A 144,179-nucleotide genomic window follows, 5' to 3' on the forward strand; every position below is an offset into this window, starting at 1 on the left:
AAAAATTAAATTAACTGCAAGGCTAAAGAATCATGGGGAGAAAGCCATGAGTTCTGTGCTTTGTTTTCTCCTCCTCTGGAATTCCGCTGCTCTCCTTGGTATTGAAACTGCACTCCTTGGTAGGTGAACTTGGTCCTGGCTGGGTTTCTTGTTGATCTTCTGGGGGAGGGGCCTGTTGTAGTGATTCTCAAGTGTCTTTGCCCCAGGCGGAGTTGCACCGCCCTTACCAGGGGCCAGACTGAGTAATCCGCTCGGGTTTGCTTTCGGGAGCTTTTGTTCCCTGAGCGCTTTCCGTAGAGTTCCGGAGGACGGGAATGAAGATGGCGGCCTCCCAGTCTCCGGCCCGGAGGAGCCGAGAGCCCAGGGCCCCACTCCTCAGTGCGCCCTCAGAGAACAGCGCCCAATTACTCCTGTCACCCTGCCTCCGGCCGCGCTCCGAGCTGACCGAGCCTGCGACCAGTTCAAGGTAACCCTGAGCTTAGAGCTCACTCCTCGGCTCTGTCTCTGTAGCCGGCTTCCCCGTTCTAATACCTGTAAGCTCTGCGACACTCAGACACCCCTGATCCTTCTGTGACCCTGAGGGACCTGAAGCCACGCTGACCCCGCATGGGCTTCACCCCGGTTAAGCCTCTGGAGCGATGTCCCTCAGTGGAACAGACTTTTAAAAGTCCTGATTTTGTGCTCCGTTGCTCCGCCGCTTGCCGAGAGCTGGCCCCTCTCCCCGCGGTCTATCTTCCCGTCGCTTTGGATTCACTTCTTCGCCAGTCCTACCTTTCAGAAAGTGGTTGATTTTCTGTTTCTAGAATTGCTGTTCTTCTTCTCTTCGATCTCCTGTTGGATTTGTAGGTGTTTGCAATCTTTAGATAAGCTATCTAGCTGATCTCCCGCTACCTGAAGTAGTCTCAGCTGCTACTTCTCCGCCATCTTGACTCCTCTCCCTAAAATCCCAAATCTTTGTAAGAGTTTATGATATCCTACATGCTCTGGCCTTGGGCCAGTAGTAGCTCTTCCCATTTTTCACTGTTTCCGATTCATATTTACATTGCAGTCCCCCTTCCTGAAATGGTCCAACATCATCATGGCTCCCTACTTATTTACCTCATTAGATTTCTGCTCAGAAGCCACCCATCAGAGATACCACCATGCCAGACCTCCACCCTAACCCTTCTCATTGCTCTCCAGTCCCTTTCCTTACTTTATTTTCCTTTATGCACTTATTCTGCTAACATATTATATATTTGGTAGGTTTTTTAAAATTAATTTTCTGTCTCTATCAATGGAATATGCAAGAACAGAGGTACTACCAGAACTTAGAACAATTCCTGGACCAGGGTAGACATTCGGTTGGTAATTGCTGAATCAATGGATGAGTTGGGCGAGCAAATGAGCAGCCTTCGACATCATGAGATTCTTGAAATCAGTACTTGCTATACCATAATTCAGATAGTCTGGTTATACCCTTCTTATTTCCCTTTTTTGTCTTATTTAATTTTTTTAAAAAATTTTCTTTGGATATCTGAATTTAGCAACTAAAACAAAGTAAATAAACAAAAAACAAACTCTCAAAATATTTTATGAGACTTATGCCAAGTTCTGGCTATACGCATTGCAAGGAATGGCATCCAATTTAATACTATGATCTACATCAAAGCTACTGAGCCATGTCTCAAACTCACCTTCATTACTGAGCACTATTTGGGGTAAAAAATGGAGATATATTATTTTTAAAAGCAAGATATTTTTCCAAGGTTAATCATTTGTTTTTCATGAGTTTAGATATCCTGATACACAGTGGAAACTCTTCAAGGGCTTTTAAAAATTAATTGAGTGCCTAGGTGGCTCAGTTTGTTAAGCATCTGCTTTAGTCTCAGGTCTTGATCTCAGGGTCCTGGGATCAAGCCTGAAGTCAGCTGGGAGTCTGCTTCTCCCTCTCCTTCTTCCTCTGTGCTCTCCCTCTCTTTCAATAAATAAATAAACTCTTTTAAAAAATAAATAAATTGTAGAAAACAGGGGAAAAAAACCAAAATGCTGAAGAAAAATTTTACAAGACCTTTTCTCATAAAAATATTGATTTATCTTACGTTTCTGTCAGATGCATAACTGACAGTTTAGCGGATAATATTTTTCATTTTTGTAGATACTCATTACTTTATGTTGTTCTTAGTTCTGATGACTCTTCTGATGAAGAACATGGTGCCTAGCTATTTATTTAATGTAGAGAGAATAATTTGTTTTCTCAAGTATTGGGGTCAAAATTGTTCAAGTAAAATAAGCTAAATTAAAAACCAAAAAAACAATAGAGTAAGCCTGTGGTTTGCTGGAAATGCTACTCCAGACATCAGGATTTATATTTTAGAATATCAGAGGAAAAATCAGATCAGGCATCTGAAAAAAGACCACTGCCAACAGAGTTAGACATTTAACATATGAATTGTGGACTTCTCAAGGCATTAAATCCCAGATGCCATGAAAAACTCCAGTCAGTTGCTTATTCTGTTCTCCCTGGAGAAGCTGTACCTGAACTTTGAGCAAAGTCAGGCCTCACAGGAAATGAAAGGCCCTTCTTCACTTGCTGTGGCTTTGAAAGAAAAATCTCTTGTAAGTCATTTCCAAGAAAATAATGAAATCTAAATTAGAGTAATTTAAAATGATTAGTGAAATTATTTTTATAGATAAAAAATGCTACTTAGAAGCATGTGAACCTCACTGTTTAAACACTTTTTTGTGGGAAGATGTTTAAAAGAAGTTTTTATCATTCAATAAAATTTTTGGTAATCAAAGTAATTTTCAAAAAATCACTTTAGAAAATTTTACAGTAAAATCTCAGTTTATTCTAAAATATGTGAACATGTTTCACATCAGATTTTCCCATATTACTGTTGGGTCCCCCAAAAATTGGATACCCCAATAGTGGGTCCGTGATTAAAGGAGTGAGACTGATACAAAGCGAAGGTCAAGCAAAGCTTTATTTTGCGCCAAGCATCGGGAATCAGACCTACCGTCAAACAGACTGGTCGGGGCCCCTCTCTGCTTTCCAGACTAACTTTTATAGAGCAAAGGCCATGTGGTTGGGCCTGGCCACACACAGGCCAATGAGATTGTAACACACACAGGAAACTCCACAGTGATGCTAGACGACCAATTGAATTATGATTTACCCTAGTAGACATTTGAACCAGCCTATCACCTAGTTCAGAATTGGCGCCCAAAATGGGCCCAAAGGGCGGGGCCCATACTCCTTGGTAGCTAGGAGACAGTATGCGCCCCCCACTGACTGAACACCTCCACCTGGCCCGACCCACCCTTGTATTTGGACTTTGTTACCTGGGACTGGTTTCCTGGACTTGCTTTTAAATAAGTTCCCCTGGGGTGGGGAGGCAAGGTCAATTTAAGCTTTACAGCAAAATGGCAGTTCAGCCGGGGTGGGGCTGCTCTGGCTCAATAGGCCCTTATATTACCAACACTCATTTGTAAATCTTTTTTCTCTGTACTTTTGGCTGTGAAAATAAAACAGTGTAACAAGTTTGATGGTAAAAGTGTGTTTTATCTTCAGATTTACTTAGAATTGAAAATATTGTAATTAGCAACTGACACAAATTTGTGATTCAGCTGTTATCTGATTGAAGTAAGAAGAAAATATTTATTTTAATATTAAAACAATGTTTTCTTATAGTTATCATTGCTCTGGGCTTAGATTTTTCTGAAATTTTAAATAGCATTAAAGGAGAGCAAGACTTTTTTTTTTTTTTAATCAGACTAAAGTATTATACAAAAAGTTAGAATGAAAATGACATATGTAAGTACTACTTGTGAACTCAAATTCCTCTTCACTTGGTAATGAGTGTAAATGTGTCACAGCAGAACCCCAAATCTAGAGGTACTCTGAGCCACTATGTAACCTGAGATGCAGAAAATCTAGTCTTTTTCTGGAATCTTCTCCCTTCCTTAGCACTCATTCCGTCTGCAGTTCCTGGGGAGACTAGTTCACACAGAAATATAAATGGGAGAGTCCCTCTGAAGCTTTTTTCTACTTCCTCTGCTGTGGTGTCCAGAGCTTTGCCATCCCCCTGGGGCTAACCCCATCTCCCACTGGCTGCCTGCTCTTTTGCTAAGCCCCCTAGGGGTTTTCCCTCAGTTTTGCAAAGTAACTCCTGCTTTTCTTCTACCAGCCCTTAGGCACAATTCTTTCCTTTACAATAGAGTCACCTCCTTCCCAGAGCTTGCATATCTGGAGATACTGAAGTGAGACAGGGCTACTGAGGGAGCAGGCTGGATGGGGTATTGGCCAGGCTGGGCAGATGTAGTCTAACTCTGTATCTGGAATAAATGCCCTTCTCTCCCTGCCCCCACAATATCCTTGCTTTGCACCTTGGACTGGCCGCTTCATAGTGTAATTTTCTTTCCCTCTTGTTCCTTCCTTCTTTCCTCCCTTCCTCCCTCTTTCCTCTGTCCTAACTTTCTACTCCCCTCCCTTCTTCCCTCTCTTCTTTTCTTCCTTCTTTCCTCCCTCCCTTCCTTCTTTCTTTCCTCCTTCCCTTCCTTCTTCCCTCCCTTCCCCCTTCCTTCCTCCCTCCCTCCATCCCTCCTTTCCTCTTCCCTCTTCTATTCCTCCCTCCCTTCCTTTTTTCCTTCCTTCCTTTTAATATATTCTAAGCACCTATGTGCCAGGCATTATGTGAAATATTTCATAAACTTATTACCACAAGTGCTCAACAATCTAAACACATTTGCCTCTCTCTTTTAATAGTACCCATATTCTTTTTCATAAGATTTCTGTGTCATTCAGAACACTAAACTCACTGTAAATTTGAGGAGAGGAAACTTCGTACCTATTCATCAAATATCAGGAATTCCCATGCTTTCTCCTTGTACCATCTCAACAGAATGTGAAAGCAAGAAATGAAATCTTCCAAATCAAAGGAAGTGTCTCAGCAAATGTTTCAGTGTGTCTGAGACACACTGGAGCTTTTCGCTCAGGGACATGACAGCCTGCTCAGTGCCTACAAATGATCTCTAGGGGGTGGTGTGGCTTAATGCTGCAGCTCTAGAGGTTGTGAAACATGCAAAAATCTCAGTTACGTTTGTGGGTTGGTTTCTCTCTGGCTAATGAACTGTTTCTAGAGAAAAAGTCACTCAAGGGAAAGCAAATTGTGTTATTTTATCATTCCCTCGTTTGTCTCCTGTTTCTAGCATGTGATACGTGGAAAGAGGGCTCTCAGGACGCTGAGTTCTACTTAGTTTGGGAGTAAGAGAGTCGCATTTAGGGCTGATGGCAGAGGATACTGGATTCAGAAGAAATGCCTTGATTGGGAGATTGATTTTCTTGTCAAGTGTCACTGCGGAGGCAAAAGGGGAAGGAGGGTTGGGGGGGGTGGAGGGGGTTCCTGATATTGGTTGAGACCATGGTTGGTTTCCTTCTAGATTTTAGAATGAGCTGAGAGCATTACATGACTTAGAAAGACTCTTGGGTGTGTATTTGCTGTGCAGCATTAGTGAGCTGACCCTGGGGAAAAGGGAACCTGCTAGAGGGCTAATAGGGATAGGGAGATGGGGATGGGGAACAGAACCAGACTAGCTTCGCTCTCAAAACCCACGCTGAGAGATCTAAGCCCTCATGATACTCTCCTTCTCTGTGCAAATTCAAACACTATGGGGCATTGTTGGATAAGTATTAAAAAATGGATAGTAGAGATCGTATAATTTTGGTTCATGTTGTGTTATTTTTAAAAATCTTAAAATAATTTTTAGAAGTGAATAGCCTTAAAATCTGGGCAATGTAGAGAGAACATGACTCTATAATCCAGGAATTTTCATGCCATCATTTTATTTAACAAAAGGTTATATTGGCACTTCCTGAATAACATTCTTTTTTAATATAAGAATAGAAAATGTGAAAGAGTTTTGTAGACAAACTGACATATTTCAGATATATGTTATTATTATTTTTTAAAAGATTTTATTTATTTATTTGACAGAGATCACAAGGAGGAAGAGAGAGAGACTGGGGGAAGCAGGATCCCCTCTGAGCAGAGAGCCCAATGTGGGGCTCCATCCCAGGGCCCTGAGATCATGACCTGAGCTGAAGGCAGAGGCTTTAACCCACTAAACCACCCAGGAGCCCCTCAGATATATATTATATATGTATTTATATAATTATGTAATATAGAATTATATTATTGTAATAATATATAATACATATAAAAAACACAAGATACATAAATATATCTTCCACGGTGTGTTCTATACAAGTTTGAAAGCAGGTGAAATTAGTTAATTCTCTGGTATTTAGGAAAAAAAATGTTTGAAATTTGATTGCTTTTGGTTGGAAGTAGTGAAAGGGCTAGTAGTCCTATAGATAATAGGAGAAACAAAGCCTTGAGTAAATCATATTTACTCAAAAATGTTTGAAAATTTGATTAGGAAAAAAAATGTTTGAAATTTGATTGCCTTTGGTTGGAAGTAGTGAAAGGGCTAGGAGTCCTATAGATAATAGGAGAAACAAAGCCTTTGAGTAAATCATATTTTCAAGAAACATCAGTTACTAAAAACTTGAGGAAGCTTTGCAAAACTATCTATGATGTAAAGCTCAAATCAGTGGAACAATTTTGTCTTTCTTTTTTAAGAGGGCATTACTAACTTTGTTACCATGAGCTTTGTGTCCTCTAGTTATCCTGCATCTCACTCTGCCTCACAGTAAGACATGAGAAATGCTCAGATTTTAATATGAGGATATACTAAGTGATGCTACCAAAGGCAGATTTCCTGGAAAGCTCAGGAAGCTTAAGCTCTGGGGTCCCTCCCTTCCCCAAACCTGTGTGGGAGCTGGGAATTTCTGAGAGCTTCAGGTATTCTAGATGAGAAGCAGAATCCAAACTGTAACCTGGAAGCGTTTTTGTGGAAGAAATCCTAGTAATCGCCTCAATAGATCTCAGAAGAAAGGGACCTAAATGTATAAGCCTTCTGTAATTTATTGGGATTTTCAGTCTCATTCTAAGTGTTCACTTGTGTGAATTTTCTATTTTTAATTTGTTCATTTTTCATGAAGATGGCCTCTCAAATCGTGTAAGCTTAAGTTTGACCAAACCTGGATTCACCCCCAAATGTAATAAGTAGATGCAAATTGTATAAAAGTTCAAATGTAATGTAAATGGGTTTTGTTTTGTTTTGTTTGTTTGTTTGTTTTTGTGTTTTTCCTCATATAATACTACAGAATAGGTGAACAGGTTTATGGGGAGCCCTTCTCCATATAGTCATTCAGGGACCCAGGGGAATGGACATTCTACCATCCCCAATATGGCTTCTAAGGTAACTGTGGAGTCATCAACATCCTAGGCAGTAAGAGGAAACAAAACAAAACAAAAAGCTGGTACAGGGGAGGATTCTGGGGATAGCCTGGGAATGATGCTTTTCACTTTTGCTCACATTCCATTGAGTCAGTCATATTTCATAACTAAATTTAAGTGAGGCAGGAAAATACATCCAGCAGGGTGCTCAGGAAAGAGAGGAGAAGATGGATTTTGGGTACATCTCTGCAACAAGCAAATTCCTTTAATATTTTTCACAGTCTAGATACACAGTTTGTGTAGATAAATTTTTTGTATATAACCATTTTGCTGAAACATGAGAAAAACTTCTAAAAAACATCTGGAATGAGATTTAAAATCTCAGTCTGGAGCCAATTTACCTAGGAATCATTTAATGAACAAGTGTACACTTAATGCTTGCTTACATTCTAATGTGGACTGGTAACTGAGTCTTCTGAATGGGAGTTGGCTAATCTAGACTTTAGAATCTAAAGAGATGGTTCATAAAGTGGCACCAGGAAACAAGAAGATTAGGTGCCTCCCACCTTCTTTCAATGATTGGGGTCAGGCGAAGACCTGAAACAATAGCATCACTGTAGCTACTTTATCACCAACTGTTAAACTAGGGAAAACACCCTATGAAATAGAAATTAATTGTGCAATACTTTTCAATATGTTTGCTTTAAATGAATGTGCAAATATCGTAAGGATTGTTGGTACCTGTGATGACATCACTTCATGCGCAAAGAGGACATAGAATGCATAGAAAATCCACTGGTTAGCAAAGAAAGTGACTTTCAAAGTGAATGCAGAGGTCCCTAAAATGAGAAGTGTAATGCTTACTATATAGAATTTTTTTGAGTCAAATTAATGAAATAATGTATATAGATGATCTTTGCTAGTTGTAAAGTACTATAGAAATACAAAGAATTCTTGGGGCACCTGGGTGGCTCAGTGGGTTAAGCCTCTGCCTTCGGCTCAGGTCATGATCTCAGGGTCCTGGGATGGAGCCCTGCATCCATCCTGCTCTCTGCTCAGCAGGGACCCTGCTTTCCCCTCCCCCTCTGCCTGCCTCTCTGCCTACTTGTGATCTCTCTCTCTCTCTCTCTAAGAAATAAATTAAAAAACTTAAAAAAAAGAGAGATGCAAAGAATTCTTATTGTTTTTACGTACTATTCTAAAATTTTCATTATTTCTTCTTAACCTAAACAATTGTAGTAGATGGCTAAAAATGTATTTGTTTGAAGACAGTTTTATGACTTGAGTTCATCCCCCCCCCCTGGATTGGCTTCTAAAGCTTATAATTTTCAGTGGAGAATATGATTTGATATATTTGCTTTGCACATGACTTTCTGGAAAGGTAACTAATGCTTAAGAGAAGAGTAAATTGAGCCTGAAAGCTGTATTTACTTTTGAGAAGTAAAATACTTCTTGTTCCTCAGGTCGTTTTTTCTTTCCCCTTTAAAAATTCTCATCAAAATCAGAGATTTGGCTGTATAAGTCAGTCTTTTTTCCATTTTCACTGGTGCAGATTTTCTGCTAGATAAAAGTAAGTAATGCTTATGTGTTTTATTACTATAACCTGGAAGATAAAAGATGGGCAAGAACATGACGTTTTAAATAATAAAGAGTAAATTATCAGACACTCAAAGCAGCAGATACAAGAAACAGCTTAATAATTGCAAAATGTTTACTAGAAATTTTATAGAGAGAGAAGCTAATAATATGCTCTAATAGGAGCCTTGATTATACATTTCAGTCATTGGTTAATGGTTTGGTTAGCCATTGGTTTGGCCAATGTAACTAAGAGCTGATGACGATGCCTCATCCTTTTCCTTTCTGGCAGATTCTGTCTAAAGCTTCCAATTCTCATCTAACAATGCAAACATTAACTAAAAGGCAGTGATTACTTGATTTTTTTTAAATGTTCAGATGCGTCAAGAAGTTCTGTGCACTATGCCAATGCTGCCCTGAAAGTTTCAGATTTATTTTTAAGGAGCCTCTGTGTATATAAAAGAATATTTACAGGAGCTCAGAAACTGCTGCACCATTTATAGGAAAGCAAACAGGAATTTTTAAAAGTGCCTTAGGTTAAAAAAAAATGATAATAATAATAAGTAACACAAAAGTCCTTAGAACAAAATCTCTTTACTGAAAGTAGAGAAGGTGGTGGGAAAGTAAATAACCAGAGTCACCAAATAACACAAGGTCACTAGACAATAAGATAAGTAATAAAGAACAAATCTAAAAGTACAGATAGTCTCTAGAAGACTAGTAGGAAGTTGTTGTCGGGTGTTATAGCTAGGGGTGACTTCTTGGAGGAAGTGAAGTCTGTGTGAGCTTTGATACACTGATAAGTTTGCTTCAATACAGACATAAGGAGCAGCAAAAGGATTTCAAATGTAAGGCTCAAAAAACCAAAAAAAAAAATTCAAAATAGGAATTATTAATTATTTTTAAGGATAAGTTAAAAATTATTCTCCAGCAGAGCAATGAGAAGATATAATATAAAATGTAAATTGAGCCATGCTCATATGCCAGACAGAGCAAGGGAGGCTTTATTCCTTAAAGCAGTGGAGCTGGTCTTCTGCTTCCAGAACAATGGAAGAGATATATTTTTCTTGATTTTTCCTGTTAAGTAAAATTTGTATGTTTACACATACAGGAAATGTAAGACGACTCTGAAAGGTGCAGAGAGGAAAGCAAACCAGCAGCAAACCTAAGGATCCAAGGAACAACATGGTGATCGGTTATTTGGGTTTTACTTTTGCCTCATGTATCCTGGACTTGGAGATGAAGCCAGCAATCTAGAAACACCAAGAGACACAGAAGAAAAATAACCAAACAGAACACCTCTGACAATAGCCTGCTTTCTCTCTAGACAAAGAACCACGAAAGAAGAAGCCAAGCAAGACAACCATGAGACAATAACAGGTCTACCTCAGCCAGTCACACAGAAAAAAAATGTGGCTCTACCCACATCACTGCCAGCAGAGGTCGGGTGGGGAGCTCAGCTGTGTATGCAGTGGGGCGTCCGGCTGGCTCAGTCAGTAGAGAATATAACTCTTGATTTTGGGCGTGTGAGTGTGAATCTCATGTTGGGTGTAGAGTTAACTTAAAGATTTTATTTCTTTGAGCAAGAGACAGAGCATGAGCAGGGTGTGGAGGAGGCAGAGAGAGAGGGAGAAGCGGACTCCCCACTGAGCAGGGAGCCTGATGTGGGGCTCAATCCCAGGATCCTGAAATCACAACCTGAGGCAAAGGCAGATGCTTAACTGACTGAGGCACCCAGGAGTCCCTAAAAATAAAATCTTAAAAAAAATGTATGTGGCTATTAAGTGCAATTTGAGACATTCTTGTGGGGATGAAACCATTCAGCAACTTGATTATGAATACCAGTATGATCTTTATGATATTGTAGTGTTATACTTCTGCATCACCATAATTTTCTCATTGCTGGATGTTGGATGAAGAACATAGGGGATCTCTCTCTATTATTTCTTATAGGTGATGAAGTGGTTGAGTGGTTAAGGTGATGGACTGCTAATCCATTGCTCTCTGCACATGTGGGTTCAAATCCTATTGTCAGTTTTCCCACTGAGGCTGGGGAGTGAGGTTTCAATGCTTTGTGAGGGAAGAGATTCATCAGTACTTGTTGGAAGTGGTTATGGGGCGGGGAAAGAATGGGAGTGTATTATTTCTTAAAATTGCATGTAAGTCCAAAATGACCTTTTAAAATTTTAATTGAAAAAATGAGGAGCTAATTAGGTGGTTTTTGTTTTTCAAAAAGTTGCAACGTAAGAATAGATTGGAAGAAAGAACCTGAAGGAGGGGGGCCAAATAGGAGACCAACACTAAATTATCAGCCGTTAGTTGGAAAACCAACTTATCATAAGTTTTCAAATATTTATTCCATTAATATCATACTATTTCATGAGAATAGTTAACTGGTGTTAGTTATATAGGTTTACAGAGCTACTGCTTTCCCAGCTACTGCTGTCCTTTACCAAGAAGAGCTCCATCTTCCCTAGGATGAAGTTTCCTGCTCAGTAGAACTCAAAAGCCAAGCAGAATGGAAACACTGATGAAGACGCAAATCATATTTAACTCAATTATTGCAGCAGTAACAGAAACAGAATGGGTCATTAGGATGATTTTACCATAAACATATTTTTTAACCAACCGTAAGTAGGTATGAAGCATCCATATGTCAAGGGACACAGACTTACTTGAAATATAACCTAATCCTAAAGCCAATTCTGGGATGGTTAGCGTTTGGCTAGCTATCTTAAATTAAAGGAGGAGATGAGGAAAGGTGTGAGAAAAGCTTGTGATGGTTGAGATACAGAGTGTATTTCAAATATAATTTAAACATGGAAACAGAATAAATTGGTTTTCTGTTTGCCTCTATTTACAACATACATTATAATTTTGTCAGTGTATGTTACTGACAGGACAGAATACAAATGTGATGGCTTTATATCATCAGGCTAAATATATGATTATTTGCACACAGAAGATACACATGAAGGCCATCACGTATAACATTTTCTATTTTGCTTGATGGCACTGAGTGGAGCATCCATCGTCAAATATAGGAAACTTCATCTCTGATATTCAGAAGAGGTTTTCAAGGAGACCATAAATCGAGAATATAGAAAAAATAAAATAAAATAAATATAAATAAGTTGCCCATAGTCTAATACCTTCAGTAAACTAGTCTTGAATGTTGGCACCTTCCTTCTCTAGTCACTTCCAAATGCCAGTATGTTTGCTTTGTTACTAATATGTATCGGTGACCATACTTTTTATACAATATTATATCTTCCCCCCACCCCATGTAACTTACTGTGTCAGGCCCAGGTCCGACTCCTTGGCTGGTCTTCACATTAGTTCTGTGCAATAAGGGGGACAGTTCCCCAGTTCTGCTGACTGCGATGTATGTATGGGGAAGAATGTCCAGCAGACAAGGAGAAAATCTGTTGTTACCAGATTTGCTGCTTTGCTCCCTGCCTTTGAATTTGGTTTTAGTGTCATCTGTAGAAGCACAATTGAGTTTATGAGGTGATAGCCTCCCCCCCCCGCAAATGAAGTGTCAGCATGATACTTAAAACAGAAGAAGTGGAGAGTCTGACTTCTGGATGTTTTGGTTGAAAAGCTGGAGCAAAGTCAGCCAGCAGCCAGCTACCCTGGACAGCTTGTTTGATGGAAAAACTAAGCCAAAATTTATTTAAGTCACTAGGAACTGGGTATCTATTACTTGTTATTTGAAGTAAGTGTGGCCCTTGGTGTGACACACACTATTGGAAAATCCTCACGTATATAATTAAAAATGCTATGGAATATTGCAGAAAGGATTCACCACAGCTCTTTATTTGTGCTTTGGGGGGCAGGTTATCTGCTATGATTGGACTTTAATTTTTACACATAACATAAGAGGAAACACCCCCACACGTTCAGTTTTTGGGCCTTATATCCCTGGGTAACTTCACTGAAGTGAATTTACTACTTCAAAAGATACGAGAAATTATAAGGCATTAGATACATTTGAAGTCGTTAAGTTAGATTGTTTTATTTATGTACTATTGCAGAAAAAATTAATAGTTTCAAGGACATTCCATGATTTCTTTCAGTCCACAGAGAAAATTGGGACTTACAGCAGGGTTTCGGTTTCTGATTATTTTCATCTTTCAAGGGTCCTACACCCCCTCCTCTGTAAGGTCTGGACAATAGTACATGGAGAAACTCTGCTAGGGATGACATTAAATAGGAAAGCTTTTCTTTTAAGACTGTCTACTGCTTTTTTCTGTTAACAGTTTCTCCTTCTTGTCAATTTCTTTGCCTCCATCTGTCAAATATTTTCTGCTAAGGATTCCAGGGGGTCCGACCAGCACCTCTTGTGCTCAAGGTAATGTGACAAATTTTATCTATCTGAGAGCATTAATCTTGTGGAGGAATTCTCAGACTTTGACACAGAACTCCAGGACTACAGGTCTGTGAGACCATTTTAAGAGATCTGTAGGGTTCAAGGGGTGCCTGGGTGGCTCAGCGGGTTAAGCCTCTGCCTTTGGTTCGGGTTGTGATCTCAGGGTCCTGGGATCGAGCCCCACGTCCGTCTCTGCTTAGCGGGAAGCCTGCTTCCCCTCTCTCTCTGCCTGCCTCTCTGCCTACTTGTGATCTCTGTCTGTCAAGTAAATAAATAAAATCTTTAAAAAAGAAAGAGAGATCTGTTGGGTTTATATTATATCTTATTTTATTTTATATTATTTTGCCTTTTTCGTTGTTTCATCTGCAGCAATGATGTAAAAAACCATGATAGGTAAAACTGTTAACATCTTCATCTAAATCAAAGCAGTCATACCAAACCACTAGTTCTCTGTACATGTGATTGCCACAAAAACTGGCTATTTTTTAAAGTCAATTTCATTTAAAAGTGTCCTTAATGAAGCAATGAACATTTTTTGAATTTTATTACATTTCAATCTTTGAGGGCAACTCTTTGAACATCCTGTGTGACAAAATGAGAAGTTTGCATGTAGAGCTGCTGTGTTCCAAAGGAGAATGGTTGTCTTTAGAAACAAGCTCTTGTGTGATTAAGCTGTGAGATCAACTGGTGACTTTTTTTATTAGAACCATATTTTTACTTGAAAGGATATCTGACAAACTATGGTTATTCACACTTGGGCATTTGACAGATATTTTTGTGAAAATGAACAGATTGAGCCAAATGGTTATAGTTGTCAATGATAAAATTCAAGTTCTGAAGCAAAGACTAGACTTTTCAAAAACTTGTGTCAGCACTTGAGAGCCTGCTAGCTTCCTAGTACTTAAAAGAGTTTCCTGATGAAACTGATGGTGATATTAGTGAATAGGAAAGCTCTACTATTTTCTATTCAATTTGGAAGCTCTTGACAACTTAGCAAACCAATATTTGAGAATGATCAGTGTATGGTGTTATAAAATAAAACATGGGAGAAGACCTACTCAAAAGGCAAGATAGAACGATGGATTGCAATATATCCGAATGCAAAAAGTTATTTGTATGGCTTCAAATTCATATGGCAGCTACTCTCAAAAAAAAATATATATATATAAGTTGTCAAGTTTTGGTGTCATGTCAAAAAATATATTCACAATTATCTGGAAGGATTACTAAAATACTCTTCCCTTTTCCAACTGTATCTGGGAGAGCTCAATTTTCCTCAAATAGTTCAATCAAAACAACACATTAAAATAGAGTGAATGTAAAGTAAATCAGAGACTGCAGCTGCAATTAGTTCAGCCAGACATGAGAGACGATCTTTTTTTTTTTTTTTTGGAAAAATTCAGTTACTTATCATAAAACATGCAACTCGTGTTAATATCTAACATAAAGACATATATTCAAATTGCCTCAGTTTTAATTTCTAACACTATCTCTATGTTTATATCCTATAAGTCTTCGGGGTCCTCAAAAATCTCTTACAGTATAAAGGAGTCCTGAGATCAAAAATCATTAAAAAAAAATTTGGTCTAGCATATTTGTTCTCCCAGGTGACATTTGCATTTTACCACTGTCCTCACTTTTTTAACCCAGAGTAGAGAATTTTAGTGGTCTTTCAAATATCATCACTGAGAATATGAGGGAAATTGTTTTCATTAAATAAAATTTTAATGCTTCTCAAAAATGTCTTTTTCTGCAAAAGCTTGAAATGATTCTTTTTGACAGAAAGCACCTCCTCCCTGAACTAAGCCTCAGGTGGGTGCAGGACTAGCAGGATTTACCTGTCCCTCTCTACAGCCTCCAAAAAGAGATGACAGGAAGCTAGAACTGGACTTACATTCACAAAAATAAATGCTACATATGGAAAGAGACTTAGCAGATACGCGACCCCCTCATTGGCTATGTAAGTATGGAGACAAAGACCCAGAATTGCTGCATGACTCCTTTAAAGTTGGTGACAAGTTTGCACATCTCGAGCTGGAACAGCTTCCCGGACCCTTATCGGTTCCTATTGTTCTTTATAGCTGGAACAGAACTTCCGTTTTAAAATTGCGTTTTTGCTGTTAAACATTATGATGGGTTTGACCTTAATCTCATCTTAACTTAATGACTTCATCTTTCACATGATTTCTTGTGGGTAGAATTACACACAATTAAGGGTAGTACAGCAGAAGTTGCAGAGCTATTGTTAACTTGAAATGATGAGTAAGAGCAGAATGACCTTTGCTGATCAAATATAGAAGCAGAAGAGGTCCCCCAGATTGCGGAGAGTGAGAAATCGCTCAGTGTTCTCAGGCACATCTACGTGCGTGCAGGCCTGCCGCTGCCTGTGAACCTCATCAGCTCTGGAAGTCACTGTGAGTTCATGTCAACGGCTAACTGATGCAGCCTTTGCTCTGACTCTTCGTTTTGTCATTCCTTTCCATGTTTTTCTTCCAGGACCTGGGTGAGACTAGAATGTCTTGTCTCTGCAGAAACTCCGTCACAGGAAGCCTGTTACTAGTTCAAAGGTATGCAGTCGTTGTCGCCGAGAATGTTGAGTGTGCTGAAAAGTACTCATTTCATTAAAATAAGGCCAATTACTATAGTTTAAGATTCCTTCTTGTATGCATCATTCTTATTTTTGCTTTGTGGTCATATATGGGGCTCTTTCCCTAGACCAAATTCTCATGGAGGAATGTAACTGATCATAAAGTAAGTAAACCAGGAGAGTGTGAACAAAACAGAATACCTATGATGCCACAAACGGGAAAAAACAAAAACGAAAACAACCTCGCCCATAGGTCTCCCAGAACTTATGTGGCCGTGCAGCAAGTCTTCACACCGAGGGTGACCATCAGGGGAATGAGCATGTAGCACGACACAGTGGGAATCTTTGACAATCATCTTCTGATTTGATTAGTGTTGAGCATTCAGTAATTAAATTCAGAAGACAGATTTACTTTGAAAATTTAAAGTTCTGTAGTGTGTGTGTGTGCATGTGTGTGTGATGGTGAGGGTAAGAGGTACATGTGGTACGTATACTAAAAAATCGCCAGCACTTCAGCGTATGTCCTCAAAACTCGGTTATTTTGAAAAGCTGGAAAAAACATTCTGGAACCCTCAGATAGCCAAACGATCTTCTTACATTGCATCTGATAAATCACTTGGAGCTATTGTGGGCATAACTATAGGAAAATAACTGGCGCTCCTCCTGCCTTCTCTTGCCAACACACAAATACCCATAAAAACTCAATGTGATCATAGGATGAAAACCAACACATTTTCTCTAAGATTATCTGTATTACTTATATGGCTAAAACTTATTTATTTATGTTTTAGTAAATATTCTTAGTTATTTTTAGTGATCAGCAGGCTCATTCTGTTCCTTACAAGAATTCTCTCTTCAGAGCTCTGCCATCTCCAGTGGATTCCTCATACATTGGAATAGAGCAGTAACATTTTTTCCTCCAAAGTTAGTATATTTGGACTCCACTGCAGAGGGATCAATTATTCAAGTGACAAATAAGACTTTTCATAAGGCGATCTCCCTCCACAGAGTTATTGCTAAAGACAGACTTATAGAGAGGTTTTGAGTACAAGTTATTAACATGTTTATTTCTGTCTTTGAAAATCAGAATTTTAGGGGCACCTGGGTGGCTCAGTGGGTTAAGCCTCTGCCTTCAGTTCGGGTCATGATCTCAGGGTCCTGGGATCGAGCCCCACATCGGGCTCTCTGCTCAGCAGTGAGCCTGCTTCCTCCTCTCTCTGCCTGCCTCTCTGCTTACTTGTGATCTCTCTCTCTCTGTCAAATAAATAAATAAAATCTTTAAAAAAAAAATCAGAATTTTAAAGCTATGAGGATCCTGGTGAGCACATTTGGCTTATTATTAAGGACCAAAGTGATAAATAGAAAAGCCTACTCGGGATACAGATTCTTTTTAAGTTTAGTTACCTCAACACCTCAACAGCATTGCTGATAATTACATCTGACTGTATTTAATATTAATGAGGGTATGTAATTTCTGCAAGAATCAGAATATGTTGTAGCCACTCCACTGGGCTGCTATGTTCAAGACTATGCTCTTTCAGTTAAAAATAGTCTTGTTTAAGGGTTTTCAGAATTCTTAAGCATTTCAATAATCTTGAAGAAAATCAATATTAAAATGAACTATAAAATGTTTATCATTTTTTTATTCATTTGAGTATTTACTGCTCACTTACTTTGGGATAATTACTCTTTTAGGCAATGGAGATCAAATATAGATTTGAAAAAAGAGATGGTCTCTGCCCTCAAGAAGTTCACAGTCTAATAAAATCCGGAGACCACAAGGGCTAAGGAATTAGCTTGCCAGACTGCTTCTAGGTTTATGTTACTGGGAATTGCGTTTTGAATGTGCCAAGGCTTAATTAGAAGAAATAGCTTAAAAGAAGAGTAATGAGTACTGAATAGAATACATTTATTTATCATTTTTACCAAGACCTAACCATAGAAATATTTTCTGCCGTCTTTGGGCTAAAGTTGGTCAGAAGAAACCAAAAGCCAGACAACAGAAATCTCTTTTTTCCTTATGGCTGTCAGAAAGGAATATATACACTGCTTAGGACACAATTATGAGAGGATGTAATTCCAGTACTAAAATTCTTCCCTCCAGAAAAGCAAAACAACACACCTCTTAAAGGTCTTTGACATGAGAAGATCCTTAAGTCCCAAAAGCTTGGGGTTCTTTGATATTTTGTTTACTTTTTGAAAGCTATTGTATCAGTCCCAAACAGCCTCAAAAGTAGGGAGAGCAAGGACTTAAGTAGGACAATTACTAAGGCAGAGAGATGTGTGAATACCATTCACAACATAGTCTTGCTGTGAGGCCCCCTGGTGCACTGTAGCCTCTAGAACCACAGCACATGTCTTTTTTCCCTCCCCCATACCCTGCCCTTGTCACCTCTTACTTGTGGCTTTTCAATCATTCTTAATACAATTGTTTAGGGTAAAGTGAGCTACTCTGAAGCTGTCTATATTAGTGATTACAGCTCCTCCTGATCAGAAAGGGGGCAAGGGCATGGATGTGTATTGGCTATGTGTTTGGGTAGATATTGATGATCTTAAAGTAAACAATGACTTCTGAGGGGAAACTGAGCATGTACATATGCTGAAATCTTGGCGAGAAGCAAATAAACACCAAGACCCCATTAAGCTTCTAGTGCCTTTTAAAATGAAGAGGTTAGGGTGGCTCTGAGGGTTGAGCCAATGCCTTTGGCTCAGGTCATGATCTCAGGGTCCTGGGATTGAGGCCCACATTGGGCTCTCTGCTCAGCAGGGAGTCTGCTTCCCCTTCTCTTTCTGCCATCCTCTCTGCCTACTTGTGATCTCTCTCTCTCTCTGTCAAATACATAAGTAAAATATTTTTTTAAAAAATGAAGAGGCTGATAGTGGTGGTGATGGTGGTAGCCAAGACAACAGGAAAGAGGAAGGATCAGGCAATGTTTAAAAAGAAAAAAGAAGTGCCATAGAGAATACATGTTTTTTCAAGGAGAACCAATTTTCAGTTTAAATTGCAATAAAAAAAAATTCTCATCCCTCCTAAAGACTGTGGAATAATCCTAAACACCCCCATCTCATACTGTACCTAATGCAGAAACCCTATTCTTAGATAGTTGGGGCATTTATAACCTGGCATCTCCAAGTATTGGGCTTCAGGAAATACAGAATCTTTTGAAATGATAATCAAAATATTGTATGTGTGTAAATGTGCATTTTCTATTGAAAAAGCTTATAGAATTAATTAACTTCTCATGGGATCCTCTGACTCCAAAATGTTTAAAACCACTGTTGCTGATAAAACACTGTTATCAGAGAACACAGATATAAAACAAAAGATTTAGTATAGATCAGGAGTGTTACAATATCCCCAACCAGATCAGAAATTGCCTAGAAGCTGCCCTTTGAACAATCATACACTACTCCCTAGAGCTCACATGGAAGAGCTTCAAAACAGGAAGTAGTTACATATGAGTCATAGGCATGAGACTTGGGCTATTTGGGACCTAGGAAGTTAAATAAAAGATGATCAGATCAAGTCTTTTACCCACACTGTGTTCTTGGGTTTTAAGTTACCATTTACTGGGCACCTCGTATATGGCAGTTACTGAACTAGACATTAAATGTATGTAAATTTAACACACGCCATTTTCAGATATAAGAACATATTCGTTAAGTTCCTTCTTGCTATCTGAGTGTTTCCTATGGATCTCTGATATGTGTCCCTAGAGCTCTGGCCATAAGATACAGTAATGCTATTTTGTCTGCTCAAGCTACTATAATAAAATCCTGTAGATTGGGGTGCCCTACAAGTCAAGAACAACAAGTAAACAGTCAATGGCACCCACTTCCCCTAAACCAAAGCATACAACGGGATCATTTATGCAAAGCAAACTATGAAATAGTGAAACCAGCTGTTCTAGTCTTAGCCAATCACTCACCTCAAGCCTGTGAGATTCCAGAGAGATAGAGGCCAGTGATGTCAGTGGGGTTTACTATGGAGAGAGTTGCTGACCTCTGGTGGATTTGCCCTGCCTCACCACCATAACTCCTTATAGAAGAGGGTGGTAGGATGCTTCACTCTCACTTGTGCCATGTGACAGAAGTTTCAAGACTCCTCTTTAGAGGTTTTGGGATGCATTCCTTAAGGCCAGGGAGATGTAGCGTGGGGATGCTTTTACCAGGACAAATTTAACATAAGAGGCTGTCTGGAGCTGGAAGACCAAGATGTTGTATGAAGAGCAGACTATAATTCCATCCGTGGCAGAGTGAAAATGATCTTTTGGACCAACTATGGACTTCATGGAAGAGACATAGCCTGGAATTGTTTGGCAGTGACCCTGCCCAAGGGGACGGTCTAAAGGTATGATGGATGCTGCAAAGGGAAGGAACAGCAGAAGTTCCAGTGCCCTGATAGAGGAAACAAATGACCTACTGCTCTAAAACTACAGTCTAAAGTCCCCAGGGTGAAATCAATAAAGCCTGCTTTGGACTTCTGTTTTGTCTATCGAGTATCAACACCATATCACAATTATACCAATTAGGTAAGATAATTTTCGGGTTGTCTTTTCTGTATCTCTTCTATACTCCACCTTAGAATACACCAAAGCCGCATTATGTAAGTGGAGAAGTAGAACAAGAAAAAAAAAAAAAAAAAAAAAAAAAGAAGAAGAAGAAGAAGAGGCACCCATGCTCTCTCTTCTGTAGATTTCCTGAAGCATGTTTGAGTTGGTGGAATGGAGAAAAGTATTCGGGCAGAAATTGAAATTTTGCTATTATGGTGAATGTTTCTGGATTGGAATTTTTTAAAAAGTTTTATTTATTTATTTTGAAAGAGAGAGAGAGAGCATGAGAGCAGGAGGAGGGGCAGAGGGAAAGGAGAGAGAGAATCTCAAGCAGACTCAATGCCCAACGCCGAGCCCAACACAGGGCTCAATCTCACGACCCTGAGATCATGACCCAAGCCAAAACCAAGAGGTAGCCCCTTAACTAAACCACCCAGGTGCCCTGGATTGGACTTTTATATTATATAAAAGTTATCTAATATAAATATTAATTATTAAAATTTTAATTAAATATTAATAAAGTTATATAATATAAAATTATATTTTATATTAAAGTAATGTGACTATACATCCTAATTTGCATAGGACAGCCTAATTTTTACCTTATGCCTTTGTGATAATAGCCATCCTTTTCTCTCTCAACAGTGACATAGTTTGAATGATAACCTATAGTTTCCCAATCCAAGAGTGACCCAAAAATATATGATACCTAGGTTGGAAATTTCGTCTACAGATGGGAAGAACAAGTGAATCTGTCAAGCACAAAGAGGAGAAGGAGTTGTTTTTTTGTTCTATGAAAACTAACAGGAAACTGGAAACAAAGAAGAAATATGTTCCTGTACATTGTATGAAAATACTTATAGTAACTGATGTAATTATATTTCTGGGTTGTAAATGCAACATACTCCAGAGACTGTCTTTACGGTTTTGATCTTATCTCCAGGTAAATGTTTTCTTTTCTTATTGTTACAAAGAGATATCAAGATCTGTATGGAACCTACGTGGCTATTACAACCAAGATTCTGGTGACCAAAATGGATGAAGTCATGTAAGCAGATTGTGTTACACAATTTTTATCTAAAAGAGTTATTTCTATCGGGGTGTATTTCTCATTACATAAGAGACAAGAAAACTAGAGAAAACTCTACAAAATAAATTCTTGCCCAAACAAATTATGCTTAGAAAATATTTCTGTTGTTTCGACTAAAAACACCTTGTTTTGGATATATGGCTGTTTTGCAAAAAGAAAAAAAATACATTCAATTGGCTGGTTTTAAAATTAAAATATTCATATGAAAACTTAATGGGAAATATGTAAATACTTGAATTGTCTATTATTTATAAAAGCAAAATTTATCATAGAAACCATTCGCATCCATCAAAATAGCCTAAGGAAACAGGTGTAGAATAGATTATATTCCATTTAAAACATTGCTTTGCTTTATTGTTTTTAAATAGACATATGTGAAACTGCACCCACTGGGAAAAAAAAGAAATCAGAATGAATCACACACCCAAAGGTCATTGATCTAAAAATATAGGTCCTGTGAAATGGATAAACATATTTTACTTAGTGAAAGTCATCAAGTGAGAGGATTTTAGAATCCTTCCAAACCTTCTGGGCTTGCAGGGTTCTTAATTAATTTATCAATAACAGAAAAGGCAGCCACTGTCCTCCTGAGGGGTGCAGAGCAGATAAAAATGATCCTGCTGAGGAAGGATAGAGATCAAGGGGCTTAACCTCTCCCCAGGAAAAGGAGAGAAGCATCTGTGCAAACAGGCAAAAAAAAAAAAAAAAAAAAAAAAGCAAGCCTTAACACTTGGCTTCCTACAGTGGAAGTAGATGGAGCAGAACCTCACAAAATTCCGTTTGTGATGACGGTTGCGCTTCACTCCTGGCACAGAACAGAGCACCAAGCGATGAAAACAGAACCAGCATTTGTTGTCATCCAGATAGTAAACATAGTTCCTAAAAAGAATGAGAAATCGTCAGGCATTTTTCATGTAGCTGTTTCTACAATTATGGAGAGGAAGAATGCTGTTAAGGGAAACAGGAGTCTACCTGTAGGGAGGAAGTTAACGGGAATGTAGAAGTTTCTGGTTTTTTTTTTTTTTTTTTTTTAACTTTAAAAAATAGTTTTAATTGAGCCACCAACCAGCGGACAATTTTCTTTGATAGAAGGCCTATTAGATGTCATATATTTCAGAGTTTTAGATAGCTTGACATAAAAACTGTTGTCCTACGTGTTGAAAGCTATGGGATAGACCTCTCTTTTGTAGTGGTGTTTTTGTGTGAGAACGCTATTGATGATACTGCTTTTTGTGAATAAATACATTTATGGACAGCAGTGTAACCAACGGCAGGGGCAGTGAGGTCCGTTCACTCTGGGGTAGAGTCTATTTAGGGACATGTAATTAAAAACAATGAAATCAATAAAAGTCAAAGTGACATTTATCCCTATGAGCTGGCAATTATGAACCTTATCAGTAACGTTCATCTTCTTCCGTGCCAGAAAGAACCCCTCCCTCCATTGACTTCCCCACACCACAGTATGTGTAGGTAGGTGTATATACACAAAAATCTGCTCACACATTCACATACAACCTCCACATACATGGAGATCTTCCTCTATTGAGAAGTTTATTCCCTTGTAAATTGGTAAGATAGACTTCCAGATTTCAAGTATAACCTGGACTAGGACTCAGTGCTAGTTTGCCACAAAATTATGATTATTATGTCATTGGATAAAATTTTGAAAAGATAAATTTTTTCCAATAATACTTCCTTTTTTCATAGTCTCTCCATTGAGTTGATCTTTTAACTCCCTGAGTGAGGCAAATCTCCAGTTAATACGTGAGAAAATCAAAAGTTACGGCTGCTAATTTTCCCACTATCATACAGTTTGTAAACTAGTTAGGAAAGTAGAAATGTAAATCAAGTCCTCTGAATCTAATACTTTATTATAATTACAATAAAATTTTATTTGAGTAAATTTTCACACACTCAGTAAATTACCTTCAATTAAAATATGATCTTTTAATATAGATTGGTGTTTAAAATTTATTAAATTAAATTGATTATATACATAATAAATAATATATTATATAAATTAAATTTATTAAAATTTGTCTAATTCTTTTACTTATGTAAAACCAAGGAAAAACTATTTTAAAATCAATTTTATTTAAATTCTAAGCAAAGTTTTTGCACAACATGTGAGGTCTATCAAATTTCAGATGCCCCCAAATAATCTGTGATTTGTCTTATTTATGCAAATGTGAATATAAGATACTCATAATCAAGTGTATAAATACCTGCAAGAGCAGTTTTGTGTGGGTATATTTCAGCTTCCTATGACATGCTTAATTAAACAAGAGCACAAGGGCCTGAGTTGTTAATTTTTATAAAACTGGTAATAAGAGCTCAAGAAACATGTTTTCACAGACACTGCCAGAAGTTAATTTCTAAAATGTCTAATTGACAAATGCAAAAATCTAAAATTCTTAATAATATCAAATTTGTCTTTAATATTGAATTATTTTAGGCTAAAAAATGGGCCCAATTTAATTAGTTTTAGAATAGGCAGAGGGATAATATTGAATGTATTAAAAGAAACATTATCTTACATAATCATTACAATGAATAGACTCTGTCAGGGTATACAGTCCATAGGGAAATGGACAAGAAAGCCTAAGTCTGTGTATCACTTTGTTCAGGGCTCTGTACAGAGAGCTGTGGAAACACACCCAGAGGTTATATACATCCAATCAGGTGTCCTGGAAAGCGATCTAAACTGGAAATAAAGGTGAGAATTTAGCTAAAGGAAAGAAGGAGGAGTAGAGAAACTGGTGATGAGCCAGAGGGAAACATCATCACAGATGCCATGAAGGTCTATTTGAGCATGAGTTTGAGGAAAATAAGTTGGTTATGGCAGAAGCATAGATTGATGGACCAATGTGGAAGTTAGTCCAGGTGACATAAAAATTAGAGAGACTTAGTATGGCAAGAGAATGATTTTTAATTTATTTTGAATCCATGGGGAAATAAAGCAAAGACTGATAGTTCTCAACCAAAATCTCTTTTTTTCCCCTGGGTTATAGCTTTACTATATTTCAGCCTCCCTCAGAACAGGGTGTAGCCAATGTGATTGAGCTCCAGTGAGTGAAAAGTAAGCAGTGATAGGTACTTCTCCTACAGATGTCCCATTCTCTTTTCTCTTTCAGGCCCCTCAGGATGGTGAGATTCTGGATAACCTTGGATGCCACGTGTTGAAGGTACCAAATGTTTTATCAGTCTAGAGGTTAACACTTGATCTAAACTATTACATTACCAATGTTTGGGTTATTACAACTGGCCTAGTTGTTAAAGTAGTTTAGATGACCCTAGCTAAATGGGAATGTAGTGAAATATTTTAATCTGGGTTGTATCGTAATCATGTTTATATTTTATAACTATCTTCGGCAGCAATGATAAGGATTGGAGGGAATCACTTAGAAGGCTACTGTAATAATCAGATTTGATAAGGACCTGGACTAAGGAAGGTAGAGGATTATAACTGGTTAGTTATAAACAAGTTAGTGTCTTTCTTTCCTTCTCTCTGATTTTATTAGAGAGAAAGTGAGTGAGAGAGAGGGAAAGAGAACATGAGCAGGGGGAGGGGTAAAGAGAGAAGCAGACTCCCTACTGAGCAGGGAGCCTGATGTGGGGCTTGATTCCAGGACACTGGGATCATGACCTGAGCTGAAGCAGACACTTAACCTACTGAGCCACCCAGGCACCCTGGGAAGTGTCTTCTTTTTCCCTCCCTCTCTCCTTCCTTTCTTTCCCCTCTCTCTCCCTACTTTTCTTTCTTTTTTCTCTTCCTTTTAAATCTGGGAAATAGGGTGAGGTATATATGTCAAATAAATAGGCAATGGTAGTTAAGATAAATAGGAAATTGACCCAGGACCTTTAGAAGGTAGATCTGTAAGAGCTGGATGACACAAAGAGCTCTAGAATGACCACAAGTGTATGGCTTGGGTAAGTGGTTAGATGTTGTGTGGGGGCATTTAGAGAAGGAACATGAGTAAGTGGAACAGTAAATAAGTTCAAAATGAAGCATGTTGACTTTGATTGGGCTCTGAACCACTGAAGAACTGAGGAAGACACATCTACAAGATAAGCTGATTTAGAATTCAGGCAAAAGGTCTGGGCTTTTGACAACTTTGCACTGTCATTTTTGTCTAAAGCCATAAAAACTGGGTGAAGAGATGTCACAGGCCCTCAAGCTAGTGATGGGAAATATGATTTGCAGGTGGACAGAAGAGAAAGAGAGAGCATCAGAGAGTGAGAAGGAGCAGGTAGAGAAATAGAGGGAAGAATCACCAAAGATGAAGAAAGAATTTTAAAGCTCAAAATTTTTTTCACACACATGAAAATAAGATAAGGACTGAAGGGGCACCTGGGTGGCTCAGTGGGTTAAACCTCTGCTTTCAGCTCAGGTCAAGATCCCAGGGTCCTGGGATCGAGCCCCGCATCAGGCTCTCTGCTCCGCAGGGAGCCTGACTCCACCTCTCTCTCTGCCTGCCTCTCTGCCTACTTGTGATCTCTGTCTGTCAAATAAATAAATCTTTAAAAAAAAAAGATAAGGACTGAAAATAATTCATTAGGTAATACATCAAGGGTGTCATTGACAACTTTACACAGAGCAGTTGGAAAGATGTGGTGACCAAAGCCCCATGGCAGTGAACTGAGCACTGGACAGATGGAAAAGGGGCCATGAGCACAGACAAATGTTCCAACAGCTGCTAAGATCATGACTACATGGGAATGTTGAGTCAAGAGAGAGATTAAATTTTTTGTTGTGAATTGAGAACCCTTTGTCATCATTACACTATGAAAGATAAGACCAATTCTAAAGCTATGGAGGGAGAGATGATATATGGTGAACCGAAGTCCTAAAGACATGGGAGCAAAGGGGTGGATATATTTAATTTGGACAGGAAGTGATGCCTCTTCCTCTACTGAGAGGGAAGAAAGTCGAAAGAACTGAAATTTATGTGGACTATGTAGCAAGACATTCAAGGAAGACCTCCTAGAAGAAGGGTTCTCTTTTTGTGATAGAGAAATGAATGAAGTGAAAATGAAATGATGGTAGGAAATAAAACTGTAAGTGACAGAGAAGACGACAAGGTATAAATTTGGACGCTGAAGTCAAAGTTTGGAGAAAGCTGCTGAAGGCAATGGAAAATCACACTGACCAAGACATGACGGGTTGCTGGGTTGCACCAAGACCCCAGATGGGGTTGGAGCCCATGACGGCAGGGACAGCCATCTCTACTCTCCTGTGATTTTTCTCCAGCCTTGCAGCATAGTTGGAATATACCAGTAGAACACTCAGATGATAAGCTCAATTCAGATTTGAGGCTTGCAGAGTTTTTGAAGCCTGCAATAAACAAGGCAGCAAAAAGAAGAAGGAATGGTGAGGGGGATCCTGGCGAAAATGTCTTGGATGGACATGGTTCTTAATTTTAGCCAAAAAAAAATTGCTTTAGATTGTGTTACGCATAGTGTGGAAATAATGTGTTGGCACACAGTGTGAAAATTCAGTACCAGAGAGATAAAAATAAAAGCATGCTTTAATGACTGACTTTTAGTCCACAAAACTTTATTTAAAATATAAAGGGATTGCCAAAAAGAGGTGGAGGGGGCTGGATTGCCAGCGTAATTTAGTACAGTCTCTTAGCTGGGCATACAGTACGGCCCTAAACTAACATTTATCTGCCTAACAGTTCTTCCAAAAGATGACGGCTAATTCCATCCTGATGTGCTGGTCTGCCTTCCTACGAAAACAGCCTAAGTTCTTGAACTTGAAATGGTGATAACATATTTTCACTTTTCACATGTCATGCATTTTATTTAGCTCCATTTTGCTCTCAGGAGAGGACAAAATACCAGAGGGAATACATATCTGCTTGAAAATTTTTCTCTTGGCTTTCTTAGTTAACCTACTGCTCGGATACAAAATCGCTCCATGTGATTTAAAACCATCAGAATGCAAGACTTCATAATCAAAAAGAGATTCGTGCTAAATTTAGACTGGGAATGTACTTAATAGTCAAGAGAGGTTCTGTTTTGTTCTCTTAATAATAATAGAGAGTGACATGTCTTTGCCACTAGCTACCTCTTCTGTGTTGCTTCTGATGCCAATAGCCACAGGGTTGTGGGTTGATTCTAATAGATGGTGACACATATTGTTAATTATGTTGACATGAATTCTCTTGACCCTACTCTGTAAGGGATGGGATAGGAATGTTTCTTGTAGTTCTAGCCATGTGCAGAAGTTAAATGTTACTTATGTTCTTACCAAGTTAAGTGAGGGTCTATTTACATTTGTGTTGTGGCAGCTTAATGTTTTGTGTGTTTCTAAATGTATTAGTGGATGTACATATGTATATATAAATAGGTGTGTAGGCTTTGGGGCTAAAGACCTAACGTTAACAAATTACTTAAATTGATAAAAATAATTGAGCAGTTAGTAAGCTTTTCTGTGTCAGTTGCAGTATAAAGCAAGCTATGTATGATACATGATAGTTCTTAAAATAATTCCAACATTTCAACTTTAATGATGTGGAAGCTAAGACTAAGAAGTATGGCACCTCTCACATTCATAGACTGTTAGGTATATTAAGGCCCAGGTGACCCTATAGTCCAGGTTTTAAACATACAACCAAACATTCTTCTTTACTTGTTCTCAAAAGAGCTTATAAGATCGATTGCAGTAGGGTGCCTGGGTGGCTCAGTGGGTTCAAGCCTCTGCCTTCAGCTCAGGGTCCTGGGATCGAGCTCAGCGTCGGGCTCTCTGCTCCACAGGGAACCTGCTTCCTCCCCTCTCTCTCTCTGACTGCCTCTCTATTTGTGATTTCTCTCTCTCTGTCAAATAAATAAAATCTTTAAAAAAAAAAAAGATTGATTGCAGTTAATTAAGCAAAGAAAATGCATTCTATTTCCCAAGCCGGATATATTTGAATGTCATAATCTATGGTATCAAATAGCGAAGCTTTATTAACATGTGTCTACACCAAATTATACCATCAATCTTTCTTTGGGAAAAATAGCTATAAATGTAAACAATAATTTAAAGCTGTGTTATTTCTCATTTTGTAAAAGCTTAATTGATATTTACTTATGTATGTCATCTATGTTTGCCTTTTTTTTCTGAAACACATGGTCAGAGATTAGGAAACTGCACATGAGAGTCAAAAGTCAACAACAGTTGACTATTACTTTGTCAATGTCACGCTATGGGAAGTCTGTAAGGTAGAGTCCTAATATCTTCAAGAGAAAATAACTTTCTGAAAGGGAGACTCAAGAAATAACAATTAATATATGTAGTTTATCAGTCTAAAAATATTTCACAATAAACTATGATGTATATCTATACTGCTGGTTAAGATTTGGAAATATAGAAAAAATAAGATGATATATGGTCCATGTATACTTTTGATGGGAATGCATGGGAGTATCACTGTCAGAAACAATGTTCTGCAAACAGGTAGAGAAGCATTTTCTTATATGTTAATTTTGTTGTTGAATTTAATATTCTCAAAACTCCATGAACAAGATATTATTGCTTCCATCTTAGGTGAAGAAATTGGTATCTGAATAGATTTTACACAAGATCACATAGCGATAGCAGAATTTGATGCTAAAGTTTATGCTCATGGCTCTATATCCATGTCACCTTCTTTGGGTTATGTAAAAGGAGCATTGGTTAATAAGCATTTTTAATTGTTGTCTTTAGTGCTGTCCATTAAAAGTATTCTAGTTTGCAGTTATATTCTTGTCATAAGAGTGAATATATAACATTGTGTGTTAACTATACTTCAATAAAAAAAAAGTTTGCATAGATTCTGATGAGCTTGATGATATTGCCCTTTAGGTCACCCCAGGTCCCTATTCACAAAACAACTTTTAGATGGTAATTTCATGTTCACTCTATACTTTCTTTACTAGATGAGGAATGCATGAACCATCTGCCTGAGTAAGAGTTGGGATTGGCTTTATGTAACAGTGTTTTACAATTTGGATAATGTGCCCCTTCATTTTTGCCTGATCACCTCTATGTCTGATGGCAGTATATTCCTTGATTGTAAAGCTAAGAGCCATCTTCTGAACCATCATGGACACTAAGAGACCAAATTCCTCTGTGAAAGCTGACCTACATTGGTCCTTCCACATTTAACTTCTTTGTCAACTCAATAGTTTATATAAATAATTATTGAATATGGTCATTCATTTTTGTTAGTCAAAAATGAAAGGTATGTAAGGAAGAAAGAGTATGAAGAGTTATGCGTAGTCAGAAAAGCAAAACTCAAACTGTGCAAGTCCTGGGTCTCTTCAGAGTCAATTATTTTAATCATCAGCTCTTCCAAACTGGAATTTCTCACAACACCCTGAGAAGTTCTTTCAGTGATAACATACCTAAATGTGTTATTATAGGAACTAAGCCTCCTTTAAAAAGGGTAATTTCAGTTCTTATTGAAAATTGACAAATTCCATTGAAATATTAAACACTCATATAAAACAGAGAAGCATAGGGAAAGGAAGGGGAAAAATAAAACAAGATGAAACCAGAGAGGGAGACAAACCATAAGAGACTCTTAGTTATAGGAAACAAATTGAGGGTTCCTGGAAAGGAAGAGGTGAGGGGTAACTGGGTGACAAGCACTAAGGAGGGCACGTGATGTAATGAGCACTGGGTGTTATGTACACCTGGTAAATCACTGAACTCTACCTCTGAAACTAATGATACACTATATGTTAATTAATTGAATTTAAATTAAAATAAAACACACTTGTTTATCAAAATGCCAGTTCCTCTGGTAGACAAAAATATTCCCCAGTGAAAATAAAGCTCAGAATGACATTGAAGAGAATTTTTCTTAAATGAAGCCAATGATGTGTAGCATTGGTTTACTTTTCATTCTCCAATTATAAATAAATTGTGATAATTTACATGTATTTTTTCCTGATACTGAAAAGAAAAATAATTGAGTTGAATATGCTTGTCCATTTTAATTTCAAATGATATAATAGAGGACAAATTAGATTAAGATTAAAATTAGATTATCCTTAAAATGAACTGTCAGTTTATTTTTACGGTGATCCTCCTTATTCCCTCTATTCCCTTAAAACCAAACTAAACTACTGGGCAGGAGTAGCAGTGACATATAGTGGTGAAGAGCCCACAATTCTTGTTGTTGTCTTGGTTAGGTTGCTTTCAACATCTTTATGCCTTAGTTTCCTTATATGTCAGTAGGAATAATACTAGAGATATGATTTTTATATAAGTAAATCTTGTGGACTCTATATCTGTGTCTGCACAAAATTCGTGTGTTGAAATTGTATCCCCCAATGTTATTGTATAGGTGAGAGGGCCTTTGGGAGGTGACTGGGATTAGCTAAGGTCACGAGACTGCCCAGAATTGGACCATGCTGGCTCTATAACTTCAAGAAAAAAAATATCAGTTGTTTATAAGCCACAAATTATATGGTAGTTTGTTAAAGCAACCTCAATTGATGAAGACAAATACTTATAATATATTTAGAACAATGCCTGACGTACAAAAAGTATGCCACTAAATATGAGATATATGGTTTGGTGACTTTACTTCACTGGAAACAGTACAGCATTTCTCTCTGGTCTTAGTTGGTCTATTAACATCACTTTCCTGGAGGAGCGCCTGGGTGGTTCAGTCGTTTAAATATCCAACTCTTGAGTTTGGCTCAGATCATGATCTCAAGGTCATGAGATCATGGTTGGGCTCTGTGTTGGAACATGGAGGCTGCTTAGTATTCTCTCTCCCTTTCCCTCTGCCACTACCCCCCTATTCCCATGCTCTCTCTTTCTAAAAACAAAAAACAAGAACACAACACTTTCCTGTAATTAATCAACAAAATAAATATGAAATTTGACTGTGACTGAATTCTGATTGTGTTACCAACTATGCCTGCAACACTCTCCTCCACCCTCAGTCCTCCCTGTCAGCCTCCATTTCCAAATGAATATTACATTACTCTTCAAATATATCTCTCCTGGTAGTTTTCATTATGGCTTATTTAAAAGCTGTGTTAGTTTCCTGTGGCTGCTTCCTGTGACAAGTTACTACAAACTTGGTGACTTAAAACAACAGAAATATTACCTTCTCACGTTCTGGTCAGAAGAGTGAAATCAGGGTAAGAACAGTCATGCTCCTTCCAGAGGTCAAGGGCAGAACCTGCCCCATTATTCTTCCAGCTTCTGGTGGGTCCCGGCATTGTTTGGCTTGTGACAGCATCACCTTAATCTTCCAAGGTGCCATCTTTGTTTTTTTGTTTTTGGGGTTTTTTTTTTTTTTTTTTTTTTGCTTCAGAAAGCTTTATTGTTTCCATATCATCCACTGCTTGGGAGAGGACTCCAGGGTGGTTAAAAAGCTGCCCAGTGGCTGCAGGAAAAGGTTCACACATGAGCTCTGACACCAGAGGGATGCCAGAGGGGCCCTTCCAAGGCTGCTGGGCTTCAGAAACTCCTAGTCTTGCTTGAGGATGAGTCTTTTGAAGAGAGATACCCACCTAGCCCAGCCTGGGGGCCAGATAGCCTGCAGAGGTTAGTCAGGCGGTCACCCATATTCTTGATGAGTTTCACGTCCTCATCCTGGAAGTGACTTTCTAGGAAGGCACAGAGATAAGAGTCTTCCCCAGGGTGGGAGGTGCCCAGGGCTTGCAGACCCAAAAGGTTCTTCCCCAGAATCAGGGCAGCTTTCATAGCATTCACGGTTTTACCCCACTCGTTTTGGGAAGGCTTCTGCAGGTCCCTGAAGAGGACAAGGCCCCTGTGATGGTTTTGCCTCTTTCTGGACCTTTCACTATCCTCATGCTTCTCCTTAGTCAGCTCCAGGCTCCAGGCCAGTTCTCCAGAGCCACCTCATCAAGGTTAATATAGAAGCCCAGAGACATGGGTGTAGGAGGCCCACAGACCGTATATTGACCAGATGGTTGATAGCAGCCTTCACCTTGTGGAATAATTGTGAGGAATCTGAGAGCTCATGGGCGATCCATAATAAGGAACTAGGCTCAAATAAGGTGTTGGCTGGTGTCAGAAGGCTGCCATCTTTAAATCTCTCCCTATTGGTCTTCATATAACTTTCTCTTCTTTTGTCTGTATAACCTTCCTCTGCTTCTTTCTGATAACACCTGTGATTAGATTGAGGGCCTATTTACTCAATCCATGATAATCTTCTCAAATCAAGATCATGAATCACATCTGCAGAGGCCCTTTCTCCTCATAAGGCAAAATGTACACATTCCAGAGATTAATATTTGACCTTTTTGGGTGGCCATTATTCAGACTGCTACATAAGCAATCTGCCCTTTCAGTCTACAAATTTGTTGATAATGACTCTAGCTTCACTTTTAATAATTGGTCTCACACATGTCCTTATCCATTACACTGTAGATTAACTGAAAATAAAAAGATACGGGGTTTTTTGTATCATTTTTTTTCCTCTGCGGTAACAAGTTCATAAACTTGCACATGATTATCAACTTCTGTTAAATTAAATTTAATACGTTTTAAAATCATAAACATTACTTAAGGTGACCACTATTACTGAAAATATTAAGTTTTCTCATTTTTCAGTGTATAGTAAATCTATTCTTTTATTCTATTCTGGTGCTGGATCTTAAGGTTACCAAAATAATAACATGTTCTTATATGCAAAATTTCACAGCTTAGCTAGAGAAATGAACAATAAATAACTACAAACAAATGTAATAATGCTAAATGCACAAAAGGAAAACAGAGAGGTATTCCACTGGGATTCAGATATTACTCCTGAACATGGTGGAGCTAAAATTGCTTCTATTATAGAGTTTATAACCAATTTGTATATTTCTGATCACTAAATGCCAGAATCTTGATTGATAGAATTTCAATATTATTAATCTGAAGTGCATGTGATATATAATTAAAACCTAAAATTATAGTGACCTTGATCTAATCTCTTTGATATATTATGCAGAATAAAGCCATTCATACTTTCTTTTAAAGAACATAATTGCATTTGGCTACATTTTATAGTTTTTTGCTGAGATGATAGGCAAGCATCTTATATCTTGGTTTATTGACTTCTTTAATCCCCCCTTTTAAAAAATAATTATGCCCTCAAAGGAGCATAGAAATATCTTACAATTCCTGCTCTACTTTCTGAACCTGTGCTCAAGTGCAGAGGCAAGTGGTATGAATTAGCTTTGCTCTCTTTCATTCTGCTCCTCCAGTAATAATATTCCTGATATGGTCCACCAGTAGTAGTGTTCCTCTCATGATAGGCCTTTTAGAATTTTTTCTCCTGGGAACCAAAGGGCATTGCATTAAAAGCTCAGAGGAGTCACAGGGTTATGGGAATTATAGTCTGATTCCTACTATATTTTCATATATGACAATTTTGTCTCCTAATAATTTATTCTAAATGTAATTTTTTTTTTAATTGTAAGGTTATACCCATCTTGGGGAACCTGGGTGGCTCAGTCTGTTAAGCATCCAACTCTTGGTTTCAGCTCAGGTCCTGATCTCAGGGTGCTAAGATCAAGTCCTGCGTTGGACTCTATCCTTGGCATGAAATCTATTTGTCCCTCTCCCTCTGCTCCTCCCCCCATGTACTCTGTCTTTCTCTCTCTCATAAATAAAGATCATTAAAAAAAAAAAGATTTTCTCAATCTTACTAGAATCATTATATCTTGCTTTTTTTTCAGATTTTATGACACTTCTTTTCCCTTCTTTTCAAGAGATACCCTATTTTCCTTGTTTCTCAAGGACATAAAGTTCTCACTTGGGTGGGTCTAGATAACAATGAATAAAATAAACCTATTTTGTTTCAAATATTTTTGTTAAAGACCCATTTGTCCATGACACTCACTGAAGATAGTAAGGAAGACTTCATTCAAGACGATTATTGTAATAGCCTTTTGCACGAGGGAAGAGAAATCAGGCTCAACTCTGAGTAAGGAAAAGCAGGATGGTATAGCCAAGGAGCAAAGTGGGAGTCGACAGACGAACAGTTACTAAGAGGAAACATCAAGGCTTAGGGGATTCCGGCTACAGGGACTTGACAGGATTCTTGCTGAGGGCAGGCCAGGGTGAGAAGATATCCAGGGTGGGGGGTGAAGAATTCAATCAGATATGGAGGGTGATCAGATACCAAAGATGGAGGATTCTGGCTAAACTGACTTAGCAGGATTCTTGCTAAAACTGGACTCCACAAGAATGGAGATTGAAGATAGGGCCTCTTATGGAGCTGGGGGCTCAGGGGAGTCAGAATGAAGTTTAATCAGAGAGAGAATCTTTTTCATTTCCAATCGCTTCTGAGGTCACTTAAACTATCTTGCAAAATCTCTTTCTACTCTTTGCTCTTTGCTCTTTACCAATAGCATTTATTGACACTTACTGTTGGCCGTACATTGCTCTAGATATTTTAGATCCACCGCAGGAGCTAGTTGTTATCTTATGTTAAAGATGAGAATACTGAGGATCAGAGAAATTAATCTGTGCAAGGCCATATAGCTAGGAAGTAGTGAAATGAAATCGGGAGCTAATTTTCCCATTCATTATTTCATCTGGCATATATATGTTGAATACTTATGTTACAGGATTTCTTTTCTTCAGTGCCCATGGTTCTAGGTTGCAGCAGTCCTCTTGGTCTTGCTGCTTGGAAGAATGAAGAGGTAGATCAGACAGAGTGGGCAGCAAAGCAAAGTTTGTTGAGTGATAGAAGGAAGCTCCTGAAGAGGGAGGGGACCCAGGAGGGTTGCCATTTGGCATTTAGATCTAGGGAGGTTTTATGAGCTTGTTGGCTGGCTGTTTTAATCTGATTAACCCTCCTTGCACCTGTCACTCAATCATGATTTTTGTCTTCTGCCTATCCAGTGGGAAAGGGTGGAGACCTTCCAGGGTGGTATAAAATCCTTTTAAGGTGGTTTCCTCTTAAGGTGGAGGCTCCTGGCCCCTGCCTTCCTTTCTTCCATCCTTCACTTATTCTATATAAGGCACTGTTTTGGACAGTGAAGACAGAAGAACAGAAAAAGATAATGTCCCTTCTTCCACAAAGGCAACAACAGAATATGGGATATTCTAATATAAGATATTCCAATATGGGATACCTAACATTTAGGTGACCACATAAATAAATGTACAATTTCATCTTTGATATTTGTTATGAAGAAAGAGACATGACAATTTGTGTTATGGGAGGATTGCTTGTATTCTTAAAGAGGGGTCATATAAGGTTGCTTTGGAAAACACTCAATTAGGGCTGAACTTTGAGAATGGCAAGGCACAGGCATTACTACAAATTGAGTTGTGTCCGCACCCCCCCATTCATATGTTTACACTCTAAATCCCCAATGTGAAGGTATTTGGAGATAGGGCTTTTGGGAGGTAATCAAGTTTAGATGAGGTCATGTGGGTGGAGTTCCCATGATAGGATTAGTACTTTAGGAGAAGAAACACGGGAGAGTTCTCTCTCTCTCTCTCCTTGCATGCACACACAAAAAAGTTGTGTGAATGCATCATGAAATGGCAGCAGTCTACAGTCATGAGAGAGACCTCACCAGAAACTCTCCAGGCTGGCCCTAGATCTTGATCTTGTTAGCCTCCAGAACTATGAGAACATAAATTTCTGTTGTTTATACCACAATCTATGTTAGTTACAACAATCCTGTTGTTTACGCTGCAGCCTGAGCTGACTAGACAGGCATACACAAACATTCTGTACAAGAAGATGACTTGGCCTGTTGGAAAATACAGAAGGCCAGTGTGGTTATTGTGCAGAGGACAAGAGGGAGAGTCACTTGGAACGAAGCTGAAGATTCAGTTCATGGTTGATCCAGTTTATGCACAGTCTTGGGACCAGCATTAGGAATATGACTCTTTATCCTGAGAGCATTTGGTAATCATTGAAGAGCTCATGACTTGACACATTTGCATTCTGGAAAGATCAGTCTGGCCATTATGCAGACTGTGGATGTGAGATGGGGATGGTGAAGAATTAGACAAGAGCCAGGGATGGTTCCCATGTTTTTTCCTTGCACAATTGAATTCAGGGAGGAGGGAATGCTGAACAAGATACAGACGTACAAGGATGGAAGATGTGAGACAGTATATAAACCTCCAGACTTGCCTTATCTAAATCCTTGTGTATAATCCCCTATAGGCCAAACACAGAAGCAGATTTGGGGTAACATTAAAGGCTCATTTTTCACATGATTTTGAGATAACCTTGAAACATTTAAGTGATGACTTCGACAGGCAGTTAGTATACTGGAGCTTAGAGGAGAAGTCAGGGAAAAAGATCTGTATTTGTGGGCATTTGCCATTAAGGAAATTGAAGAAATACGGAGAATATAGAGTAAGAACATAGGACAGTCCAGAACCAAATAAACCTTATACTTCAAACCAAATAAACCTTATACTTAATGACCACATAGAAGAAAATAACTTCTAAAGGTCAGGAATGAATGAAGGAAGATCCCTACTTTTCTCCCATCTCTCCCCTGTCTAGCAGAGAACTATTGCTTCTCTGCCTTTCTGATATCATTGGCTACTTTGAGCTACTGGTGGAAGATTGGAGAGTAGGAGATGGGTAGATATCTGGGGATATCATCCTGTATTAGTTTTCTATGATTGCTATAATACATTAGCATGTATTTAATTGCTTAAAACAACATGTCTTTATTATCTTTTTTTTTTAAGATTTTATTTATTTATTTGAAAGAGATCACAAGTAGGCAGAGAGGCAGGAAGAGAGAGAGGAAGGGAAGCAGGCTCCCTCCCGAGCAGAAAGGGAGCCCGATATGGGGCTCTATCCCAGTACCCTGGGATAATGACCTGAGCCAAAGGCAGAGGCTTTAACCCACTGAGCCACCCAGGTGCCCCAACATGTCTTTATTATAGGAGTCTGAAGAAGGTCTCACTGGGCTAATATCAGGTGTTAGCTAGGTTATAGTCCTTCTAGAGAGTCAAGGGAAGAATTTGTTTCCTTGCCTTTTCCAACTGGAAGAGGTCATGTACATTCCTTGGATTGTAACCCTTTTCTCATCTTCAAAGCCAGAAATGTAGTATCTCCAAATGTAGTATCACGGCGTCTCTGACCTTAACCCTTGCTTCTGTTCTCATATCTCTGACTTTCCTGTCTGTCTTTTCCTTATAAGGCCCCTTATGATTTTATCTGGCCAGTCCAGAAAATTCAGGTTAATCACCCCATCTCAAGATTCTTAATTTAATCACACCTCCATGGTCCTTTCTGGTATGTCAAGTAACAGATGCAGAGGTCCTGAGGATTGAGTTGTGGTCCTTTAGAGGGGGACATTACTCTGCCTACTATGTACTTCCTCTCACTCATCTGGCTATGGCTCCAGTTCCAGTCACAAGTCTCCTCCTAGTTGGTGTGAGTTCCTGACTTGTAGACTCCATCATAATTTCAGATCCTACCAGATACCTCTGGCTTTGGGACTCTGATAACCCACTTCTCATCACTCCCCTTTCAGGGATGGTGGATGCTCCCTGATGCTGCTAGTCTTGGGGTTCCTTCACTTTTTCTTGTTTGGATTCTCAGGTCTTCTATTACACAGGTAACCATAGACTACATGTGAAAGGCCTCAAGTGGTTTCTGTTTTTCCAGCTTGCGGATCTTGACAGGTGAGAACTGATGGCAGCTTGGATTCAGGAATGATAGAGCTAGGAACATTTGCTCATATTTAAGTGAAATGATTAGATTGAGGAAAGATCCCTGTGTCAAAAATCCTGCCATATTCCGTCATGTTAATATTATTTTTTTAAAGTGTTACTTATTTCTCAATGAGTATCTCTTATTTCTCATGAGATATGTGACTTATATTTGTGGAAATTAGAGAAAAGACTGCCGTAAAACTTCCTTTCCTTTTTTGACTAGGTACTTGATATATTATTAACAACTTTCATGGATGGATGAATTTTTTGTTATTTGGTTGTGATTGAAGCAAGACTTAGTTGAAAGGAAATTAAGGCCATCATAAATATCCAAGGAAAGTAACTATTAATGAAAGGGATTTACATGATAAATTTTAAACAATACTAAAACTACAGTTTTTCAGAGATAAAATTCAAGATTAATGAATCAAATATTTCCTTTGGGATGTAGATAAGGAAAAAAGCTCAAATAACACATTTTTAAGATGCATAAAAAATTTATTACAGCTGTTTAACTTCATCCTGGAAATCTTTGCTTGTCTTCAGCATCAAGATCTTGATTAGAGTATATTATCTGAACTGATTTAGAAATCTACACACTGGAACAGCTTGGTGAAACAGATTTTAACTATTTGGGTTCAGTCCCAGCTCTGCTGCTTATTAGCTTTGTGATCTCAATCTGCCTAGCCATTCTGAGCCTTGGTTCTCATGAGTAGCATAGAATCAATTTAACCTATTTTAGAAGATTGTTTGAGGATTAAATGTAAAGTATATGTCTCTTGGTAGATGGGCAGATTTTTTTTTTTTTTTTTTGCCTGATGTCACAGTAGAAAAATCCCAGTTGTAAAACTAAAGATTTATTGGGGCACCTGGGTGGCTCAGATGGTTAAACATCCAGTTCTTGATCTGGACATGGTCATCTCAGGTCATGATCTGAGATGACCTGGGATCAAGCCCCACATGGGACTCTGTGCTCAGCAGAAAGTCTGCTTGATATTTTCTCCCTCTCTCTCACTCTCTGCCCCTCCCCTACTCTGCACTCTGTCTCTAAATAAATAAATAAATCTTTTTAAAAAAAAAACTAAAGATTTTTTTTTAACACTCTCTCCTTGCATTCTCTAGTTTTCTTCTCACGGTGACAGGTGTCTATTAATCATTACAGAGGAAAAAGAGAGTAGGAAGTTAGATAAATAGGTCTGGATTTCAAGGAAGAAGTCCAGATTAGAAATATACATTTGTTAGTAATCACCATATGGATGACATTTAAAGTTATGAGACTAGGTGAATATGGGGGATGAGAAAATACAGAAGTTAAAAAAAAATCAGTTGCATTTCTATTCACTAAATAATTGAAAAGAGGAATTATGAAGATAATCCCTTTACAATGGCATAAAAAAGAATAAAATACCTAGGGATAAATCTAAACAGGGAAGTAAAAATCTGTACACTGTACCCATGGGGCTAAAAATACATTATATATTTATAAAAAATTTAAAAATTTAGAAAAAAAGATCTGTATACTGAAACCTATAAAACATTGATAAAGTTATTGAAGGAGATATAAATAAATGAAAAGATATCTCATACTCATGGGTTGGAAGAAATAATATTGTTAAAATGTCCATACTACCCAAAGTGATCTACAGATTCAGTGCAATTGCTATCAAAATTCCAATAGAAAAAAATTCTAATGGCATTTTTCACAGAAATAAACTAAACATTGCTTAAATTCTTTTTTTTTTAAGATTTCATTTATTTATTTGACAGAGAGAGATTACAAGTAGGCAGAGAGGCAAGCAGAGAGAGGGGGGGGGGAAGCAGGCTCCCTGCTGAGCAGAGAGCCCAATGTGGGACTCAATCCCAGGACCCTGAGATCATGACCTGAGCTGAAGGCAGAGGCTTAACCCACTGAGCCACCCAGACACCCCCATTGCTTAAATTCTTAAAATAGACTGAACGCTGCTTAAAATTCTTAAATAAGGAGCCAAAAAAGACCCAGATAGTCAAAACAGAATTGAGAAAAATGAACAAAGGTGGAGACATCACATTACCTGATTTCAAACTATAATACAAAGCTATAGTAATGAAAAACCATATGGTGTTTGGCATATACACAGAAATATAGATTAATGGAATAGAATAGAGAGTCCAAAATTAACTCATGTATATACAATTAAATTTTGACCAATGATCCCAGAATATATAATGAAAAAAATAGTCTCTTTAATACATGATATGGGAAAATTGGGCAACCACATGCAAAAGAATGAAACTCGATCCCTATCTTACACCAGACACAGAAAACCAACTCAATATAAAGACTTGAACAGGGACGCTTGGGTGGCTCAGTGGGTTTAAGCCTCTGCTTTCAGAACAAGTCATGGGCTCAGGGTCCTGGGATCCAGCCTCACGTCTGGCCTCTGCTCAGCAGGGAGCTTGCTTCCCCCCTCTCTCTCTGCCTGCCTCTCTGCCTACTTGTGCTCTGTCTCTGTCTCTGTCTCTGTCAAATAAATAAATACATCTTAAAAAAAAAAAAAAAAAGACTTGAACATAAGACCTGAGCCATAAAAATCCTGGAAGAAAACATAGGGAGTAATCTCTTTGATATTGCTCTTGGCAATAATTTTTTGAAATAGTTGACAAAAGCAAACACAACAAAAGCAAAAATAAACAAGTGAGACTACATCAAATTTATTTATTTTTTTTTCTGACTTAAAAAAAAATTTTTTTAAATTTATTTTCAGCGTAGCAGTATTCATTGTTTTTGCACCACACCCAGTGCTCCATGCAATCTGTGCCCTCTCCAATACCCACCACCTGGTTCCCCCAACCTCCCAACCCCCGCCCCTTCAAAACCCTCAGATTGTTTTTCAGAGTCCATAGTCTCTCATGGTTCACCTCCTCTTCCAATTTCCCTCAACTCCCTTCAAATTTATTTATTTAAGATATACTAATTTGCCAGAGAGAGACAAGCCAATTGGCAGCAGGCAGAGGGAGAATCCGATTCCCCACTGAGCAAGGAGTCTGATGTGGAACTCCATCCCAGGACACTGAGATCATGACCTAAGCTTAAGGCAGATGCTTAATCTACCAAGCCACCCAGGCATCCCTGAGACTACAACAAATTTAAAAGCGTCTATACAGCAAAGGAAAGCATCAATAAAATACAGAAGCAAACTGTGCAATGGGAGAAAATATTTATTTGCAAGCCACATATCTGGTAAGAGGTTAATATCCAAGATATCCAAGGAACGCATACAATACTAACAAAACCCCAAAATAATCTAATTAAAAATGGGCAGAGGACCTGAAGAGACATTTTTTTCAAAGAAGACAACGAAATAGCCAATAGGAACTTAAAGAAGCATTCAGCATTGCTGGTCATCTAGGAAATGCAAATCAAAACCATGCTGAGATACCACTGCACACCTGTTAGGGTGTTTTTTAATGCAAAGATAAGAGATAACAAATGCCATTGAGGGTATAGAGAGAAGAGAACCCATGTGCACTGTTGGTGGGAATGCAAACTGGTGCAACTACTGTGGAAAACAATATGGAAGTTCCTCAAAAAACTAACAACAGAACTACCATATGATCCAGCAATTCCACTTCTGGTTATACATCCAAAGAAGATGAAATTACTATCCCAAAGAGATATCCATGTTACTGTGTTCATTGCAGCATTATTCATAATAGCCAAGGTATGGAATAAGGAAATCCTGTCATTTGCAACAGTACAGCTGGAACTGGAGGACATTACGCAAAGTTAATAAGTCAGACAGAGGAAGAAAAATACTACATGGTATGGCTTATCTGCAGTCTTTTGGAAAAAAAAAGATGAAATTTAACAAAGTAGAATGATGGCTGCCAGTGGAGCAGGGGAATACAGGGAAAGTGGTAAACAGACAAATTTTCAGTTATAAGATGAATAACGTCTGAGGGTCTAATTTGTAACATGGTGACTATAGTTGACAATACTTAATTGTATGATTGAAAAACTTAAATGTTCTTACCAAAAAAAAAAATATGTGAGATGATGGACATGTTAATTAACTTGGTTGTGGATATCTTTTACAATGTATACATATATCAAATGTTCATGTTGTAAACGTTAAACTGGCCAAATGTTTTTAACTGCAGTTATTGCCAAATACTAATAAGAAAAACAATTTTATGATATAATATATTTAATATTGTATTTACATTATATTATAATTAAATATGTATTGAATTATCATATTATTAATTGCATAATTAAATTTAATTATGATTAAAATTAACTTAATTATAGAATTAAGATAAATATTACAACCTCATAATGTCCAAATAAAACAAAGGCAAAATAAATTACAAGAAAAAAAGAACTAAGTTTAAGAGAACTCTCACATTGTAAGGTTGGAAGAATGAAGAGGAACTAGCAAAGGAACATGAGAAGGAGAAGCCAGATATGTAGGGGCAAAACCAAGAAAGTATGATGTCCTGGAAGCCAAGTGAAAAAGCATCTCCAGGAGGAGAAATATTCACTGTGTCACATGCTGGATGGATCAGGTATGATAAGGACTGAGAGCTGGCCAGTGGATTTAGTAAAGTGGAGATTACTGGTGATTTGATGTTTTTTTGTGGATTAGTAGGAGGCAAAGACCTAAATAGCATGGGTTCAAGACACAATAGGGGGAGAAGAATCGGAGCCAGTAACTATTGTAAACCTTATGGAGGAATTTTGCTGTAAGAAAAAGTGAGAAAGGGGTCAGTAGTTGGATGGGGAAATGGGTTCAAATAAAATTTTATCTGTTTTAAGATGGGAGAAATAGCCACATCTTTGTATATTTGTGAGAATAATTTAGTAGCATAGGAAATAGTAATACACAAATAGTTGAGAGAAAAAGAATAAGAGATAGAGAAAAGGATATAATGGACAAATTACAAAAAAAAAAAAAAAGGGTCAGCTTTACCTAGATAATTCCTCCACAGGAACAGAAGAGAAGTTAGAAAATAGGACACAAATCAGAGTAGAAGGATACGTCTAATGATAAGAACTCTTCTGATTGCTACAAGTTCCTTAGTGAAAAAAAGAAACAGTCATCAGTTGAGAGTGGAGATTAGAGAGGAGATTTCAGCTGCTTGAGAAGAGAATGGAGAAGCATAAAAGCTTATCTAGAAGAGATAAGAAGGAGTGAATGAATGGTGGAGTGTGGTACCACTTCCAGGTGCTGCTAAGGGTGCAGTTTTGGTTTGTGATCATGAATTCAGCATGATTATGTGCTTTTTTCCTGCTGTATTCACTACATGGGTGCAGCACAGAGTAGAGAGAAAGCTGATTTAATCAGGTGTGTTTTTACTATGCCACTGTAACTCAGAGTGGGACAGAGAGGCCAAGGATGGAAGCAAGAGCGTGATTACAAGGACTGATGATGAAGTATGAGCTGAGTAAAGAGGGAAAAGAGGACAAAAGATGAATGAAGGACAGTGAAAGATAACATGAGCAATGGACTAAAAATTGCAGCCAGGTAGGGATTTTCTGAAGGTGAATACTATGAAAACTAGAAAGAATAATGTAGAAAATAGGAGGTTATATCAGTCAGGGCTCTAGCAGAAAACCAATGGCATATTCAAAATGGGCAATTAGAGAAAAGTTTGTTGACTATAAATGGGGATCGAAGTTTAAGGATCCCATGTGGAATAGTTATACACTACCCTGTGATTACCAGTGGGTTAACAACCCTAAACCTTAAGCCTGAAGAAGAGGAAGCTGGAACCTAGGTAGATAGAAGTTATGTGGAGATGGTCATCTCATAGGACTGCAAGCCAAGCCACCATTATGGGGTAGGAGGGGATTCTGGGAATAATGTGAACTGACTTCACTCTCCTGTTGCCCTCTCGTGTCCTACAGTCACTCCCACTGGCAGCCACAAGTCAAGGGAGATTTTTGATGCAGTCTACATGGAACAAAGAGCAGAGTGGAGAAGAATGGGGAGTAGATCTGGGGGAGCAAACACAAGTTACCCAGTATATAGGCTTAAGGAAACTGACAGTAATCCAATAACTGAATTGAGGAAGATAGATTTAGAGGAAGGTGGGAGAGGTGGATATCCTGGGAGTGTGGGAGATAGGTGATATTAACGAAGATAATGGAGGGACTTGAGTTTGATTATATGGAATCCAGCACTGGTGATTTCATAGTCAAGCAGAGAGAATGGTCTGGAAGTAACAATAAGGGACAAGGAGCCCCCTGGTCAGAGAGAAAAACAAGACTAGGAAGAATAGGTGTAGAATGAGTATGCCTTTATTAATTAATTCAACGAAGATTTATTGAGTAACTGATATGTACACAGCACTGCTCTGGACACTTGGAATATATCAAAGAGGAAAAAAAAATAAAACTCCTGCCCTTATGAGGAAAAGCACTTAATAAATAGTAAGCATACATAACAATAAAATTTATGGTATCCCAGAGCATGGTAAGCATCACTGAAAAAAGTAGCACAAAATAGGGAGAGTTAGAGGCTTGAGGTGAAGGTAAGATTGTCACTTTTTTCTTTTTTAAGATTGAAATTTTAAGCAATAATTAAGAGTGTTAGCTGCTAGAAGGATACTTTTGGATAAAATGGTTTTAGGTGGAAAGAAAGCTGGACTCTGAGCTTGGGAGAAGGGAGGCTAATGCCTGGTAGGATAGAGAGGGTTCATGAGCAGAAAGAGAACGGGAGGCTATTAGCCCATGACTTTGACTCAAACCCCTCTACCTCTCTGGTCTTCATATTCTCCCTCACCTTGGCTAGTTTTATTCTGCCTGTTTCTTTAAGGTTCACATGTTCCAAGGTGCTCTCCTCAGGCAGATGCCTTTTGCTCCTACAGGTATTACCACAGAGCTTCACCTACCGACCATATTCTTATGACCCAAGAATTTACATTTGACCACTTTCTTAAAAAATACCCATGTCAATTAGTATTTTGGGGGCACTTTAAAATGAAATCTATCCAAAGGTAAATTCATGGTTTTTTCCCCCCAAACCAGTTTCTCTTTCTTTATTATCTAATTTTGATGGCTTTACCATTTATCCAGTCACCCAAGCTAGAAACTATGATGTTATCTTGAATCCCCCCCTTTTTAACTGTCACCTCATTTCAGCCTGCCCCTGCCTTCATAGAACTGATTAATTAGCTTTGGAACATCACTGTTCTCATTCAGTCTCCTCCACTGCTTCTCACCATTCTTAATTCTTTAATCAGCTCTCGTGTGCACATTGTACAGGGCAAAAACAAATTTAAAAACATAGAGGATGCTATTCAAATATGTCATCATAATTACTTTCTTTTTTCATCATGAGCTGACCACCCAAGAGCAGAACTATGGTTTATTACACACTAAATAATTTGAAGCAATGTAATTAAATATTTTAAATATAGAAATGATAATTATTTTATTTTAGTACAGAAATAATAATGACAATATTACTTTTTTTTTAAAAAATGATTTTATTTTTTTATTGAAAGAGAGAGAGCACAGGTGGTAGGGAGAAGCGGGTTCCCCACTCAGCGGGGAGCCCAGTGTGGCGCTGGATCCCAGGGCCCAAGGATTGTGACCTGAGCCAAAGGCAGATCCTTAACCAACTGAGCCACCCAGAAGCCCCTGATATATTCCTTTTACTGGTAAATTGTTTGCTTGGTAGATATGGAGACAGAGGAGTGTGTGATCTCTTTATCTAGCATTTAATTCCTTGTTTATGTGAACACACTTCTTTCAGAATTTATTTCCATGGAATCAGCAGTTCTGGATTTAGAGTTAAGGGAAGTAAACTGACCTAGGTATTATGACTGGAGACTAGGTGGTTTATAATTTAACTGTGTATTTAGAAATGCCATCCATTCTGGAACTAATGTTTTAATCTAATGCTTTATGAAGATGAAATAAAAGCAGCACTCAGATTGATATGCACTGAAGGAGAACTGTGCAAATATTTCCCTAGTGTTGGCACTGTGAGCACTTAACTTCTTTCAAAACATTCATGTTTGGCGTCACTGGGCATGACTGGAAAGGCTAAATGGTTTCAGAACATGGGTTGAAACTTTGCTTCTCATTTACCTTGAAATGAAATCAAACATTGCAGGAAATGTTCTCACAACTAGACCTTTAAACATTTTGCATTAAAAAATGTATTACCTGAGGCTAGACAATGGTTCTGAAATATTTATCCCAGGAAAATAACTTGCTTATTCTCCAAGCAAATCTAAAACCCAGTTTAAAATTCAACAAATTTAAATTTAATTATAAGAAGCAATTTTCTATTGGATTAATTATTCACCTTTACTGCTAATTAATAAAAGTATGTCCGTAAAGTGTAGATTCACATCTTAATGGATGTTGAGAGACTTGACCAGGTATAATCCTGTATAAGTACAAAATAAAAAAATAAAATAAATGCAATTGTTGTTAATGCATGAAAGCATCAGTGCCTCTCAGTCCTCTTTGTATGGTCATTTTTATTTCAAATATTCCAAAGAAATAATACTCATAATTTTTTTTCTATCTTTATTGAAGTCACAATATCATCAACTTGGTAACTCAGGAATTATTATCAATGTTCCAACTGTTTTTTTTCCCCAACATTTGGTCCTACATGCTTTTGAATATTATATGAATGACTTCAAATTGTTTAGAAAATAAAAATTATTTTTTAATTTAAAAAATTAAATGAACTATTGGGAATGAACTATTGGGACTTCATCAAGATCAAAAGCTTTTGCACAGCAAAGGAAACAGTTAACAAAACCAAAGACTACTGACAGAATGGGAGAAGATATTTACAAACAGCATATCAGATAAAGGGCTAGGATGCAAAATCTATAAAGAACTTATCAAACTCAACACCCAAAGAACAAATAATCCAATCAAGAAATGGACAGAGGACATGAACAGACATTTCTGCAAAGAAGACATCCAGATGGCCAACAGACACATGAAAAAGTGCTCCACATAACTTGGCATCAGGGAAATACAAATCAAAACCACAGTGAGATATCACCTCACACCAGTCAGAATGGCTAAAATTAACAAGTCAGGAAATGACAGATGCTGGCGAGGATGCAGAGAAAGGGGAACCCTCCTACACTGTTGGTGGGAATGCAAGCTTGTGAAACCACTCTGGAAAACAGCATGGAGGTTCCTCAAAAAGTTGAAAATAGAGTTACCCTATGACCCAGCAATTGCACTACTGTGTATTTACCCTAAAGATACAAATGTAGTGATCCGAAGGGGCATGTGAATGTGAATGTTTATAGCGGCAATGTCCACAATAGCCAAACTATGGAAGGAAGTTAGATGTTCATCAACAGATGAATGGATAAAGAAGAAGTGGTATATATATACACAATGGAATACTATGCAGCCATCAAAAGAAATGAAATCTTGCCATTTGTGATGATGTGGATGGAACTTGAGGGTATTATGCTTAGCGAAATAAGTAAATCAGAGAAAGACAATTATCATATGATCTCCCTGATATGAGGAATTTGAGAGGCAATTTGGGGGGCTTGGGGGGTAGGAAAGGAACAAATGAAATAAGATGGGATCAGGAGGGAGACAAACCATAAGACTCTTAATCTCACAAAACAAACTGAGGGTTGCTGGGGGGGAGGGGGTTTGGGAGTGGGTAATGGGGTTATGGATATTGGGGAAGGTATGTGCTATGGTGAGTGCTGTGAAGTGTAAACCTGGCGATTCATAGATCTGTATCCCTGGGTCTAATAATACATTTTATGGTAATAAAAAAATTTAAATTAAAAAAAAATTTAAAATTCAGGGAAAGTAGACATACACATCCAATATAAATGATTTTTGAGACGTTTTGACACAAAGGGTAATGGACAAATGAGTGGTGGTTGGTGAGGAAAGTGGTACAAAAGAAGGTTTTACTGTGTTTTGTCCTTGTTTTTAGTTTTTGTTTTTTTTAAGATGAGTCAAATGATTGCATGCTTGTATGATGCTAGAAATAATGCAGTAAAGGGAGAAAATTTGCTGACATAAGAGATGGAGGGATGAATTACTGGTGAATAAGATCTCATGCACATATAGAGGGATTAGCTTTAGATAAAAAGCAAGATAGCTCAATAAAAGCAGAGTGCATGGGTAAAAGTGTCCGTAATTTGAAGATTTAGAAAGAAAATCTAGAATTTTTTTTTTTTTTTCTGATGGCTTCCATTTTCTCAGCTCTACAGGAAGAAATTTCTCACCTGGAAGCAATGAGGAAGAAGGCTGTGTTGGGAGTTGGAAGAGAACAGGTAGGGAGAGCATGGCAGAGGTGAGCACCAGGCAACCGATGGCTCCTTTCAGGTCCACAGAGGTGTGGTTTTGTGCCTTTCAACTACCGCATTCAGCCTCTCTGGTGTAGGTGTGGAAGTGTATTTGTGGGTTAGGTGGAGAATTGGTTTCATCAGGTGGTGATCTGCCAAGTAAGAGAAAAGCATGAAAGCTGAGGATGATTTCATGAGAACCTTATAAAGACAGTACAATTTTAGCTAGATAAGGAGCAAAAAATACATGAAAAAGATGGAAGTGAGTTCAAAGGAATAGGATCATAGAAGTAGACAATTCAGGAGGTTTGAAAGAATGCTAAAGCCAGAGAACCAAAGAGAATGTGCAGGAGGGAAAGAAGGCGGTGCTAAAAGAGTAAAGGGAATTGAAATTCTATAATTGAAATTATAGAAGGGTTGTGTTTATTCGTAATCATATAGGCATAGTGATTGAGACAGGTGGAAGATAACGTCTTTAAAGGACAGGAGTTTTAAGACCTGAGTGTCCAGAAAATTGGAAGAAGTATCTATGTGTATACCAACAGCTAGGATCAGACAGGATTGGGAAACCAGGAACAAATACTTGAGTCATATGGACTTGTAATAGGGTTTCCAAAGATAACAGCCTCAGTGAGCAATGAGATTCAAAACTGGTGGGATGTCCAGAGAAGGGAAGATAATTATCCAAGAGTCACAATAAGGAGCAAGTAGAGGAGGCTGGGGAACAAAACAAAACCCCTTATACCTCAAGAGGGCCTCAGGGGAGAATACTTAAGAGCAAAAATATAATTGCTGTCCTCATTGAAAATGTTAACTCATGAAATGGGACAGAGTTTATACATATCTTTCTCCCATCATCTAGCACAATGGTTTGCACTTCGTAGGAAATCTTTGTTGAGTGGATTTCATTTCATTGCACTATTACTTAATTTATTAAGCTGGTTAAGCAACAGCTGGTTATATTGGATTCATATACAAAATATGAAAGTATAAGATGGTTAGACATCTCATTACTTTAAACTGGAAATATTTCATAAACACAGAATGCAAAAAGCAATAGAAACTATGCATATAAGGATTTCTGGTTCATGAAGGTGCTAGAATGATTAAAATGACAAAGTGAGACTAAATATCTCGCCAAGGATATCTTAAAAGTTTTGGACTTGGTAAATGGTGAGAGTGGAGATAAAGATCAATTGAAAATAAATTATTCTATGAAATGTAAACTAATTTAAAACTGAACTACAATTTTACAAACTGCCAGGATATCATTACAGAGCACCAGATCAAGCTGTGATTTTGATGAATTTGCAAAGGCAAATGGAGCCAAGAACTACCTTCTTCATTTTTGCCTACCATGCTCCTCCTTAAATATTCTTACTAAATAAATTAAATAAATCAAGGTTATTCTGAGATATCAGTGAAGAATATTTACATATGTGTAATTACATTTTTCTTTAGTCCCCTGAAAAACTTGAATTGAGTTCATGTTCATATCAATTCTTTAGATGATATCCTTAGCGGTAGGCTTTACTGAATGGTGGAGTGGAAAGGGTACAAATACAGAGGTATTACTAAAAAAGGAACTCATATATAGACTTGGAAAACAATTTTAAAAAGAAAAAAGAATGTAATATTTTGTTTCTATTTTTTCCTCTTGGTTTTCCCTAATTTTTCCTTTTAATAAGATTGATCAATCATTCCACAAATAAAATGTAACTTTTTGGGACACCTGGATGGCTCAGGCAGATAAGCCTCTGCCTTCAGCTCAGGTCATGATGGTCCTGGTATTGAGTCCCACATCAGGCTCCCTGCTCAGCGGGAAGTCTGCTTCTCCCTCTGCCTGCCGCTCCCCCTGCTTGTGCTCTCTTTCTCTGGCAAATAAGCAAATAATTTAAAAAAAAAATGTAACTTTTTGTTTCTGTGGGTTTAATCGAAACAATTTCATGATTCTAACTAAAGTGTTGGTTTTCTTTGGTGTGGTAGGCTGAATAAGAGTCTCCTAAATATTTCCACATTCTAATCCCCAGAGCCTGTGCATGCTACCTTATATGGTAAAAAGTCTTTGTAGATGTGATCTTGGATAATCTAAATTAAGATGATCCTGTATTATCTTGGTACGTTGGATATAATCACAGTGGCCTTTGTGAGAAGGAAGCAGAAGAGCCAGCTAGGAGAGAAGGTGATGTGAAGAGAGAAGCAGAGATTGGAGGGAGGCAACCAGGAGCCAAAGAATGTGACAGGCAACCTCTAGAAGTTGGAAGAGGCAAAGAACAGATTCTTCCCAGGATCCTCCAGAAAGTACCAGCACTGTGCTCACTTTGACTTTCAGTCCCTGAAGACTCATTTTTGACTTTTGATCTTCAGAACTGTAAGAGAATAAATGTGTGCTGTTATGGGCAACCAAATTTGTGTCAATTTTTAGTAAGAAACTATTACAATATGTATTATTTTTTAAATTTAAAAAAGTTATTGTATTAAAAATTTTTAAGAAGGTTGGAAAGTTCTTATTCTTTTCAAGTAGTTTACATGTGAGTGAGAAATCTGTGGAAAATCTTTCGACGCATGTATGTCTGTTGCCAGTTTGACCTACAATTTAAGATTTACTGAATAAAAGGGTGAAAGTATCTACCTTATTGCACCCACACAAATTGATAAATATTTATTTTAAATAGCTTGTTAAAATAACTTCTATAGAAGCAGATTATATTCCTTAGAAGAGAATTTTTGGGATATTGTGATTTATAATAAGATATATAATTTTGGTCTTCATCCCACTTTTTTGGCACAGAGCTCCTAAGTAATTTCCTAAATGATGTGAATGATAAAGGTAACTTGTTGTGGTAACGAGGTGACCTTTGAGAGCACCTTAGGATAGGGCTATTTGCCGGTGGAGCCAACTATATGATTAGAGCTGCAACTTTTAGTCAAACACCCTAACCTCTGGGGAAGAGGGAGAGTCTGGCGGTTGAATCAGTCATCAATGTCCGATGAGTTAATCAATCAAGCCTTATAATGAAGCCTCCATAAAAACCCTATAGGACAGGGCTCAGAGAGCTTCCATTGGTGAACATGCCCTGAGGAGACGCATCTGGATGGGGCATGGGAGCTCCATGTGCTTTCCTCATACCTTGCCCCATGCATCTTTTTCCTGACTTATATTCTTTTATAATAAACCAATAGTTTAGTAAATAAAATATTTGAGTTCTGTGAACTGCTGTAGCAAAGTAATCAAACCCGAGGAAGGGAACCTCTCTCTAAGTTATAGCTAATTGGTCAGAAGTATAGGTAAAAACCTGGACTTGCAATTGCCATCCAAGTGTGGGTCTTTGGAACCTCTAATTTATAATTGGTCATCAAAAGCACAGGTAAGAGCCTGAGCTTGTGATTGGAGTCTAAAGTAGTTGGGGCCATTTTGTGGGACTGAGCCCTCAATCTGTGGGATCTGATGCTATCTCCAAGTAGATAGTATCAGAATTGAATTGAATTCTCAAACACCTTTCTAGTGCCCAAGAATGGCTTGGCTTTACGTGGAACCCTCCTCCCAACCCCCCATACACATACACATTAGAATTGAGACCAGGAACCTAAAATATTCCTCTTATTAAATTGATTTCTTTTATAATTTGTTTTCTAAAATAGATTTTGGAGGTAAACATCACACCAAGAAGATACTAGAACTAATTAACTGTCAACTCTTACCTGTATAAGCTTAAACAAGTGATATAATCACAAAAGAGAAGATTTGACTCCTTCAAAATTGAAAAATTATGTTCCAAAAATCCCATAATCTAACATACCCTAAAATTTAAAAAAATGAAAACAAACAAAAAAACGTAGAAGAAAATTTTAAAGCAGGAAGAGATAATCACATTTATGTACTCATTAAGGATACATAAAACTAGTACAGAAACATTTACTGGTGCCGTGGTTCTAGTTATAAAAGCCATACAAATAAAAACATAAACGCAAAAGAATTTTTAATCCCTAAATAAACCAAATGCAGAATAAATAATAATCATGCTGGTTATTTTTAAATTATTTTTATTAACATGTAATGTATTATTTGCCCCAGGGGTACAGGTCTGTGAACCATCAGGCTTACACATTTTACAGCACTCAATCATGCTGGTTAATGACAGTTTTATTTTCTTAAATTAATGGTAATTAGTTGATATAACTGCTTTGGGTCAATCAACATTGTAATACATACCAAACACAATAAAGAAGAAAATAATTGACATAGTAATACTACTTCCGGAAATCTATTGTAAGGAAATAATTACAAATAAAGTTACATGCATGATAATGTTCATTTTGCACTCTTGATTATAAAGTGTGTGTGTGTAAAAAACAATAAGAAAAAGAAAAAAATGAAAGATATTTAAAAAATTGACTTACTCCTTTTAATTAATGAGATAAATTAAATACATATTCCATGGAATCAATATGGTTAATAATACTTATTTAACTTAAACTGTTTTCTGAAAATAGAAATTAATATTTTAAAAATGGAAACCCACAATGTCAAGGTTCCTAATTCATATAATTATGTAAATAATGACAAAGCATAGAACAGAAACATAACTTTTTATTATGGTAAGTAACACATTTGTGAGGGAGATACAGGAAAAAAATTGATAAAATTTAGGACTTATGTTTATAGTATAATGAATGTATGCATTTTATAGTTTATGACATAGACCCAACTGGTCGAAGAAATAAATTAATTTTTTAAATGGCATAAGAAGAGAAGGCTATCAAGAAATTTTTCAAGTGTATGTATTATAAGGATTAAAGATGTAACATCAGATTTGAATAACCAAGTTGGAATAAGATATAAAATCTGCACAGTGTTGGTGGGAATGTGATAAAATTAGGACTTTCTTCTGTTGATGGGAGTACAAGTTTGGAGAGCAATCTGACAAAATCCACATACTCTTAACAATTTCAGTTTTAGCAATTTATTCTAGTGCTGTGTACCAACCAATGTGTAGAATTTATGTATAAGGATATTGTTTTCCGCTGCATTCTGAGCAGTTTAACTTAAAATCAGGTTCATGCATCACCTTAATAATTATTCTAAAAACTTACAGAATCATAAAAATGTAACTATATGTATTTTTTATATAACAGAATATATACACCTAGAGTAATCTGATATTATGTGGTAAGTTAATACTGGAAGTTTAAAAGAGTTAAGGGGCACTTGGTTTACTTTGAGAAGTATATATTTTAATTTTATATATTCTTGATTTATTATGCTTTCATTTTTTGCCTTAAGTTTTGCTTACTTATATTTTTAAAGGCTAAAAAAAATGTGCTAAAATCATTTACTAACTGTAAATGAAAAGACATTGGGTGTTTAGTCCATTTGCAGTAACCTCAAAAATCTCTATCCTAGGGGCACCTGGGTGGCTCAGTCCTAAGTGTCTGCCTTTAGCTCAGGTCATGATACTGGGTTCCTGGGATCCAGCCCTGCATCTGGCTCCCTGGTTGGCAGGGGGTCTGCTACTCCCTTTCCTCCTGCTTGTGCTATCTCTCTCTCTCTGTGTCAAATAAATTTTAAAAAATCTTATAAAACAAAACAAAATAAAAAAACAAAAACTCCATCCTATTCCTACATGAGAGATCTTGTTCTATTTAAATGAAGCTTTTTCTTTCTCTTTTTTCTTGTTTTTAACTGAGTTACTTACATATGGCTATTTATGTTATATACCAACACAACTCAATGAAAGGTGAAAATTTGAGTCAACTTTTAAATATCTATAAAAACAAACAAAATAAATCTAACTTAATGGTTTTTGCTGAGCTAAAATAATAATGATAGTAATAAGTGACAAAATGTTCTTAAGGGTTGTAGCTCTATTTTTAAGGATGGCCAGGACAATATTTTGCAAAATACTTGCTCAATATATGAAGATCAATAGTTGAGAAGGGCATAATTCTTTCTCATAGATAATCTCAGAGAATGATTTTTCACACATTATAGAAAGATTTCCCTTAACTCAGTGGTCATTTCCTAGAATCATAGAATATTAATAATATAGGTAAATTAGTTACCCCTTAAACTTACCCATGAAGAAATGGTTTCAGAGAACTCAAGCAACTTGCCCACATTTCCACAAGGAAGTTACAAAGGTGAATCCAACATGGACATTTGACTCTTAATCCCTTTTTCATGCTGCCAATCAGAAAAAAAAAACACAAAGAAGAAACTACAACTGGTGCCCCAAACTACAGTAGCTTTTTTCAGGTTAATGGAAGTATATAGTCCATTTGATTACCTTTCATGCACTACTTCCTGAATACAAAGAGAATCCTATTAGTGGATTAGTGCCATGGCCTACTGTCCACACACAAGATTAATGAACAGAGATTCGATGCTTTCAGATTACTTGATTCTAACAAAAGTTTAGACTATTAAACAAGCTCAATTTTTATTCACCTGTTAGTTTCCATAATCTTCAAAGCAAAAATGTATGCTGTAATAAAAGTAACATATTTTACGTAATTATTTCATTAATTTTTTTACTCCATGGAATCTTATTTTTTTTCCCCTACCTTCCAAAACATCTCATAATTTCTAGGTTGTGATGTTAGATAGGTCTAGAGAAGAGTATCTGTAAGAAATAATTTTATTAAGCCTTAAATTTCTATATGAACTTGGACTAAAACCAATAATTTTTCCTTGCAAAACTCTTATGTTCATAATGACCTGAGGATGTCATTTTACTAAGATTATTTTCATGAATTAATTTGATATCTGTTTATGTTACCGTATAAAAGCAGACAATAAAGCTAGGTAGGTACTGTCAAAAGATGGGTGAAAATTATAAAAATCACAAGGTTTCCTAATTTTTTTTTTGATTTCCACTAAATTCATGAAACTTTTTCCATTATGTTTTTCTTTAAAAAATAAATGTTCATAGTAATACTAAGAAAAGCTAACATAATAATTAGATTACAGCAGTGTTAAGGTCTATAGTTCCTGAGAAAAGCTGGAGGAAATGCTCGTTGCTACATGTTTCTTTCCTGTGTGCAGTATGAAAGAATTTCGAGACAAGCTTCTTTTCAGGCCATATCCTGCATGGAATAAAAACACCTCTGCACGGGGTGCCTGGGTGGCTCAGTGAGTTGAGCGGTTGACTCTTGATTTTGGCTCAGATCATGATCTGAGATAGAGCCCTGAGTCAGGTTCCGTGCTGTGCTGGACGTGGTCACTCACACATGTGCTTCTGTGTGTGTGCTCTCTCTTTCTCTCCCTTACAGTACCAACAAACACCTCTACAGTTCTGCATCCTGGACTACGAAGGAGACAGGATGAAATCATGTATGCCTGAAATTTAATATATTTCAAGGTGAATATGAAAAAAGCTATCTATCTAACAATCACTTAATATACTCATTACAAAGCATATCTAGTTAGCAATGTTGTCTGAAAGCAAAGAAACAAGGAGTAGCGAGTGTGTGTGTGTTCTATGCATTAATAATTGGGAGGATATGTGTGGATTGAAGTGCCCACGTCAGCACTGGCCAGACAGAACTTACTTCCTGGTTCCTATACCATTTTTTTGGTCTTCAGTGTTGGAAACTACACAAAGGTTTATCACAAAATTGCTATGTTTCCCCTGTTCTGGGATGATTCAGGCCAGAAAAACAGCAACAAAATGTGACTTCGGCACACTCCAATTAGTTGTCCCATATAATTTTTACTCTGGCAAAATATGTGATATGCGATGGTAAAATTTTCTAAAGAGCTCTTTTTCTTCTCTTCTACCAAGTCCTAAATAAATATATGGAAATCTATCATCTAATTAAAATCTTCTTAAACTTTAGATTTTTGGAAAGGAAGTATTTAATTTACAAATAAATGAAATGGTTTTTTATATGATAGTCACATTTTAACTTTGGGCTAACATATTTTAGTTAACTCAGCAAAATTAAATATATATCCAGATTATCAAAAATCTCACTGCAATATAGTGAATTTTTATTTTCCTTTCCTTCAAGAGTGTTTTTCTCTGTTTTTAAGTGAATGTAATCAAAGCCATTCTTGGCCAATGTAAATTAGGGCATTCTAGTTGAAGTGATAAGTCAACTTATTTTTAAAACATTATTTCCCACAATTTGAGGTCACTCACAAGTTATCTTTTTTTATAGAATATATTCTAGAAAGATATTCATGGAATGTTTAGCTGAAAAAAAGTCTAGAGGATATGAAAAAACAGCTGTGCTTTCTTTGAATGCTTATGACATTTTCTTCAAATATAGTTAAAGGTTCAATGATACTCTTACAGAAGGTGGTTAGAAATTGATACCAATGTTATGAAAAGAGTTTACAGGAAATGCAAAAAATAGAGAAACATATGAAATGATACCATAAAAATGCAATCTGCCAAGTCTAGAGAGAGAGATATTCTGCATAACAAATGATACATTTTCTTCGATAATATTTGCATGTTTAAAAAGTTGGGGGCACTGTTAAGATTAAAGGAGTCTTATGAGAGAGGGAAAAAAAGATTCTTAAGAGATAACCAAATATAATTGAGAGAACTTACTTGGATTCTAATTTGTACAGATATCTTCAAAATACATTTTATGGGTCAGGCAAGAAAAATTGAACATTGAGTAAGTACAAGATAATATCAAGAATTTATTATTAATTTTATTGAATGATACCAGTATTATAATAATGTGTTTTTTAAAAAAGCTCTTGTTAAAGATATGAAATACATATACACACACACAACTGGGATGGTAGCTTATCTGAAATTTACTTTATTTTTAAATTAAATTAAATTTATTTATTTGACAGAGAGACAGAGTGAGAACACAAGTAGGCAGAGAGGCAGGCAGAGGGAGAGGGAGAAGTGGGTTCTCCCCTGAGCAGGGATCCCAATGCAGGGCTTGATTCCAGGACCCTGGCATCATGACCTGAGCTGAAAGAAGCTGCTTAACCAACCCAGGCACCCCTGGAATTTACTTTAAAATGTTGTTTTAAAATATCCCATTAAAAAAATTACCAGGGAAGTTGGGTAGATGAACAGCAATGGCATCATATTGATTAATTTTGAAGCAGAGTGTTTTATACACAGATATTTATACTTATTCCTGAATCTTAATATAAAAATGTTAAGAAATAAAATAAAGGGTACTGTATCAATAAGGAATAAAATTTAATGGCTTACCACAATAGTCATTTACTCAGGAATTTATTTATCTATCGATTTATTAGAGGTGGGGCAGGCTTGGAGTCAACTGGGAGGGAGAGCTACGTGTTAGGTGCCTATTGGATCCTGGCCACATGGCTGGTCATGTGAAGCACTGAATGGGTACAGGAGGCCCTGGGCCAGCTCTACCCCAGGATTCTTTGTGTTACAAACTGGGCAAGTACAGCTGATGAGTTTTCTGGGTTAGGCTGAGCTCACTTACTAGTCTGCAGTTTGCTCTTAGGTTAGTTGGTCTATGGTAGCTTCAGCCTGGAAGCCATGTCTCCGGTCCACATGGTCACTTATCTCATAGTAGGCGATGTCAAGGTTGTTCACATGACAGTTGGGAGAATTGAAAGAGATCGTGGAAGCATATCATTCTGTTATTCAAGGCAAATCACAAGGCCTGTCCCATTTAAGGTATTAACTCTACTTCCTGATGGAAGGAACTTCAAAGTTACTTTGGGGTAGGGAATTAATAGACATGTTTGCAATTTGCCAGTTATCTATGAAAAAGGCAATAATAAAATCTTAATAGTGAAATTTTATAAGCCATTAAGATATATTAAAATCAGATACAAGACAAGAATTCCACTACTACAACTTCCGCACAATTATTTTAAGGGTCCAAGCCAATTCAGTAACAAATTTTATTTCTTACTATATATAAGATTCTTTTTAAATATATAATCATATATTCCACATCAAAACTCCACGAGGTAGATATTATTATTTTCCTCATCTTGTAGATGAGAAAGCTGGAGCATGAGGGGGTTATTTAAATTTTCCATATTCACATGGCTCAAAAGTAGCAAATTTGAAAGAAACCCAGGCAGTAGATTCAGACTGGGCATTTTTAATGCTATAATACAACTGAAGTATTTTAAAAGAAAGAAAACATTTATTTTATTAGTAGAAAATATGACTGTGTACATAGAAATTCCAAGAAAATATTAAACTATTTAAGCTAATGACAGACTTTAGCAGATTCAACAGTTTCAGGAAAATATAGAAAACTCTGTATCTTCCCATCCTCTGTAAGATAATGTTAGAGGAAAAATTATTCCACTGATTATGCCACATAATTAATCTATGAGGTATCTACAAATAATTCTGTTATATATAGGGGAATTAAAAAAAATAGTTGTGGGGCATAAAAGGGTACCTTGAATAAATGGGAAGGCATACTTGGGCAGTTAATCTGAAAATCACAAAGATGTCTGGTCTACCCCAAATTAACTGAAACACTCAGTGAAGTTTCAATAAAACCCCTAAATAGGTGGTTTTTCATTAAAAAATACCACTTAACCTATAATGTATATAATAGAGAAAAATACCAAAAAATACATGATGCAATTCTTTAAAAGACAAATGGAGGTAGATGCCTACTCCAAAAGAGAAAAAGACCTGTGATAAGCTATAGTGATTGAAATAATGTGCTATTGCTATAAGAATAAATTAATATAAAGATGAAGCAGACTATAAAGCTTCTAAAAACAGACCACATAGGCATTTACAAAAATTTCATATGTGAAAAAATGACATTACCAAAAAGGTGATGAATGGTCTTTGCATGCGGTGACCACTGGTTATTCATGCAGAAAGTAATATTAGACCATGAATTCATACCATAAACAAACAAAAAGAAGTCAATTGTTGGGGTCCCTGGGTGGCTCAGTGGGTTAAAGCCTCTGCCTTAGGCTCAGGTCATGATCCCAGGGTCCTGGGATCAAGCCCCACATCGGGTTCTCTGCTCAGCAGGGAGCCTGCTTCCTCCTCTCTCCCTCTGCCTGCCTGTCTGCCTACTTGAGATCTCTGTCTGTCAAATAAATAAAATCTTAAAAAAAAAAAAGAAAAAAAAAGCACATATGCTATATAATACCATTAAAAAAAAAAAAGAAGTCAATTGTAACTAAATGTGAAAAAGCTCTCTATACACCCAAAATAAATTGTATCTTTATGCCCCTGTGATTGTGAGTGAATTACTTGACCACAAACCAAAAAAAGAATAAAGTGCAAATAATTAGAGTGGTATATTTGGTGACATTGAAACTTAAAACTTACATACAGCATAAAACACCATGAAAATAAATAAAATGGAGAATCTTGATCTAAGAGGAAATATTTGCCAAACATGATCCACAAAACATTAGTCTGCAGAATTCATAAAGAACAGCTGTAAAGCTATAAGTAAAAGACAAATATCTGCAGAAATAAATTGAAAGAAGGTAAGGAACATCTCAAAGAAGATATAATAAAAATGATTAATAAAAATAATTTGAAAAGAATTTTTAGAGAAATTTCAATATGTTTTGAAATACATAGAAAACCACAAAGATAAAAGTAAGTGTTTTGGGGGCACTTTTCATTTTATTTTTATTCATGTGTACATTTCCAGCAAAGTTAGAATTATGATACTTCTGTTTTGTATGCATTTCTTTATTTAGTGTAATAACTACTTTTTCACTAAATCCTTGATTCATATGATTTTAATGACTAAATATTCTTATAATTTATTTAACCATATCCTATTACTGAGTATTAAATGTGCTTCCAGTAGTGCATATATATGTATTTTTTTCTCAGAATAATTCCCTGGAAGTGTGGCTTTAGACTCCTATTTTCAAATTGTACATTGGAAAGTTTTAAAAAGTTAAGATGTACAAGAAATTATCCTTTTTTTTTCTTTTTCTCAAATGAGTTATTTTCTTTTTTTGAGTGTATTTAATGGCAGAGTTAAGTGAACCTACCATTCTGTTTTTTGGACATTGTTATCATTGTTCCCTGTGAAGCCAATTCATTCTTCTTGGTCCATCCTTCATTCAAGGTCTCAATCCCACTTCCATTCTCTATAGATACCTACTTTTCTGGTCTTATAGATATGACTTCGAGTACATATATGTTGTTTAAATATAGTCTTTGTTTTATGTCTATCTGGCAATTTAGCTTATTAATTTGATTTATTAAGTATTATTTTGTATAAATATTGTTGCCCAAGAATTATCTATCTCATTTTCATCTGCTGCTCATTCAACTCTATGTTTATAATACCTGCATTTTTGCATATGTACATCAGATTTAAAGACTCCAACTGTTGTCTATATATCATAATGTATATCTATCACATTTATCTTAATTCATTTAGTAATGAGCACTTTGTTTACCTCTAAAACCCCACCACCATAAACAGTGCTTGTGAATTCTCAGCAATGTTTTATTTTTCAACTACCATCTCAGTGACCACAACAGTCATGTCTCTTTGAGAATTTCTATGGTTCTATACATCTGTAAAATCAGTAGGCTAGATCATTGCGTACATACACTCTTCATTTGACTAAGCAGTGCCAGGTTGCTTTTCAGAAAGTTTTCACCAGTTTATAGTCCACACAATGCCTGAGAGTTCCTGTTTCCCAACAGGATATGTTTTGATAGCATGTTGTTTTATGATTTTTGTTTAGAAGAATAGAAAATGACATTTATACTGAATTTGTCCCCTATGTAAAATGGAGAAAAAGATTTGTTGTTACTCAAGGAATTCTAGTTCTGTAAGATTAATTTGAATGCTTAGGCTGATTTAAGGTCTTGCTTCACCAGGGGCAAGGGAGAAACAGCTGTAATTACACACATACACATATATATAGACATGGCCTGAAAGTAATTTGATGTTATATGTCAACTATACCTCAAAAAACTCCCTCAAACAGGTTCCATGCATTCATATATTTTCAAATGATATATTTTCAAATTTTAAGTATATTGTATCCGTTTCTTCTTAAATTAAAATTAATACACAAATCTAAGTTCTCTAAATGATAAATTATGTAAGATTAATCTCCTAAAATTCATAATTATAAGCTATCAACAAAATATATTTAAAAAACAACATCTGTAAGCACTGGAGAAGAACTAAAAGCAGATAGAAACTGGATCAAAAGATTCAAGCCTTGATAAAAGAGAGACTAGATGAGTTTTTCATTTATATATATATATATATATATATATATTTTTTTTTTAAGTGATACTTTAGCTCATATGGTGTTGGGTGCCTACAGCTCAGTTAGAAAGCCATACTCTTACTGGTTTTAGCATTGAGTGTTGAGCATTTCAAAATAGCTGAAAATTGAGAGGGGAAATCTAGAAAGGAGATAGCAATGTATAAATTACACTCAAAGATTTTCTTAAATACAGCAAAGTTAACTACCTTCTATAACAAAAATCAACACTCATCAGAGGAAAATAGAACCCAGATTCTTTATTGCATGTCATCTAAAATATCTAGTGTAAAATAAAATATTACCAGATACACAAAGAAACAGGAAAATGAGAACCATAATCAAGAGAAGCAGTAAATAAAATCCAACATTGGGACAGTTCAATTGTTGGATTAGCAGAAAAAGACCACTATAGCTATTGTAAATATGATCAAGCACAAAAAAGAAGAATATGATTATAATTACAATGAATGAACAGGTATAAAAAGTCATCTGCAAAATGGAAACTATAAAGAATGATCTAATGAGAATTCTAGAACTGAATATTGAAGTGTTCAAATAAAACATTCACCTGATAAGATTCACAGCAGATTGAAGAGAGCATTAAAAAAGAACCAGTGAACTTGAAGATAAGTGAATAGAGATTAATCCCTTCTTAAAAAAAAAAAAGGGAGGGGTAAAGACAAAAACTATGAACAGATCATGACCTATGGATATTTTTAAAGAAATGAAAACACAAAAAATGCTACAGGAAGTTTTTCAGGCTGAAAAGAAAATATGATACTCTTAGGATACTTAAATTGACATGAAGAAATTAAAAGTACTGTAATGGTAAAAAGATATATGTATATAGAAAATATCTTTTTTCTCTTTTTATATCTTATTTTATTCAAATCCAATTAATTAACATATAGCACATCATTAGCTTCAGATGTAGATTCAGTTGTTCATCAGTTGCATATAATACCCAGTGCTCATTACTTCATTAGCCCTCCTTAAGGTCCATCACCCAGTTACCCCATCCTCTCACCCACTCTCCTCCAGCAACCCTTAGTTTGTTTCTTATGGTTAAGAGTCTCTTATGGTGGGGGCGCCTGAGTGGCTCAGTGGGTTAAAGCCTCTGCCTTCGGCTCAGGTCATGATCCCAGATTCCTGGGATTGAGCCCCTCATCGGGCTCTCTGCTTAGCAGGGAAACCTGCTTCCTCCTCTCTCTCCCTGCCTGCCTCTCTGACTACTTGTGATCTCTATCAAATTAAAAAAAAAAAAAAAAAAAGGGTCTCTTATGGTGTATCTCCCTCTGCGATTTCCTCTTATTTTATTTTCCTTTTATACTTTTTTACTTTTTAAAAAATTCAACTTAGCATAAAAATAAAAATGAATTACATCGTACAACGGAATTTATAATGCACAAATAAGTCATATATGACAAAAATAGCACACATACATAGGAAACATGTAAATGGATCTACACTGGCCTCAATATCTTTATATTTTTGTGAAGTAGTATAGTGTTAACTATATTAGTTACTCTGAAGTTTTGCTAAAAGGCCTTTTGAAGAATTAAATTAGAATACAAAAATATTTGGTTAACTCAAAACTATCAGGAAAGGAAGAACACTGGAAAACAAAACAAAACAAAAAACCCAACCAAATAGGACACATAGAACACAGATAGCAAAATGGTAAACCAAATTCTACCTAGTGAATAATTACATTAAATGTAAATAGGATAGATATTATAATTAAAAACCAAGATTATCAGACTGGTTACAAAGCAGTAGCCATCTTTATGTTATCACAAATTATAAACATTGTATAAAAGAGTTTAAGAGAAAGGAATGGAAAAATATATACCATGGAACAGTAAGCATAAGACGGCTAGAATCTCTAGTAATATCAGAAAAATCAGGAAAAATTCTATTCTGATAGATAAATAAGAAAATTTCACAGTGATAAAAGGGTAATTTGGCAGGAAGACATAACCATTTATAGATGTGTGTGTCCCTAATAAAAGATCTCTGAAATGCAAAAGCAAAAGAGACCAAATAAAGTGAGAAATAGAGAAGTCTAGAAACATATTTGAATATTTTTTGCCCCTTTGTCACTAATTAAAAGAAAATTATACCAAAAAATACATCACTAGGAAATCACTAAGAATATAAGAGATCTGAACAAAGCTACTAACCATTTGACTTTATTGAGAAAAATGAATTTTAACCTATTGAATAAAATAAGATTCTAAGCACTTATGTGTATATACATTTTTAAACAAAAGTAGTATCATTTGATGCATATTTCTTGGCAATTATCTTTTCTTTATTTTTTAACTTTGAAACATATACTGAGAACTGCTCCTGATCAACAAATATGGATATAACTCTTTATCTGTAATAACTGTGTAATATTACATAGAGTGATTATACCTTTATTTAAGGTGTCCTTTTTTAATGGCAATTCAGACTTTCCAGATTTTTGCTATTATAAACAATACTGTAGTAAACTCCTATCAACCCTTCCTTCTTTAGGAGGGATTTTCCTAACTATATTTAGTTGATATGCATATTTTAAAATTATACCAAGTACTGCTTTTTAATAAGTAAACTTTAGCAAAACACACTACAAAGAATGAGTTTTCTGTCTATTAATTTAATAAAACAATGACAAAGCAAGACCTAACTGTGCTGGATACATTATGTATATCCCTGTCATTAGAACTCTATATTATAAGTAGCTAAAAATCATCTAATTTTAAAAAGGAAAACAAGAATAAAAATAAGATTGAAAAGAGAGAAATGTTTTGGAAAAATATATTTCCTTATCCACAAATAAAAAAATATTTTTATTAACTATTTGTTTAACCTGCTAATCCATAGCATACAATCAATATCAAAACCCAAGTTTCTTTAAGTAAATGAGTATATCTCTTTATTTTGTCTTCTACATTGCAAACATGATCACGTGATTGGAATTTCAGCTGAAATCATATTGAGAAACTATTATTTTTATGTTGCTATATGAGTTTTCACACTTCTCTCCTTGTCCATTAAGAATTATGGGTTGAACTTTGGACCCACATCCTACATTTATATGTTGAAGTCCCAAACCTCAGTACCTTAGAATGTAATCTTATTTGGAAATAGGTAGGTCTTTGCAGATGTAATTAGTAAAGTTAAAATGAAATCATACTTGAGTAGCATGGGGCCCTAATCCAATATGATTGTGTCCTTATTTAAAAGATAAATTCAGACATAGACATGAACACAGGAAGCAGTTCATGTGAAGATGAAGGCAGAAATCTGGATAAAGCCTCCATAAACCAAAGAAAGTAAAAAATTGCAGCAAACCACCAGAATTTAGGAAAGAGACATGGGACAAATTTTTCTTACAATGGACCAACCCTGCTGACAACGGATCTTGAACTTCAAGCTTCCAGAACTTTGAGTCAATAGATTTCTGTTGCTTAAGCCACTCCATCTATGGTACTTTGTTATGGTAGCCCGAGAGTTGTACCACGGGAAGTAAGGGGGATCGAGTTGTCTCTCCACATTTAATGATTATTAATATTCAGGATACTAAACTGGGAAAGGTTAAGTACCATTACCAGTACCATTAAAAAAGTGCTATAAGGGAGTGATGTCACCAAGATGGCAACATAGTAATGACAAAATGCACCGGAGATGAAGTGAGGTGAATGATGTAGACATTGTGACCTAGAGTTAGGCTACTGTTCACCTTCTGAGTATATTCAGAAGCATGATCATCTTCTGCTTCTGCACCACTGTTGACTGTGGGTAACTGAAACCATGAGAGGTGAGATTGAGAACAAGGTATTGGGAGGGGAAGGGCTGCTATAGAGGAAAGTCGTTAAGACAATAAATCCTATGACTTCTCGAGAAGAGTATTTTTTTCCTCTTTTGTCTTTCTTCTTTTTATTGTAACTATATGAGAAAACAGATGTTAGCTGAACCTGCTGTGGCAAGCATTTCACAGTATATGTAAATCAAACCATCCTGCCATACACCTTTAATTTACACAATGATGTATGTCAATTATGTCTCAAAAAAACTGGAAAAAATACCATTAAACTTTTTTCAGACATATTTTAGAAGCATCTGTTTTATATTTGCACTTGATCTGGTCTTATCAATTCAGATGGCAGAATCCCAGATAGTTTCACAGAAACTACAAAATTTAGAGTCTTAAAATAGATTTTTGGTGTTTAACTTACAGATGACAACCCAGGAAGTTTCTCACGGTTTCTACCCTACTTTGAAAAATTAGACTGGTTGTTTTTTGTTTTTTTGTTTTTTGTTTTTCCTAATTCAGTTATGGTTTGTGGTTGGGAGGAGAAAAGACTCCATTTAAAAGATCTTTCACAGGTATTTAAGTTCCTTTTAGTTATTTTTATTGTTGTTTTCTTCTTTTTTAATTGTTGTTGTTTATTTGTGTGATTTCCAGATTTTAGATTAGTAGGATATTCTAAATATCCTGGAATGGCTTACCAGATTTAGTATATGATGTGGGGACATAATAATTGTTTTCCATTTATTTAATCAAGAATTGTTTTCATCTATAAAACTCACATGTGAAAAGGACATATTGTAGGAAAATGCCTTACAAACAAACAGCTTGTGGAATGTTCTAGGGGCCTGATAACAGGAAGAGAAAGAAATGAAGAAATAATTTTGGTATTTTTTGAAATGTTCATAAAATTAAAGCTGGGATTTATTGTCATAGGAATTTCTTTTGTAATGAAACTGTAGAGTCTTCCTATCTCCATCATTTCTTTCCAATAACAAAGGAAAAAATTGTTATAAACGATCATTCCAAATAATCCTTAAACTTCTTGGCATACACTCGACTGCCTTCGTTGTCTTTAACAAGTTCACATTTTGGCTTTTCTTCTCAGATTACTTTCCAGAAGAGATTTTCATGGACAACATAAGAGCCAATTAGAGTAAAACTTATCTGCAAAATGTAACATGAATAGATTCATTTCAAAAGGCAATATGTAGTTAATATATTCTCCTTTAGATTCTCATTAAATAATGAGTGTTGACTTAATTTTTTTGTCATCTACTAAATACATTTAGAACATATTATATTACTAACTTAACTATTTAATTTTTAGTTGGAAGCAATGTACTACACTGTGCTAGGGTTTAAATAGCAGTGCAGCATTTTAGGAGTCTCTCATAATTGTTCTAGCAGAATCACTTTTCAGTGGGAATGTATCCGAGGAATACCAAGAAAAATTTTTAAAAATTCTACAAATTTATTCATAATCAGAACAATTAATGTATTCTTAGATTAATAAATAAAAGAAAAATGATTTTTAAAAGACAAAGGAAACAGTATGGCCCTATAATTTGTAATCAAAAGTAGCTTTCATAGAACAATGGAATACTGAATTTTTATATTTTAACAGCATCATTGACAACAACAACAAAATTGTCAGGGCATGGGCTTTCTTGATAAAGCTGGGTATTTGCCAGTTCTCAAAGACTGTGTTTCATAAAGTAGAAATTACATTGTTTTTCCTTTATGGCACATATGTCTTTATATTGTGTGTTAGAAAATCTCCTTATTTTGTATCCCCCCTCCCATAACATAAACTGTTTGGGTAGATGTTTATCTTTATGTGATTCCCCAAGTCGGCATCCACCATCCATGTGTTAGGGCCTGAGTAAGTACTTACAAAGTAGAGTATTTGTTGGATAGAAGGAACTCTGAGTAAGTCCTTAAGAGATCTGAGTTTCAGTGAGATTTCTCCTTATGTGAATGTTGCACATTTGGTTTATTCGCAACCTGTCTTTTATTCCACTTCTGAAAAATAAAAGTGTGGATTAAATAGTCTTAAGGTAGCTTTGAGTTCTAAATTTGATTTGTAAGTAGCTCTCTTTCTGCACTGCTTACATTCTTTTGGGAGGCTTTCTGGACAGACTATTTCTCTCTTGGTAGCTTTCCCACTGCTTTGAATACACACAATTTTAAACAAAGAAATGGATTCTGTGTATAAAGATTTTTATCATTTGTAATTGTGTTTAGTCTCTCCTGTGGAGAAGTGGTACCAAAATTATAAGCTTTTATTCTCAGCCTAGCATTTGTGAAACCTCTTAAGTATGAGTAAGTGTCAGTTGCTATAAAACTAATTTGTTGGTTTCTCTATTATTATTATTATTATTATTATTATTATTATTTTTAACCTTGGAGAAGGGTTCTTTAACTTGTTCCCAGGAGAATTTAATATTTCAGACAGTAGCAGTTCCTTTCCTTTATCACTGATTTCATTTTAGAAAATCAGTGTCCTCAGAGGTTGTTCCAATACTCAAATTGACAGGCAGAAGACTATGATCCACAGGCCATGCTCCCTCAGCTGGTAATCTAATGTTTCCAGCTAGCATGGTGATAAGCACTGCAGTTTAGTCCTATAGCTGGAGGGTGTGGAGAGTGTGGAGACCGAGAAAATTAAGGCCATCCCACCTTGAGTTTAGCATTAGCACAAGTACAGCCATCTTAGCTTTGGCAGCCATCTCAGTCCCCTGGGACCAAGGGCTGAACTTTCCCCTACTTTACTTTAGTTCCAGAGACCCCCACCCTGCTTTAGTTCCAAGAAAGTACCCACCCTGCAACACCCCAGCAACAGCTAATCAGCTTACTGCAGAAAAGTCTGAAACTTCTTCTCCTCGCCCCTGCCACCCAAGCCTCTTGTAATGACCCATAAAAACCGCTGCCTTAACTAGCCTCAGGGGCCAAGTCCCTACTCTGCTGTGTCGGGTATACTTGGGCCCAAGCTTAAGCTTGTCAAATAAACCCTGGTGTGATTACATCGGTGTTGGCTCCTTGGTGGTCTCTCAGACATGAAAACTTGGGCATAACAGAGAGCTGGAAACTGCTCTCAGGTTTTTCTTTTCATGATGAAAAAAACAAATAATGCTTTCTAGCTTGGTAAAAGCAGATCTGCTTTGCAGAAACCATATCCTCTAATTTTCATCTCAGTTTTAGTTATGTGAATTATTGGAATAATTAGTTTCCTGCTTAAAAATATCACATTGAGGGGTGCCTGGCTCAGTGGGTTAAAGCCTTTGCCTTTGGTTCAGGTCATGATCCCAGCGTCCTGGGATCCAGCCCTGCATCGGGCTCTCTGCTCGGCAGGGAGCCTGCTTCCCCACCTCTCTCTGCCTGCCTTTCTGCCTTCTTGTGATCTCTGTCTGTCAAATAAATAAAATCTTTAAAAATATCACATTGAATTATACAAAGGAATATATATCTGTATCTATATATCTATATCTATATATATATACACACACATATATGTATATGTATATATACATTTATTTCAACTTCTTCTCCAGGACCCTTGAATGTCACTAGTTTTCTAGAGAAAGTGGACCTAGTTCTCTTGATTTTCTATAGCTTACCTAAAGACAAGCCAGAAAAATAACCCTTGATTTTCACTGAAAGAAAAGGTGGGTGAAAGAAGGATAGACAGAGGGAAAAAGGAAAGAAAGGAGAGACTGATAATATTTAAGAATGTATAGTTAGAATGATGCAAGGAGGACATAGTCCTGGGTGAATGAATGCATTCTGGAAGTCTCAATAATGGGCAGGCATAAATTTATATTCTTTACTCTAAGTGAAAATTAGTACAGAGGTAATTGTGGGAAACCATTTTCTGGAAGTTTCCTCTATATGTGTAAGTGGATTGTAGCATTCTCAGGTATATTTTCAACTGATGTTGTTTATAATCATGCCTCTTTCAGGACTGCACCTCTGTCTCTGTACCAGCAAGTCTGACACTCCTCAAAATAAGGATTCGTTTTAGCTCACAAAGTGGATGCCCAGAGTAAATTTTAGGTAATCCAGAAATGCATGATTTACTTTAGAACTATACTGAACTTCCCCCAAAGGACATTTTGGTGGCATTTTGTTGGTTTTAACTAGCTTCTGCGGGCTGAGGAGAGCATACCCCTAGTCTCTATCCCTGGAGAGTCAACCTCATCGCCTACACTAATACCCAGTGATTTAGATTACTCAGTTACAAAGGGTTGGGTATCGTTTTATGTGTCCCAAGAAAGATCATGGTTTTACAATTAATCCCACCCACTACTACTAGAAAAATTTCCTGAGGCAAAGAGAAAAGAGTGAAGCAAAAGCTTCCCTTTGTAGTTTCAGACTTATCTTCAAAAAGATCAAAATACATTAAAAGGCAAGCAAACAAACATGCAACCAAAAATTTGAGAATACTGTGAAGACATCTGTCATAGGATATTTGTATTTTGATTGAGGATTTATTCCTATACAGATTCTCATTTTTAAGTTATATTCTTAGAAAAAAAAGTATCTTTTTCTCCCTTTAGCTTATTCTTGTTAAGATACCTAGTTCAGCCATCTACACAGTCTAAGAACACAGTAGTCATTTAGACTACTAGTAGACATAGCATCTTTTTTCCCATATCTCCTCCTTTGGCACCACAAACCCAAGACAGTACTTTGAGGGCATTTTGGTCACTTGTATTATCAGGGTTAGAAACTTTTCCATATTTTAAGTCAACATGACCCTGTCTATAATTTCTACCTTCAGAGCCTTATTTTGCTTGTCAAAGCCAAGGAAAAGCATTTTAATACTTTTTCTAGATGACCTCCTGTCAAACATTTGAAGACAATAGTCTTATTTTCATGTTAAGTCCACTCACATAAATTAAATTAAGCATTAAAAAAAAATTTTTTTTTAAGATTTTATTTATTTGACAGACAGAGATCACAAGTAGGCAGAGCAGCAGGCAGAGAGCGAGGGGGAAGCAGCCTCCCTGCTGAGCAGAGAGCCCGATGTGGGTCTTGATCCCAGGACCCTGAGACCAGGACCTGAGCCAAAGGCAGAGGCTTTAACCCCCTGAGCCACCCAGGCACCCCTAAATTAAGCATTCTTATTTCCTTTCCTCATTCCCCACATGGAAATTTTCCAAATTGTCATTGTCTCCTTCCAGAAAACAGCCCATTCAACACTTGGGACCATCATTTATCTTAAGTCTATACATTTATTAATAAAGTCCAAAATAACATTTGTTTTTTGGAGAGCTTCCTCATTATGGTAATTTATTTTAAACCTAAAATATCTTTAAACTAAAATATTTTAGATTCTTTGTCACAAGCCCTAATCTTAGACTACTTTTCCCCACTCTGTATTTATGGAGAAGTTTTTTTGACCTAAATTTAGGGCTACAGATTCCTCCACGCATTTCTTCCTAATTTCATTGTCTTTGTTTCAGTTATCATTTCAAGCTGTTTGTTCAGTGATGGCGAATCTGCAATTTACTTCCTACAATGCATTACAGTAAAAATTGCAAACTGTCCTGTGGATTGGCAGTAGGAGCTCATTATCCTTGATTTCTTGGGCCCTCTATGGAGATTAGTGCGCTGCTGGTGCCAGCAAATGTTAGGCAACATGAAAAAATATGATTAAATTATTGAAAATGTTTGGATAAATACTAAAGTTTCCTTGTACAGTGCTGTAATTGAATCCATTGATGCCTATGAACATAATAAGAATTTTTAAGCTGTCTTTTCTTTTTCACTTTTACGGGATTTTAAAAGAATTTTTATTTCTTATTATTTTTATGAATCTGTCTTGCTGGTCTGATGCCAAAAAGTGAGTTGTATGCTATAGAATCCTGGGATGGCCCTGCTGGATTCTGACTCATCCCCTAAATTAAGAGATGGCTCCAAATGTTTTCTCAAGGGGAAATTCTGCTTCTGCATTTGAGCCACAAATTAAGAGACATCTTTGAAAAAGATGCTGGGGCTTGAAGGACATTCTCAAGGACAGAAGTGTAAAAAACAAGCTGTTGTTGATAGATTCAAAACAAGATATAAATGCTGGCCTAAAGGCTATTCGTCCTTCACAAGGAAGAAGTACAGAAAGACCTTCTCTGGGACTCTGGCAGGCCCCAGGGAAAGGTGGCAGGTTTTGTTTTTGTTTCTTATATCTCTTTCTTAAAAGGTTGAATGGTGCTAATTTTAGTCATGCTAATTAAAGGATCTTACCTGTAGTCCTTGTTTAGTTTCCTCTGCTTTTGCTTGAGAATTCAAAAGCTGTTGTGTGAGAGCAGAGGTTTTACACATTGTCCGTGTATTCAAGCATCTCTGTGTTGAAATCCTTTCTTCAAAACCCAACAACAGAGACTTTGGTGGGTTGCTTAAAGTTCTTCCTGGAACTGTTGGGTCCCCCTCAAAAAGGGTCCCCCAATAATGGGTCCGTGATTAAAGGAGCAAGACTGATACAAAGTGAAAGTCAAGCAAAGCTTTATTTTGCACCAAGCATCAAGAATCAGACCGACCGTTTGGGAACACACCTCTTACAAGAGAGGGTGACCGCTACCTGCTTTCCAGACTAACTTTTATAGAACAAAGGCCATGTGGTTGGGCCTGGCCATGCACAGGTGGCCAATGAAGTTGTAACACACAGAGAAAGCTGCACAGTCATGCTAGTTGACCAATTGAATTACAATTTACCCTAGTAGACACTTGAACCAGCCTATCACCTTGGTTAGAATTGGCGCCCAAAAGGTGCCCAAAGGGCGGGGCCCATACTCCTTGGTAGCTAGGAGATAGTATGCGCCCCCACTGATTGAATGCTCTACCTGGCCTGACCCACCCTTGTATTTGGACTTTGTTACCTGAGACTGGTTTCCCGGACTTGTTTTTAAGTAAGTTCCCCTTGGGGGGAGGGAAGAGTCAATTTAAGTTTTACAACAAAATGGCAGTTTAACTGGGGTGGGGTCGCTCTGGCTGAATAGGCTCTTTACAGAACTTACATTTTTCTCTCTGTAAAATAGCTTTTCTGTGAGCAGAAAATAAAATCACACCTGGAAAGAGCCCCACAAAGGGTCTTGCGCATTGCAGTATTTGCAAAGTTAGGTCCTTCCTTTCTAGGTTCAAGCATTTTTGCAGTGCTCTCTCCTGCTAGTTGCCCCTCAAAACAGGTGAACCCAGGTTTGTTTACTTATAGAAAAATGTTCTCAGTCATACTATAATATCAATGAGGACTCAGTTTAAGGTCACAATTACATCTGGTCCATTTTTGTTAGACGGTGTTATTTGTTTTGTTATTGTTTGTTTGTTTGATTTTGTTTCTGAAAGGAAAAGAACTTCTACTTGGGTGAATTAATCAAAAAGGATTAATTAATTAATCAAAAATAATTAATTAAAAGGATTATTAACAAGGACTGGCTGAGCTTGATGACGGTGGGTATGAACCAAGCCTTGATACAACTCTGCTTGGGAAATAGAAATGACCATGGCTTTCTGACTCTGTTTAGAAGAATAAAGAAGAGAGAAGAGCTGCCCACTGTGTTTTTTTTTTTTATACTGTTTAGTTAAAGTCCAGAAATGGCAGAGCCTGTGATTGCCTTCAGAATGAGATTTCTAAGAACAGTTGAGAATATGCTCAAAGTTACTTCTTTCTGAGTTTTAAGAGATAAATTAGACACTGAGGTCAAGTGACATTTTGTAAATACTATTTAATTATGTCCTAAGACTAATTTCCAGGGCACCTCTATCGTTCTTCCTAAGTTTTTCATCACACAAAAAAATGCTTCTTCCCTCACTGTATTTTCTGTCTTTACTCCAAAAGCTAAGCCAGACAGCAGTGTGTGTGCTCTGATCTCAACCCAAACATGCTTGTCTACTCAAGGTTCCAAGAAGAAAGTATTCATCCTTGACTAAAAAGTAAATAACATTCTTTATAAAATCCCAACCATTTCCTTTGTTATTATGATTAATAAAAGACAGGAGGACTGTGATTGCACATATGGTGAATATGATCTTAATCATTGTTGAACTTCTCCATATGGAACAGAAATGATGGTGGTTACCTGATGAGTAGATTCAAGTCTCTTCTGGATAGTTTCTCTTCTCCACGATGGTTCTCAGTGCCCTCCTGCTCAGTGCCAAATAAAGTTCTGAGATGCAAGGTGGGGTTGCTTTTACTTATCATCAAATTCCTGTTAAATTAAAATTATTCTAAACATTATCAGGCTGGGAATATTTTTAAGGCTACTGGAAATTAGCTCTTCATAATTATGAGATTCTGTCCTACAAATTTACCTGCCCTCAGGTTGCTCTCTTTGGATTACATCAATTATATATCCTGTTAGGGGATTTGAAAGTGCTCTGTTAGAGAGCAAAGTCTACTCTGTTCTGTGGCATTTGAGTGTACTGATTTATTTATCAGTTTAACCCAAGTAAGTGGTGGTTCTTAACTTTTTTGAGTCATGGACTCTTTTTAAAGGATCTGGTGGATACAAATCTCTCTAGAAAAGGGTACATATGCATTGAGAATTTTGTACTTTCACATTATCAATGGACTACCTAGAATATATCCCTGAAATTCAAAAGAAACTCTGCCTCAGATATTTCAAAGCCTTGGTAACTTGGGTGTAATACAGGCAGTTCTGACAAGTTTCTCTGCTGGGAAATGAAGGGCTGATATTCAGCCACAAAGCACTGTTGGCTGTTCAGCATCAGTGCCATTCTGGGTAGACAGTGCCTCTGCCTCTTTGTCATTATGGGTGTTAATTTTGTCCTTGTATTCAGGAAACATCTTTGGATGAAATGTCAGGAAGAAAAACAAAGGATGAGAGAATGTGGTAGGTACCACGGAATGGAGAAGAAATTAGAGAGCATATCACTACTCTTGCTCTACTGGGGAACAGCATGGAGATCTAGCTTTGTAGCTGTGACTCACTCTGTGAAGGAACATGCATCATATGCTGGGCTTTGGGTTACTGGATGTCCTATACTGATTTCAAAAATGATCCCAACTGCAATGTGATTTTGCAGCTTTTCTAATCATAAAAGAAGAATCTTTCTATACTTCTCGAATCTGGCCTGAACATAGGATTTGCTTTGGACAGTTGAATATGGTAGAAGTGCCAGTGTGCCTGTGTTAAAGTTAAGCCTCAAAATATTACTCCACCTTCCCCTTCTCTCATTTTCTTTCTTTCCTGTCCCTGTCAAGAAAATAGTCTCAGACTAGCCTGCTGCAAGATGCCAACTGGTCAGATATTCCAGATCCTCAATATGTAAGAATGTCCCTGAAGTCAACCACAGAGAAATGAACGAACTTTGTCAAATCTAGTTTAAATACTGGAACCACCTGGACAACCTAGAGACACATAACCAAAACAAATGTTTATTGTGGCATATGCATGAGGCTTACTCGTTGCTTGTTTGGCAGCATTATTACACGGGTAATTCATATATCCAGCTAGTTGGATAGGGATCTAAACACCAAGAGGATCTTGAAATGCACTTACCTTCCCTGTAAGTCTTGATGCTGGGATATGACATGGAAATTAGAACTATTTCCTCAAGAACTGCACTCCCAGGTTTGGCATGCTTCAACAGAGCATTCACTCAAAATTACCATGTCAGGAATTGTATTAGCCCATAAGAATACAATGAGGAACATAACTAGTTCTATTTTTTTTTTTTTTTAAATCAGGTCATCTTCTGGTGGATCCAGGACTCAAATTTACCTCAAGCCTGTTGCGTTGAAACTAACTAGCCCAATTCACACCTTTAGATATCCTCTATTCTCAACTAGAATTGCACTAACTAGTATTTTTGGAATAATTCTCTTGACAGTAGTTTTGAACAGGAATAAGGTTTTACAAATATAACCTCTTTAAGATCTTTACTCTTAACCCAAGAGTGAACTCCGGCAAAAAAAAAAACCCCGAAAGGAAAGAAAGAGCTGCTATTTATTATTTTGAGAAAACTGTGGCTATTTTTGTGGGCTATTATTTATTTAAATTTTGTTAGCCATTATCTTCCTCCAGGTTTTAAGCACTTTGGTGGTTATTCATATGAGGTCAAATGTTGTTACTTCCAAAACACAAGACCCTTGGGGGGAAGATATAGAAAGACTTACAGCCAGGTTTTTTGATCTTTGATCCAATGCTCTGCCTCAGAGTTATGTGATTGAGGAGGAATTATTTGACCTTTTTGATCTGGTTTCCTTATTGGAGACATTTTATTGGTGATGATTTGATTACCTCACATACGGAGTCATGATAAAAGAAAAAAAAACACTGCTAAGAACTTTTAGTTTTGGTTCACTCTAAATAATAATGCTAATTTCTCTTAAGTTGACTTTTGCTTTTGTTTGATTGCTTTCTTGTTTTTCCATCTGCAAAGGGAATGGAATAGGATAGTTGGATTGACTGTTCAGCTCTCACATTAATAGAGGTGTTAAATACACAACACACAGACAAAACTCTACTTACCATGAAATACATCGACATTCATTTTAAAACCATGTATTTTACCTTATTTTTACTGAGTATACTTTTGTAAATATGATTAGATGCTTGGAGTACTTGAATTTTCTTATGTCCTTCCATATGAGATAAGACCACTGGGAGCATCTGTGCCCATCAAAGCTGCATCCCACAGCCACTAATCCTTAAAAAAAAGAGAAAAGAGTGACTTAGTCTATTACTGTTGTCACCTTCTTAAATGTATAATAAAGCTCATTAACAAACTTTAGAATGGCACAGATAATATGTTAAGATATGACTTTGTCTCTATTTATAATGGTAAACATGAAAGTAACAATAATAAATCTAGCTCTTTATGTGTATTATACAGAGTTCTCCAGAGAAACAAAAGCAGTATATTTTTATATATACTGAGAGAGAGGGAATATGAGATTTATTATAGGTATTAGCCTGCATAATTACGAAGGCAGAGAAGTCCCAAGATTTGACGTCTGAAAGCTGGAGAAGCAGGAAAACCAGTGGTACAATTCCATACAAAGAATAAAGGCCTGAGAACCAGGGGCATGAATGTTGAGGGTAGAGGAAGATACATATCTTGGTTCAGACAGAGAGAGCAGTTTGGCCCTTCCTCTTCTATTTAAGCCCTCAGAGGTTGGATGAGGCTCACCTACATTGGTTAGGTAAATCTTTGCAACATCTCCTGATTCAAATGTTCATTTCTTCTGGACACACCTTCACAGACACTAGCCAGAAACAATATTTTACCAGCTATCTGGACATTCCTCAGCCCCGTCAAGTTGACATGTAAAATTAACCATCACAGTAAATTTTGTCTTGGTCCTGGAAAGTAAGTAGCTATTCTCAGCCCAAATTTCTCATCTCAATACGGACTTCAGGCAGGGCATTATTATTTTTTGCTATGGCTTTTTTTGAGCTAACTGTCCATGCATTGCTAGAGAATGACAGTTTTTGGTCTTTTACATGGTAATTAATTGAAATTTTTAAAATGTTACTTAAAATTTCTGTTTGTTTAGGTTCTTGGTACTTTATGCCATCAAAGAATGAAGAAGAGAATAAAGGATATGCAAAAGTGTATATGAAGTTTTTAGTCTGGATAAACTCAGTATCCTGGTAAATTTCTTTTTCCTATACACTGCCTTATTGAACAGATAAACCAATAAAAAATTCACCAGATATCACTGACATGTAAATTTGATTTCATTTTAACTATAAATTATTGATTTCTGGGTTCTAGGTTTCTTACCACTTAGATTTTCACACTAATTTTTTTTTCTGTTCATTAATTGATCAATTTCTGCATCGTATCATAAAATACATAAAACCCATGGCTGAATATCAGAATCTGTATTCTCTCAACAGAGCAAATTTAAAGAAAAGTCCACAGTTCTACCTAATGGCTTGTTATAAATGTAATCTTCAAACTTAGCTGAGCATGGGTGAGGTATTTTCAGAGAGAAGATGATGAGTTAGGTTGAGACACATTAGGTGTGAAGTAACTGTTGGACACCTAAATGGAGATGACCAGTTGAGAGTTAAATATATAAATGTAAAACTTAGAGGAGTGTCTAGGCAGGACTCAAAGAATGAACTTCCTGATGCCACCTAAGGAAGATAATGATCACAGCTCAATAGCAACATTGAGCAAGGCTTGTGGTGTGGGGACAAAATTAGATTCAAAATTGTGTGTAATTATTCCCCTATCCAGTACAACCTACCATTAGATCCCCTTTTCTGCAATTAAGTGTCAGCCCATTCTCTCTTTTACTCTGGACTCTGAATGGAGTGTGGGGTTCTGGGAGAGGAGCAGAGGTCTGTTCACATTCCTTGCAGGCTGGAGAGGGCACTGAGTTAGCAGCTTCCTAGAATCAAACAGTAGTTTCCTTAGTATAAAGAAACTCCTGGAGAATAATATTAAGTGGTTGCTCATGTAAAGAATAAATTAAAGTGCTGTGAAGACAATAACAAAAATGTGTTGGCTTGAAAATGAAGCAAAATGCTCCATAATTTAAAAGGTATTTTAGATAGATAAGCTAGGTAATGGGAAAAAACAAAGCACAGACAGTAATAATATTATTTGTTGAGTGTTATCAGGCTTGGGCACTATTTTAAGTGCTTTACATATGTTAACTTATTTAATCCTCACTACAATCTTGTGGAATAGGGACTATTATCATCATTTTATAGATGAGAGAACCAACATTCAGAGATTTTAAGGATTTTAACCCAGAGTTAAAAAGCTGGTAAGTGGCAAAGATTTGAATTTAGACAGTCTGGGTTTGGAGATTATGATCTTATAAAGTACTTCCTGTATGAATAAAAAATGAACAACTTTGACTCCAACATGCCATACACAAGTTAAATATTAGCACAATTTATATAATAGAGTGAAAAAGTGCTACAGAAAAGGCTAATCGAGGAAAGAAAACTTTAATATTTTTTCTTCATTTAATCCAGAGTTTTATTTCCCACTGACCATGGAGAAATCATCCAATCTTATTACAGAATGCTCATCAATATTTTGTTTTGTTCTGTTTCAGTTGTCTCCTCACCGGAACTCTATACTAGTGTTGAATTACAGTGAGACTCACTATTAAAACACACACACACACAAAGCAAACACGCTTAAATACAGAAAACAAACTAAACTGATGGTTGCCAGAGTGGAGGTGGGTGGGGGGTTGGGTAAAATAAATAAACAGGATTAAGAGGCACAGACTTCCAGTTATAAAATAAATAAATCAAGAGCCCAAAAGTAACATAGACCAGAAGGAACAGAGAAAATAAACAGAAACAGTGACTTTATAGGTAATACAATGGCACTAAATTCATATCTTTCAATAGCTACTCTGAAAGTAAATGGGCTATATGTCCCAATCAAAAGACAAGAGGTATCAGATTGGGTAAAAAAGCAAGACCCATCTATATGCTGTCTGCAAGAGACTCATTTTAGACCCAAAGACATCTCCAGATTGAAAGTGTGGGGGAGGAAATCATTTATCGTGCTAATGGACATCAAAAGAAAGCTGGGGTAGCAATCCTTGTATCAGACAAATTAGACTTTTTTTTTAAAAAGATTTTATTTATTTATTTGACAGAGATCACAAGTAGGCAGAGAGGCAGGCAGAGAGAGAGAGGGGGAAGCAGGCTCCTCGCCAAGCAGACAACCCGATGCGGTGCTCGATCCCAGGACCCTGAGGTCACGACCTGAAGGTAGAGGTTCGACACACTGAGACACTGAGCCACCCAGGCGCCCTGACAAATTAGACTTTAAACCAAGACTGTAATAAAAGATGAAGAAGGACACTGTGTTTTAAGTAAGGGTCTATCCAATAAGAAGATCTAATAATTGTAAATATTTATGCGCCTAACATGGGAGCAGGCAATTATATAAACCAATTAATAACAAAATTAAAGAAACACATTAATAATAGTACAATAATAGTAGATGACTTTAACACTCCACTCACTACAATGGACAGATCATCTAAACAGAAAATCAACAAGGAAATAAGGGTTTTCAGTGACACACTGGACGAGATGGACTTCAAAGACATATTCAGAGCATTCCATCTTAAAGCAACAGAATACACATTCTTCTCAAAATTAAGGGGTAGATCCCATTTACAAATTTCCCCCAAACCATTAGATATCTAGAAATAAACCTAACCAAAGAGGCAAAGGATCTGTACCCAGAAAACTATAGAACATTTGTGAAAGAAATTGAAGAAGACACAAGATAAACACACACACACACACACACACACACACACACACAGTTTGAAAATGACCTGGTGGAGAGATGTTTTATTTTTTATACTGATGATAATTGCTACCTGGAAGGCTGGATCCTTGTGAGAAATATTTCAGCAAAAGCTAATGGAATAGGGGCACCTGGGTGGCTAAGTGTGTTAAAACCTCTGCCTTCGGCTCAGGTCATGATCCCAGGGTCCTGGGATTGAGCCCTGCATCGGGCTCTCTGCTCCATGGGGAGCCTGCTTCCTCCTCTCCCTCTGCCTCCCTCTCTGCCTGCTTGTGATCTCTGTCAAATAAAAAAAAAAAAAAAGGTAATGGAATAAAGAAGTGCTGTGAGGCAATTACCGCATAAAGTCAGGGAAAGTTCTTCAGAAGATATGATAAAAAATATACATAAATTCAGTATGATCTCATTTACCAAAAACTATTTTGTTCCTTTAAATAATAATAATAACTGTAGTCAACACTGATTAAGCACTTAGCATTCACTTGGTATTGCTCTAGATTCTTCAGTGTGTAAACCCAGTCCTCTCAATGGTCCTATCAACTAGGCTCCTATTTCCCCCATTTCTCCCCTGCTAGAGACGTTAAAAAGATTACTAATTGAGAAATCATTCAAATCATAATTCTGTTCTATTATTTTTATCCTATTATTTTTTATTGTTAGAAATGTAATTTATTGCTGCTAGACATAACTTGCAGTTGCATGTGATACAGTACTTTTATGTTTCAGTGCCCTTTTATGTGATTAACAAAAAGTTCTTGAGACATATATACTGTTTCTTTTCTAATGACACCTACAACAAATGATATTATGTGGGTTAGGTTATTTTTCCCATGGAAGTTTCACTAATTTCATTTGTTTCCAGGCATTATATATTAACCTTCTTCATTCACGCTGACATTAGAAGTCAACTGAAAACACAATTCAGTACTCAAACTCCACCCCAAATACTGTCCCTTTAGCTAACTTTCTTTAGGTGTAAGGAGTCTTAAAACCTGAACTAAAGTGGGGGCACCTGGGTGGCTCAGGAGACACCTGGGTGGCTCAGTGTGTTAAAGCTCTGCCTTTGGTTCAGGTCATGATCCTGGGGTCTTGGGATTGAACCCCACATAGGGTCTCAGTGGGGAGCCTGCTTCCATCTCCCTCTCTCTCTCTCTTTTTCTCTCTGCCTGCCTCTCTGCCTACTTGTGATCTCTGTCAAATAAATAAATGAAAACAAAAAAAACAAAAAACAAAAAACCTGAACCAAAGGGAAAATTGCAGGGATAGTGACCTAGGTCCCAGTTTTAAGCAACTAAAGTTTTAGATAAGATTCCATTACCATATCATATTTCTTAGCAAACAGCATTATTTTCATAATTAGAAAGTGAGCTAAACTTTAATGTAAGTTTATATTTTATTTTGTTGAATTTTTATGAACTTTAAAAAGAAGGTTATTTCATTATTTTCTAATCATTTTAATATCTTTTTTGTTTTATGTTTTCCATTATCATATTAAATTATTATGACTGCTTATTTGGAAAGAGACTTTTGAAGTTCTGATTTCTTAACTTAAATTCTTAACTTAAATTCACAACACAGCAAGTCCTCATATATATAGGCAATTGGCTCTCTGGAAGTAACATACAATGACTGGAAATTAATCTTAAGTTCTGAATTCAAATATTAACATGTGCATTTTGCTGTTTCTTTTCTTGTTGTGGGAAGAATAAATAACACAAAATCTACCCTCTTTTTTTTTAAAAAGATTTTATTTATTTATTTGACAGAGAGAGATGCAGTGAGAGAGGGAACACAAGCAGGGGGTGGTATGAGAGGGAGAAGAAGACTCCTCTCTGAACAGGGAGTCCAATGTAGGGCTCAATCCTAGGACCCAAGGATCATGACCTAAGCTGAAGGCAGATGCTTAACAACTGAGCCACCCAGGCTCCCCTACAAAAACTACCCTCTTAACAAATTTCTAAGTACACAATACAGTATTGGTAACATAATCACAATGTTGTATAGATCTCTAAAACTTGTAAAACTCTAAAATTTATACCCACCAAAAAGCAACTCCTCATTTCCCTCTGTCCCCAGTGTTTGGCAGCCAACATTCTACTCTGTGCTTCTAGGAGTTTGACTGTTTTATGTACCTCATAAAAGTGGAATCATGCAGTATTTGTCCATCTCTGACTGGCTTATTATACTTAGCATAATGTCCTCAAGGTTCTTCCATTTCAGGGAAGATTAGGTAGGACTTCTTTCTTTTTTTATGGCCAAATAATATTCATATGTGTATGTATCATTTTTTTTCTTATTCTGTCTTTGTTGATGGACAGTTAGGTTATCTCAACATCATAGCAATTTTGAATAACTCTGCAAAAGAATAGAATAGACATCCTGGAAATAAACCCATGCATATATGGTCAATTGATCTTTGACAAAAATATTGGTGGAGGGGCCCCTGGGTGGCTCAGTGGTTTAAAGCCTCTGCCTCCAGCTCGGGTCATGATCCCAGGGTCCTGGGGTCGAGCCCCACATTAGGCTTTCTGCTCAGCGGGGAGCCTGCTTCCTCCTCTCTCTCTCTCAGCCTGCCTCTCTGCATACTTGCGATCTCTGTCTGTCAAATAAATAAATAAAATCCTTAAAAAATATATATCAGTGGAGATAGGATGATCTCTCCAAAAAATGGTGTTAGGAAAACAAGATACCCACAAGCAAAAAAGTAAAACTGGACTTTTATCTTAACCCTTAAACAAAAACAAACTAAATAAATTAAAGACTTCATTGTAAGACCTGAATTTATAGAACTCATAGAATAACACATAGGGGGAAAGTTTTATGACATTGTTCTTGGCTATGGTTTCATCAATATGGCACCAAAAGAACAGGCAAAAAAAGGAAAAATATATCAGTGAGACTATACCAGATTAAAATGCTCCACACAGCAAAGGAAATCTACAAAATGGGAGAAAGTATTTCCAAATAATATTTATGATAAAAGGTTAATCACCAAAATCTATGAAGAACTTCTATAACCCAATAGTAAAAAAAACAAACAGACAAAATCCAAATAACCCAATTTTAAAATTTCACTAAGAACTTAAATAGGTATTTCTTCAACGAAGACATACAAATGGTCAATAAGTATATGAAAAATGCTCAACATCATTAATCAAGAAAATGCAGTTTAAAACCACAGTGAGTTATCTATCATCTTAGCTCTATTAGAATGGCCATTAGCAACAAACAAAACAAACAAAAGCTGACTAATATTGGTAAGATGTGAAAAAATCGGGACACTGTTGTACCCGCTACACTGTGGGTAGGAATGTGAAATGTTGCAGCCACTATTGAAAACAGTATAGAGGTTTCACAAACAAACAGCTAAAAAATAAAGCCACCATATGATCGAGCTATTCCATTCCTTGGTATTTATCCAAAAGAACTGAAAGCAGGGGGAGCCTGGGTGGCTCAGTGGGTTAAACCTCTGCCTTTGGCTTGGGTCATGGTCTCAGGGTCCTGAGATAGGGCCCTGCATCAGGCTCTCTGCTCAGTGGGGAGCCTGTTTTCTCCCTCTCTGCCTTCCTCTCTGCCTACTTGTGATCTCTATCTGTCAAATACATAAATAAAATCTTAGAGGAAAAAAAAAATTGAAGGATCCTGAAGAGATATACACACTCTGTATTCCCTACAGCATTACTTTCAATAGCCAAGATTTATTAGTTAGACAATTTCTCCAAAAAGAATCTTTGCAGGGAAAAGACAAAGACACCCAGAAAGAGAGTTTGTGTTTCTCAAGTTATTTTAACCAATTTTTGCTAGTATAATTCTAGAATTTCTCCAATGGAAACATATCTTAAACAGAACTGTAACAGCAAACTATTTTGATTAGGATTTAATCAATTTTAACTTCAGAGCATCATTTTCAATTACATTCTTTATGGTGTTATTTTTGGTGAACTAGATATTTGGTTATATTACTTTAGTAAGAAAAAAAAAACCCTAGAATCTATTCATTCAAAGAACTGCTGTTTACTGAAGCATCAGGCTTCAAATATAGTAAATTTGCAAATTAAATGTCAGTGTCTGAAGCTGTATTCAGGTTTCATTCAAAAATGAGAGAAGAATTAGTCACGAAATGGAGGAAATTACTGTCTAGATGATGGAAGGAAACTGAAGATGGAGAATTCAGCACAAGCAATATCTTAAGGAAATGAAATCAATCTTGGAAGAGACTTCTGGATGTCTTTCCAATATCCATGTCCCCTTCCCCATCTTTCTTCTTAGTTTTAGATATCAATTTTTAACTGGGCTCCTTGTCAAGCTATGGCTAAGTTCTAGCCAACGAGATATAAGTAGACACATATATAAGATTTCTGGAAAATCTGCTTATAGAGGATCTACTTCTAGAAGGGACACTTCTTTTGTTCACTTATCTTTTCTATCAGGTCTCATGGTAGCTTTTGTCAGAAGTTATCCTAGACTATGAGGGGATTTGAGGGAGAGAACAATGTCAGCACCAGTGGACTAACTCTGGACAACCTCTTTCCAAGCTTACTCTGCTAATATCTGCATCTTTACCTGCACAACAGTGTTTATGCAATTATTTAAACATTTGATTGTTTTCTGCCTTCCTTATTTTAAAATGACTAAAATATGGATAAATGAAAGTATGAAACAAATGGTATAACGTAATACAATTGAGACAATTCCAAAAATGAGCACATCTTCAGCTTTGTCTACCCATGAGACTAATGCCATTCAACTGTCTGCTTGATTATGAAAGAAAAGAAATATGTATAAATATGTAAATATAAATATGCACATAGTACTTAAATGCATTTTTAAATGTCATTTACAAGCCAGTTATAAGGAACCGATTATTGTTTGACTTTCTATACTGCATTTTCCAGATGAACTTCCAAGAATTCATGATGGATAAAAGTAATATAATCATGTATTTACTTTGGAATCCCATGCTTTATGACAGTGTCATGATCAAAACAATTTTGAAAATGCCATAGAACTTAAAAGAACATTTTTTTGAAAAATCACAAATGGTGTCCTGTATTTATTCTTTTATGTAGGTTTGGCTTGAGAATTAGCCTTCAGTCATAAATCAAAGAAAGATAAATGTTACTGAAGAAAGACATGTCTGTTCTTGTAGGTATGTACATAGGCATGTTTTGTCCAAGTTCTGAAGTTGCTATGAGAAATAAAAGCATTTTTGGAATTAGTGTCTGGCTCCCAAGATGATTCTTGTGGAGAAACATTTTGGTTCTATGACTTACAAATATCGTGCTTTCAGTAACTTCCATTTCTTTAAAATGGTACTTTGTAGCGCAGCTTTCTTATCTGCCCTCCTTTAATGTCTTTGTTTATAGCTTCCCAAGCTTCGAAGGCTTTCCTGCCTATAGCCTTCATCCTGTCCCACTTACTGACCAACATAGGCATTACATAAGGACCATCAGCACCGGCAACTTGTGAGGACTTCAAAATATCATTGGTTAGTTAACCTTCCTCTCCTCACTTTTTCTCTTTCACGACCAATCTGACCCAGGATCCTGGATCTCATAGTTAGCCACTAAGGGACCATATTGTTTGTTTTTGGCTCATTCTGTCTTCCCACATGTTGATTTATTTATGGAATTATATATGATCAGTAACCCCTATTCCTAAGATTTACAATATCCTTTTCACCCCTCTGGATCCAAAGCACTTCTCTAACTTCCCATGGACTAAAGATTTCATTACACCATTACATTCTGGCTGTATCTTCCTGAAGACTGAAGCCCTGTTCCCATAACCAAGAAGAATGCTGATCACATAATTCAAAACCCTAATCACATTCACTCCTGGAAGTAAGACTAAAATCCTTGTTTCAACTTTCCCTGCCTTTCTTCCATGATGGCTTGAGGTAAAGAGTGTGTTTCTCTTACCATTCATATTGTTTTTCCCTGGCTGCTAGTTTCTTATGCCAAAGAGTTTGTGGCTTTCTTTAGAAACAAAATAAAATCCAAATTTTTAAATGAACTCTACAAAACCCTGTATAATGAGGTCCCCGCCCATGATTTCCACCTGTCTACCTCTATTCTCCCCCTTATTCACTGTACTCCAGCCCCTCTGATCTTCTTTTCTGTCTCTGGAACCCATCAAGCTTGTTTTCAACTTTAGGTTTCTACCCTCACAGTGTCTTCTTCTGGAAATGCTCCATTTTCAAACTTTCATGTGACTGCCTCTTCAGATCTCAGCCTTTGCCTTCCCTCACAACAATAGGTAGAGTAATCACCAATCCTCCCCCGCATTCCTATTCTTCATTTTTCACATAAATTAGAGGCAAGCTTGCTTGAAAAAAAAAAGGTTTTTAATTTTTTTTTGTGGCCTGCTCCTTTCTCAGAATTCTGCAAATGCCAACACCAGCTTCCCCCCTTACCCCCATATTTGGATTTGTTTGATTTTTAAACTCTTGCTTGGCTTTTGTAAATTGAACTCCTGAGCTTAACTGTCTGCTTCATGAAATTTGGACAACTTTCTTGAATTCCAAATTATTTTGTTTATAAACATTATGTGGGCTTGTTTACACAGCTGGTGTAAGCAATCAATTTACACCACAGCTTTAAGAGTTATGCCTCTTTCCCTCTGTCCCACTCAGGGGCCCTACCATCCAGCTCTTCCATAAGGAAGTAAAGCATCAGATATTTAACAACCTTCCCACTCAATGCAAGAACTTTCCCTGTCACTTCCTGCTAAGGGGCCATCCAGCATCTTTGTGAATAATGGTGGTGGTATGGAATTCACCATTTCACCAGCCAAGTCATTACAACTTCATAAAACCCTGAGACTTCCTAGAGACTTCTTTCTTTTATTTATCTTAAATTGTTTCCTGGAAACCTCTACAAAATGGTTCTAATTCTGGATTTTAGATTACTTAGAATAAATTCCTGTGCACATGCTGGCCATCTGGCCATCTGGGTAAGTATGGACAGGATAAAGTCATAATAAGGATAAGATCATCAGGGGATAAAGGCAGGGATTTGAGGAGGTAAGAGATAAAGTTAGATAATCAAGAACAGGTAACTCTTGCAAGGTCAGTAATGTCATAGTGCAGTGATCAAGATACCATATGTGTCTTTCTTCACCTTCTATACTAGTGCCATTTATTTTCCACTGAGAATGCAGGAATATATAAAACCTGCTACCTCTGAAAGGAGAAAATTTTGAAAAATTGTTGGAGGGTGAAATAAGAAACATAGAACTTTAAGTCTTCCTAAAGTTAATTTGTGGTATCCTCAAAACCCACTGTCTTACACAGAAAACAAATCCCAGTTTAACTTTTCTGTTTCCCAGAGTTTGTAGCCTTACAACACTGAACTTCAATTGTCTCTGACTGGTGTCCCCAGACTAATTCCCAAACAAATTCCCTCTGTCTGAGTTCTCTAAACATAGTTCTTGAATAGTCTTCCTTTGGAAAATCAGACATTTGTACCTCTTTTCCCTTATTCCATTACTGTGATATTTATTGAGTACTAAAATGTTGAGGTTATGGTATATTTGTCCCTTTTGTGTTAGGGCCTGGATGCTGTTGTCTCTCTCCTTTCTCTTCTCTGATGGTGTCCCTCCCTCACGGGGCTCACTGAGCTATGGCCTGGTCCCATTCTTTCACATGCATGAGTATTTTTACCTCAGAGAGAGGAATCCTCAGGATACAATTTATATGCAAGAGTTGAGTGATAGGCACACAGCCTCTGGTTACTCTCTTATCTTAAAAGGTTTACATATGTTAAAAAATCTCTTCTAGCCTTGCTTTCTCTCAACCTCCAATTGTTGATTCCTTGATTCCATTTTCTTCCTAGTTCATCTAATTTTTCACCCTGTAGTACAAGACTTAATTTTTCTTTTTGTTTTCTTCATGTCTCTGGAAGAATAAAGTTCTATCACAGGCATGAAACTCAAGCAACTCCTTGAGATCAAAGTGAAACCACTCTCCACAATCACCTAAGTAGTCAACAAAGAGAGAGTCCCTGGGATCTTTCCACTGATAATTTTACTATTACTCTTCTTTAAAAAGAAGCAAATAAACAAAAAACCCACAACATTCTAATCAATCTTCTGTGGGCTACTTCTAATCTCAGTCGTTGCATCCTGAAAATTTTCAGTCCCATATTTTATTTCTGTTCTTTCCACCTTATCTGAATTTCCAATGCACAACACAGGAAGAAAGTGAATGAATGCACTTCTAAAAGCTCCTAATCACTCCTACGTCAGCGTCTGTAAATTCTAGTGTTAGTATCTTCCTCCAGCATCACTTTAGGGATGGTTCCTTTTTCTGGAAAGCACTTGCATTCATATTAAGGCATATGAATTCACATCAGTAGGCAATAGACTGCTTCATCTGATTTGATGTGAACCACTTACACCAACACACCTCTAATTCATTCATAATTCAAATCATTTGGATCCAGCCAGAAGGAATATCCTCCCCTTCCTTTCTCTTATATCACCTCTACTTTAATGTGCATACAGCTCCAAAGCCAAAAACATTGAAACAGACTGGGGGAAAAAAAAAAAATCCACATAAGTAATGTAAGAATCTGAAGAGGGGGAGCAAGTTCCTAGGACTGTTACAGATTTGCCCCAGGATGTCCAAACAGAAATCCTTATGCTTTGGGAATTAAAAATCAATGGTTGAAATATTATATGCCTAAGGTCTGCCTCTTGTCCCATGAGACAATTCACAAGAAGAGAGATGCAGGAGGATATAACTGACTAAGCCAGAAACATGTTCCACCAGATGTCAACGCGTCACCCCATTCTGTCAATACCCAGCTCAGGTTCGCCTTATTTTGTATCTGCTACATCTCTGCAGTCTTCCTTCATTAGACACCAAGAAAAAAACTCAACGTAGTTGCTAAAACAACTTTTATTTTGACAGCTTTAGTATTTCATCATTATGCTTTTGTTTCAATGGAAAAATGTCTTCCCACGCTTTTAACTAAAGATGACTTTTTCATTAAGCCAAGTCTTTTTGCTTCTTCTTACATAACAAATGTGTACACAACCCACCTGTTTCTGGGTTACTTTCCATCTGTTCTTCAAGACAAACCCTATTACATGTAAAAACAACTTTTTTTTTTTTTCATTTTATGGACGTTGTGTCTCCATGTAAAAGGAATTTGTAGTCAACTTGGGTCATGGGTCATCTTTTCAGGCAACAAAAATGTTTCAGGAACTTAATAACAATTAATTTACAGAATAATATACTTATAAAGGCTAATCATTCTATACTTTTGTTTATAAGGGAATATTTCTGATGGACTAAGGGCAATTTAGATTTTATAATATATAATCACTCAGACGATAAGTTCAGCAAAAACGGGAATCTTCCTTCATCAGAGCCTGAATGGAGTTGAAAATCATACAGCACTTAGGATGTCACAGTAACTGGGATGGGGATTTTCTAGTGTATTCCTAGCCTTGGACTGCTTTGAGAATTCAAACAAAAAGCGGTAGACCGCCTTCCCAGCAAATGTACATGCATTCAAAAGTTATCATATTATATCAGGTTTGTTTTCTTCTTCTGAGGCCACAAAATTATAACCCAAATAAAGAATACCTGATTTAGTTCAATTCTTTTCATTTTGATGACTAAGAAATGGACACTATAGAAGCTAATTGATTTATTTGAGATTCTAATTATTTAGGCTTAGAAATCATGTTATCTATTAATAGGACAATTATTTCCTTACTGCAGTAGATTGTGTTTTGTTATTTAAAAAATGTTTGAATATCATTTTTGCTTCCTTATTGATGAATACACCTATAATAATATTAAATTCAATAAAGTTAAGAAAACCATATCCCCAGAGGTTAATTGGCCTCCTGCAAGACAGTTACCTAGAGAGAAATATTTTCAAAGGGAGTCTCTTTTGCTGTGTTACCTTCATGTTTCAATGATCTTGGAAGTTAAGCAGACACTTACTATAATAATAATTATTAATGTTAAATTTACTTTCATTATTTTATAATAAGGAATTTAAAGAGACAACAAAGCCTTTAGGTTGATTTCTCCAAAGGCAGCCTTAATTTTAATCTTCTCTGAAATTGTCCCCTCTATTTTTGTCTATTGCATCACATAAAATGTTAGAGAAAACACATTTGGAAAAATATTACAAGAAAAATGAGGTGAAAATTAGAATTTTGTGGCCTTTCTTGGTTTCCTTATGTACATTGTCTAGTTCCAGTCTTTCCATCATGAAGTTGTGCAATGATTTAGGACCACATTAATCATTTTAATGTTCTCACTCAGTTGTAGGGGAAAATGAAATAGCTGAATTTATGCTAAAAATAAACCTTACAGATTTGCTGGATTGCATGACATTTGAGCGTAAACAACTGTCCTCCCTCTTGGAAAGCTAATCCTGCCTGGCTTTTGACTTTCCCAAGAGATTGTTCTAATAGACTTTTTAAGCTGAATGTTGGATAATTGTTTCCACAATGAGCACAGACTGGTTTTCTCAAAAGAAAAAATGAAAATGAAAGTTTTATCCAATTAAAATAGAGCTATTAATACTATGCTGTGCTGGAAAGGAAAAGTCTGCTCTTCAAAGACTTGTACAATTTATCACAGAAACACAAATTTTCATAGCAACTGAAAGAATTGGGTGAAAAATTAAAAGCTTTATGAAGAATTTAAAAAGCAGTGATTTAACTCTCTTTAGTTGGCACATATGGGAATATTAACAACCCCAGTCTAGAGGAATAGATGCCATCACATTGGCTGTACTAACTTTTTACCACAGGGAAGATGGTTCACAGGGAAAGCAGAGTTCTGTCTTTCGGTTATTTATATCATATAGTCAGCAATAGGAAAGATTAGCACCATATAATAGGATGTCTAGATTGAGAATACTCCTTACTTCTTGATCTAGTAGATCTTCTTTTCATTTATTTAAAAAAATTTTTTTTAAAGATTTTATTCATTTATTTATTTATTTGAGAGAGAAACAGCATAAGCAGGGTGGAGGGGTAAAGGGAGGGGTAGAAGCAGACTCCTTGCGGAGCAGGGAGACTGACACTGCGCTGGATCCCAGGATCCTGGGTCAGGACCTGAGCTGAAGGAAGATGCTTAATCGACTGAGCCACCCAGGTGGCCCTAGATCTTCCTTTCATTTAAACAATGTATTACTTTATGAACAATATGCTTTGGAATTTCTGAGCATTAGATAATCTAGCTGTTTATTGTATTTAAGCCCACATCAAGAAAAATGCCTTTGTGAATTGATATGCAAACATTAAAATTTGGGATCACAGTTGATGGTATCATGAGTCAACGTGCTTAATTATATTCCAGTAGCTGACTTCTTATGTCCTTTGGTGCCAGATAGAGGATTGAAGAAGGGGAGACTCATCGTTATCTGTCATCAGAATGACATCAGAATGAGTTAAAACATTATATGGGTGGTATTCTCAAATGTGGTCCCCCAACCACTTGCATTAAAATCTCCTTGGTTTTTGTTTGTTTTTAGTGCGAATTCCTGGACCCTATCCAAAATCTAAAGAATCAGACTATATGTGAAAGCAGGTATCAAGAACATGTAATAAACAAAAACACCATAGGAATCTTATAAACAAAAAAGTGAGGAATACCACCCTGAGGTGAAAAGGCAGAAAAGCAAGTGATGAGAGAGTCCATGACTATGGAGGAACTTTCATGAACTGCACTGACATGGAAGATGTTTCTAGTAAGTGAAACATCACAAAAGAGCCCCACCATCCCCTGTGTGGTGGTTCTAATATTGGGCTTTAATGTGCTAGACGATAAAAGAAAAATATTGTACTCCCCTAGGTCTTCAGGACAATTTCATTTTAAGTTTTTGAAAAGAATGGAGCACATTTTTGGTCACTAAATTATATCTTTCAAAGGGTCTAAATTACCTTTCAAATGTGAATTTGGGCCTTCTTTTTATTTGAATTTAAAAAATATAAATGAAATCTTTAAAGTACTACTCTATTGAAACACAAATATTTGTTATATAAAGTTCAAGTGCACGTAGAGGGTTCACCAAGATAGATCATATGCTGGGCTATAAAACAAGTCATGGCACATTTCAGATGACTGAACTTTCGAGGTGTGTTCTAAAAGGACAGGTGCCTACTTTACAACTCAAAGCCTGATGATACATATATCATGATGTATATGATGATGTAAACATACATATATCCTGTGAAAGGTAGATGAAGAACAGGATATTTACACAGCTTCAAATGATCTTCCCCAAATTATTTATTAATTACAAAGGAAACAATTAAATTTAAAGTGATGAATTTTGGGGCGCCTGGCTGGATCAGTCATTAAGCATCTGCCTTTGGGTCAGGTTATGATTCCAGCCTCACAATCCCATTGGGCTCCTTGCTCAGTGGTGGGTCTCCTTCTCCTTCTCCCTCTGCCTGCTGCTTCTCCTGTTTGTGATCTCTTTCTCTGTCAAATAAGTAAAAAATAAAAATCTTTAAAAAAAAAATTCATGGGTTTGGACAGATACTACATTAATCAATTCCCCAAAGTTAACATGTCCAATTAAAGGGGCAAAACAACACCATGTTCCTCTTATTGTGATGTACCATGGTCAGCAAAAACACAGGCCATACCATCAGTTGATGACAAGATGGACCAAATGGAATTCTTTGCCAATGGTATAAAGCAAATTGTTATAATTATTTTGGAAATTCCCATGGAACTATTGACTAAAGCTAAACATATGAATACTTACATCCCAGCAATTTCACTCCTCAGTACATATCTGCTAAAAGGTATGCATGGTAGATTTTTTTTTTTTCATCATAGCCCGCACTGGAAATAACCCCAACTTCCAAGTGGATAAATAAATTTAGACAAAATTGTTTTGATTCTTATTTCAACTTCCATTCTTGTTATTGGTCTAAGGAGATTTCTTATTTCTTGAATTTGGAATTCATGATTCAATCTTGGTAACTTATGCGATTTTGGGAATTACCTGGGTTTTTTTCTTCTAAATTATCTGACTTCCTAGTATATAATTGTTTATATATCTGTTCCTACTCTATGTATTTCTGTGGTTATCTATTGTATTGTTTTCTCTTCCATTTCTCATTTTGGTGTTTGGGTCTTCTCTGTCTCTTTTTTTATTAGTAAATGTAATTAAAGCATTACAAATTTTGTTTATATATTTATTTTTTTTTAAACTGGTAATTACTTTTAATCTTACTATCTTACTGTTTTTTCAGATCTCTATTTTATTTATTTCTGATTTTTCTTTGTTATTTCCCTCCCCAAGTAAATTTCAGTTAAGTTTCTTCTTTTTCTAATTCCTTATGGCATTAGGTCAAGTTGTTTACTTGAAATTTTTTTCTTATACAAGATTTATAGCATAAATTTCACTATAAATTCTGCTTTTGCTGCATCCGATAGGTTTTTTTGATATTGTGTTTTATTTTTCTTTTGTTTTGAGACATACTTCCTTTGCTATTTGGTTTTTTAACTGGTCCATTGCTTGTGCAGGGATGTGTTGTTTAATTTTTACATATTAAGTACTTAATATTTACATTGTAGATTTTCCAGCTTTATTTTATTGTTGATCTTCAGTTTTGTAGCACTGTGGTTGGAAAATATACTTGGTGTGATTTCAGCCTTCTTCAATTTGTAATATTTGTCATGTCTCTTTTTATGTGACTTAACCAGGGGATTTTTGTGTGTACTTGGAGAAAATGTGTATTCTGTTTTTCTTGGATGGAATGTTTTATATATATCTTTTAGAACAATGTATTCTGAAATATACATGAAATAAAAAATGCTCTTGTTGAAAAAAAATTTTTTTAAGATTTTATTTATTTATTTGACAGAGAGAGAGGCAGAGAGGCAGGCAGAGAGAGAGGAAGGGAAACAGGATCCCTGCTGAGCAGAGAGCCCCATGTAGGGCTTGATCTCAGAATGCCGAGATCATGACCTGAGCCAAAGGCAGAGGCTTTAACCCACTGAGCCACGCAGGCGCCCTGAAAAAAAAATTTTTTTAACCAAGGTTACTCGTTTAAAGTAAAGCATGTCAGAAAGGAAGTGGAGGGAGTGGGTGAAATAGGTGAGGGAGATGAAGAGTACAAACATTGTGATAAGCAGTGAGGAAGGTATCGAATTGTTGAATCACTATATTGTACATCTGAAACTAATATGACACTGTGGGTTAACTATCCTGGAATTAAAATGAAAAAAAATTATTAAAATTAAAAAAGAAAAGGCAAAAAAATTTAAGCCAAATTCAAACAGTTAACTATTCTTATATAGAACAGCACAGATGGAGCTCACCAACTTAATGGTCAGTGATAAGACACAGAAAACTCTATTCTAAATGATTCCATTTATATAAAATCTAAAAATTAATAAGACTAAACCAGAATATTAGATATCAAAATAGATTGACTTTGAGGAGAAGAAAATTTGGGCCGGGAGTGGGAATGAGGGAAGCTCCTGGGGTGCCGATAAATTTTCCTATTTTCTTATCTAGGTGGTGTTTACCTGGATGTGATCACCTTGTGATAATTCATGGAGCTATTCACACAGGATGTGCATAGCTCTCTGTTGTATGTTACAATATATAATAAGCAAATAATAAAATCTGTTAAAATTTTATCAAAGGACACCAAAAAATCCTAAATGAACATAAACATTGTTCATGCTTGGCATAATCTAGCCTTGTAAAGATGCCATTCTCCTTAAATCAGGTTATAAATTCAGGGTATTTTTTGGAAACATGTCACCAGAGTTTTTTAAAGGACTGACCAAACTAATTAAGAAATCAATGGAAAGACAAGAGTGCATTAATAATAAAGATTAAGAGTAAGAAGAGCATTGGGGAAGGTATGTGATATGATGAGTGCTGTGAAGTGTAAACCTAGTGATTCACAGACCTGTATCCCTGGGGCTAATAATATATTACATGTTAATTTAAAAAAAAGTTGATATCAAAAAAAAAATAGAAATAATAGCATGTGGGATGGTCTCATCAAAGCTAATCATTATAAACCTTTTAAATAGTTGTTACTGACTTTCTCTGCAAATTGGAATCAACCAGAGTTTTTTGTTTGTTTGTTTTGTTTTGTTTTGTTTTGTTTTTTAAGTCCTAGTGCTTTAGTCTGTCCATCAAGTGAAATAAATGAGATTCCTTGGGTTTGAGGCCTAGATAATAATATTTTTTTTTTTTTAGATTTTATTTATTTATTTGACAGACAGAGATCACAAGTAGGCAGAGAAGCAGGCAGAGAGAGAGAGGAGGAAGCAGGCTCCCCGCTGAGCAGAGAGCCCGATGTGGGGCTCGATCCCAGGACTCTGGGATCATGACCTGAGCCGAAGGCAGAGGCTTTAACCCACTGAGCCACCCAGGCGCCCCGATAACAATATTTTTTAAAGCTATTATTCCCAGGGAATCATTCCAGTTGGGGGGAAAAAAAAAAAAAAAAAAGCAAAGGACAACCACCCTAAAGGGTATGAAGACATTCTATAATTCCATTGTAATGAAATAAAATCTTTTTATTTTAAATAAAATAAAATAAAGTAGCATGTTTCTGGCCTGGGAACTAACCAATGAAATTCAATACAAACCCCAGAGTCTTGTTTGTTTGGAAATTTGGTGCATAATAAAGGTGGAATCAATCTCTATTGTCATCAACAATACAATGAAAGAGTATGTAGTAGATAATTTCATGAGACTTCATTTTATGGAGAAAAATAAAATTCTGGAACATATAAACAAAAATAATCTCCAGGTGAATTAAAGTCCTGAATGTGACAGCTAAAATGAACAGGTGGGGCGCCTGAGTGTCTCAGTGGGTTAAGCTTCTGCCTTCGGCTCAGGTCATGATCTCAGGGTTCTGGGATCGAGCCCCTACATCGGGCTCTCTGCTCTGCAGGGATCCTGCTTTCTCCTCTCTCTCTCTGTCTGCCTCTCTGCCTACTTGTGATCTCTCTCTCAGGCACCCTCTTTTGGACTCTTCAAATGAGACAAATGTAGAAAGTAAAAGAATATTTTGACTAGGTCAGGAAAAAACGGGAATCCTCACGCAGGTTTGGTGAGAACGCGCTCTGAGATCAGACATTCTGGAGCTCCACCCAAACTTACTTAGCAGAAGGAATGGAGTCTCCCCAGCAATGGATTCAGTCAGAAAACAATTCCATACATCTTGTCAGGAGATGCCCAGAACCTGGGACAGTCATTGAACATATGTGAGGTAGAATGGGATTGAGAGTGGGGATGAAGAGAAAAACAGAGGGACTTTACAAAGACCAATGAGGCCAAAGTGCCCTGAACTATACAGAAAGTACCATTAACTCTACTTCCTGCACGTTAGGTGCAGTGAGACAGGGAAAAATATGGAAAGAAAAAGAAGTCCCGTTTATAAGCTTTCTTAATTGTCATGTATCATCTTAGAGGGACGATTTATGTTTAGAGAGAAATCAAAGTAATGACCGTTGTGCTTAATTGTATTACCTCTCAATTTCTCCACAGGAAAATAAGCTACTAATATCTGTGTGAACTGGTAAAATTCCCCACACACTCAAAAAGCTGCAAAAATTTTAAACAGTGTCACAGCTCTTCTGATGAGGCTCTAGACCTCCTTTTGCCAGCTGGCCTTGTGGCACACCAGACCCTGGGCAGCCGTAGAGGCTTGGCTTATAAATTGTGGTCATTGAGGTAAATTACTCTATTCCTTAATTTAATAGCTATGAAATGAGCACAATCATAGTGCTCACTTTATAAAATTGGAGGGAAGTTGAATCAAATAATTACTTGACAGATAGTGATCCCTCAGTAAATGTCAGCTACTACTTTTAGGTTCTGCTAGGAACGTCCTTACTTCTGAGATTCTTTTTTGTACTCTATCTGTATCTTAGATGGATTTCCTTATCGTCCCCTTCCTGAATCATGCAGACCTCCAAGCTTTTCCTCATACCTGGAACAATTTTTCCTAACAGTATACTCTCCAAGGTTTTTGTTGTTGCTGTTTTCATTCTATCTCTCATAGTTCTTGAAATTTATTCTTTCCTGGAAGACTTTTTGCAAACCAAAAGTAAGGGAAATTGCGATATTTAGTCAAATTTCAGGAAAAATTTTTCTGATCACAGTCAGTGTATTTTATTAGTAGTAAAAGAATATGGAAGTGGTTGAGTCAGTACAGTTCTTACTGGGAAATGCAATTGCAGCAGATTCATTTTATTAAAAAAATTCTGCCATAAATATTCTTTAATCTGGAAGGCATCCACATAAAACAACAGTCCAGATTCTATTTGTCATTTTGTACAGTTACTTAAAGTTTCAAAATGAAAGTACGAAAAAAAGAAAAAAAAAACCTTACAGATAAGAATCAAAGAGGACTAATTCTATTAAGCACCTTCCTTTATTTATGAAAATAAACTTAATAGATTTTCTAGAGTTGGGGAGATTGCACTATTTTCACAAACAAAAAAGGTTATGCATTTTTAGAATAATGTAATAGGGCAAGGGGTGAATATTTGAGAACAGACTTTCAGAATAAGAATCAGAAGCTTGATGAGGAAACACCTGAGGGCATAATCACAGGCTGCTTAATAAAACCACATACAGATCACTTTGCCAAGACTATCCTTTCTACCTAGTAATGTCACAGTGACTTTGAACTCCTCTGGTGCTATTGAAATCTCTGTTCACACAACTTGTCTTCCCACAAGCTTTGTCTATCAGTTGGCATTGTATTTATTCAAGGAAGAACACCCCTGAAAATACCTGTTCTGGGACAGGATTTGTGTTGAATGGGCCATTTGAGTGTTTATATATGCTGATTTCCCTGAAAATGTTGTTTAGATAAAGTGTCTGCTGGAAAATCAATAATGTGCTCCATTTTCAAAATAAACCAGCTTGTTGTTCTGAAAAATGGCAAATGATATCTTTCGTATGAGGGTATTTCCCTTTAAAAATGAGAAAGATAAAATTGTGTTATATACTCTGCAAATCGTTTTCTTTGGTAGTGTTGACGACATGCTTGGTTTCTATAACTTCACAAGGAACTCTAACTGCTAGACTGATTCATCTTGATAGTATGAATCTCTAGCAACATCTTCAAGCCCCAGATTATTCTTTATGGAGCAGACCTCCTTCAGTCCCGTCTGAGCTTAGTGTAATATCACACTGCAGGCTCATCATTGCTCTTGTATTTTAGAGACCACCCATAGTTTCCTATATAACAATAACATGGAACCTCCTGATACTCCTTCCAAAATGGTTCCTTCCTTCTATCCTTCAATATGCTGTGATTGGGTCTCAGTAGTAGAAGGCAGAGCCAAGCGTTGTCTGAACCACACAGATAGGCAAGGCTGAGGAAGGAACATGTGGGCACTGTCATAGGAAGATTTTCAAAAGACTTTCACACAGGGACAGAGGACCAAGAAGTGAGTCTGGACTAAGGTGATTTCAATACTTGAAGCTCAGATCTGAGCAGGACTCCGGTGATTTCAGTACTTGAAGCTCAGATCTGAGCATGGTTATGACTCAGGCTTTGGTTTGGTTCTGTCCTTACTGAAGTAGCCAGTTAGGGTCTCCTGGTGACAGAAGTTTGGCAGTGGTTCACTCAGGCCAACTCTTTGATTTGGGAGGTCTGATAGTAGGTGTCAGGGATCCGGGCCCTGTTACAGTAGATTCCAGGTGAGAAGTTGCAGTAAGCGTGCTTAGTTTATAGAAGTGTTCAGTGAGGGAGGCGAGAGCAGCATACACAGTTCAGAACAAGGCTGGTAGAAAGACCACCACCAGTGATGAACCAGAGAACTAGGATAATGAACCTGTTTGTCTTGGGCCATCCCAGGATCAAATCACTCAACCATTCTTTATCAATTCTTCCTTTATCTTTGTAACTCGTTATTTTCTATGGAGGTATGATTGTTCCACTTTGACAATAGCCTATTTCCCTAAGGGCTCCATGTCATGGGTTGAATCTTGTCCCCAAAAAAGATACATCGAACACTTAATCCTCAGGATCTTGGAATGTAACCTTATTTGGAAATAGGGTCACTGCTGATATAATTAGTTAAGACGAGGTCATATTGGAGTAGGGTGGGCCCCTGATTCAACATGACTGGATTCTTATAGAGAATGAAGTGAAGACAGACACAGAGGGCAGGCGGCCACTGAAGACAAAGATTTGAGTTATGCTGCCACAAATCAAAGAATACTGGGGGCGACCAGAACCTGCTTAGACAAGAGGATTCCCCAGTGGATGCTTCAAAGACAGCGTGGCCTTGCCCACACCTCCTTGACTGAACGTGTGTTGTTTTAAGTCAAGTAGTCTGTGGTACTTTGTTAAAGCAACCCTAGGAAATAAATGCAATCCATAAAAGCAGTGAACATGTTGTTACATTTGCTATTATAACTCCACTGCTGGCCTGGTTATTCCCACCCAGTGAGTACATGCTAAAAACAGGTAAAGACGTGCCTGACTTTCCTTTGCTTCTACTAGATTGAATTTCCATGAGGCCCGGAACCATGTCTGATTCATCTTATTCACTCCTATAGAAAGTGTTCTTCACTTCACTCTAAAGGATTTGTTCAATGGAAACATGAAGGGTCTCAAGTTTTATGTTTTTATCATAGTCCTTTATTATTTTTTTTTTCAAATAAAGTTACGGGTAGCATAACTGAAACATTTATACCCAGGAAATACTATGTAAGTCTACTTACATATCTTCTGTAATTCTATCCCCAGATAGCAGAGAACTTCCTATATATTACTATTCCAAGAATATTGGAAAAAAAAATAGAACAATTCACCCTTGGGCCACTCGTATCTGTGAGAATATACCGTGTTCTCACAGTTCTCAGCTGGCTCACCACTGGTTAGTGTCTAAACTCTGGAAAGAAACATCCCGCTTTGTTTATGTTCACAAACTCTGTTGCTTCCTGAGTGCTTCCCTTGTCCCCATCAGCCATTTCTCAACCAGAAGGGCAACAAAAAACTCTTTTACTGCTATAGTGGCTAGTGATCTCAGTTGCTCAAGAAGTTCACTTTAAAGAGTTTATTACCTAGTAATAATAATACAAACAAAAGAAAATCCCCAAGGACAAGACCATCCAGCCAGTGTCAGTATTATCATTATTCAGAAAACAGAAGTCATAGCGCTACCATTACCATAAACACGTCTCCTTTTTATTGGCAGATGTTTCACTTAAATAAACATAATCAGGATTTGGGAAGATTCACCTTGGCAGCAGCTAAAATGCATGAATAGTCACTAATCTCCTCGTGTCCTAGTTGCTTCACCAGCTGCTCTGCAAAATGTATTTATGAGGGTGTGCTGGAGACAGGCAGTTGGGAGGATGAAAAACCACACATTGCTCCTGATTCGTTCATAGTTCCACACATAGCAGGAAAACATTATTGATTTTTTTTAGGACCCTCATATACCATAAAATGTGCACAAGTACCTGTTTATTGAATAATACTCTCATAATTCCTCCAAAAAATGCTGGTAGTAAGGGAAATTAAATAGCAATTTTATATTCCAGTCACCTTAACTTTGAATTATTTGTGTATATACGATGAGCTTAGGAAGCTATGACCATTTCAGTTATCTAAAACTAACTTAAGAATATTTGCAAGAAACAGAAATGCACTCATGATCATTATATAAAGGGAGATTTACCATTAAGAATAAGTAGGTTGTGGGTTGGGGCTGGCTAAACTCCCAGAACTCAAGGTCAGGAGATAGAGAGAATCCATAAAGAGCCAAAGCACCTCCTCTCTCTGTCCCTTGTCCCTAGCATCCTGCAGACTTGTTCTTTGCGGACCATCCCTCTGTGTTTATAGCCTCCAAGTGATCTCCCCTATTCTCAAGTCTACTCGCATTTCTATTTCCAAGGATCACCACTGACTAATGCTAAGCTTCTGTGTGTCTTAGTCCAGTTCCTGAGAGAGTCATTCTGACTAGCTCAGCTCACGCTCCAGATATCCACACTGTCCAAACAGGCCAACAGGATGGCTGAGGCCCAGTGCTGACCTTGACCTGTGGATAAGAAGCAAACTGAAAACAGAGTAGGTACCTGAAACCAACTTCAAAAGGGCTCCAAAGATATATAACAAAATAATCCTTTCTGGTTGCAAAGTGTTGTAAATACAAGCTATACATTGTTTTGATCATAACCATTTAGTTTATTCAAAATTTGCTTCACAATTCTGACAACACTTTCTAGTACCTGGGAAAGATTGTATTATGTGATTTGTAAATCATTGAGTAAAATACTGTTTTCTTTTGTATGATTCCACTTGGTAGTTAGCATTGATGTGCTTATAGGTCATATTTTCTCTGTAAAAATAAGTTAAGACGTTCTCATGATGCTTGAGTATTAAAATTCTTCTGGTATAGAATTTTAAGGGTCTTGTTTCTAGAAAAGTCAAAATTCCACAGAATACTTTACAATTCCTGAGAAAATTCAACTTAGTCCTTTCAGAAAACTTATTTCTGCTATTACCTAGTCTGCCCCTATTAATTTTTCTCTATATTGCTATTATTAAACTCAATCTCAAAACTATAAAAGGATTTGCAATTATTGCTCTAGAAAAATGTTTCGCTTGATTAAACTCTGTTCTGTCCTTGAAATCACCTGAAGTAATCAACTCAGATTATGGAACAGTGATTCACAGTGATTCATATACTTCACATGGAGACAAGAGCAGATGTACAGTACATGTTTTTATTAATTTACAGAGATCCAGAGTATTCAAGTATGAAAGTTTAAATGAAAGAGGTCATCTGTCAACCCTAAACCAGTCAGGACATAAAAGAACTAAAATACATAATGTTTATGTAAAATAAGAAATATAGACATATTATGCTTCCTCAAGTGTGTTCTTAGTTCATAGTTCATACTGATAGTTGTCAAAGAGGAAGAAAGCCTAGACTTTATTCTCATGTATCCAAAACATGCTTTGTATTATCCTTTTATCTGCCTAATACAGTGTCTAACATCTAGGAGTTACTTAATATTTGTTAAGTGAATACAGGTGGACAATTTAGACATATACTAGAATATACATAAATATATAATAGATGTATAATAGGATAAGACCACCACAAACTCCCTACTGAAATCCATCAGTATTATCAAATGAAGAAACGAGGTAGATTTATGGCATCAATGTGGAATTGGAGTTCAGAGTAAGACCTAAGAAATAGCAGGGCCTGTGCCAGGGTAAGAAGGTTAGAACATAGATACTCTTTTCTAAGTCCTGGATAAGGGAGCTGGGAATAAAAGCTCAGATATGCAGAAGGTGCCCATTAGAGGTTCATATTCATAGGTGCTGGAAAAGGCAACATTAAAAAAAAAAAAGACAGGAGACAGCTCTGCTGACACCCATCATGAACCACATAATCCTTGTCCAGAAAGTAGTATCACCCATCTATACTCAAAAGGCACAAGGTATCACAAAATAAGATACTTGAGTCAAATTATTTCTTTCTGAAACAAGGCATGTAAGAAAGTAGCTTCAGAGGTCAGGATTTGTGAGCCAAATGGGAAATGAGCTCACAAACAACTTTGTTACAGTGAATAGAAGGCAGATGTGAAGAGAGTGATGAGACACAGGTCTTCCAGAACCAAGTCTGAAGTAAAAGCACTTTGCTTGAAGAGCTTTGAAAATAAATTCAGTTACTAAACCTGAAGATGGGGTTTGGTAGTGTCAGGCTAATTGAAAATCAAACAACAACAGAGAGATGATAGGATAATGGCATAGAGCTGGACCAGGCTATCTAGAAAGAGACACAGAACAGGGCCAGTGGGCCTTTGGGATAATTCTTTGGATAAAACATCTTTTGGATAATACTTCAAAATACATACATATATATATATATATATATATATATATATATGTTGTGTACTATTTTTGAATTTATATCTATATATAAATATATTTATATTTGTAGGAATTAGTATGAATAGAAGTAATATTTTAGCACTTTATAAGGATATATTCTATACTATTTAGTTTATGAGTGACTAATGGATATGTTCAGTTTTTGTGCTAGACTTACAGACGGAATTGTTTGTCATCCAGGCTTGTTGTCCTGCTCAGATGAATTACTGTGTTCAGGAAGAAGGCAGTGCAAAATCTTTTCATGTATTCCTGACGTATGAATATAGATTTATATGGATTTAGGTATCCCTTAGCAAATGCTGTTTAACTAAGTAATCAAAAAGAATTAAATCACGTATTCTTCTTGAAGCAAACACTCCAGTTCCGACAGGAGAAAAGGAAGGTTAGCAGTGGACCATTGAGTGGGCTATTCTAGAAGGGGTATGAGGCAAAGAGCCTGGCTTGGCATCCTTATATTTCCCTAATGCTCTGAGTTTCAGTTTACTGATATGAAAAATACTAAATTGAGTCCAGATGATCCATAAGTTTTTGGTTTCTGATATTTATTTTTATTATTTTTAAAGGTTTTATTTATTTATTTATTTATTTATTTGAGAGAGAGAGAGAGAGCATGCATGCACATGGGGGAAGGAGCAGAGGGACAGAGAGAGAGAAAGAATCCCAAGCGGACTCCATGCTGAGCACAGACCCTGACAAGGGTTTCTCTCTCCCAACCCTGAGTACATGACCTGAGCCAAAACCAAGAGTTAAATGCTTAACTAACTGAGCCATCCAGGCACCCCTGGTTTCTGAGATTTAGAATTCCACAATGTTAATAGGACCCAGAACTTGACTGACTGTCATTTTTAAATACAAGTCTGGGCATTCAGGATCTGTATTATATTGAATCAGAACAAGATATATTTCTAGTAAAGATAAGGAAGATTAAGCTTCAGCTCTCCTTCCTTACATGGAACCCTTGAGATCTAGGGGTTGCTGGGAAGTGTAATATATTCCAGATGGGAGGAAAAGCTAGGCTGAAATCAGGGAGTGTATAGGAAAACATTTTTGGTAAATTGACTTAAAATATGTCAGAAAAAAGATAAACCTCTAGGACCCCAGAAATTGGCTGTCTTTTCCTTTGTCATTCTAAATTAATATTTACAAATATACACACACAAACAAAAAATTAAATTAATTAATATTTGCATTCATACCTTGTTTTGTATTTATAATTTTTTAAGAAAAACTTCTCCAAATTTATAAACTTCAACCCCCACAAATTATGAATGGGGTCCGATAAACAAGCTATTATAAATCATTGGACTTGTTATGCTCCTCATGTCTGAGTCATTGATGGTTGATTTCCTCATCTCTTACTCCTGTAAGTGCCTCCCAAGACTTTCTAGTTTCTACTTCACCTTTCACTGAGTTCTGGGAATCCAGAACTGTCTAACTCTTTAGTATATAGTGAGCTATCTGCAGGACTGAAGGCCTTGACTCATGTCTACTGCTTCCTGAAATATGAAGGCCTGGACTCTGTTCGTGGTGTCCCCTACATTTTCTCAAAGAACATTCTCTGCATTAGAGAACTGATAAAATGTAGAACTTATGTGTTCTGAGCCTCCCAGAAAGATCAGCTGAATATTAACAGATTTCTGGAGAGCACCTGAATTTTCCTTACTACACAGAGACTTGGTATTTAGCCTGACAGCCCTTCCTTTGGGGTGAGGTTTACACCTACTTCTCTGGGCATTTTCCAGTCATTGTCTCACACCTGTCCTAACTCATCATACTTAGTATATAACTGCCAAAATTCTGACAGTGCATCAATCTCTTGCTTCTTCCAGTCCTTCTTCCCACATATTTCAATAACTGACCCATCAATCTTACCTTTCAAAAGTGAGTGTGGAGCTAAGTAATCTAGTTGACAGTCAGTTTAGGAGAAAGGTGAACAGAAATTGATTGGCATGATATGCTCAATGACATTCTTGCTTATGAAATACATTTCTCCTAACACTTAAAATCTAAAAATGGCAAGTTATTTTTAAAAAGATTTATTTATCTTTTTATTTGAGAAAGAGAGAGAGAGAGCATGGGGCATGGGAGTGGGGGGAGGAGCAGAGGGAGAGGGAGAGAGAATCTCAAACAGACTCTTGCTGAGTGAGGAACACAATGCAGATCTTGATCTCAAGAACAGAGATCATGACCTGAGCTGAAATCGAGTCAGTGCTTAACCAAATGAACCACCCAGACACCCCAAAGTTGTGAGTTATTCTTTACTTTTGCTCCTCCTGCCTCTTTTTGCTGTTGCAATGTCTGAGATTAGAGTATTTTATTCTTTATACCATTTTTTAGGAGTATATTTAAACTTAAAAGCAAACTTTCTACATATCATTTTGCCAAATGATTTCTTTTGGTCCAATGCACTAAAGGGTCAATTTCAGTTTGATTTTCATTATAAAAGAATACATGTTGGAGGGACACCTCATTGGCTCAGTTGGTTAAGAGTCTGCCTTCGACTCAGGTCATGATCCCGGGGTCCTGGGATAGAGTCCCACATCAAACTCCTTGTTCAGTGGGAGGCTGCTTCTCCCTCTGCTTGTCTCTCCTTCTGCCTGCTGCTCCCCCCTGCTTGTGCTCTGTCTCTTTCTCTTTGATAAATAAGTAAGTAAAATCTTTAAAAAAAAAAAAAAGAATACTTATGGGAGAAAGATTAATTTTATATTTCATTTATACAGTATTATAGGACCGTATTATGCATGTAAATTATTACCACTTTATGTAAATGAAAAGATAAAGTCTGTGAAATCTTGAGTAATCAGGAGAACATCATGTATTCTACTTCTAACTGAAGAGGGTTTTTTTTTTAAGATTTTCAATTTTTTTTAAAGTAATCTCTGCATTAAATGTAGGTCTCAAACTTACAACTCAGAGATCAAAAGTCACATGCTCCACTGACAGTTGATGAGCATGTGATTCTTGATATCTGAGTTATGAGTTCAAGCACCACATAGTTGTAGAGCTTACATTAAAATAAATAAATAAATCTAATTGAATAGTTCTATCTTCAAGACTTAAGATATAAACCTTCTAAATTCAAACCATTGAATTCCCTGGGTGTTGAGGTAAAGACATTTACAGTATTCAAAACAAGAGAAACAAAGACTGTTTGGGGGAACAGTGCCCCTTGGATTGGTCCCAAAAGTGCATCCACCAACTCTTGCTGGATACCACTATGACTCCATAGGTAAAGCAGTTTGTGGTTTCCTGGGTTTACAGAACAAAAGATTTTAATGTCCCCTGATAATTATTTACACTAGATTCATAAGCAAACCCAGGAAAACCTACTAAATGGGATCGGAGACCACTGACAGTACTGTTTTAGTGATTTATCTTCTCCTGGGTGCAGATGAGTCAAACAGATTGTTTGGGTTGAGTTGTGTCTCTCACAAATTCATATGCTGAAGTCCTTATCCCTAGTACCTAAGGATATGATCTTCTTTAGAAATAGAGTTGTTGCAGATGTCATTAGTTTAGATGAGTTTATATAAAGTAGGGTGGGTCCCAATCCAGTATGAATGTGGTCCATATAGAAGCGAAAATTGGAACACACACATGTACATGGAAGGAGTATCATGTAAAGACGAAAGCAGAGACCAAGATGATGCAACAGAAGCAAAGAAAAGTCAAAGATTTCCACAAATCACCAGAAGGCAAAGAACAGAGTCTCCCTCACAGCCTCTGGAAGGAACCAAACATCCAGAACTAAGAGACAACACATTTCTGTTGTTTAAGCCACCCAGTTTGTGGTTCTCTATTATGGCAGCCCTACAAACTCATGTAATCATGATTACTTTTCTGAAGACAAGTCTGTAAGGTTGGTTGAAAACATTCCTGAAAGATAAAAAGCATATAGGGGCACCTGGGAGGCTCAGTCATTAGGCGTCTGCCTTCGGCCCAGGTCATGATCCCGGGGTCATGGGATCGAGCCCCGCATCTGGCTCCCTGCTTGGCGGGAGGCCTGCTTCTCCCTCTCCCTCTGCTTGTGTTCCCTCTCTCGCTGTGTCTCTCTCTGCCAAATAAATAAATAAAATCTTTAAAAAAAAAAAAAGCATATAGCCCTTCAGGAAAGATGAGTGACATCACTATCCTGCCTGACGTCCCTATTTTAGATCTGGTTTCTTATCCTTTTGATAGTAGTATGTATATAATTTTGGAAGAAGTATATCTGTTTATATCCTGCTGAAAAAGAATTTGTAATTGGATTTCACCCACGCCAATAATTTCTCTTCCAAACAAATTAACAAAATAAATCATTCTCTCTTCTGTCAATTCTGGGTGTATCCCCAGTGATCCCTAAAGGGTCAGGGTACTGTTCTGATGGAAGATCAGAGCTTGTGCATCTTCCCAAACACTGAGTAAGCAGTGTTACTTGGAAACAAAAGGCATGTGGACTCCCTAGAAAATTATGGGAACTAGAATTTTACATAAAAATTGTTTACCTGAAGTGTATGAATTATTGTCACCTTGAAGAACCTCAAATGGTAATATGGCCTCAGTCAAGGTCATGAAAGATTTTATGTCTAGAAGGGAGTTAAAAAATCATCATAAACCTATGCTTCTGAACCAGGGGCCCATGGTCTTTGGACAGTGAGTAATAAACATAAATAGAAAGCTCTAGAAAAGGTTCTCCAAGCCCAGGATAAAAATGTTGGATTGCATTTTACTATGAGGTGGTTTGATAATCTACAACAGGTAAACATCTTTTTGATAAAGAGTGTATATTGTCAATATGAATTGGAGACAATGTTATGTAGCAAATAAAATATAGCCTTTATCCGTGAATGTCATGAATAATAAAATGATGAAGTAATGTTCTTATTATGTGAGAAAAGTAGACACAGTTTCCTGAAGAGAAGTTGTGGCAATCCCTTACATTACTCAGCTCTTTCTACCTAAATGTGAAGATCAAAAATGATGCTAAACTTCAAAACTTAAAGGCATAAAACTTGGAATGCCATTACCAAAAATCTCCATGAGATGATTCAATGTTTTAAAGAGGAAGAGAGGCTGGCTATGATGGAGGGTTGGACATATCCAAATACCTTGAAGGTGAAGACCCTCTCAACAAAGATAAATTTCTACTAAACTCCTGCTGCAGACAGGACTTCTATAATCTGTGTCTCTAGGACTACATGACTTTGATTGATCTCAGTTCCTGCATCTACCCACAGCTCTCTACAGTTGGCCCCTCCAGAGCTGGATGGTCTCAATGTTTATGAGACAGAAGAATTCTCAGGATGTTGTCTGTCCTCTGTCCCATGAGACTCTGCTATCATAGGTAGACCGAGCTACATGGCTGATCACATGGGAAATTGCAGAATAGATACATTCAAATAAAATAGCCAACCCAGCCAGCCTGGCCTGAACTAAGTTTCCAGGGCTCTCTCAGATGTTCCAGGATGTGACTATTTTAGAGAGTCATGCATTTCAAGCCTGATCCTAGAGAAAGGGAATAAGACACATAGGTGGTCTTGATGATGGGAAGCTTTCAATGAAAAATGGGAAATTGGTCTCTGCTGAAAATAGCTTGGTTGACAAGTAGGGTATTATTTGTTCCATGCAATTCACTCAGTGAGCTGTGGAGAGGAGAGGTATCCCAGTGAGCATGGAAATTTAAGGTACAGCTACTCTGAAGGAGAAAGCATGACATTGGAGCCAGCTGGCCTCTGAATTTTATTTTGGTCAGTGATGGAAAAACAGCTGAGAACAAGGTCAGGATGCCTGGGAATTCAGGACACAGAGCTCCTGTCTCCTCCATCTACAGACAAAAAACTGAGACCAACCCACAGTTAGAGAATACCAGCCTAGAGAGGTTGGGAGTATCCTCATTTCTAAGCTATAGCCAAAGGTTTCTAAGCTATAGCAAAGGTTAGAGGGCATTGTCAAGCTACAGGGCTGAGACACGAATGTCCAGAGCTTGGGCAGAGACAGAAGCTCCAAGTTTGCCTCTGCAGTGGGATAGTTGCAACATTGGGGCCGGTTTCACGGGGTGCGTGATCAGAGCTCTACCACAAGACCCCACACTCAGAAGTGAGCTTTCTCTTTGGTTTTCATGCTCTACTGCCATGTTCTTGAAATTCTTAACAATTTTATTTTTGAATTTGTGTTTGTGAGAGCTGATGGGAGTGAATCATTCACCAGAGGCTTAAAACCTCAGTGCATGCACAGTGCTAGCCCCTACTGACTCCCTCAACCCTATCCCATTGCCTCCTCCCTGCTACCCTGGCAGGGTTTTTGGCAACCTGCTCTCCAACAACTGCTATTACTTCCCACTCCCAGTAGGGGACTGAACCTGAGCCCAGTAAAAGTCAGGTGTTCCAGGGCCCCAGGAATCTGTAATAGCCTGCACTTACCATGTGAGTATCCCTGTGCCAGGTGAGCTTGACATTATATAACACATCAAAAATACCAGAACAGGTGGAGAAAGACCTATGTACCACAGAAGAAAAGAAAAGCTTTCTTTCTGCTTTTTGAACAAGGGCCCAACATTTGCACTTTGCTTTGATAGTTCTGGGCAGCTGGACCATGGTTTCAAGTCACAGAAAAAAGATCACCTGCAGGAAATGTCATTTTGATCAAGCATGAATATAAGTCATCAAAATTGTTGTCTGGTATCTCTTGAGGATTAGATACCCTTCATAGGATTAAGAATGTTATCAGTAGGGGCGCCAAGGTGGCTCAGTGGGTTAAAGCCTCTGCTCTCGGCTTGGGTCATGATCCCAGGGTCCTAGGATCGAGCCTTGCATCGGGTTCTCTGCTCAGCGGGGAGCCTGCTTCCCCCTCTCTCTCTGCCTGCCTCTCTGCCTACTTGTGATCTCTATATGTCAAATAAATAAATAAAATCTTAAAAAAAAAAGAAAGAAAGAATGTTAACAGTTATTATGCAACAACCAATAGGTTTCTACAGAAGATTCAGATAACAGGAGAGAACTAGCTCTCTTTAATTATATTTAACTCTTAGTTTGGCAAACTTCCACTATTGTTCCAAAGACAATTATAAATAAATAGAACACTGCAGGATAGTGCAAATGATTTTATAGGAAATTACAAGGGAATAGACACTCTGTGGAGAGTTGCTAATTTTCATCCAGTCCCTTTTCTCAATATGTTTTCCTTAATATGTATTATTTTTCTATTGTATTTATAAGATGATATGGTATATGCATTTCTCCATGTGCATACGTTTTGTGTGTTTTGTGTATTTATTTATATTGATTTGTTTGCTCCTACACAAGTCTCCTGTAGGAACTATCACCTTTGAATATTATCTGTTTGTATCTTTATTTCTCTAATTAAAACTAATATCACTTAAGTAAAAAAAAATACTCAAATTTTCTTAGGGAATTGATTTCTAATACTGTTCAATCAGTATTCCTCTTTTTTTTTTTTTTTTTTTTAATAGGTGGTGCTGGTAATTTCTCCAGTTTTTCCTTTGGAATCACTAGAGTAGAGCTAGATGATGACCATAGTTATCCTGGTTCTGAAACTGCGATTCTTTTTTTTTTTTTAAGATTTTATTTATTTATTAGACAGAGATCACAAGTAGGCAGAGAGGCAAGCAGAGAGAGAGGAAGGGAAGCAGGCTCCCTGCCAAGCAGAGAGCCCGATGCAGGGCTCTATTCCAGGACCCTGAGATCATGACCTGAGCCGAAGGCAGAGGCTTAACCCACTGAGCCACCCAGGCACCCCCAGTGTTCCTCTTTTGAGTACTTTCATTTCCTTAAGTTTATTGCATATTTATATTATAGAAATGTCCAATCCCATTGTGAAGTCAGACAACACTGCCAGGATAATATTCTTCAATAAACTTTGCTGTTTCCTTTTACATTTAAATTATATATTTTTTAAAGATTGTGGATCCTATTTGGATCTCACCCACATCTTCAGGACAATCTTAGGTCTTCCTCAAGTAGTTCTATAGTAAATAAATATAACTTTCAAATACAATCAGTTTTTATTTATGAAGCACTTGCTGTTATAAATTAATTGTAGAAATGTCCACAATTCTTCACTCTTCTTTATAACCACAGCCTTTGCTATGTGGCTTTGTTACTCTTTCCTCTCTAGGAAGTGGCATCTATTTTCTTTCTCCATGAATCAGGACTGGCTTTGTGAAAAGTTTTGGCAAACAGAATATGGCAGAAGTGGCACTGTGCCAGTTCAGAGCCTAGAGCTCAAGAGACCTCCTGCATACTTTTGCCCTATCTCTTAGAAGGCTTCTGCTACCTTTCAAGCATGCCCAAGGTATCCTGCTGGTAGATGAGAGCCTACAAATAAGGACGAGTCATTTCAGCTCAGGCTGTCTTGGACCAGCATCTGACTACAGACAGACACATAAGCAAAGCCTCTGAGATGAGCCAAACCCAGCCCAGATCAGCAAAACTGCCCCGTCAACATAGACAATTATAGCTATGGTTTTAAGGCACTATATTTGGGACTAGCTAATTACAAAGCAATAGCTAACTAATATTCTCCTATATGATATATTATGATTATACACCAACTCTTGCGTGCTAGTCAACAGGATGTAAAGACAAAGGTTAGACCCAGATTGATTCCTTGATCCCAGTTAGTTCATAATAAAACCGGTCTGTTGACATCTACACATAGAAGCATCTATGCCACATATACACTCAGTCTAATCCAAGATTGTCAGGCAGATCCAAGGAGAGCACTGTTTTGGAGACAGTGAGACAGATACACAAACAGATACATTTGGGCACTGCCATACCTGGAGGCTGTCCTGCATGGCTGGACATAGGCACAGAGGAAAAGTGAGAATTCACTGAGAAGCAGACTGGCAAGTGCAGATACCAAGTCAATGAAGATGTTAAATGTGCCTAGCTATGAAGGAGTAATTCCTTAGGACAATTTTATTTAAATCATCTTCTGTGGCACCCTCGGGGTCTGCTCAGATGCTTCAGCAGAATGGAGATGTTAAAGGAGACTGAGCTGATAGACAATGGACACCCCATTTCCACTTCTCCTTCCACATTTTTCCTATAAGCCTAAGCAACAGACACCTCCCATACAGAGTCACTTTTTCCTAGCTCACATATGGTGGTGAAATAATTTTTTGAGTGGAAGGGGAAGGAAAGATGTCTTAGTTTCTTCCCTGAGTTATCAACCTGGTATCACTCTGCACCTTCTAACATCCATATAAGCTGTTCTTGGTTCTGCTTCTTATCAGCACCTGGGCTACCATCCCCTAACAAACTACTGATCCCTGGGAAGGATGGGGAATGTGGATGGTGAATGTGTGTTGGGCCACATTTCTCCTCTTGACATCTCTCATTCTATTTCATAACACAAACACAGGAAGATTTATGGGAATTTACTTTTCCTAAAAAGGTGAGATAAAGAAAATTCTAATGTAGGGCTCTGGCAGTTTTCCTAGAGTACCAGAGTCCTGTTTAATCATTCTTGCCCTTCTTTAATCTATTCTTTAGAGCAAAACTAAATTTCTCAAAATGAAAGGTATATCATGTCATTTTCTTAATTAAAATCTTCCCATGACTTTTCATTACACTTAAAGTCTAAATTAATATACAATAACATATAGTCAGCTCCTTCTCATCCTCTAAAGCCCACAGAATACTTTCCTACCTACCTTATTCAAAAACCACTCCATGCTGTGATTTATTACAGCTTGTTGTTTGTTTTCTTGCTGAAACTTATCATTTGGAATTATTTTGTTTGGTTTTATTTTGTTTCTCTTCACACTCCAGATAATATAAGTGTCATGAGAGGAGGTACTCACTTTATCTTTTTTTTTTTGTTGCTGAAGCATCAACTTTATCATCATTATGCCATAAAATAGATGCATTGTAAACATTTTTTTAGTGAATGAATGGAGAAATGAACAACAAAGTCTTAGAAGGAGTTACTTTCATTCACTAACTATTCCTACTATCAAGCTGTGTAACAAACAGTCCCAAAACTCAATGATATAAAAACAACAAGCATTCATTCTCACAAATTGAAGTTGGCTGGTGCAGTTTTGTTTCAAGATGCAGAGGCTGAGATAGCTCCTACTCACACTGAGGGTCTGTGGGTCCTGGTCTTCTCCATATAACTCTCAGCCTTCTTAAATGAGGGGGCTACTGGGGCATGTTCTATGATAACAACAGAGGCCCATGACATCAAGCTCAACACAAAGGCACTTTGCAAGATTATGATTCTATCAGGTCATATAAATAAGGCACACAACACAGTCCAGAGTCAAGGGGTAAAGAATTCCCTCTCATTTACTCTCCAACAAGTTATCAAAACTAAGATAAAGGTCTATGCTATTCTCACTTTGAAACCCTGTTCTTTTTACTATATTATGTTTGGTTTGATTAGTGCAATGCTGTGAGGTAACATTGCCTTCACCATGATGATAAGTATTATTACCATTATCACTGGCATACTCTTTAAACTCAAGAAGTTGAAAATAATGTCTTCGACTAAAACCATGCATTAATTTTGATATGGAAGTTCTAGTTGATCTAATAAAATAAGAAAAAAAACACAAGGATCATAATCAAAATGAATATGATCATATAAAACAGAGATGAAGAGACAATCCTTAAAAGAAGTCAAAGGAAAAAAGACACAGAAGTACAGAAAAATAGAGAATGACAAGGTATTTTCTGTTGAAAACAATGCAATCTGGAAAATAATGGAACAGCATTTAAAGCGCTGAAACATGGTGAAGAAAAAAAATTCTTAATTTAGAATTCTATGCACAGAGGAAAAAAAAACCTCTTTCAATAATTGAAGGTGAAATAAAGACTTTTTTAGCACATCAAGAAAGCTGAATAAATTTTAACTAGTGGACTTCTGAGATATATTAAGGAAGTCCTTCAGACTGAAGAAAACAATACTAATACCAATTAGATCCATACAAAGGGATGAAAAGCTGCAGAAATGTTAAATGTGTGTGTATATATATACACACACATATAGCTCTTAAAAGGTACTTGTTTAGAGCAAAATTAATAAGATACTGCAAGGTTGTTTTATAACATATGTAGAGGCAAAATGCATGACTACAGAAGCCAAAATCTTGGATGAGATAAATGGATGTAAGTTTGCTTTGCTATTAATGTAGTGAAATATTATTATTATTGTTATTGTGAATTAAGCAAAGAGATATGCCCTATTTGAAATTAAAGTACATTAGCAAGATAAAATAGTTTTTAAAACTGGTGTAACAATGATAAAACATTAAATAAATGGAACAAGAGTAGAAAATTTAGAAATAGATAAAAATTCCTCTAAGAATTTAGTACATGATAAATAATTCATACTAAATCAGTGGAGAAAAAATGAATTACACAACAAATGTGTTTGTAACTAGGTAGTAATTTTGAAATAAAGTGATATTTATGCTGCTTTTCTGAAGTTATATTTTTGTAGATAAGGATTAAAGACTATTGGAAAAAATTAAATCATGCAGGGAGGAAAGGAAAACATGGGTGAAGAGTTATATAACTGTATTATGGGAAATACAAAACCAAAGCTCACACTAAAGAATGTTAAAAAAAAAAAAAAAGATTGCTTAGCGTAAATTTAAAAACGAAACAAACTTAAAAGACAATTTTTTTTAAAGATATTATTTATTTATTTGACAGAGAGAGAGATTACAGGTAGGCAGAGAGGCAGGCAGATAGAGAGGGAGAATCAGGCTTCCCGCTGAGCAGAGAGCCAATGCGGGGCTTGATCCCAGGACCCTGAGATCATGACCTGACCTGAAAGCAGAGGCTTAACCCACTAAGCCACCCAGGCACCCTGAAAGACAGATTTTAAAGTGGAAGTTGTTTGAGCCATGAATGTCTGACAATTAAATCATTCATATATTGATTCCTTAGAAAATGGAAATACCGAACATACCAATGGAAACATAAACATATGATGTGCATACACATGTACATACTCATTATATGTGCATATTTATGTTTTGTACATATATGTGTGTGTATTTGTATATAAATCATGAAATAGTTAAAAACACAATTTCACCTGTATGTTTATTTAAATTTATCTTGGAAATAAAATGCATTTGACAATAAATAATGATGTGTCAACGTGTTTAAAATGTATTAATAAATGACAAAAATCATATTACAAAACAATACATATAGTACTATCTTATTTTGTTAACAAATATGTGTACATATACACATAAGAAAAAAGACAAAACATATCAAGCAATATTTTAAGAGCTTTTTTAATGAAAGATGGGATTATGGATGATTTTTTCTTTTTATTTTTCTACTCTATCAAGTTTTATCATTAATGTTTTAGTTAATTTCTAGAGTAGAAATAAAATTTTAGTTAATATTTAGACAAATAAAATAATACAAACAAGTATTTCCTGATTAAATGTAGGACAAAGCAACTGAAGTTTTGGTAGCAAATAGAATCTGTTGTAAATTTACACAGGCAGAATGTTTGCACTTTCCATGTGATAGGTCAAACAGATGTCACTACTTACAAAATTCCTCTTCATGACACTAAGCAGATTAGTTTTGATATTGAACGTAACTACTTTCCCAGCATGATTCTCCCTTAAGAAAACTCTAACCATGGCCACGTGCACTACTGTGTCTCTCCCTGAACAAAATATTAACCTCATTTGGACATTTTTAACATTACTCATACTAACATCACCAAAGAAATTGTGAAAAAGTTCAGTTTATTAGGTAGAAAAATAAAGCTACAGCATTGTTATTGATAAGGCATTTAATTTTAAAAAATGAGATCACTGACTAGTATTATATTCTTTGTTAACTTAAGATGCCTAAAGCTTTCTCTAGATTAATACCATGTTTACATGTCTAAAGTAATTCTTCTTTGATATTTTTGAGAATATAAAGGGAGAGTTCTTCAGGTTCTCCCTCTTTTCTTTTTTAGTAACATACAACACTCCAAAAAATCAGATGAACATGAGGACATAAACTCTCGAACTTGAATTCACTTACTAGGATAAGGAGACAATGAAGGAAAAAGTGTGTTGCTTTGTCTTGCTTTTAAGAAAATTCATGACATGCCAGCTCGGGAACTTCTGACTGTCCATCTTAGCGTGGCAAGCTCCATAGCTGCTCCCAGATTAATTTCATCTCCAAATGTTTAGAAATGTCATTAAAAAGTGAAGAATCCATTTGTGACAACATGGATGAACCTGGAGTGCATTATGCTAAGTGAAATAAACCAGACCCAGAGAGGCATATACTTCATGGTCTCACTTCTATGAGAAATTTCAAAAAGTCAAGCTCATAGAACCAGAACATAGACTGGTGGTTGCCAGGGGCTGACAATTAAGGGGGAGGGAAAAATATTACTCACAGGACAATGAATAGCATGGTGACTATAATAAACAATACTATATCACATACTTAAAATTTGGCAAGAGATCTTAAGTGTTCTTACCATACATACATGTACAAAAGGTAACTACGTTAGGTGATAGATGTGTTCATTAACTTGACTGTGGTAATCATTTCACAACATATGCATACGTTAAATCATCAGGATATACACCTAGAAAATCCCTTCATACAACCTAAATGTATGCATTTTTTATTTGTCAATCATACCTCAATAAAGCTGAAAAATAATAACAATTAGTAAGAATAAAATCATAATAATTGATGATAATAATAATTAAAAAGAAACAAAGAATCAAGAATTTCACCAACCGTGCTGATGACCCATTTAGTGGGGGTGCAGGGTGGCTTTGTAGTGGCTGGAAGGGAAGGGAATGGAGTTCAAGGGTAGTTTCTGAATCCCATTAGTTCTGTTTCTTTGATTGTCGGTTACACAAGTGTTCAGTTTGTAAAAATTCATGGTGCTCTGCACTTAATGTGTCACAAGTTTCATAGAATGAGAGTCATATTAACATTGCTCTGGGTTATACAAAAATTAACTTTAAAAAAAAAAATTTTATTTATTTATTTGAGAGAGAGAATGAGAAAACATGAGAGGGGATAGGTCACACCGAGAAGCAGACTCCCCGCTGAGCAGGGAGCCCGATGGGGGACTCGATCACGGGACTACAGGATCATGATCCGAGCCAAAGGCAGAGCCACCCAGGCACCTGAAAATTAACTTTGGTTCTGTTTGCAGCCCAATGTTTTCTTAAAGCTCATTTGTGTTAAAACCAACGAAAAGAACACACTCACTATTTTTATCATCGTAAAGCCAAAGCATTTTGGGGTATATTAATACAACTTAGCTACAAGCTTTGTATATTTTCGAAAAAAAAATCCACAAACACTAAAAGAATACCTGTAGACACAGGCATGATGTTGGCAATTAATTAGAATAGGTTCCAACAAATACTTTTTAAATGTCTCTGAACTTGACATAGCTGATCTAACTAGGTTTGCCATAATCTTAGGACTATCATCATTTTTCCTTTCTAGTGTGAAATTACTAAATGCAAAGGAAATAATCATATCATGGAACATCAAAATGACAGAAGCTGTTACCAAAATATCTGTACGATGATTTTAGTTGTGTTAAATCAGTATGCCCAAACTGCTTTAGACAGGACTGAAATAAATATGAATCGAAGACATCTCTTCAAGGAGTGGGAAATGGCAAACATAGGGCAATTGTCACAGAAGCATTGAGGGAACTGTTGTTCCAGTATGCTGACCTTCTAACATGGAAGATGGAATCATCAGCAGGACTTCGGCATTGACATGAAAGATGCCATGTGAGTAGTCTTAAATGAACTGAATTAGCTTGGACAAGACTTGGAGTACTCCCTGAGCCCCAATTTTCTTGACTGTTGAATGGGGATCTTCTGGTTTTTTAAGATTAGAGAAAATATAAAAAAATGAGCCTGGCAGAGAGCCTTGCCATAAGCAAACAGCATTACCAGGGACAGGAGCACCATGAAATGCATAGAACAGTTTTGGGCAAAATATAACTACTGTTCAAATGTTACCATACTCATTTTATTCAAATGAATTAAGAAACCATTCTCAGTAGATCGACCCATTCTAACTCTTATTCATGAATTATTTCTTATTTTCTAACACAAGATTCCTCATCATATCCTAATTTGGGGGATCAATTCAAAATATCGTTGACATGGTTTACAGTCACTGGTCTAAATGTGAAAACTATTTATTTAATATGTCATTATGATGTGACCCTACTTTCTTTCATCTTCCAAGCAAGCACAGGTCTTTTAAAAGTAAATTTTGATACAGAACTGGAAGTAATTTGAGATTTTATGTCATTGTCTAGAATTCACTCATTCAACAAATGAGTGTGTTGTGTGTTGTGTGCCAGGTTGTTCTAGGGGCCCAGAATATAATACTGTAGTGATCCATTCAAAGACCCCATTCTTCCAGGAGCTTATATTATAACAAAAGGTCCACAGTTAACAATAACTAAAAACCAAGTCATTTAGTGTCGTAGTAAAAGTACATAGTATAGAGTACAAGTGCTATAAGAAATAAACAAAAATAGAGCAGGGTAGCAGAGATTTGGAGTGGGACGGGTAGTTCTCGTTGAGCAAGTGACGTTTGACACTTGATGCAGAGATTTAGTTGGGGGAAGTCATTACAAACAAGAGGATATGACCAGTGCAAAGGCCAGAAGAGGGAGGAGGCTGTCGTGGGGCTGGAGCACAGTGAGCGGAGAAGACTGTGGTACCGAGGAGCCAGACTGTAGGTCACTGGAAGGACACCAGCTTTCTCTCGGACTGGAATGCAGTATTTAAGAACAGGAGTCTCATGATGTAACTTACTGAGTTTTTTAAAATGCACTCTATATTTTAAAAGGCTCACAGGATCAGCCTGTCTGCTGGGTCAAGGAGGCACTTTAGGAAGACCAAGGGGAAAAGCAGAAAGACCCGTTAGGAGGTGATTATGCAGACAAGAAATATTGGTGGTTACAACAAGCATTTTAACAGTGAGGGCTGTCAGAAGTGGTTGGATTTGGAATGTATTCTGTAGGAAAAAACAACAGGAATTTCTGACAGATTGGTCTGGGATATGAGAGGAGATTAGCAAATGCTCTGGTTTCACAGAAAATTATTATGCGGGAAAACACTGTATTTTTAAATTTAAACTCTTATAGGCTTTTGTTTGCTTAAAATGTGTTCTTTCTGTTGGATTGTACATAATGAAGCTGCATGTGAAAGAAATGAAAGCTTTGTTAACATATTTTTCACAACGTTAGCACAGTGAGTGTGGGGAAGAGAGGTCTGGACAAGAGGGTCTCCGTAACCGTGAGCACTGCGTGCCAGGGCCCTCCGCTCTGACTCCTGAGAGGACAGCTGTGTTGTGAATGCCCTCAGTTTATTTCATTTCCATCAACCAAAGTTCAAGTAAGATTTAATGATTTTATTAATCAAAATTCTGCTGGCTTTTGACCTTGGGGTTTCCAAATCTGTGACTTTTTATTCTTTCCTGCAATCTTGCCAGGCTGTCTTAAAGAAGAATTCTAGATTGCTGTCAGCAGAAAATCACTTGCTGTTCTCTGAGGTGTCAAAATCCTGTCATTTCTGCAGGTGTGGCCCATTGTGACTCAGGCGATGAGATGAGGCTTTGATTTTATTGTCACTTTCTTTTCTCTTAACTAAGAGGGTACCTCCCTTCTAATTCTTTATGCATGTGTGTGTCACATCAAGTATTGTTATATAATTGCTTTAATGCAGAAAGTGAGCTGTTTTATCCTTTTAGGTGCTTCTTGTCAAAGAGAGAATTCTGCAGCAAAACTTTTTCCATCTGTAAAAATTGTATTTGACAATCTCATAAATGGTGGAAGATTTGAAATACTTCTTTAAAATAAATAAATACATGTTGAATGATTAATTGACTGATCATGTAGTGAGAGACCGGGTCTCTTTTCTGAGAGACTCTGGGGACAGGAAAAAATCCTGATTGGTTGAGGGAGAAACATAGGAATCTTCCACACTTAATATAAGGTCATCTCTTGCTCTTCTGCAGTGTTTTTCCACGTAACATTTTTTACTTGGTTCTTCATAAGGACAATGCGTTATGCCTCCTCCGAGAACCACGGAAATCATTCTCGAGTACTTCAAAGAGGCATTATTTATTTATTTTAACCCATGCTACTTATTTAATTCATTTTATGTGTCTTCAAGGGTTACAGGTGTCAGGGTGGAAAGTAAAGCTATTTCTCTTACCTCAATCAAAATCATCTCTTTTCTCTACTTGTGAGCATGGCTCTCTTTTCCCCCACACAAAATGCTGTCCTAAGAATTCCAAATCCTCTCCAATGCCCACGGTATCCCCGCACGGTATCACTCATTGGTGAGTACCAAGCAATCTGAAATATAGCAGTTGGAGCTCGTAAGAAACTCACAGGCCAACGAGAGAAACCATAGTGCACCTCGCTGAGGTATCAGGCACTTCTAAATCATTCCTTGTTTCGAGCAAGAGATAAATGATTAGCCTGCTAACTTAAGTATATTTTTGAGATCCGGGTGGCAGCTTCTTGAATAGGCCTCATTAGGGCTTGGTTGGCACAGCTTTCATAGAGGGAATCCACATCTGTGTCTGAGGTGGGAGTCTGTGCCATAGGAAAATAACCCTGGACTGTAAATCAGGACACCCACAGCTCTGCCACTAAGTGGGAAAGCAATTTACCATTGCTCCTCCAATTATCATTGCAGGAGAATGCTGTTTTTTTCAATTAGGTCTCTAAAGATGCTAATACATGATTCCACTGGATTTATCAGTGGCAACCTTAGTAGATAAAGATGATATTATAAAGGGAATGAATTGTTCTACAATCTTCTGTGGTATTATTTCTCCTCTCTCCTAAAAAGAACCCTTATTTTTAAAGTAACTTTAGGTTTACGACAAGAATAATGGATAAGAACAGAGATTTCTTGTATACTTCTTAACCCCATTTATACATAACCTCCCACATTATCAACATCATTCACCAAAATGGTACATTTATGTACCAAGGACAAACCTACATTGACACATCATTATCACCTAAAATCCATAGTTTACTTTAGGGTTCATTCATGTTGTTGTACATTCTATGGGTTTGGACAAATGTATCATGACATGTATTCATCATTAAAATATCATACCGGGTATTTTTACTGCCCCTAAAAATCCTCTATCTTCCGCCTGTTTAACCCTTCCTTCCACTCCTGGGAACCATTGATTTTGTCATTGTCCTCTACAGCTCTGTCTTTTCCAGACTGTTGTATAGCTGAACTCATTCAGTACAGAGCCTTCTCAGATTGACTTCTTTCACTTTGTAATATGCATTTAGGGTTCCTCCATGTCTTTTCATGGCTTGACAGCTCATTTCTTTTCAGTGCTGAACAATATTCCATTATCTGCCTGCACCAGTTTATTTATCCTTTTACCTACTAAAGGACATCTTGATCAATTCCAACTTTTAGCAGCTATGAATAAATATTTATTCTAGAAACTCTTTTTTTTTAGATTTATTTATTTATTTGAGACAGAGATAGAGCACGATGGGGAGGGCAGAAGAGAGAGAATCTCAAGCAGACTCTTCCCTGAGTATAAAGCCCAGTGGGGAGTCTGATCCCAAGACAGACTGAGCCCCCCCAGGTGCCCCTAGAAACATTTTTCAATTAGCAATAATCGCGCCTTGGATAAACCTCATTGGCTACGATACTGCCACTGCGCAAAGCTCCTGGAAACATTTTTAATTATTTATACTGTGAACATCAGTGTGCAGGTTTTTATATGGACATCAATTTTCAATTCCTTTGGACAAATACCAAGAAATGCAGTTTCTGGTTCACATGATAAAAGCATGTCTAGTTTTGTAAGAAACCTCCAAACTGTCCTCCAAAGTAGCTACACCATTTTGCATTCCCACCAACAATGTGTGAGCATTCCAGTTTCTCCACATTTTCATTTGCATTTGGTGCTGTCAGCACGTTGAGTTTTGACCATTTTATTTATTTTTATTTACTTATTTATTTATTTTATAGATTTTATTTATTTATTTGACACACACACAGAAAAAGAGCACACAAGCAGGGGGAGCAGCAGAAGGAGAGGGAGGAGCAGGCTTCCCACTAAGCAGGGAACCCAATGCGGGACTTGATCCCAGGACTCTGGGATCATGACCTGAGCCAAACGCAGATGTTTAACCAACCCAGGTTCCCCAGGTTTTGACCATTTTAACAGGTATATAGTGGTGTCTCATTTTTTTTTTCTTTGTGGAATCTTAATTTTTTAATTTTTTTTTCAGTCTTCCAAATTCATTGTTTATGCACCACACCCAGTGCTCCAAGCAATACGTGCCCTCCTTAATACCCACCACCAGCCTCACCCAACCCCCATCCTCCTCCCCTCCAAAACCTTCAGTTTGTTTCTCAGAGTCCACAGTCTCTCATGCTTCATCTACCTCTCTAATTTCCCCCAACTCACTTCTCCTCTCCATCTCCCAATGTCCTCAGTGTTATTTCTTATGCTCCACAAGTAAGTGAATCCATATGATAATTGACTCTCTGCTTGACTTATTTCACTCAGCATCCTGGAAGAGATTATGCTGAGTGGTGTCTCATTTTTGTTTTAACTTACCTTTCCCTGATGACATGTGATATGAAGCATCTTTTCATGTATACTTTTGCCATCTGTATACGTTCTTTGGTGAGGTGACTGTTAAAATCTTTGGTCCATTTTTTAATTGGGTTGCTTGTTTTCTTATTGTTGACTTTTAAGAGTTCTTTGTATATTTCAGAAAGCAGTCCTTTATCAGATGTGTCCTTTGGAAATATTTTCTTCTGGTCTATGGTTTATTCTAATGGTCTCAATATTGTCTTTCACAGAAGTTTTTGATTTTCATAAAGTCCAGTTTACCAACTATGTCTTTCATGTATTGTTTTTGGCATTATATGGCATTAATCTTTTGATCTTTCCTCCTGAACTGGAATGACCATTCAGAGATTGGTGTCTCCTTTTCACTGGCAAGACTCACAGGTGTGGCCAGGATGTTCTCTGAACATGTGCATCACGATGTTACAATGACAAAACTCATTGGGTGTGCAAGAAACATACTACACAAGAATCACAATCTTATATTTAGAAAAAAATTATTTCAGCCACAATTTTCAACTGCTTGACTCCCTTCATACTTAAAAAGTCCAAGAAATATATTATATACAGCAAAATAATTACACTTATCCAGAAAAAGAAGTAAATGTTACAGCAGTTGCCACAATTATACCTTTGCTTAAAAAAAAAAAAAAAAGTGCAAAGTAGAAAAGAAAAAAAAGAAATTCCTAGCTAAAAACAAAACAAACCCCCTCCCCAAAACTCAAAAATAAATAAATAAATAAAATAAAAAACAAAGTTCATTATTGCCAGAATATCAAGGAGGACATTTCCTGTAAGAGGGAAAGGGGACTTTATATAACTATGATTTTCTTAAATAAGATGATGAGACTGTGAAAATAAAAATGCAAATTATTGTTTTCAAAAACTCTCTAGTTTGGGGATGGAAAGATAACAAATGTGGCTTTGGTTTTCATCATTTCTTTCTAAAAAGCAAATCTTGCCAGTGGTTCTTTTTTGGGCAGGACAAGAGCAGGGATTTTTTTCTTCTAAGCATCATGCCTCAGATCCCATGTTGTTTTGGGGCCTGGACTATACTGATTCAAGAAAGTCAATTAGGTTCATAGACTCCCAACTTCCTGTTCAATTACATTCTGTGGGTAGCTTGAAATCAGTCAAAGTGAGGGAGCATTTACATGGCAGAAATTGGCAAACACTCAAATCTGCCCTCCCCTCCAGAGTCCATGGTTAAAGATATAGCAGCACACCATTGCCCTCATCCTATAAACTCGGACATCCATCTACCATGACTTGGTCCATGTTCCCATGGGGATCCCATCTCCCGAATGATGCTACATGCATAATGAATAAACCACTAATGTGGACTGTCCAGATTCCAACCACAACCCCTTCTCCCTTGCTTCAAGAGTTCCAATAATATAATTATAGTGAAAAGAGTTGGATGTGGAAACTGGTATTGGGTAGAAATCACAAATAATAAAAATAGTAACAGGGTGGTAGAGTCTTACTGACAGGTATATTATAAGAGCTGAGTGAATATAAATTGGGTTGAAATAAAAGCTTTCCCCATCTGATTTGGTCAGTGTACTTTTCTCAAATGCACAGGAAATAGTCAAACCTGCCCAATACTCTCAAATAGGACCAACATTTTGAAGGGTTCAATGTACTATCAGGTAAACTATTTTACTGAAACATACCTAGAATGTAGGAGTAAGTTTTATAATCCTCATCATACAAAATCTCACAGGAAGCTTAGAAAGATTAAATCATATGATAAAATTACACTGTGAGACTGTCATAATTACAAATAAAAACTTCTCATACTTAATGCCCCACACAAGGTCGCCATTCCCACATAAGATCCTAGAGTAACAAAATATGATCTCTGCATAATAAGTACTGGTATTTTGGAAACACAGTAAACATACATGTTTTTGTCTTGGAAGGATATCATTTTCAAATAAATAAATGCCATTTTGAGTCAAAAGTAAAGAAGATTGGAAATTCAAACTGGAGCATTGAAAACAGATAATTCTTTTAGAGTCTTAAAAACTCTCTTACTGCAACATATATTTTCTTGTGATAACAATTCTTCACATTTGTGTGGACATATGTATGTATATCCTATATGTGTGTGTATATATAATATATATGTATTACAGTTTAGAAAAGATTTTAGCCTTTACAGTCTCAGTCCTATTTTATTTTCACATTCCCAGGTAACAGTGAGTATTTAACTTATTTAATGTATGAATAAACTATAGTTTAGAAAGGTGATCAGTGGCTCAAATTTCCAGAGCATAGTTAATTGGTTTCTGATAGGTCTCCTCTTTTTGTATTGTCATTTTTGTATTGTCGTTTTGTATTGACATTGTGTGGAAAGACAAAAATTTCCCAGATATGGATATTTTTGCTTCACCATGTTAATTACAGTTTTAAGCTTAATCTTTGTAACACTTTTTCTTAATATTTTGAGATGCAAACTACCGCTATGGCCATTAGTATTTACAGCATGTTTTTATTTTGGACATACGATAACACTACCTACCATTGACTGCTTACTACGTGGCAATGTTGGGCTAAGCCTACATCACCTTTGCCTACATCACCTCACTCAATGACCCCAGGGTATTTTAATTATCCATATTTATAAGGAAGGAAGCAAAGCTTAAATATAAAGGGAATGTATCTAAGATCACATAATTGTAAGTATGGATTTGAGATGTGGTTCTAATTCTACAGTTTAAGAGTTTCATCAATACGTCCATATTCCTTTACTTCCCACTTAGTGCTCACTCTTCTCTGTCCCACTTTAGAGAGTTTTTCTTACACAAATCACTTCAAGTGTATTCTAACTTGAGACCAAATAACCTTAAAACAGCTGATATAGCATTGCTCTTAACTTTACTTACCTTCCTTTTGCCATGTCTTTTGTTGGTTATATATTAATTTGATATTTATCCAGTAAGAAAAGTTGATGTCTGGTCATTGTTGAGTGTGCCAGCTGTGAGGTCAGACTCACTGAGCCTGAGTCCTGATTCTGCTTACTTGTTGTGATGTGTTATGAGTCACTTACACTCCCTCTTGTATCTATTTTCTCTTCTGAATATGAGGTTAAAAATGGTGTCTCCTATTGATTTTTTATGATCAAGTGAAGCAATACATATAAGATACTTAGAATAATGCCTTACAAACAATGTTAGTTCTTATTTACAAGTATATACATCACCTATACACAAATAGGTAATGGTAGCTTGCTCAGAAGCTCTAATCAAGGAGTTATACTGCACTCTGGAAATGTTACCTGCAAATTCTTGCTTTGTAAGTCACAGCAAAAAGATCTAGCCTCTCAATGTGCTGTTAATTTGGAAGAAAACACGTGGTAGACAGTTGAAGTCAGATTGAACATTAATTCTTTAGTGCATATTTATGTAGCATCTCTGTGAGTTTTCATTTCCTACTTTACAAAATAAGAATATTAATACCTAGTTCACAGAATTGCCTAGAGGATTCCTTCTCAACCTTGTACAAGTCAGGACAAGTATAGAAACTAATCCTATCTGAGCAGCTTACAGGGGTGAAGAAGCCAGGGTCAGTCCCCTCTGGCTGTCAGTGTGGTGACCCACCTGCACCCCATTCCCAGCACCCCATGGGGAAGCTCTGGTCTAGGGAATCACAAGCAATGTCAGCAAATCCCACAGCTCCTGGCACGTGGAAGATACCATGTTAGTTCCAATTGGCTGCTTCAAAGAAATGAGAGTTACTGTATTTGGTGAGAAGTCACCAATATGACAGAGACTGAGTGATGTCTACCATGTATAATTTTTGTCATCCTGTTTCATTCTACCATGACTCTTTACCCCCACTCCCTACCATTCACCTTTTATGTTCTGTGGGCTCAGAAATTCAATTATCAAGTGTTTGAAATTACATCAAAAAGTTTGGGAAAGCTGAGTGGAGCTCTAGCATTAGGAAAATATAGGAAACCAGTGGCATTAAGGAGCAAGATCAAAAGAAGCAAAGAAAACCATTGTGTCATTTCCCCCTGATTGTTCAGGAATGCACTCTGGATCTGGTTCTTCTCCATGCAGTCTAAGACAGGCTTCATACCTTTTCTGGATGCTCTCATGTGAAGAGACCTTCAGCTACTTCACCCTGCAAAACAGTCCATTTAGTAATTAAAATGTCTAGTTTAGTATAACAATCTCAACTGGAGCCTTGGTTAATAGTTAAAGGCCTTCTGTTTCCCAAGTTGGTCCTGCTCCAGTGAGAAGCCCACAGTGGAAAGGGCTGCAAGGGCCTTCTCCTCTCTCCACCCAGCCAACTTCTGGCATTTTCTCTCTTGGAGCCCTTATAGACATTGGCCCTGCCTCCCATGACTAAGAACTGCGATTTCCAATGGGTCCTTTGTGACTCCTCTCTCAGTCCCCAGCTACGCAATTCAGCACTCCCCTGACGTCTTGCTCAGAAAGGCAGGGAGGGGCAGAAAGACCCCTCCAGACATGAGATGTCAAGCACCACCTCATCCTTCTCAGGTCTGGCCCACAGATCCACAGGACACACATACCTTAGAACTGTCATGATGGCCAGTGTAATTTCTTTTCAAAATGGACCCCCAACGCTGCTCTAAAGGTCACATAAGGCAGCTTAGGACAACCGAGATTTTTCAGGTCAAATCCATTAGTTCACTTGGTCCTTTGAATGTAAGCGGCCCACAGCGAGTTCTTATGGTGAGTAGTTGAAACCCCCTCCCTCATCCTGAGGTAAGGAAATGTCTCTCATTCCTTCCCTATAGCTGTGGGATGTGGAGGGGGTGGGCACACAGCACACCTGGATCTAAGGAAAGTCTCACCAGTCTTGAACTTTCCAAGCCACTTCAATTTCAAACCCTTTGTATCTGTAGTGAGTGCTTAAGTGTTATAGGAGAGCTTTGGAGACCCTCTTTGTGTGTTGTCCATGGCTGGTCTAGGACCTTCCTAGGGAATATGAAACTTATTCATGACTATAAGTTTATATCTACTGCTAAAACACATCAGCATTACTACTTATATTTATAGAACTTAATATTTATGGAATTGTCCAGCTGTGTGCTTTCATGCAAGTGAAATAAAAGTGTCTTAAAATCAGGAAAACTTCCTTTTTAGAAATCAGGGTTCATGCAGCAACTCTCCCAGGGCTGATACTATAACTTAGGAGAAATTCATCAATAGATTAAATAATTAGCCAATAGAGTTTTAGATGATCCCTAATAATACAATGACGTTTTGGATCATGTGAGATGGAAAATAATATTTACAATTTTAGTGTGAGAGACTGGAATTCAAGGCAACCCTGAGAGGATATTAGAGGTCAGATAAATAATTATTCCTGCTACTCTAATCCTGGGATCTTTGCCAGATTCCAACTGATTATGCTGCAACCAGGACATCCTGGTGCCTTCGTTGCCCAGCAACCATTCTCCTCCCATTTTTTGTCTCTTCCAGAGGTGCAGAATACAATGTCACTCAGGATGAAGTCGGCAGATAAGAAATGCAATCTCATTACCTCAGCCAGAGCTCATTTGGCGTGGACACAGCCTGGGCTTTAATGTCAGACAAATCCAGATTCAAACATTGACCTTGGGAAAGATAATTAACCTCTTGGCGTTTGCTTTAAAACGGGATATTACATTTCTGTCACATGCCTGAGTCTTTTCAATGGAACTGTCCCACTCACAGTACGGGGCTCAGGAAGGCAGCATTCAAGACATTCTCTGCAGGAAGACAATCACTCATAGACAGAGGTCAGTTTGTAATGTGCTTCGAAAGGGACAAACCAAAGTTCTGCCAAAATTCCAGAGAGAAGTTCTGGGAACCCCTCCACTGAAGGAAGGTGATGGTAGTTAGCCAATTCATTGATTCATTTTTTATTCAAATAATAGATACAGAGTGCCTCTTATACATTCTAGGAATTGTGCCAGGCAGCAGGGATTCAATAATGAAAGTGAACATGCTCACTGCCCTCATGCAGCTTACAGTCTAATGGGTGTGAGGACAATACAGGAGCAAACAGGAAATAAACAAGATATTTACAAGCTGTGATTATTGCTAGGAGAGAAACAGAGAGGTGGAAGGCGGTTATGTAGAAAATAACCAGAGGAGACCTAACTTAACTAGTGAGACTAGAGAAGTTCTATTGAAGAAGGGACATTTCAGATGAGACCCCAAGGAGCCTGCCAAGAAGAAGCCCTGAGTTGGGAAAGAGGGTAGAATGGATCAAAGTTATTAAAGCCCGAGACAGGATTGGCATATGCCTTAAAAGTTTCAGATATTGGGCAAGCTGAGGTAGAAGCAGTAAGACATAGAAGATTTAGCTGGCTGAGGATTTTCCAGAATACTGACTCCCAAGGGTTCCATCTGTGCGTGGTGCTAAGCATCTCAGATTTATAAAGGCCTGGTCTGGAGACCGTCCTGTGAGGCTGTTGTGCAAATGAGGAAAAACTCATACTATTCTGTAAGAGTACGATTCTATAACAGGTTGTATTCTATTAAAACCCATGTAAAACAGGGTAGGTGCTAAAAATGTTAGCTTATGGTAAAAGACATGTGAATACAGATTGGAATCTTCAATTTCTCTCTCTATCCCACCCCCCTTTTTTTTAAGATTTTAGTTATTTATTGGATGGAGAGTGAGCAAGCAGGGGGAAGGGCAGGCAGAGGGAGAAGCTCTCTCCCCACTGAGCAAGTAGCCTAACACAGGACTCAATCCCAGGAACCTGGGAGTGTGATCTGAGCCAAAAGCAGATGCCTCAATTTCTTAAGAGCAGTGACTTTTCGCTGTCCAACCTGGGCACAGCATTGGAAACACACAGCAGGTGCTCAATAAAGACATGCAAAACTCTGTAAGATATGAATAAATGAAGGGCTTGGGCGCTAGAGAGCAGCATAACAGTGAACTATTCATTAAACCCACCTCACAAATCTTAATTATTGCTTAAAGTGTTCTCATAAAGACAGGACAAAGCTACTCTGACAGTAATAACTATTGTTGTTATAAAGTCTACAGACATCTTCTTCCATAAACTCATATCCAGTCTTTTCCTCTTATTGCCTAAATTCTCTTTATGAAAATATTTATTTTTTCATTGTTATTTTCAAACTTATTTATGATAAGCAGAATATGTCAGTTTATCATTGTTTGTAGACAGGAAGAAGAACTGCCTGTAAACCTTGCCTCTGTCATTAAGTCTGTGACCTCTGAAGCACGCAAGGAAATTCTCATGACAAATTAGTATGCACATCATTTGGAGGAGGCAAATAAAATTGTACAGACTGCTGTAGCAGATTACTGTGAATGGAGCCCATTCCCTTCTAGAAAATGATGGACTGTTCCCAGCGGTCACAAGTAGAGAATATTTCTCAAACCTTGGTAACCTTTTCTTCTCTTATGCCCTGGAATCCATTTACCACAAAAAGTACATCAGCCCTATCCCACAACTCTATCACCAGCTTTAACTGAGCATTTACAACCATAGTTAAACTTATTGATTATGTATTTTTGAAATTCTCTTGACAATATCATACTTTAATACTTCAGTTTTAAATTTAAAATTATTTTCCCAGCACCATTTATTGAAGAGAGTTTTTTCTACTGGATATTTTTTCCTGGTTTATTGAAGATTATTTGACCATAGAGTTGGAGGGTCCATATCTGGGCTCTCTACTCTGTTCCACTGGTCTATGTGTCTGTTTTTGTGCCAGTACCATGCTGTCTTGGTAATCACAGCTTTGTAGTAAAGCTTGAAAACAGGCAATGTGATGTCCCCAGTTTTGTTTTTCTTTTTCAACATTTCGTTAGCAATTTGGGTCTCCTCAGGTTCCATACAAATTTTGGATTGTTTGCTTCAGCTCTTTGAAAAATGCCGGAATTTTTATCAGGATGACACTGAAAGTATAGATTGCTCTAGGCAGTATGGACATTTTAACAATGTTTATTCTTCCAATCCATGGGCATGGAATGCTCTTCCAACTTTTTGTGTCTTCTTCGATTTCTTTCATGAGCGTTCTGTGGTTCTTAGAGTACCGATCCTTTATCTCTTTGGTTAGGTTTATTCCCAGGTATCTTGTGGTTCTTGGTACTATAGTAATGGAATCAATTCTCTCATTTCCCTTTCTATATTTTCATTGTTAGTGTATAAGAAAGCAACTGATTTCTGTACAGTGATTTTGTATCCTGCCACATTACTGAATTGCTGTATGAGTTCTAGTAGTTTGGGGGTGGAGTCTTTTGAGTTTTCCATATAAAGTATCATGTCATCTGTGAAGAGAGTTTGACTTCTTCTTTGCCAATTTGAATACCTTTTATTTCTCTTCATTTTCTGGTTGCTGTTGCTAGGACTTCTAGTACTATGTTGAACAACAGTGGAGAGAGTGGACATCCTTGTCGTGTTCCTGATCTGAAAAGGAAGGCTGTCAGCTTTTCCCCAATGAGAATGATATTTGCTGTGGGTTTTTCATAGATAGATTTTATGGAGTTGAGGAAGGTTAGCTCTCTCCTTATACTTTGAAACATTTAAATCAGGAACGGATGCTGTATCTTGTCAAATGCTTTTTCTGCGTCAATTGAGAGGACCACGTGGTTCTTCTCTCTTCTCGTATTGATTTGTTCTATAACATTGTTTGATTTGCAAATGTTGAACCACTCTTGCATCCCATGAATAAATCCCACCTGGTCATGGTGGATAATCTTTTTAATGTACTGTTGGATCCAATTAGCTAGGATCTTGTTGAGAATATTGGCTTCCATATTCATCAGGGATATTGGTCTGAAATTCTCCTTCTTGATGGGGTCTTTGCCTGATTTGGGGATCAGGGTAATGCTGGCTTCATAGAAAGAGTCTGGAAGTTTTCCTTCTGTTTCTATCTTTTGAAACAGCTTCGGGAGAATAGGTATTATTTCTTCTTTGATATTTGGTAGAATTCCCCAGGGAATCCGTCGGATCCTGGGATCTTGTTTTTTTGGGGGAGGTTTTTGATCACTTCTTCAATCCCGTTATGAGATATTGGTCTATTCAGGTTGTCAATTTCTTCCTGATTCAGTTTTGGAAGTTTATAGGTTCCCAGAAATGCATCCATTTCATCTATGTTGCTTAACTTATTGGCATATAACTGTTGATAATAATTTCTGATGATTGTTTCTATTTCCTTGGTGTTAGTCATGATCTCTCCCTTTTCATTCATAATTTTATTAATTTGGGTCCTCTCTCTTTTATTTTGGATTAGTTTGGCCAGTGGTTTATCAATCAGTTGAGGAGGGTATGTGCTATGGTGAGTGCTGTGAATTGTGTAAGACTGATGAATCACAGACCTGTACCCCTGAAACAAATAGTACATTGCATGTTGATAAAAATAAATTAATTAAATAAAAAAATCATTTCCAATTTTAATAATTTCCAAAGCCACCCAAAATAATTATAGGGTAATGGTAATTCAACAAAAGAAAAGAAAAATGTGTATTACCCCACTCACCAGATAACATGGTACTACCTTTGTAGCAAATGTCTTATACCTGCCACCATTATTAAAATTTATTATATATTTGCATATTTCATATTTTTAATATTATATATTATCCATGATGTTAATAAACCATTTATCATAACTTATCCATATATAAAGTCATTTTACATGCTTTTAGTAACCATATATGTTTATATATAATATACATACATACATATATGTATATCAGAATTTAATTTTACCAAGAAATAGTAATTATAGTAATTATTTCTTGACATGGAACTAGTTTTCAACTTCTCATCCTTATAAATAATGCCCCAATAAACAACATCTTTAACTAAATTTTGCACATACTTCTAATTCCCTAGGAATATGGAAATGAAATTTATTAACCTAGACTTTATACAGTCTTAGACATATAACACCATTGCAAGTTGCCCTCCAAAAAGGTAAAATTTCTGCTCCTACCTTCACAGTATGATACAATCACATTCTAAAACAAAAACAAGGAGAAGTTATCATGTAATGGGCAAACTGAACCAATATAAAATTGTGTTAATTTTAATTGATGAGTTAATGCTAATAATAATTACACACTAATTTTGATGAAGGAGTATGTCTCAGAATCACCTTAGAAAAATAGCCATCTCCAGAGGACATGAACAGACATTTCTGCAAAGAACACATCCAGATGGCCAACAGACACATGAAAAAGTGTTCCACATCACTTGGCATCGGGGAAATACAAATCAAAACCACAATGAGATATCACCTCACACCAGTCAGAATGGCTAAAATTAACAAGTCAGGAAATGACAGATGCTGGCGAGGATGCAGAAAAATGGGAACCCTCCTACACTGTTGGTGGGAATGCAAGCTGGTGCAACCACTCTGGAAAACAGCATGGGGGTTCCTCAAAAAGTTGAAAATAGAGCTACCCTATGACCCAGCAATTGCACTACTGGGTATTTACCCTAAAGATATAAACATGGTGATCCGAAGGGGCACGTGCACCCGAATGTTTATAGCAGCAATGTCCACAATAGCCAAACTATGGAAAGAACCTAGATGTCCATCAACAGATGAATGGATACGTCAGTTTCTCTGGGACAGTCCTGGTTTATTTTGTGCTAGTCTGGTGAACTTGCAGCTCACCATGAGAGCATTCATATATACACAATGAAATACAATGCAGCCATCAAAAGAAATGAAATCTTGCCATTCGCGATGACATGGATGGAACTAGAGGGTATCATGCTTAGTGAAATAAGTCAAACGGAGAAAGACAACTATCATATGATCTCCCTGATATGAGGAAGTGGAGATGCAACAGTGGGAGGTTTGGGGGGGTAGGAAAAGAATAAATGAAACAAGATGGGATTGAGAGGGAGACAAAGCATAAGAGACTCTTAATCTCACAAAACAAACTGAGGGTTGCCAGGGGGAAGGGTGGTAGCGAGAGCGTGGTGAGGTTATGTGTTATGGTAAGTGCTGTGAAGTGTGGAAACCTGGCGATTCAAAGACTTGTACCCCTGGGGCTAATAATACATTATATGTTTATAAAAAAATTTTAAAAATTCTTAAAAAAATTTAAAAAAAGAAAATTAGCCATCGCTGCCTCAAAGGAGACAACAGTGAAAAGAGTTTAAATTCTGACTCAGTTTGGAGACCGTTTGATTACAATGTGGTTTGACTCAGAAGCATAAATTGCTCTGAAGGCTGCTGGGCCCTGCCATCACACAGCAGAGCACAGGCAGGAAATGACACAGCACGTTAGGCTTTTGTTTATGAAACACACATTCAGGAGACATACTGAGCCACTATTGTCTGCTCAGTGTTCTTCTAGGCAGGACAGCAAGCAAAAATAAACTGTAGGTATGTTTCTAATCCTCCAGAATCTTATTCATTTAAGAGAAAACACATATACCAGTGAAAAATTTCATGTCCATACAAGAAAATATATGAAGAATAACAATTGAGTTGTGCAAGTCAGTATTAAGTAATAGCAGTCTGGGGAAAAAAGAAAATCTGGGGTCATTTAATTAAGAACTTATTTATTCATTCATTTATTTATTTAAGTATGTAAGTTTTTAAGTTTTTTATTTTATTTCCAGTGTAGTTAACAAGCAGTGTTACGTTCGTCTAGGTAAACAAAATAGTGATTCAGCAATTTTATACATTACTCGCTGCTCATCATGAGAAGTGTACTCTTTAATCCGCATCCCCTATTTTACCCATCCCCCTGGATTCATGGGAAAAAGTGAAATTTGAACTGGATATTGTAGAGAGGGTAGGATTGAGATAGGAAGAAAAGCAATATGATCCAATGAAATGAAAATAAGCATGTCATAATTACTTTTCACTAGTCCCCTTGGATTAGAATTGGAAGATTCTATTGGGCAAGTGTAGAACATAATGTGGAAAGATTTGTTTGGACCAGATATGAAAGCATTGGATTGGATAAAAACAAACAAACAAAAAAAAACCCCAGAAACTCCACTTTGGTTTTTAAATTAAAATATCATTTAAAGGTTTCTGTGTAGAGAAATAAAATGAAAGTCACCATTCATCTTCTCATGCTGGCATGCATATAAATAGGTTTGAAGACCTACTGTGAACCACATATAGAAAAGAGATTTAGATTCTTTTTAGAAGTATTTGTACATGGTGTGCCAGGCTGGCTCAGTCAGTAGAGCATGTGACTCTTGATCTCAGGGTTCTGAGTTTGAGCCCATTATGGGTGTAAGGGTTACTTAAAATCTTAAAAAAAAAAAAAAAAAAGTGTCTGTATTCAGAAAGCCTACCGCTTGGGCAGAAACACTCATTGTTGTTAACTTTACCTTGGTTCTGCTGCTGTAGACAAATCAGAAATGAGAATTCTTGTAGAAAAGACACTCTTCCCTTGTCATATGTGCCCATAATCTGGAACTTGGGCAATAGAATGGCTTCTGGTGTCCCCCCATGCTATGAACTTGCAGCTCACCATGAGAGCAGTAATTTATCTTCAATGTGGAAATGGAACTTTTTCTAGCGCTCTTTTTTGGAAACAGCCTGCCACATCCTCTACTCATTCATTCTGTGACCTTTCTGAATGGGCTCAGCCCCCACCGAGGAGACCCAAAGTGGTCCAACTATGCCCATGACTAAGTGGATACATCTAATTCCCAGGAGATAAAGTATTTATAAGCCCATTTGGCCATGCATCTAAACCACACTCCTCAGTCAGCTGTATGAGTAATGAAGCAGACCTTTGTTCTCTAGTGGTAATCTCTGACAACCTCTCAAACGGTCCTGAAATAATGAGGGGAAGAAAGGATCTGTTTGCCCCGCCTACAACAGAGCTAAATTTTGATATGGGGTGAAAACTAAAAAATACCTAAAGACTTTCTTTCAAGCTTTTGTTTTCTGAAAGCCTAAACTCTAGAGGATATTTTACAAGAAATGATGAGAGAATCCCACTGCCTTGAAGACGGCTAGGCTCAGGTCCAGAAGGTGATGATAAGGTTTGCAAAGTCTGAGGCAGAGACGAGGCCCATTAGATTTTTGGCATCATAGATCTGTGGTCAGCCCCTGCAGCACCCTGGTAGATTAACGAGACTTGGAGAAATGATTGCTGGGTGCTTCTCATGAGCCTAGACACTCAGCTCAGAGTTCCCAGCTCCAGCAGAATTCAGTGCCCAAGGCTGGCATGAAAGATGCTTAGTTCCTAGATTTAAAGTGGAATGACCATGCATGTCAGTTTCTCTGGGACAGTCCTGGTTTATTTTGTGCTAGTCTGGTGTAATTTTTAGGTGCCCCCCCTTTCACACTTAAGAAAGTCCCATTTTGATGATAAATTACATAGTCACCTTTACAATTTTTAAGAGACCGGGCAGGGTTGTGCAATAAGGATTCTAGCAGTAAACAGTGTGCCCAACAATGAGTGAATAAGAAATATGTCAATCAAACCTTGAGTAAATGGAAGCACCTCATATGTAACCTAAGCATGAATGGCCCTTCTCAGGGAGTTGGATCTCATCTCTTCCTTCTCTGGCTTCCAAATCTTCACCTGCCTCATCTGCAATGTAGATCGTGCTTCAAATTCTTCCACAATATTATGGCAAGATTTTTAAACAGGAACCACAAGTTTTAAAAAACAGGAAATGCCTAGTATTCTGGACTGAATGTTTGTGTCCCCACCAAATTCATACATTGAAATCCTGATGCCAAAAGTGAGACCTTTCGATATGCTTAAATCGTGGTGGTGAAACCCCCACAAGTGGGATTAGTGCCCTAATAAGAAGAGACAAAAAGGGCTTTCTGACTCTCTCTGCTCTTGCCATGTAAAGATACAATGAGAAAGTGGCTGCCTATATACCAGGTAAAGGGCTTTCACCAGAACCCAGGGGGAATGCCACCCTGATCTTGGACTGTCAGCCTCCAGAATTGAGAGACGCATTTATTGTTTAAGCCAGCCAAGCTATGGTATTTTGTTGCAGTGGCCTGAACTGAATAATATAGCTAGGAATTTTATATTCAATAAATCACATTCAATTTCATTGCCAATTCCCTTTCCTGGGTGTTCTAGTCCCTTATGATGTTTATTTTTTCCTCATTTTTTAAAAAAGATTTTTTTTATTTGACAGGCAGAGATCACAAGCAGGCAGAGAGGCAGGCAGAGAGAGAGGGGGAAGGAGGCTCCCTGCTGAGGAGAGACCCTGATACCGGGCTCGATCCCAGGACTGAGATCATGACCTGAGCCAAAGGCAGAGGCTTAACCCACTGAGCTACCCAGGTGCCCCTTTTTCTCATATTTTTAATAATGATTTGCATATGATATTGTAACTTGTGTGTCTGATTATTAACTACTTTCTTTTCCTATAACATAGGCTCCAAGATGTCAAGGATGTGTTTTCCTAGCTGTATCCCCAGCTCCTTGAATAGTGCTTGGCACATAGTTGGCACTCAATAAATGTGTGTTCAGTTAAAGAAAAAAAAAAAAAAGGCAAATAGAGTACCAGAAACTTGATTACTGAATAGATTGGCAAAAAAGGCCACCAGAGAATCATTTGTCTCACTCATAAAAACATAATTTGCCTCTTTCTTGCTCATAGTTCAGCCTTCTAACTTTGTAATAACTTGAAAATATTCTTTAGTGGTGTTGGGAATGGTGCTTTTATTTACCTTATCGATGAGAATCCTATTCATTATATCATCTTCTTTTGTAAGTGTCGGCATTCGAAAGTAAGAAAGAAATCAAAGATTCAAAATTAACACTTATTACCTGATTTCATGGACACTAGTAATTTTTTTGCAGCTCTTGAGTAACCAGGCTACCTCAAAGACTTCTAGATGAAACTGAACTCCTGACTGTTTAAAACCAGCCCTTCATGTACAACAACCAAAAAAGGAGTCCTTAGTAGTTTCAAGTAATATCAACGTGAGTTGGGGTATCTTTACTGATACCCCTACTGATATCTTTCTGGTCTGACGCTAGTCAATAGAGGCCTACAGAGTTCGATCCTATTTGACACACTCCGAACAAAATAGAGAGTTTCCTAAAGCCTACTCCTAACTGCCAAGATTGAAGACTTTTGCATGGAGCATATCAAAGATCTTGATATAAAGCATTGCCAACCCAAAGCCCCCAGGTCTTGCAATATCTTAAAGACAGAGTATTTATGTATTTATGGGGTTTTGTTTTTTGTTCTTTGGGTTTTTTGTTTGTTGTTTTGTTTTTTTTACTTTTAGTTCCTGGGGAAGTTTAGGTTAGTCAAATCATCTCTAACTTGCTTGCTAAATAAATTTAGTAACATAGGCAATGCATCCTCCTGTTGTAAATGGCCTAATTTATTGGAAGGCAGCCAACAACCAAACCCAGAAATTAAGGTGTATACTAGATACCAGGAGCACACTGCATGGCCACTCACTGAACATTAAAGTCATCATGTGGGATTTTCTGTTCTGGCTAGTCTTCCACGGTAGTCTACCAGCTGTAATAAGACATGGTTAACGAGGAAAAAATGCCTCTTCCACTCATAGCATGAGTAAGTAGCTCATAAGTTCAGCTGACATTTAAACTTCTCCTTCACATCTTCTTGCCAAGATTTAATATTTTCTTTTGATTTATGAAAAGTAAAAACAAGGACCCGAATTATATCACAACTAGGTCAAAATACCCATGCCAAGTAAGATACAATGATCAATGTTTTCCCTTAGCATAGCAGATTGCCCTTAAACTAGCTTAGGATGGTGCTCTTTGGTGGGGAGTCTCCCAGCGACTGTGTGGCAGCCATCAAAACACGCTGCTCCGTTCTCCTGCTGCAGGGAGCATACCTGGGTGATAGCCCAGCCACTGTCTTTCTTGATCTACTGCCATGGATGCTCTTGGCTTTTGACTGAACCCAGTGGACATCTATAGGCAACTGCATTCTGGTAAGATCCTAGACTCTTTCAATGGGCATTTCTGGCTCTCAGACTCCCCACTGTGCTGTCATCCAGGATTCTTTGTATGAGATCTCCTCCCTCCCCTATCCCCTTACACAGAAGTCAGGCCTGCATCACAATCTGAAGGCTCTCCCCACTTTCTCTGGCTCCCTTCACACACACACACAAAATATCTGGCATGACTAATCCCATTCTGGTGTCTGCTTCTCAGCAGACCTGAATGAATGCAGCCTTGAAAGCTATAAAGCCGTCTTACCAGGAATCTCTTTTGTCCATTCAACAGGTGTTTATTAAGCATGAAAGTGCTGGGCGCTGACCTCATAGTGAATATATACCTTAGATCTAGACTTGACCTTGTTGAGGAAATGCTGTATTAAATACGTATCATGAGGGTCATGAGAAAAGAATTCTGTGGGAGCACACTGGGGCATCGAATAAATTCTAAGAGCTGAAGAGGGTCACTTTGAAAAAGAGAGTTTTAAACTGAGACCTAAAGGATCATGTGGGAATTAACTAGGAGAGCAGGGAAAAAAAGGAACAAAATGAAACAGGAGTTTACGAAACAAACTCTGGTTTGTTCTGGCAACTGGTGGGAGTTGGATCTGGATTGAAAGAACCCACAGGATGCTTGTAAGTCCATTATGGTGAAGAATCCCTGAAGGGCACGTGTAAGAATCACTCTCTGGAATCACTTTTTTTGCCCAGGTAAAGTAACTGGAGTAAGTGTCTTGAGAGTCAGCTTTTCAAATCTATCTTTCCCTTTGCACATCCCATGATTGTACGATATTAGAACTCCTCTGACTTACAGCATGGTGCTGTCTTCCTTAGTATATGACTTGCTAATATCCAGCCAGCCATGTAAGTAATGGTGTTAAAGCAAATCATTCAGCACCTCTCACGTTATTCAGCAATTGTTTTCCAACCTTGGTAGGTGCTCAGTGGTTACTTGCTGTGAATCTGATATGCATACATACCCTTTAACATTATAATGACATGAAGAATGGTATTTAGGGCAGTAGGGCAATAGTCTTTCCAGGTTTTATTGTCCCCAAAACATGTTTTCTTTTTCAAGCCTATATTTGAAGAGTTCCAAATGAAGCAGTCAAATTTCTGGTCAGATGGTTCATATAAAAAGCTTAATTGGATAATTCAGGTCCAACAAGAGAACTACAAGGTGATGATTACCCAATTAAGCGATTTCCATGAATTCTCTTAATAACAATTTTCTAAAGGTCTTCTCAACTTCTAATATCTAGTGATGAGAAGAGAAAGAATGTACAGAAAAGAACAATAATGTTTGTGAAACACTTCTATAATCCAGTCTGCTGACAAAACTTTATCACTCTCTATCTATATCTATATATTGATCTATCATCTATCTATCATGTATCATCTATTATCTATTAACCATCTATCTATCCCACTATAGACATTCACATGTAAAAAATCATTTAAAATGTCTAGAGAATTAAAGAAAGATATTTTTCACTTGAGTTATCCAGAGACTTGCCTCAGGTTGACTCTAATTTCTATTAAGAGAAGATCTTTGAATATATCCAGTTAAGTGTTATTTAAAATAGCACCTAAATGCATTCCCTTAAAAGCACAAGTATCATATGTTTTGCTAAGCATAATGATAAATCTGTCATCTTAATCTGCCTTTCTCTATCATTAATTATAATGCAGCTATTAGGTTAACAATGATGTTGCTAAATAAAGTACATTAATTTCACATTAGGATTAAATGTTAAGGAAAATTATATCTTCCTTCAAGAAAATTATTGAAGTATAAATAGAGTATAATAGTGTCTGCCAATACCTTTCAGAAGATGCTGAGGGGCCTATTTTTTTAAATAGAAAGAGGTCAATGAGGACATATGTACCAAATGATCCAGTACATTATAATACATAATAAATAAAATACCACATAATACTATGGAATAGAGAATTCTGAGTAATGAAATCAGTCAAGATGGGGTTTTGAGAGGTTAGGTAGTTTAGAATTCTGGCATATTTTGATGTCAGTTTAAATTGATAAGTCACTGGAGAATTCAAACACTTAAGGTTCTGTCAGAGAGAGAGAAAGAGAGAGACAAGGTGGGTGCAGTGACCAAGCAGTGACATCCCAGCAGTCTCTCTTGTTCAAATCCCTTCCACTCTCTTCACATAGAAGCAAAAACATTTATTCACATAAATGCAGGAATTTGGGAACTAATTTGTTTAGGAAATGTCAGTAACTTTTATCTAAATCAAGGGTTAGCAAACTAAAGGGCCAGATAATACTTTAAGCTTTTCTTGCCAGAAGGTTTCGTCACAACTGCTCATCTCTGCTGTGGCAGAGGCAGAACCAGTCATGCATGATACTGAATTGAACAGGTATGGCTGTGTTCCAGTAAAACTCTGTTCCAAGAAGAGATGGCTGGCAACCCTTGCCCCGGTCATAGGTTGTTGGTCGCTCCTCTACAGAGGAAATGTCGTAAAGACTCATGGCTACTACCTCTTTCTCAGGAGAATTCATTAAGATTTTTTTAGGTTTTAGATTTTTTAAAATGAGTTTTGAATAAGTTGTTCAAGATAGTCTCTCCCTTAACTTGGATGTTCTTATTTTCACATGCAGTGCTTAAAATTAGACAAATATTTGCCACTCACTATAAGTGAGTCACTGCTCTAGGTGCTGATGATACCACCCCAGTGAATAAAAGAATCACATATGTCGGCTTATGCTACTTCCCAGTGGAAGAGAGACAGATAATAAAATTAACATAATATATAATAAATTATATAGTATTGTAGAAAATGATACATGCCATAGAAATAGAATAAAAGTAGGACAGGGTCAAGGGGATGGGGGGGTGGAGGACGGATGGCACTTTGTTTTACCAAATAGATTGGTCAAGGTAGACACGGTTGTGAAGGTGAATTGGAACAGACTGGCAGATTCAGGAGTTGGGCATGTGGATATCTTGGAAGAACATCCCAGGAGGAAAAGGATTTCCTCCATCCCCTGGAGGAAAGGCTGGTGAAAAGTTCTGTGCCTGAACAGACCAGGTGTCAGTGTGGCTGGAGCAGAGTGAGTGGAGGGCGAGGAGAGAAGATGGAAGATAGTAGTGAGGAATTAAATCAGACCAGCAAAAGAGAACCATGGTAAAAAATTCACTTTTTCTCTAAAAGAAATGAGGGATCTCTGAAAGATTTGAAGAAGGGTTACAGAAACTAGTTTATATCATCAGAGGGACCACTTCACTTTTATGACTTTCGACCCTAAACTGGAAGTAAAATATGAGGAAGACAAAATGTGGAGAGTGCCAGGCAGTGTCAATGGAACTCAAGAAAATCCAGAGATAATAACATACTCATATTCTACTCTTTGGATTGAAGAAGTCTATGCTAGCTTTTTTTCCCAGAAACAGACTTGTCTATGTCTCAGAAACCTCTAGGAAAGAACACTCCACCTTTTCATGGGAATATACTTCCACAGCAAGAAAATAGAATGTTTTCTCCTTATCTTTCCACGGCAGACCTAACTGTGAGGGGAAAAAAAAAAAATGTCTCCTGATGATTTACCACATCTCAGTCTGAGTAATCCCAGACACACATTTTTAAAACATACACAAAGATATGTTTGTGAAATGTGTTCAGTAGCAGATTTCAGCATTCATGGCCTTCGTTTACGTAGATCGCTTTATTTAATTTGTGCTTACTGGTAATATTAAGTAATCAGAGTTTATATTCTTGTGAAAATTCTCCCCTGAAGCCCAGCTCATTCGTAATGAAAACCACATTTTGAGCAGTTGAAGAGTCCAGCTGGTTACACTGGTAAGACATTTTCCTCTTCTTGAGCACATTTCAGCTTTCTAAGCATTGTGTATTTATAGGAAAAAAAAAATTGAGCTTAATGAAACATGAAGTCAGTGATATGCAAATATCCACTCAATCCTCTGCTGAGAAGTTGATATCAAGAAAACTCTTCTCATTGGGGAATTGGTCAGATGCATGCGTAGCTATTAACATTTCTCTGATCCAACGAAGCCGCTCAGATGAAAGAAAAATTGCAAAACTAACAGATTGGAAGGACTTAACTAGGGAAATATTACTCTAAAAAGGAAACACTCTAAGATGCAAACTGACTTCAAGCACATCTAATTTACATGACCATGGTTAACTTTCATACAACCCACGCTCACTTTAGGCTTGCTTGTGGGCAGAAGGTCATTTGAAGCTGGTATATAAGAACCTTCACTTTGTGTAATTCTCCTAAAACATATTTTATAAAAAAACTACATTATTATTTCTATTTACCACCTCAGTAGATGTCACTAGGACAGAATGATAATGATTCTTTTTTTTTAATCATTTTTTAAATTTATTTTCAGCATAACAGTACTCATTGTTTTTGTACCACACCCAGTGCTCCATGCAATCCATGCCCTCTCTAATACCCACCACCTGGTTCCCCCAACCTCCCACTCTCCCACCTCTTCAAACCCTTCAGATTGTTTTTCAGAGTCCATAATCTCTCATTGTTCACCTCCCCTTCCAATTTCCCCCAACTCCCTTCTCCTAACTCCCCATGTCCTCCATGCTATTTGTTATGCTCCATAAATAAGTGAAACCATATGATAATTGACTCTCTCTGGTTGACTTATTTCACTCAGCATATCTCTTCCAGTCCCGTCCATGTTGCTACAAAAGTTGGGTATTCATCCTTTCTGATGGAGGCATAATACTCCATAGTGTATATGGACCACATCTTCCTTATCCATTCGTCCGTTGAAGGGCATCTTGGTTCTTTCCATAGTTTGGCAACTGTGGCCATTGCTGCTATAAACATTGGGGTACAGATGGCCCTTCTTTTCACTACATCTGTATCTTTGGGGTAAATACCCAGTAGTGCAATTGCAGGGTCATGGGGAAGTTCTATTTTTAATTTCTTGAGGAATCTCCACACTGTTCTCCAAAGAGGCTGCACCAACTTGCATTCCTACCAACAGTGTAAGAGGGTTCCCCTTTCTCCACATCCCCTCCAACACATGTTGTTTCCTGTCTTGCTAATTTTGGCCATTCTAACTGGTGTAAGGTGATATCTCAATGTGGTTTTAATTTGAATCTCCCTGATGGCTAGTGATAATGATTCTTATATAGAATCTTCAAAAAGGCATTTTGTTTAGGCTTTGTTTCTGTTAGCAGTTTCAACAAAATCATGTTCAATAAGAAAGTCATAAGCAGGAGTGCCTGCGTGGCTCAGTTGATTGAGCATCAGACTTTTGATTTGGGCTCAGGTCATGATAACAGGGTCATGAGATTGAACCCACTGTTGGACTCGTGCTCAGCTAGGAGTCTGCTTGAGATTCTCTCTCCCCCTCTCCCTCTGCCTCTCTCCTTGCTCACACACTCTCTTTCTCCCAAATAAATAAATAAATAAATAAATTCTTTAAAAATAAATAAAGCCATAAGCAATATATACCTTCATGACAAATTCAATATCAGCCCTTTCCCCCAGTATTCTCTTCTTTTTTTTTATTTGTCCACATTCTCACTATCTTTTCTTTTATGATAATATTTTGTCCATTACTATATTGGACAATATAAATGATAAAGCACTTTAAATTAAAATTTCTTTTAAATCTTTGACTAAAGATTTTACTTTAAGTTAAGAGTATCTTAAATAAGTTTCACTAAGTCTAAGTCATCAAACTAAGCTGTGCTTCACTGTGTTGTTTCAGAATGCCATCCACCTAAATTTAACTAAAAGCTTCAGTGAACTACTAGGGCTCTTTTAAGGCTCTTTATTTCCTTTTGGTAATGTAGACCACCAACCACACATACTTTTTTGTACTACGTACTAGATCAGTCACACAGCTTATCCATTGTATCAAGCCTCCTATCTCCTTATTCCATGTACCCAATGAAATACTTTTTACTCTCATTCCTGTGTGTATTATTTGGACTCCACCAAGAAGTAGATGGCACCCTAAAACCAGTCAATTAAGAAGAAAGTATTTCATAATGGCTACTTTAAAAGTTATGGTAGGGCTTAGGAAAAACAACAGAGATGATGGCCATTCCAGGGCTGGTAAGCACGAGAACCACTACTAT

At 37.0% G+C, this 144,179-nt stretch overlaps 1 long non-coding RNA gene and 1 other non-coding gene across 3 annotated transcripts; one reads left to right on the plus strand and one right to left on the minus strand.

Annotated features, from left to right (window-relative positions):
- The first annotated feature begins 21,337 nt into the window (after positions 1 to 21,337).
- On the plus strand, positions 21,338 to 117,196 carry LOC116877774. 2 transcript variants are annotated; one of them, XR_004384714.1, is made up of 4 exons: positions 21,338 to 21,418; positions 24,595 to 24,645; positions 48,316 to 48,406; positions 117,146 to 117,196. It is a non-coding gene; the product is annotated as an uncharacterized LOC116877774 (long non-coding RNA). The 2 variants fall into 2 exon arrangements; XR_004384710.1 differs by lacking the exon at positions 117,146 to 117,196 and adding an exon at positions 50,537 to 50,785.
- Positions 117,197 to 121,119: 3,923 nt separating this feature from the next.
- Positions 121,120 to 121,266, minus strand: LOC116871998. Its single transcript, XR_004383577.1, has one exon. It is a non-coding gene; the product is annotated as a U4 spliceosomal RNA (small nuclear RNA).
- Between the last annotated feature and the right edge of the window lie 22,913 nt (positions 121,267 to 144,179).

The sequence above is a fragment of the Lontra canadensis genome, unplaced genomic scaffold (genome assembly GCF_010015895.1).
Source record: "Lontra canadensis isolate GAN:19392208 unplaced genomic scaffold, GSC_riverotter_1.0 scaffold1, whole genome shotgun sequence".
NCBI lineage: Eukaryota > Metazoa > Chordata > Mammalia > Carnivora > Mustelidae > Lontra > Lontra canadensis.